Here is a 112,568-nt window from a genome sequence, read left to right as displayed (position 1 = left end):
GAGGAGGGAACGAGTATTGCGTAAGTAGCTTACGCTATGGGAAAACTCCGTTTCTCGAGAAATATTGAAGTCTTTATGTAAAACGCATTGCAGCAGCACAGCAGACAGCAATGAGCGAGGCAGCTCGGTCATTGGCTGTGCTGCGGCAACTTGCTCGAACCAATGACGAGGCGACTCTGAGCAGCGCAACCAATGAGCGCCGGCTCAGCGCGCTCAGAGCCTGCCAAGATGGGCGTGGCTAAGGCTATATATTAGGCGCCCCGTCATGAGAGTTCTTTAGGTTCAATCGACTGAAGCGACTGACCAAGCACAAGCACGGCAGCTTACACAATACTCGTTCCCTCCTCTCAGGGAACCGAGGTTACGTTAGTAACCGAGTCGTTCCCTCTCAAGAGGTCTCTCCTATTGCGTAAGTAGCTTAAGCTATGGGAACACCATGCACAACGCCGTGCGTGCTGACTTCGCTCTATAAAGCCAGAGGCAGATGCCTGAGCCTTAAAGCAAAGTGATTATTCAACGAGCCGGCCAACGGCGAGCTATATAATGGGATAATACAGAGCGCCTTTGCCCCAAGGTGGCCCATGGTGGGGCGCTCATTGTAAAAACACAAGCATATATCTTATGTACTGATTTTTCTATTTACTGATATGCATAAAAAAACCCTCTAAGTCAGTCAGAGACGGACCTTATAAGGGAGGAGATAATGCTCAGCATATACGTACTCCAGTCCATACTACAGTCAGGCTGATAGAATGTTGGAATGCAATGAGGGGACCTGTAGGTTATAAAACCTGATAAATGTCGAAGGCGAGGCCCAGCCTGCCGCCGCACAAATATCCTCAATGTGTATCCCACTCGACCACACCCACGAGGAGGCCATGCTCCTCGTAGAGTGAGCTCTGACGCCTAAGGGGCATTGAAGGCCCTTGGCTTCATAAGCCAGCGCTATAGCATCTACTATCCAGCGCGATATTCTTTGCTTTGAAACTGTGAGACCTTTAGTGCGGCCGCCAAAGCATACGAATAATTGTTCCGTCTGTCTGAACGAGGCAGAACGTTCCAAGTATACTCTGAGCGCCCTGACTGGGCAGAGTAAATTAGCGTCGCTTTCGTCTGCTGGAGACGATAGCGCTGCCAGAGATATCACCTTTAGGAATATACCCGTGCTTTGGCCTAAGGACAACTCTGCAGTCGTTAGGTCCAAATTCCAAGCAAGCAGCGCTTGATGACAGCGCGTGCAGGTCGCCCACTCTCTTGACTGAGGCGAGTGCCAGCAAGAGCGCAGTTTTGAGCGAGAGCTGTTTAAGGTGCGCGGTTCGGAGAGGTTCAAACGGGGCACTCTTGAGTGCGTCCAGGACTGTGGCCTGGTCCCAGATCGGTACCGAGGTGGGGGCGAGGAGGGTTCATCCTCCTAGCGCCTCTTAGGAAACGAATGATTAGGTCGTTTTTCCCTAATGAGCGTTCTTTATCAGGATTGTGTGACGCTGCTATGGCAGCCACATAGACTTTGAGTGTGGAGGGTGTGCGGCCCGCCTCCAGCAGCTCTTGCAAAAAGGCGAGTACACTTGGTATCTCGCACGATTTGGGGTTCAAGCTCTTGGTATCACACCAGTCACTGAACACTTCCACTTTTGGGCATATAAGCGCCTCGTAGAGGCGCCGCGCCTCAGTGATGGTTCTCAACACTCGGCTGGGGAGGTTCTCTGGAACCCGTTGAGGGGCCATGCATGAAGGGCCCACAGATCGGGCGGGGATGAAGAATCATCCCGTTGGCCTGCCTGAGGAGGTCCAGCCTCAACGGAATCGGCCATGGGGCAGATTGCATCATCTGCATTAGTTCTGGAAACCACGTCTGGTTCTTCCAGAGTGGGGCTACCAGGAGCAGTGCACATTTCACCTCCCTGATCCGACTGATGACCTGAGGTAGCATCGCGATCGGGGGAAAAGCATACAAGGGGCGGCTCGGCCAGACTTGGGCGAAGCGTCCGTGCTCTTTGAGAAGAAAAGAGGGCAGTGCGCATTTTCCCTGGAGGCGAAGAGGTCGACCTCTGCCTCGCCAAAGGTTTGCCATAACCACTGAACCATCAGGGGGTGGAGAGACCATTCTCCTGGGAGAACTTTGTCTCTGGACAGCATGTCCGCTCCCTGGTTCAGGACGCCTGGCACATGCGCTGCTCTCAGCGAGCATAAGATGAGCTCCCTGGCCATAGAGTGCAGGGAGCTCGACCTGAGTCCACCCTGGCGATTTATATACGATACTACCGTCATGTTGTCTGTTCGGACCAGGACGTGTTCGTTTTTCAGGTACGGAAGCAGGGCTCTGAGAGCCAAGGCGACTGCTTTCATTTCCAGACAGTTTATATGTAGGCGCTTTTCCGGGTTTGACCAAAACCGGAGACAGGCCTGCCCTCGTAAAGGGCCCCCCATCCTATTTTGGAGGCATCTGTCGTGATAATTTTTCTCCGTGTGTTCACGCCCAGACTCACGCCGGTTTGATACCAGTCGACGGCCTTCCAGGGCATCAGGGCTTTTATACAGCCGTGATTCGCTCTGATTAAAAAGTGGCCCGAGCGCCACGCGTGAGTGGGGACACGGCTCTTGAGCCAGCGTTGGAGAGGACGCATGTGCAACAATCCTAGCTGGAGTACAGCTGATGCCGAGGCCATGAGACCGAGCATCCTTTGAAATCGTTTGACGGGGGCGAGCGCGCCCGCTCTGAATGATGTTGCAAGGCGCCGAATAGCGAGCGCGCGCTCTGATGAGAGGCGCACCGTCATCTGCACTGAGTCTAGCACTATTCCCAGAAAAGAGATATTCTGGCTGGGGATAGCACGCTCTTTGCAAAATTGATTCTCAGACCCAGGCATTCTAGATGGCTGATAATCCAAGATCTGTGTGTCGTTAACTGACTCTCTGATTGTGCTAGGATTAGCCAATCGTCGAGGTAATTCAGTATTCGCACTCCCGCTGTCTCAGGGGAAAGTGCTGCGTCCATACATTTCGTGAATGTACGGGGGGCCAATGATAGGCCGAATGGTAGTACTGTGTACTGGTATGACTGTCCCTCGAAAGCGAATCTCAGAAATGGCCTGTGATGAGGCGCTATCGGAATGTGAAAGTAAGCGTCTTTCAAATCTACTGATAGAAACCAATCCCCGGGGCGAACTTGCGCGAGTATATGTCGGTGGTCTGCGAGCGAATTGAAGCGAGTAACCGTGTTTTATTATGTTCAAAACCCAATTCGGCATGTCGGGGATTTTTTCCCAGGCTTTTGCTCGCACAGATATGTTCTGAATGCTGGCTGGGGGCGTGTCGCAGTGACGTATGGGCCCTGCCGGCGAATTGCCTTGTGCTAACACTGAGCTTACAGCTCTCAGAGGCGCGGGAGCGCGCTGAGCAGCTTTGTTGAGTGCCGAGTGCAGGGGTGCGTGTGAGATTACATGCACGCGCGCTATCTCCGTAATGCTCGCAGCATGAGCTGGAGAAATGTTTGAAACTTTATAGATAGTGTTTACGGGTGGGGGTGCATACATTGTAATAGGCACGCGCGCCACTTTCATAAAGCTTCCCGTTCTTAGCGGGGAGTTTCTTGGCTCGCGCGTCGCATCTGTGATGCTCGCGGCATTGAAACTGTATGGGCAGCGCTTATGGGTGGGGGTGCATATACCGTAGTTGGCACGTGCGCCATTTTCATGAAGCCTCTTGCTCGCGGCGGGGGGTATTTGGGCATGCATACAGTGTTTGTGTGTAGGGGTGCATGCATGACAGCAGGCACGCGCGCTACCTTTATAGTATTTCCCGCTTTTACTGGGGAAGTGTTTATAACTGTGGGAACAGTGCTTGTGTGTAGTGGTGCATACATGACAATAGGCACACGATCCACATTTATGGGGCGTCCAGCTTGAGCTGGGGAAGTATTCAGCACTGTTTGGACAGTATTGATATGTGGAAATGCGCACTTTAGTGTGGACACGTGACCCCTTAGTGACACAGGCAGAAAATGACTCTTTTTGTGATTTCTGTGTGTTGCCGTTAAAACGGCGTTTGATTGCAGGTGAGCGAGTTCTGTGACTGGCCCATTGACTGCTGTACAGACATTTCCAGCCGCCTGTAAGGGGACTGGGTAATGCCTTGCAGGAACCACTCGTCCAGCCGGCTGCAGGCGGGTTCTTCCGGAGAAGACCAGTCGAGCCCGAGGTGCGATCTCTGAGTCCATGCTGGTGCCCCTGCTCGTGTCCGCTAATGTCGACGGCGCGGGGTCGAAGGCCGAGCCCGGCCAGTCGTCGGATGCAGCGTCAATGGAAAGGCTGTCATCCTTTTCACCGTCGTCCCCTGAAGCGCCGAACGAGACGAGACCCACCGCTCCGGAGGGGTGCTGGTCTGCCTGCGTGAATTGAACTGGCGGCAGGGATTCCTCGGGTGGTGGTGAAGTACGCGGGGACTGGCCCGGCGTGACGTCACTGAAGTCCGCGTGCTCTGGCGGCCTCTGTGAGCGACGCTTTTTCTTGCGCAGCTCGAACAGAGGGGATGGCAGCACGGTGGTAGCTGGCTCGTTCGCGGCGAAGGCGGCAAAGCGAGCGCGCAGCTCGGTGAGGCCCAGGGAGTCACATTCGGGGCATCCGCCTCGAGTGAGAGCAGCTTCTGCGTGGTCAGGTCCCAGTCAGCGAGCGCAGAAAATGTGACGGTCCCCGTCAGGAAGAGGGCCTCTGCACGAGGCGCAGGTCGAAGGCATTTGAAACAACGCCTCGAATTTGCTCTTTTACTAAATGACAAAAAAGCGTCGCAGAGGCGAACACTTGCAAAGTAGCTTAGTAAAAGGATATCAAGGTGATGCGCGCCGGATGGCGTAGCAGAAGGCTTTGAAGGCGGCTGAAGGCGCCGGCGTCCTCGTAGCAGTCCTGCTGTAGGCTTGTCGACGGCGGGCGAAAAGACTCCAATAATCCGGAGGATCCAGCGAAGAGAAGGTTTTTGCTGAAGGAGATTAAATCTAAAGAACTCTCATGACGGGGCGCCTAATATATAACCTTAGCCACGCCCATCTTGGCAGGTTCTGAGCACGCGAGCGCAAAGCGCGCTCATTGGTTGCGCGTTCAGAGTCGCCCCGTCATTGGTTCGAGCAAGTTGCCGCAGCACAGCCAATGACCGAGCTGCCTCGCTCATTGCTGTCTGCTGTGCAGCTGCAATGCGTTTTACATAAAGACTTCAATATTTCTCGAGAAACGGAGTTTTCCCATAGCGTAAGCTTCTTACGCAATAGGAGAGACCTCTCGAGAGGGAACATTATTTAAAAAAAAATTGAAAAGCTGAGAGAGCAGATAGTTTAAGTCACTTTTTTTGATGGATATGAGTCTGGCATATGGAATTCCTCTGTTAAATTTCAGAATTCTTGTGTTTAATCTTCGGTTTCACGTGAATTGAAAGTTCACATTCAGTTCACGACACCTGGCCATTAAAGCACCTTCCAGCCACCTTCTGTACCCACACAGGCACAAGAGTTTTCCCATTTAAGCTTAAGAAATCTTACGAAAAATTATTTCATATTATATATTTATATATTATATCTAATATTTTTCCCATTTTTAAATAAAGCATTTTAATTTTTTTTTTACTGTGGATTCTAAATTATTATGGTTAAATTAATCTCGGTTAATAGTAAAACCGTATATCACGTCATCCCTAATTCAATGCATACTCTTAAATATTTATACACTGCATCATATCAAACATTCAAAAAAGCATTAGGGTTACTGCTTAAAACAAATTACCCTTTCAGGAAATTCAAATTCTTACCGGTTTATCTGAAAAGTCTTTAGGCTTTCCTCACCATGAAAAACAACTGATCATTTCTATGGCTGTCTTTACCATCTTCACTGACTCCACATATAACTAATGTGATATATTTCATGTTTTCTAAATTCATATGAAAGTTTTTTGTGGGTTACAGACCTACAAATCAAAATGGCATGTTGTCAGCCACTGACTGTCTTGTGAGATTCATCCTGTAGGGGGCGCTTGACGCTTGAAAACCGAATCCTCCATGCATCCACATTTAAATCTAAGAATGCTTTAAATTTCACTTTGGAGACATTTTAAACTGGATAGTTATTTTTAATAAAAACTGATAATTGCAAGGATTCATACCTGTGAATGAGAATCTGCCTCAGCATTTTCTATTAAAGCATTCTTAAAAATCCTCATCTTGTAATAATAAACGCATGTGAATTCATGCATCCTGGTCAGCGCTGAGAAAAGTAACCGGTGCCACATGGCACCGCCATCTAGTTGGGCAATACCAACTTGTACAACGGAGGGGGGACTTCAGTTTTTTGTCTCAATATTACAGACTCATAGTCACGCAATTGTAAGGTATCTCATAACAAATATTTTCAGCATTGAAAATTGGACAACTTGCATAATGTACTGCAGCAGTGCAGCAACATAACAATTATTGGGGGGCCTGATTACAGGGACATGGATTGTTTATACTGGTAAAGCTAAATGACAACAACGAGTTTAATGGGCAGCATCAGGGTGGACAATAACAGGGTGGATATTCAGTAGATAAATTAACCACTACATGGATACACTACATGATATCTAGCAAACATATTTGTAAGCCTGTATTGATGATTTTATGTATGTATAAATATATTTAAATTTTTAAATTACATTATTTCCCCATATATCTTCCCATGACTGGGTGGACATGTTATGCTTGACCACATATGACTAACACCACAAAATAAAGGAAAACATAAATAAAACAAAAGTATTACAAACTTCAAATAACTCAAAAGAATTTAGCAGAACGGCTGATGTACACCTCCAGTGTGTGTGATGTAATTTCATAACATATATCTTCAATGAAAGGTTATGGTATCATGATACAACAGGGTGCACAATAAATCAAGGGACACACACAAAACGACCACTATCAGTGTTAAAATGACAATTTTACCACAAATGAAAACATGTTTGTGAGAAAATGTAGTATTAAAAGAAAAAATCCAATGATTTGGTGCTTATTTTTGTCAAAGATTTTTGGGGGACATTAGGGAGTGACACATTGAAATAGAAAATTATTTTCAGTTATTTAACTTTTAAGCCCACAGAAGTGTGTAACATTATAAATAGTCTTTATTCTTTTTAACAAGCCTATCAAACTTGTAATTGGGTGAAATTAAACAGTATAAATACCACACACACACACACACACACACACACACACACACACACACACACGTTGTGTTTCCATGTTTTATGGGGACTTTCCATAGACATAATGGTTTTTATACTCTACAAACTTTATATTCTATCCCCTAAACCTAACCCTACCCCTAAACCTAACCCTCACAGAAAACTTTCTGCATTTTTACATTTTCAAAAAACATAATTTAGAATGATTTATAAGCTGTTTTCCTCATGGGGACCCGACAAAATGTCCCCACAAGGTCAAAAATTTCGGGTTTTACTATCCTTATGGGGACATTTGGTCCCCACAAAGTGATAAATACACGCTCACACACACACACACACACACACACACACACACACACACTTATAATGGGGAATTAAAAGCCACTGAATTGTAGGAATGACCCATCTGGGATGGCATGAGGGTGAGTAAATGAGATAATTTAGATTTTTGAGTGAACTATCCCTTTAATCTTAATATTCAGTGTTGGTACTATAGCACTTTAAAGCTAATCAACATTTAATTTAATTTAATTTAATTTAATTAACAATACTGTACTTTGACTTGCCGACTCTTATTTTGAATGGATAAAACGGCATTTATCTTATTGGTCGTGAGTCTCCTGCAGTAGCTCGTGTTCACCGTTAGTTGTCACTGTAACTGACAGTTTTCGCTTCTAGAAATTTAAGAGCGCAAGCGCAGTGGCTTAAACTGGCGCTGGGCAAGGACATTGGGGGAGAAGTGACATTTGTGTAACGTTGATAACAGTTTCTTCTTCTTTATAAATTATTCAGATATTTCCGTCAATCGGATTTAGGCCCACTCTTGCACCTCTGCACAGTGAACTGTCGCGTCGGTGATTTACACCTGATTCATTGAGGATAGGTATGCGTTTATGTTTACATGCAGGTCAGCTAACTGGCTGGCATTTATAGGTATGTAGACCAACACATTTACTTTTTCTTATCTGACCAACTTAATTAGACAGCAAACCGATGACCATTTGAAGAGGAAGTATCCACTTTTTAATGGTTCAGCCTGGTTTGCTCTTTTCATGAGGTTTTGTGTTTGTCAGACTGTCAGATCTGGGGTGAATGTTGATTTGTGAAGTGTGACTAAAGCGTGATGTGCATGTGTCAGTCTGCATCATACTGGACACTGAACTTGTAACAGCTGTAAATGTATATATTTTAATATATGGTCCTGAATACAACTTAATGCTGACTCATGAATAAATATCCATTTATATCCAAAAATATATTGGAATTAATTTTTCCTTGCAATCTATTTGTTCGTATGTATGTTTTAATATTGAATATAAGGTAAATGTAACGTTATTCTTGGCCATTTTATGTTTACATAGCACACATGGCATGCCATAGCACAGGAGCCTAAATATTAAAATAGACTAAGTTCAAAGTAATACCAGGTAATTGATGAGTCTTGAAGCAGCACCACATGACTATTTTTGTGGCACTTCTCTTGTTACTGTCACCCTAGGACGAGTTGGTTTTGTTGTAGTATTCCTCATTTGTAAGTCACTTTGGGTAAAAGTGTAGGTTGAATGCATTACAGGTGAAACTCGAAAAATTAGAATATCGTGCAAAAGTTCATTAATTTCAGTAATTCAACTTAAAAGGTGAAACTAATATATTATATAGACTCATTACAAGCAAAGTAAGATATTTCAAGCCTTTATTTGATATAATTTTGATGATTATGGCTTACAGCTTATGAAAACCCCAAATTCAGAATCTCAGAAAATTAGAATATTGTGAAAAGGTTCAGTATTGTAGGCTCAAAGTGTCACACTCTAATCAGCTAAACACCTACAAAGGGTTCCTGAGCCTTTAAATGGTCTCTCAGTCTGGTTCAGTTGAATTCACAATCATGGGGAAGACTGCTGACCTGACAGTTGTGCAGAAAACCATCATTGACACCCTCCACAAGGAGGGAAAGCCTCAAAAGGTAATTGCAAAAGAAGTTGGATGTTCTCAAAGTGCTGTATCAAAGCACATTAATAGAAAGTTAAATGGAAGGGAAAAGTGTGGAAGAAAAAGGTGCACAAGCAGAAGGGATGACCGTAGCCTGGAGAGGATTGTCAGGAAAAGGCCATTCAAATGTGTGGGGAAGCTTCACAAGGAGTGGACTGAGGCTGGAGTTACTGCATCAAGAGCCACCACACACAGACGGGTCCTGGACATGGGCTTCAAATGTCAAATGTCTTACCTGGGCTAAAGAAAAAAAGAACTGGTCTGTTGCTCAGTGGTCCAAAGTCCTCTTTTCTGATGAGAGCAAATTTTGCATCTCATTTGGAAACCAAGGTCCCAGAGTCTGGAGGAAGAATGGAGAGGCACACAATCCAAGATGCTTGAAGTCCAGTGTGAAGTTTCCACAGTCTGTGTTGGTTTGGGGAGCCATGTCATCGGCTGGTGTTGGTCCACTGTGCTTTATTAAGTCCAGAGTCAACGCAGCCGTCTACCGGGACATTTTAGAGCACTTCATGCTTCCTTCAGCAGACAAGCTTTATGGAGATGCTGACTTCATTTTCCAGCAGGACTTGGCACCTGCCCACACTGCCAAAAGTACCAAAACCTGGTTCAATGACCATGGTATTACTGTGCTTGATTGGCCAGCAAACGCGCCTGACCTGAACCCCATAGAGAATCTATGGGGCATTGCCAAGAGAAAGATGAGAGACATGAGACCAAACAATGCAGAAGAGCTGAAGGCCGCTATTGAAGCATCTTGGTCTTCCATAACACCTCAGCAGTGCCACAGGCTGATAGCATCCATGCCACGCCGCATTGAGGCAGTAATTAATGCAAAAGGGGCCCAAACCAAGTACTGAGTACATATGCATGATTATACTTTTCAGAGGGCCGACATTTCTGTATTTAAAATCTTTTTTTTTTTATTGATTTCATGTAATATTCTAATTTTCTGAGATACTGAATTTGGGGTTTTCATAAGCTGTAAGCCATAATCATCAAAATTATATCAAATAAAGGCTTGAAATATCTTACTTTGCTTGTAATGAGTCTATATAATATATTAGTTTCACCTTTTAAGTTGAATTACTGAAATTAATGAACTTTTGCACGATATTCTAATTTTTCGAGTTTCACCTGTATATATTTTTTGTCTTCCCATGTTAGAGTTAAAGGATTGAAGTTGAACTGTGAAGGAGCGTGTCACTAGAGGAAGCAGTGGATGAGAGTCACTTTCCTCCTCTTTGAGTTGCATGATAATGTCATCTTACTGAGTGTCCATTGAGGTTGCCCCAACACCCTGACTTGAATGGCTGTGTGCAGAGGGGGTGTCTCTCTTTGGGTGGGATGTGTCAGGAACCATAGCGGCAGACAACCAATGATGAAACAGTGCTGGAATCTATGTCAGGTAAACATCATTTTCATACTAGTAGTGTCTTGACTAAGTAGTGTTTTAGGTTTTAAAATTATGTAAATCCGCTTCGTGCAGTGGCTGCATTTTCAAATCGGGGTGTGCATTACTTTTTCAATCCGTTGTCAATTACTCCTTATCCAATGCAATGAGTGTGTTTACATGTACTTTAAAATTTAGATTTCAGTCAGATTAATGCAATAATTTGTCTTTGTAAAATGTCATGTAAATGCATTAGTCTGACTGAAATCGTACCAGTCCGATTTTTGAAAAATCTAACAAAAGACCTAGATAATGCAATTGTGGATCAGTTCTGTCAGGCAACTCACTGAACACTTTATTAGGAACACCTGTACACCTACTTATTAATGCAATTATCTAAACAGCTAATCATATGGCAGGAGTGCAATGCATAAAATCAAGCAAATACAGGTCAGGAGCTTCGGTTAATATTCATATCGACCATCAGAATGTGGAAAAATGTGATCTCAGGGATTTGTTTGGATTTATGGGTTGTTTGTTTTTTGCATGGAATGTGAATTTTATTTTTACATGTAACAGATAGCTTCAAAATACATTTACTGTATAAATACAAATGTGCATATCCTTTTTCTGTGATATATAGTATTGTACAGTATTGACTTTTCCCAGTAAACTTTTACCTACTGTTGAAATCCTTATCTAAAAAGCTCACTGTGATACACAATAGCATTCAGATACAACTGGCATTCTTGTGTAGTACAATAAGCAATGTCATCAAAAACGTTTGTATATATTAAACATTTCCAGGGTTGACTGCCATGGTGAAAAAAACATCTAAACATTTTGACCAGTATGGCTCACATGATTACAAAAAACTTTTCATTTGGTGGCATTGGTCTATTTACTGACACAATAACTAGGATTTGAAGCATGATTTCAATGTTTTGGGTGAGTTACTACATTTTGTAGACATGCAATAGAGTTGTGATGTCCCATAAAACAGTTGTGACAATTGCACTTACAATTTAGAGAATGTTAAGACAGTTTCAAAAAATGAGCCAAAGTGATTGAGAAAACTGTGAGCGGCATTTTGGCGGATGGAAACACCTTGATGATGAGAGGGATTAACAGAGAATGGCCAGACTGGTTTGAGCTGACAGAAAGGCTACTGTAACTCCGATAACCACTCTGTAATTGTAGTGAGCAGAATAGCATCTCAGAATGCACAACACATAGAATCTTGAGGCGGATGGGCTACAACAGCAGAATACCACACTTTTTTTAGGACCATAGTGTTACTAATAAAGTGCTTATACTCGTCATTCAGACTGCAATTGGCCTCATCGTTATGCGCATGCTCTGAGAAACAGAGGTGCCACACTATCTTCACAAATTCCATCATAAAATACAATAAAAGAGGGAAACGGAAGCATGCTATGGCCAAGGCTAGCACACTAGTGTTAGCATTAGTGCCAAGAGTGCATAATGTAAACATAAATTATACATTATCTACTCATCGAATGGATAAAACAGATTCTTTTATTTATCTCATGTGGATTCTATTCATAGAATGAGGCACATAGATCCAAACCCAGCGATTGCTAGGAAAAATATAGACAAAATTTTCTTTCTTTTTATTCTAGACATCTCTCTTATTCTTATTTTCTGCAGTGTGTTTAAGCAAAATATGTTAGTGTCCATGTACAGTTGAAGTCAGAAGTTTACATACACTTTAGCCAAATACATTTAAACTCAGTTTTTCACAATTCCTGACATTTAATCGTAGAAAACTTTGCCTGTCTTAGGTCAGTTAGGATCACTACTTTTATTTTAAGAATGTGAAATGTCTGGATAATAGTAGCAGAATAACAGCTTTTATTTCTTTCATCACATTCCCAGTGGATCAGAAGTTTACATACACGCTGTTTGTATTTGGTGGCATTGCCTTTAAATCGTTTAACTTGGTCAGATGTTTTGGGTATCCTTCTACAAGCTTCTCACAATTAGTTGCTGGGATTTCGGCCCATTCCTCCAGACAGAACTGGTGTAATTGAGTCAGGTTGGTAGGCCTCCTTTCTTGCACACGCTTTATCAGTTCTGCCCACAAATTGTCTATCAGACTGAGGTCAGGGCTTTGTGATGGCCACTTCAATACCTTGCCTTTGTTGTCCATAAGCCATTTTGCCACAACTTTGGGTGTATGCTTGGGGCCATTGTCCATTTAGAAGATCCATTTGCGACCAAGCTTTAACTTCATGGCTGATGTCTTGATATGTTGCTTCAATATATCCACATAATTTTCCTTCCTCGTGATGCCATCTATTTTGTGAAGTGCACCAGTCCCTCCTGCAGCAAAGCACCCCCACAACATGATGCTGCCACCCACATGCTTCACGATTGGGATGATGTTCTTCGGCTTGCAAGTCTCACCATTTTTTTTCCAAACATAATGATGGTCATTATGGCCAAAAAGTTACATTTTTGTTTCATTAGACCAGATTAAATTTCTCCAAAAAGTAAGATCTTTGTCCCCATGTGCATTTGAATCTGTAGTCTGGCTTTTTTATGGTGGTTTTGGAGCATTGGCTTCTTTCTTGCTGGGCAGCCTTTCAGGTTATGTCGATATAGGACTCGTTTTACTGTGGATATAGATACTTGTCTACCTGTTTCCTCCAGCATCTTCACAAGGTCATTTGCTGTTGTTCTGAGATTGATTTGCACTTTTCGCACCAAACTACGTTCATCTCTAGGAGACAGAATGCCTCCTTCCTGAGTGGTATGATGACTGCATAGTCCCATGGTGTTTATAATTGCGACTATTGTTTGTACAGAGGAACGTGGTACATTCATGTGTTTGGAAATTGCTCCCAAGGATGAGCCAGATTGTGGAGGTCCACAATTTTTTTCTGAGGTCTTGGATGATTTCTTTTGATTTTCCCATGATGTCAAGCAAAGAGGCACTGAGTTTGAAGGTAGGCCTTAAAATACATCCACAGGTACACCTCCAATTCAGTACACCTCCTATCAGGAGTTAATTGTCTAAAGGCTTGACATCATTTTCTGGAATTTTCCAAGCTGCTCAAAGGCACAGTTAACTGGAATTGTGATATAGTCAATTAAAAGTGAAACAATCTGTCTATAAACAATTGTTGGAAAAATGACTTGTGTCATGCACAAAGTAGATGTCCTAAACAACTTGCCAAACTATAGTTTGCTAATATGACGTCTGTGGAGTGGTTAAAAAACAAGTTTTAATGACTTCAACCTAAATGTACTGTATGTCAACTTCTGACTTCAACTGTGTATGCTCACTGTGTCATCGCTACTGTTGTTAAAATAACCACACATGGAACTCTACTTACAGTAAATCGGGCTTAATGCAGTGTGTGATATCTATAGCAGGAGAGAGAGGCAACACACATAGAATGAGGCGCGTTCAGTGCTAAAGAAAAATGTTAGAGGATAAGGCGCTGAAAGATCAGCACTATCTACGCCAATGAGCATTTAAGCTTTTTAAGTTTTCAGCTCCGTTGTTTTGATGCGCTACTCACTTAAACTGTAGAAATAGTCAGATGGGGCAATCTTTGCCATTATGTCCCGTGGTTTGCTAATTAGTTACCGCTGCTCTACTATGATGCAAAGGGTCTATATCACTTTTTCTCAGCCAACGTCCTTTCTTCATCTATTCAATTGCACATAGTGTCATGTACACTTGGACTGATAAATTAAGACAGTAGATCGATAATGCAACAACCTGTGGTAGTTCAATTATAACTGCCCATGTAAACATACTCAATGACATTCATACATTTTAAAACATGTATCTAGATTCTCTTACTTAATTTTGTTTCATTTGCAGACAACTGAATTTCACCTAAATGACAACTCTAGGACTCTGAGCAGTGCATCATGGGCCTTGGCCCCTCCGAACAGTCTACGCTACCAGTCCCTTAAACGTCCAGCCCTCTCCCATCCCTTCCACCATGCCTGCCAGCCCAACAGCGCTCCCAGCCTGGAGGAGGGTGAGTGGGAGGAGGTCATCAGTCTTTGTGTCCTGCTCAAACCTGGGGAGGCCGATGAGCAGCACACCATGGTGGAGGTACCACTGCTCGGGCAGACCAAGTTAAGCGAGCTTCTGGCTTTGGGGTCCAATAGACCCTTTGACTTGCTTTTTCCTTTAACCACTGTTGATGGTAGCAGAGATGATGATATAAGCATTACCAGAAAGATAGGGACTGAGATAAAGCCCCAGCAGGAGCTGAGGGAGAGAGGCTCTTTCAGGAGTCTTTTTGAGACGGAGGGATGTCCCACCCCGTTTATGTTGGGATCTTGCTTCTATTGCTTTCATTGCTCCGGGACAGAGTCTCACTCAGAGACAGTGGACAAAATAAGACTGGGACAGGAAGAGCAGAGCTTCTATCCAGCCCTCCATGTCACATATTGCAGCCATGCTGAGATGGTGAGTGTGGACAAGAGTTCGAGTCAGAAGGACATGGAGAATGAGGAGAAACTTGCCCTGATGTACGAAAAGTTGAGAGTGGAGGTAAGACACTAGTCTCGAAATGTTCATGTGTGGGTTTGGGTCCTTATTTACTGACTTATCCACACTGTGTTGCAGCTGCCCAGTTTCTTTGTGAAAAATCATGACTACAGCTTATACTCTGAAAATGTTGAGTTCATCAATGGTCTTCTGAACACCAAGACAAGGTATGCAGCTTCTAGATACATGTCCTTCTACATCTTTCACCTCAGATTCAGTTATACAAGCGGTCACTGAACCCTAGAATCATTTTGTACTCAAGAGGTTGAAATCTTTGTAGCTCAGCTTGCCAAATCCAATATCTATGATGGTGGAAAAGGCAAATATCCGATTAATCATCTGATAGTTTTTAAAAATCTGTTTGTATTGAATGTTTAATTTTTTTTGGGCTTTTCTTGCCAAGATGGGCACAGGTATAGAGGCTACATGAGTACAAAATGAATATAATTCCAGATTCAGTTTATTGTGCAACCAAAATCCCAATAATATTAACTAGAGATGTCATAAAATATTGATAAATCGATTATTGATCGGCATGTTGTTTTATCAATCCAATTTTTAGGCATCAATATATTACCATCAGCCAATATTGAAATTAGAAGCCTAATTTGTGTGCTTTAAATTCACAGTCAGTTGCATTCCATTTAATGTAGTGTGACGTAATAGACAAGGGTGCGACATAACATTTACTAAAGCTGGTCGCGGCATGAACAGGCACAGGCAGTCCAAAGTTACAAAGGTTTTTGTACTTCAAGAATGAACAAAGTGACACTGATAAATTTGCAGGTTAGTGTATGATACTGGTGTAACTGTGCAAACTGAACAATTAGAAATGGCGACTGTAGCACGGAGTAGGGCGGGGCCAGGCCGGAATGACTCTTTTTTTTTTTTTTTTTTTAGATGAATGAGATTTTGACAATCTTCTACAATGTATTACAATAGGAACACCATAAATTAAACATTGTCATATAGACTAATAAATAATTTATGAGCAGTATTTCATCAACAGTAGATCGTCAGCAATTGCTTGTCATAAATGTCAGGTATATACAAACAATCAATAAAGAATGTATAAATAAATAAAATAGGCAAAAATATTGTTTGCATGCCTTTAGTTATTTAATCAAAAACCGAAATATGCATTAATGTAAGGATGATAATGTGAATAAATATTGTCAATGATAACAGATTTAGAAAATTCACACAAGGTATCAGCAGCTATCGACGTTGACTTTGCAGATAACGGATAGTTCCAACAAGCAATTATCGGCACAGATTAATCGGCAAGGTCATGGGTTTGATTCCCAGGGAACACACATAGGCTACTAATATAATTTATTGCTTGAATACAGAGATGTAAATTGAACTGTAAGAAGCAAAATCAGGAAGTTTCAGTATCTGACCTGACACCAAAGCTAAAGGCATTTCACCATTTCTCATACTAAGAAAGCAAACAAACAAAAACACAGCAGAAACTGATATGCTAATGAACGCACCTTTATTTCAAATATAGTACATTTTTTTTATATATAAAATGTACTATTTTAATTAAAACAATGCTATAGAAAATACGAAGAAAACCAACACAATAATATTAATAATAAAATAATACTGCAGAAATGTCGTCATTTTCTATACCAAGAAAAAAAAAAACATAGTAAAAGCTGATAATCTAATGAACACATTTATAACATGAACACTTTTATTTATAAAAGTTACATTTGAATAGAAATATGCACAAGCGTAATTAAAACCATGGCATGAAGCCTTCAAATGTTTCTCAATTAAGTACAAATGATAAATGATTTATCAGTAATAAAATAAAGAACACAGAAACTAATTACAAACAAGAAAGCAAATTTAAACAATGGAACAAAGATACAAAGTAAACAGTACTCGAAGCAGTATACAATATTCAAATAAACATTTACTGATACATATGGCACAACAGCTCTGGTGAAAATCCTAATTATGTAATTTATCAGTGACTGACAAGGTACAAAATCTGTTGGTTACATACAGCTATAAATAATAATAAAACTTGTGTTTACAGCTTTTAGACTAGCCTACAAGACTCGATAGCCAACAATAAAATTGAATAACCAAATCAGAAAGTGCCATCTTTTTCACCATTATTTTCTTCACGATTGGTTTGACCGCACTCGGGTACAGAATGAAGTCAGCACTTCCAATACCTTAGAAAAATTGGTATTATTACTTTAAATTGTACTATTGGCTTGTTATTGAAGTACTGACATCCCAACAAGCCATTGCTGATTGTTTTGTCTGCTTTGTATCTCTGAAGGGGCCGTGTAGCATACCAATTGTCTCTGACACTTTGGCGATTGATGTGTCTGTGTTACTATGCGGAGGCTCAGCTTGAAGTGCTGAAGTTGACCAAGCATCAAGAAGACGGCTCCATCAAAGCTCGCTGGAGAGTCAAAGGCCTTCCCTTCCACTCCCTTCTGGTGTTCTTCTACAAAAAAGACAAGAGCCAACTTTACAAGTAAGACATGCTATGACAGCATATCATTTTTTTGCCTTTAATCAGACCAATAGCTTGTTATTAAACCACTCTATTTTTTCCAGAACATATGATGCATTCTCCACCTTCTATCTTGGCTCTGATGGACGAATACACTGTCATAAAGTTGAAAAGGTGAGCTTGCTTTCTGCTAAGTGTGATTAAGCCAGCAGAAGTCCCTTTCAGGACCAAACCGTTCTATAAGTTGCGTTCTAGTTTTTAGTCTGAACCTAACCCTTTTTTCCGTGGTTAACCGTAAATGTTTGTCTGTGCTCTGGTGGGCAGGTTATGCAGGCTCGCCCTCCCTTGCTGCCAAAAGTGACCTCAGTGCTGGCCGGAGCTGTGGTGGCTCTGGGCATTCAGGAACACCGACCAGCCCTCAACCTGCTCCCACTCCTGCTGTCTTCAATCCGACAGGCCCGAGCCTGAGCTGCAAAGATGAATACAGCACTTTCTGTAGATTTGTATGATCAGGAGGACATGTTTGGTGACACCATTAAAAAGACTGAAAAAGATGCAGAGCGTAAGATTCAGAGAGAGCTATACTGAGTGTCCTGAGTGAATTTCAGGAAAAAGAACAAACATGTTACAACTAATGTCACTTGAAATCATCTCCTGTGTCCACTCTTGAATTTCCACTAATTGAATGATAGCAGATCAGTTCTAAGCACAACTTCATCCTGCACTCATGCAAATGTAACCGCTTTCAAAGCTTACCTTATACATATTACACTATAAGACAGGATAACACAATATTCCTTGTCATTTGATCCATCGTTCATTAAACAGAAGATTAATGCTTTTTATCGCTCAACTCTTTAACACAATTGTGGTAAATAATGTAAATGTAAAAATGCAAGCTTTGTTAAAACGCAGTCCAAATAATTACATGTCCAGATCACATTGACAATTATAAACCAGCAGAGGTGGGGGGGTCTAATAGAAATCGGTCATGGGATGGTAAATAAGTTTGGATCGGCTTCCATTGTAATATGTGCTTGATTATATATTTTTGTATTTATATATTCATTGCCAATTTCATCAGTTGTGTTGATTGAATAAAGAGAGAATGCTCCAAGGATTTATCACTCTTTGCTAATTTATTTATTAAAGGGATAGTTCACCCATTTACTCACCCTCATGCTATCCCAGACTTTATTTTTTTGAACAAAGATTTTTAGAAATACATTTCAGATCTGTATGTCCATACAATGCCAATGAATGGTGGCCAGAACTTTGAAGGTCCAAAAAGCATATAAAGGCAGCATAAAAGTAATCAATATGACTCCAGTTGTTTAATTAATGTCTTCTGAAGTGATATGATAGGTGTGGGTGAGAAACAGATCAATATTTAAGCCATATTTTACTATAAATTCTCCTCTCTGCCCAGTAGGTGGTGATATGAATGAAGAATGTGAAAGCAGAAAAAAAAGTAAATACTGAGAGAATTTTCATTTTTGGTTGAACTATCCCTTTAAGGAGCATAAATAAGTCTTCAGGGTTGCTGCCTTTTAAGGGAAAATGATGCCAGGGATTGCCTTAGACAGTTTAAAATTGTAGTTTCCATTCAGGACTTGTGCTTGTTTGCCTGTTTTTCAATGTGTGTCATTTGCTAACAGTTTGCAACCGATATAACTGACATTGCCAAATCTAGTACTGCACTGGTCTTAATTAAAATGCCATGCTGTCCATGTAAATTAAAACACTATGTAAGACAACATGCTTCCTAAATGATTTTTTTTCCAATCCTTAACATTGCATGGATTATTTTTAATGAGGTTAATTGTTCTGTTCAGAAGATTTATTTATCTCCACCAGTTCAACAATGGGCTTTGTGTCTGCTCATTTGGTGTTGTTCACAAAAAAAGGTACACATGCAATTCCAGTTTCATCAAGAACATTTCCAATTACATAAGCCTCTAGTGGTAAAACATTTTAGTGGACTTACTGCATCACAAAGTAAAGGAAAAACTCCTTTCAGAACACACCTGTCTCTGATGCTTGTAAATGGACAATAAAGCATGAAACATCTGGTGATGTACGAATGCTTCTGCTCAAGTTAACCAAAAAACCTGGTGTGAAATTAGTGGGTGAAAATAAAATGCATATTGACATCAGTATCTTTGGTCTCTATTCTTCTATATTGCCAAATTACAGCAAACTATTTAAAACCTAGCCTATATCATCGCAACTGATTGGATACAAACCATGTTGATTGAGATTAAATGGATCCTTCAGAAGAGGCTGCGTGTGAAACCAGTGCAGCCAAATTAAACAACCTGATTTAACCGACTGGTGCCCAATTGAGCTATTGAGGGTATTCTCTGGATTTTGGTATTATGATAATTATTTTATTTACTAAATAATTAGTTGTACAGTATGGCACTTTTAATTAAAGTGATATTCCAGCTTCAATACAAGTACTGCTCAATCAACAGTATTTTTGGCATAATGGTTATTACTACAAACATTTATTTCGACTCGTTCGTCTTTAAAAAACAAAAAAAAAAAGCATAAATCGAGGTAACAGTGAGGCACTTACAATGGAACTGAATGGGGCAATTTTTAGAGGGTTTAAAGGCAGATATGTAAAGTTTATAATTTTATAAAAGCACACATTAATTCTTCTGATAAAACACAAGTGTAATTTTAGCTGTACCGTTGTTTCAATCGTTGTTTTTACATTCGTTTTAGGGTTTGTTGACATTACAACGTCATGGTAATGAAGTTGTAAACTTTGCTATAACTTTACCCAGAAAAGGTTAGTAAGTGATTTTATCACACTAAAATCATGCTTATTAAGTCTTGTGGCTATACTTTTGAAACAGTATTTTAAAGTTTACGGATTGGTCCCATTCACTTGTAAGTGCCTCACAGTAACTTTTCTTTCTTTAAATAGGAGGAACGAGCCAAGGTTCATTTTATTTGTAATCAACATTATGCCATAAATGCTTCGAGCTTAATCTGTTCTGAACCCGGAATATTCCTTAAAAAGAGTATAAAATAGGGCTTTAAAGTCTATGTCTTTGTTCTTTTTCAACAGCAGGCCAGTGAAAATACATGTTTACTTAACCTTCAGAAAAAGTTGTTTGTCCACCTCAGGAGGGCATAATATACATTGAGCCCTTTTATTTTGTGGTTTGTAACCATGTTTGATGTGATTCTTACAATAGCATTGAATGGTTGAACTGAACTGAAAAAAATACAGCACTACAATTGACATAAAATGTAAAGAAAAAAACTCGACTTCCTGCTATGCTACGGAAAAGGTTCTGATGATTTTACTTACTTTAAGAAAGTAATGGGACACCAATTTGTGGTAACATGTGAAAGATGTTTTTGTTAAACTAAACCATAGCAAATAGAATTGAGGGGCCAGATTCACCAAAACCTTTTTAGGATAAAATATATGTATGTAGGCCTATGAATGTTGTGCAATTAAATTTTTTGGGGGAATTTGTTTCTTGAGTTATAAAATACCAAGAAAATAGTAGTAAAGAAGAATTGTTTTATTAAAGATTTTTCGTGAATTCGTCCCATTTCCGTCTGGCTGAAACATGGAGGCAAGACAGCTGTTTTTTTTAAACTACAAGTAATTGTAGACATGGACCATTTTTATTTCAGAACAGCCACATTTTTCAGCAACATGAATTTGGGAGCCAACAATTTGTTTTTGGCATGCAAGAAATAATTACAAATAACAGCAAATGTATCATTATGACTAAATACAAGTCCTAAGTGATGAATTGTGCAGTGCTGTACATCCATTTCCTCACGTTCAATAATATGTTTGTGCCTTGTAAACATCAAACTTGGTTTTCTCGTGGCATTATCTACACATTTAGATGGTCAAGCTGAAATGAATTATTGTGTATTTGTCCCTGAATTACAACAGTTATCATTGCTATTATTAAAACAACTTATTACAACAATATACAACTAATTTACAATGGACAGGGACACGTGTGAATTCTACCAGTGTAAATCTGGCTTTGAGGTGACACGGTGACATTGATAACGTCTTAGATGAGGTTACTGAAAACAGTGCCTATTGCATACAATGTAAAAGGAATTAAGTCTAGTTTCTTCACAGCATTCCGGCTCCTCTATAACAGTCTAGCTCACCGGCTCTGTCTATATTTAGTCACTATCCACACATTTGACCCTGCAAACATCTGAGTTGCGTGTGTCAGTCCGATATCAAAATGACTGGTTCCCTTAAAGCATGAGGCGCTATTGGCTGTTCCCTGCGAGACATCATGATCATGGCCGTGCGTTTGACAAAGAGAAGACAGATGTGTAAACTGAGCTGTTTTTTTTAGGAGTCCTCAGAGAAAGCTCTGTGTGTGTTGGGGAATCGCTGCTGGTTATAGTCCGGATCATCACTCAGTCTTTTCTTTACATCACTTTTCACCTGTAAGACAAATTAAGAATGACATTTAAATTTTCTAGTACATAGATTGCATATATATATATATATATATATATATATATATATATATATGTACAAATTATTTTAAAGTATTGCAATAGTTTATCTCATGGTATTATATTGATATCAGTTTTTCAGATGAATGATTTTAGTCCCACTTCATATTAGCAGTATTTAAAAAAATTTGGGTGAAAAAGACATACACAACAACTCAAAACAAGTGTAACAAGGCAAAATAAGTAACTGCACAATCGATTATGTCAATTGGACCAAAATGGAAATGCAGAAATTCCAATGCATTTAAGCCTATGATAGATCGGCTGTTTCATTTTTAAGGATCTCCACCCCTACATTGTGGTAGACAGCAAGGATATTCGTGTAAAGATATGCGGTTGCGTAATTTTTTTTCATGGATACTGATTGTGTCTACGCTCTGTGATGAAGTTAAGCAGGAAAATAACCGATATAATACAGTTTCGCCAGGTCCACATAATCTCCCCGCTAGTAATAATCTAAAACCCTTTCTTACCTGTTGCGTGTATGCTTCCTGTAGCTCTGGTGCCTCTAGATCCCCCTGTAGGCTGTCTGGGGTAGTAAAGGGCCGAACCCCTGCTGCTCTAGCAGCTCGACTCACGGCCTCAGAGAGAGAGAGGTGAGGGCCCTCACCCTGTGCAGTCTATGAAACAGAACGCATAGAAGTATGAACGTAATGGGAAAATCGAATGCAAGCCAGACAATATCTGCTGCAATATATGTAAAGGAAGGATTTCAGTTCAGAGCAATGCAGAGATTTCCTGAATTTTTCATTTTGTATTAGGGTGCCTACATACAGTATGTCAGAGAATGCCATTTCAATTAGGGAGGTGCAACAGAGTAACAATTCTATGACCGACGGTTGAGAAAATTGCAAGTTTTGCTGCAACGTACTCTGACAAAGCATCCACTAAAAGTGAGAATTTCAGAAAGGCAGGTTCATTTGGGCTTTTGGAAACTCTTTTGCTTTCTGATTTCAAAACAACCTGGCTCTCTTCACACTCTCAAAACTCATCTTACGACTCAACTAAACACAAAAACCCATCTTCAGTCTGACCCATTAGATACTTTAATGTTAATAACATTAAGTAATTTAAAGCTGTTACCAGCTTAATTATTGCACAGCAGTAATGATTACATAATTTTGTGGAGAAACCACCATGATGTTGGCGTACAAAGGCACACAGAGTGCACTGCAATTTACAGCAATAGTATTAATATTAGACGAAGAAAAACACTTAAGATCCGTAAAGTTGTTTATTTAATAAAGAGATAAAGTCAAAGATGCCGTAATATGTATTATATTTGAGATATAAGAGATCTCGCATAAGATTAAATGCAAATGCAAAAATGCTATATATTATGTAAACAATACACACAAGATCAGAGAGATTTTGAAAAGGGATGCAAGGCAGTGATGCAGCAATTTACGCTGATTGTTAAGAGAACCCATATGAATTTCTTTTTTTTCTTCCATTTTTAAGGCATTTGATGCTAATGAAATGCACAATCTGCAGCTGTCTCCTAACAAATGACTCAAAGCTAATATTTTATTGGTCAGGGCATCTCCGGGCAAATAAATTAATAATTAAATCGCCCTCACTGTAAAAAACAAAACATGCTTTGTCAGCATGCAAATGTCCGCTTGAGTTGTGACTGTCTTCATAGGAATCAATTGTTTCAATTCAAAATGTTAATCGTGATGAGAAATCACTTCAAAAATGACCGTTATTTCATTGACAAGCAAAGAAACAAAAAAACGACACACTGTAATAAAAAGAAGAAAAAAAACATGCTTTGTTTCTGAGCAAATGTTCAGCTTGAGGTGTGAATGGCTTCATAGGAATGAATTGTTTTTTGTTGTTGTTTACTCTCATCCTGTAAAGCGATCAGGAGTTTGAAGAAAGGCGCAATATAAAATAAATGTATTATTATTATTATTATTATTATTATATTAAAAATGTTAAATCGCAATGAGAAATAGAGTAAGAAATGACACATTTCATCGACAGGCAAAGAAACAAAAAAAAATTGCACACTGTAATAAAAAGAAAAAAAAACCTTGCTTTGTCGGGGCACAAATGTTAGCTTGAAGAATGAATGGCTTCATAAGAATTCATTGTTAAATCGCAGTGTCAAATCATGTCAAATTATCCGTTATTTAACTGATGGACAAAGAAACAAAAAACCGACACTCGATGTAATAAAAAGAAGAATTGTTTTTTTTTTGCATGAGGTATGAATGGCTTCATTGGAATCTATTGTTTCTATTAAAAATGTTAAAATCGCAATGAGAAATCACGGAAAATATTTGGTGTGCATGCATTTCTTAGTGCAGGGTTATTCAATTATAGTGCCAAGAGGTCCGGTCTCTACATTTCCTTCTCAGCAAAGGCCCAGATAATAATACGTAGCCTTACACTGTCATATGGCTAAGAAATTATATAATACATTTTTAATTTCTCCCCTTTTCTCCACAATTTGGAATGCCCAATTCCCACTACTCAGTGGGTCCTCATGGTGGTGCGGTTACTTTCCTCAATCTGGGAGGCGGAGGACAAGTCTCAATTGCCTCCGCTTCGGAGACAGTCAATCATCGCGCATCTTATCATAAGGAGGCATATGCTACTCTCTGCGATCCATGCACAACTTACCACACACCCCATTGACAGCGAGAACCACTAATCGTGACCATGAGAAGGTTACCCCATGCGACTCTACCCTCCCTAGCAACTGGGCCAATTTGGTTGTTTAAGAGACATGGCTGGAGTCACTCAGCATGCCCTGGATTCGAACTCATGACTCCAGGGGTGGTAATCAGCGTCAATACTCGCTGAGCTACCTAGGCTCCCCATAATACATATTTTTAAATAGTTTTTATAACTTCCATGTTGCCAGCAACAGTACTTTAAAACAGAAAAACTGCCAAAATAGTCTCTTCAAAACTGGGTAGGGATGAGGACATTTGGGGCCCAGAGACAGCTAAAGTAATGGGGAATGAGGGATCACTACCAGAAGATTAAACAATGTCATCAAGACTTCATCAGTCAAGGGCACTTGGATATGAATATTAAAAGACAAGATCAACAGTTCATTTGGAAGCTGAATGACAGCAGTCCAGTTTTTGTGTTGAAATATTTGTACATTCAGAATATATGGGACATAGGATGCCTTTTGACAGATAAAAACACTGTATGGGGGTTCAAGTGTGCCCCTTGAATTTTTATTTTAGAAAAATGTAAAAGTCTGAATGGACACTTTTTATATTTCCTTAAAACTGAGAATCTACTAAAACAATTTACATAACAGTGAAGCATTAAAATACTGTTTGCTTAATTTAAGTATAAATAGGCTTTCCTTGCCACTCACGCCATGATGAAATCAAAAATTAATCCAAAAATCTGTTTATTTATTATGAAAGGCTTGTAACATGCTGATTAATAAAGCTAAATTTAGACAGAAAAAAATTTTATTGTCTAAAAGTGCCAAGTTAACTTGTCCTGACACAAACCTGACTTAGCTGAACTGGCTGAATCACACATCAGACAGATAAAGAGTTTCACTTTGCTTCATTTTTGTTTTCTGCAGTATTTAAGCAAAAGATGCCAGTATCTGTAGCGTTGTCTTTTAATGTTGTTAAAATAACCATGCCTGCAACTAAGCACAGTAAATTAAGCATTATGCAACACCTCTATAGCGGGGAGAGCGTTCAGCGCTAAGGAATATTTGTGATATATTTCTCTCTAGCGTTGAGCGTGCTTTATTCCCACTCCATATGACATACAAATGTATGCTTAGACAATCACGTGGTCAGGAGTCAGATATCTAGCACAAAGATTTAGATCTCAGATTGAATTGTCCTTCGGTCTGGATCTGGACCAGAGTTCACCTATTGAGTACCCCTGCTTTAGTGTTTAGGTGCCATTAGTGATCTACAGAAATTTTGGTGTATGTATGCAAGTGTTGGCATGAAATGAGCACTGACCTTCCTCCTCTTGGCTGGCATTCCATGCAAATAAGCATCAGACAGAGGTGGCTGCGCTTTTATCTTCCTCTGTGTCAGCATGTCATGTCTAATGATGGGTACCCACTCCTTAAAAAATAATTACACATACATGTCAAAACAGTTTCTTTATTATTTTCTTCAAAAAGTAAAATGGTTAATAAAGACTCTCACAGGTGGAACTGCTGCTGCCCATGGCTCCACCTCTCCATTTGACTCCAACCTCTCTGTTATTGCCATGGCACCTCGTGTTTCATCTAACAATGGCCTGTGTCGTAGTTCTTCACCATCAGCAGCATCTCCTGTGGATGCCATGACTCCCTCTGCAGTGCTGGCAGGGGCAGGAGACAGACTCTCCTCCATCTGGAACATCAGTTTAATCACATTCTGTATTACTGTAATAACAATCAGCTTTTAGTGCAGATACAGAACCAGATCTGCATAGGCATTAAAGGACCGTCATTTTGGAAAGGCCAACAGTCACTTATGCATCTCAAACTGAACAAGGAGTACAGTTAATCACTGTTCTTGAAACTATTGCTGGAAAATGAAGCCAGTTCCAGATGGCATACTGTATACATGATTCCATGGTCTTCTAATTCAAAAATAAAAGCGAAAACATGCCACCATATTGCTGGAGAGTTGTAGGTGGTTACCAAGGCACTACTATGATGTTACTTTTGAGTCATTATGAGGTGGTTGCTTACTGGCGCAAGCCAAAAAGAGCCTGTCTTAAAGTATTTAAGTATTTATTTTCCCCATTTTATCATCCACCGGATGGAAAACATTTGTACAATTGCTTAGAATAGTAATAGCACAACTCAACTAAACAAGCTGCACGATTTGAGGTATCATTCAAGTGCGTAGTACAAACACTTGAGAAAGGTATGCCAAAGAATGCTCTTAGGGTTAGGAGTTTGTTCAATTGCCTAAACCCATATATGAATGATTGCAATGATGCGATGCCTGCCTTAGCAGGGTATGGAGTGGGTTAAATGCACAAGAGGATCAGCAGTTTAGGAACAATATAATTCTTAGAAAACCTGAGCAAACTTCAAAGAAAATATAACAATTTCAGACTGGTCCCGGTTAACAGCATATGGCTCTTAACCTCGTGGACATTTGCTATACGCAACGCATAATTTTTATTAATTTAAACCAACTGAATACTGTTTAAAACACTCTAAACTGTAATTTAAGGGTTAAAATTCTTATGCACCAATTCACATGACACAACAACATGATGTTGATGTCCATGAAACGCTTCTTTGGGCGCAGAGACAAAAAAAGAGACTCTGGTAAGAAATTTCAAGAAATTTCATGTTTTTTTTAATTTGAAACCTGATTAGGTGTAAAGAGTAGCGTCTCTAGTTTTGTTTGATATGCCGCTATAAAAAAAATCCATTGGATTTTGTGTCATTATTCAAGTTGAAAAAACATGTTAGTTATTTTTAATGACTTTCAACATTAAAGGTGGATTAAGCGATTCCTGAGAAAGACTGTTGATCTTTGAACTCAACAGCCAAACAAACACACCCCTCTTTTCAGTACTCCTTCAGAAGCTCCGCTCCCCAATTTCATGCACGTGCAATATTGTTGTGTGGATCGGTCTGATCCACTGTTTATTTTCCCATTTACAGAGCCAGGACTGTGTTCAAACACCAGATATTTTTCCCAGGGCACACGCAGAACAGACAGCTAGCAGAATGTGAAGAGATATTCACGGAATTTTACAAAGTGTATTGGATTAAAATGACTAACTCCAGGGGCCTGGGTAGCTCAGTGAGTAAAGACGTAGACTACCACTCCTGCAGTTCGCAAATTCGAATCACAGGGCGTGCTGAGTGACTCCAGTCAGGTCTCCTAAGCAACCAAATTGGCCCGGTTGCTAGGGAGGGTAGAGTCACATGGGGTAACCTCATCGTGGTTACTATAATGTGGTTCTCGCTCTCAGTGGGGCACTTGGTGAGTTTAAGCCTCCACATGCGACATGTCTCCGCGTTATGGTATGGTATATGGGAACACGCTCAACAAGCCATGTGATAAGATGTGAGGGTTGACGGTCTCAGACGTGGAGGCAGCTGAGATTCATCCTCTGCCACCCGGATTGAGGTGAGTCACTACACCATCATGAGGACTTGGGAATTGGGCAATCCAAATTGGGGAGAAAAAAAAAAAAAAACGAAAAGAAAAGAAAAAGAACTCCACCTTTAATACATCTGTGGGTCATTTCACTTTATTTAAAAAAATATTTTATTTTATCGTCACTGTACAATACGGTTCTATTCATTAACATCAGTAAATACATTCCTATAATCATTGCATTTTCACATTGAGAATTAATGAGATAATCCAAAAGCTGAAAAATGTAACTTTCAGAGGCTTTATATGGAGTTAGGATGAAAATAAGGTGCATTTTGAACTTTTCTGAGACCAATGCAGACAGTGGTCAAGTCATTCACTAAACAGGGAGCAAGGGAGCATCCTATTTACTCTCTATGCAACACTGCATTCAATCCAAACTTCCTACCAAAAGTTCAGTTTCAGGCTGCAAAAGAAGTTTGGACCACTCAAAATGTTAGGCAGACATGGGACAATGGTAATCAGTACTGAGATTCAGAATTTATAATGTATCATTTTATTTTAACATGGTTGGAAGTGATTGGATTATGCTGGCCATTACAATGAATCAGAATTATTTATGCTAATTTCTGATGTAATGTCAAAAACATCTCAAAAACATGAATAACCAACATAAACTATTTGATTAAAAAAAAAAATCTGTCTTTCAATAGCTTTGTATTATTTCAAATTTGACAACTTCGTCCCACAGCCCACATTTCTGTATGTTGCCATACATTTATAGGAAAACTATTTGCTCTAGAATTATTATTATTTTTTCATGTTTATTAGGTGGTACTAGTTACACATCAAAAAGGGAAATGTAAAATGCACACAGAAATCACGCTCGAGTCTCAGGGGGTTAAATCCTGCAGATAACAAAACCATTGTTCCATTACTTGGAAGTGAATTCCAAGATTAAATTAAAACCTAGAGCTCATTCATTTCCAGACTATTCAAATGTTCAAATAAATCAAAGTTCAGCTTAATAGAGCAAGATGGAATAAAGAAGGTGGGATGTAAACAAGATCGGTTTTCTGTTCAAACTCACCTCTACATTCATATTCTCGGACTGTTGGTCTGCTTGTGAGTCTGACTCTGTTCTCCGAGAAGACTCGCCCTGTAAATGAAAGAGATAATAGAAACGGATTCACTTCATATTTACCCAGTTTGTGAGTGTATCCTGTACGTGTTGCACCAGCTACTGGACAAGTCGATAAAAGGGATGGTTCACCCAAAAATGAATATTGCAGTTGTTAAATCCATGTCTTCTGAAGCAATAGAATAGGTGTGGGTGAGAAACATATCAATATTTAAGTCCTTTTCTACTATAAATCTCAACTTTCACATTCACATTCTTCTTTTGTTTTTGGCCATTTGCAGGGGGGAGAAATGATGGTAAAGGTTAATAGTAGGCCACTATTCACTTGCATTGTATGGACCTAAAGATCTGAAATCTTCTAAAAATCTTTGTTTGTGTTCAACAGAAGATGTGTTGATGTGTTGGGTCTCTTTCGACTAGTTGTGGATCAAGTTACTTAAGTTGCATTTGTTCTATATGGTGGCAGCAGAGGGAAAATTCTGTTTATTTGAGGTCAAATATATTTATATATATTTTTGGTGAAAATGACATTTACAGTTACATTTCATTACAGCTGAAAAATGTCTAGCTATTATTGCAAATTAATTAAAACAATTTAAAGGTTTATTATGGTATTTTTATTTTTGTTTTGATCTTTGAATAATAATATGTCGCTAAAAATACAATTGTATAATTGTTTTTGGTGGTAGAGCCAGCAGAAATGTTGGCAGGGCAAAGCTGAACTACTGGCCAGCAGAAAAAAAATCCTATTGTTGGGCCCTGTCTAGTATCCTAATGAAAGGGTAGGGGGAAAAAGTAATTTTTACAGAAAATAACCATACAATGCTTTGGTAATACTATGCCTGTAAAGCTGAATTGAACTGAATGCGAGTGAAGGACCTGTGTGTAGATGACATAATGCTGGATATGATCTTCTGTAACTGGATTGTGCTCCAGAATCACATGCAGCCTCATGGACATCATACTGGTCAACCAGTTTACCAGACTGGGGTTCACTTCTGCAGACATCCTCCTCTGTGTGAGGAACAACAAATGAGGAAAACGTCAAAATATACACATTCAATAGAAAGCCAAATTAAACTTCTGACAGAAGTCATCAGTGGATCTTACAATTCTGTGGTTGATGAGGGCGATTAGAGCCCTTTGCTCTCCTCTCAAGCAGTAAAGATTGAGGGCCAGACACTCAAATAGACCCTGAGTGCACAGATACAGCAGATGCTGTCCAAATGTGTTATCTGGAAAGATCAGAAAGATCTTATCATCAGAAAGTCAAAGTCAAATTCTGTAGGGTCTATAGTGGTGTTTGTGCTCGAGTGGATAGTGTAATGGTAACCTGTGCAGCGGAGAATGTGTGTGGCCACACGTGTAAACTGCTGTCTCAGGAAGGACATGTTGGTTTGGATGATGTCCACTGCCTCTCGAACAGTCACTGTGGACTGGGATGCACACAGCACAAAGATCAGTTAGACAAGTGTCTAATGAACAAGCATTACAGGGTAAATGTGTATGAAGGACAAATAAAGTACAGACTTACAAAACTCTCGGCAATATACTCTTCCAGTCCATTGATCAGATCCTCAGAAGCACTCTAGAGGAGACAACTGATACAGTCAGCCTTTTCAAAATACAGTGTAGTATATATAAAGAATATAAACAATATAACACATAAACAATATACAAGAATATAAACATGTCCTTCTTAAGATTTCATAAACAATTTTGTTCAAAAGGTACAAGAATATTGGGACTTTCCTAATTTTTCACCTAGTAAAATATATATTGTTCATCAAAAATGGCAAGAACCTTAGTGGCAGTTGACAATTACACATTATGTAAACTTTGAACATTTGATAGCATGTAATATCATAATCCCTTTACATCAGGGAATCTGATGTAGTAGACAAGGTCACATGTGACTGCAGTGACAGCTCGGACTCACAGCTATGTTGGCGTTGGTGGGTTCTCGGCCCTGCAGATAGTGCTCCGTGAAGAAGGCTGTGAGCTGGGGCTGGATGCGGCTCAGAGGCTGAGGATTACCATGCAGCAGCAGCACCATGTCCACCATAGAGAAACTCTGACACACCAGAGACAGAAGATCTCCAAAGAAACCTACCAAACAATCAGACACAGTGTGTCAAACCACTAAGCAAACAAACCTTAAAGGGAGAGTTCACCCAAAAATTAAAGTTCTCTCATAATTTCCTCTCCCAGATGCCATCCCAGATGTGTATGACTTTTTCTTCTGCTGAACACAAAGATTTTTAGAAGAATATCTAATCTATGTTGGTCCTTACAATGCAAACGAATGGGTACCAACATTTTGAAGCTCCAAAAGGACATAAAAGGCAGCATAAAAGTAATCCATACATCCAGTGGTTAAATCCATATCTTCAGAAGCTATACGATAGGCGTGATCCAATACGATACACTCCCTTGAAGTATTGCGAGAGACCAACGGAGTTGGTCTACAACAGGGGTCTTAAAATTAATTTATTGCTTGTACCAGATTATCCAGATGAAAACTTAGCAGGGCCAATTTGTTTTTCCTTATTCATCTTAGCTAGCACTTTAATCGCAAGTAACATGTTACTTAAAACACTCTTAATACTGTGCGTTTATTTATATTAAAATAATCACAGGGTTTACTGTATCGAGGGTTTACAAACATTTTTTGATCAACTTCACTTTGAAAAATTAAATAAAACAATCATTTTAACATTTTAGGGCAACTTTTTACAAAATATGAAAGCTTTAGCCTTCTCACATAACCCCAGTTCTGTGAAAACAGGAGTGAGGTATTTTACTATGGGAATTTGCCTCAAGCATATCTGACACTGGAAGCAATGACATCACGTCTGTCAGCTGACAGATCGATCACAGCAGTGATAAGGGAGCCCCACCTCCCTATAAGAGACACGCCACAGGTCTCTTTTTCATTCACCGCATCTCTCTTCTCTGTGCAACTGCAAGGAGTGAAGTGTGGTGAGATACCTCACTCCTGTTATCAGAGAACCGGGGTTACGTGAGTAACCTAAAGTTCTCTTTCTAACATTTGTTGGTATCTCACTATGGGATATAGCCAACTCATGTACTGCAGATATACTTGTGCTTCACTGTGTTATTGTTGATTTGTGTGTATATATTTTTGCACATTGGCAGATTGACTACACACACCAAGGACTGAATGAGCCCAATGACGGCTCTGTAACATCCAATCTGTAAAATTGGACAAAAGTGTGAGGTGAAGCCAATTTGCAGCTGCAGAAATGTCCTGGACTGAAATGCCCTTAAACAGTGTGTTGTGGTCAAGGTGTTGACCTATTGTACTCAAGTAAATTCCCACATGACAGGCCAATATGGCAGCAAGATAAACCTTGTTGGTAGAAAACCCTGCCTTTATCCAAACGTTCCTGAAGAAAACACAAAGCGTCTGTCAGCAAACATAAAAATGGAATAATGTGTCTGTGCACACCACTGATCAAACACACTCAATTTCCAATCATACGCGAGCACGTTGAGGCAGCCCTCACACTCTGAATCGTTTTATTCACCCTTGAGGGTATACCCGTGACACTCAAATTTAGCCTCTCACGGGCCAAGCCCAAAGAGCTACTCGGCCCAGGTCGGGGTGAAATATTTCCCCCACGTGCTTGTGACAGCAAGTCCCTGCACAGCAAGAGAGGCCAAGGCTGGCCGTACAAGTGTTGTATTATTTCTGCCAGCCAGTTTCCCCGGAAATGTCATGTTCATTCTCTATCGCACACATGCTGGGTCTCTCTCTCACAGTTTCACTTTTGACACTGATTCAGATGACAGTGAGTGAGCATTTTCTGGTGATGCAGAGAGATACGGCAGCTTTCCCATATCTTTCCCACACCTGGCTCACCACTTGCGGGTGAAGTCTCCATTCTCCATACAACAAATCAACTCCCTTGTTTATTATGTCCAGGACATGCATAGAGTGCATTGAATAAGTGTGTACTGCTCCACACAATCAGTTTCTATGCTAGGATGTGCAGTCGAGTTTAGCATGTACCTCCAGGAAATGTATATATGCCCATTTTAGGGAAAAACATTAGTGAAGTATCAGGAAGTTAATATATATATATATATATTTTTTTAAATGGTTCAACAGTTACCTATATATCGCAGAAATTAACACGTTAAATTTCCCAGCCCTAATTAAAATATATAGATTTATATTTATAACCTATGACCTAAATTCAATATTTTTTTTTTTATATACAGTTGTTTTGATTTATATACCATTCACAATGCTTCATGGGATTAGTAGTACATTCCTGTAACAAAGAATTTAAGTATTCAGTCTTGTACCTTTTAAATTATTGTTTTGCTTTAAAAGTTTATAATGATGCAATCCACTTTGGAGCTGGTTGTTTGGTTCAAGGCTTATTACTCTTTAATGAAGACTTTTTTGAAATCCCTAAGGAGAACAGTGTTCAAGGCCACTGAAAAAGTGGGTGGTCACTGTTATTTCCGTTAAAAAGCCTAAAAAAAAAGTGTGCTACTCTTAAAATTGGAACAGTACTGTGATAGTTCTTTTAAGGAACCAACTTTTAAAGAAGAAGAGCAAGTTATCAGTGGCCACGTTTACATGCAACCAGATAATCCATTTAGAATCTGACTGATAGATCAATCGGATTGAAAAGCCTTAATGTAAACACAAAAATAATCCAATTGAGCTGGATCTGAATGAAATTTCCATCCGATTGAAAGGGGTGGTGTAGACCCTAAATTAATCAGATTAAAATAAAAATATTAGCCTTGTAAACATTTGAATCTGACTACTTTCTCATTCGTATTCAAAATACCTTGAGCTCATGCACAGAGATGTGGTGTGTATGTATGTTTATACATAATACTCTTTGCGTGAACCTACAAAGCAATGAATGTAGTAGGTTCAAATGTATGCAGGCTCGCACTGAATATTCGGAATGGCACATGTTCTTTCATGACATCACATAAAACAAAAAGGAATGCTGTGTCATTCTTAATAGGGACTTTAAGCAGCTGGTGCGGTTATAGCGTTCTGTCTTTCATTGCATATACACGAAGTCACTCACTTCCTGACGTCGAAACCATCATTTCTAAAGCATTTCTTCTTTGCCGTAGTGACAGTCAATTGTACATGACAGATTAGGAAAGTAAATGTTTGATTATGTTTTACAAGATATGATGCAAAGTGAACACAGTAAATAGCCTAAACATCCTCCTCAAAGCATGTTAAATTACATGGCTAGAGGCTTTGAATAAAAAAAATAAAAAAAATTAATAAATATTGGTAGATTATTAATAATAATATTTAGGATTTAGATGTAGGCTATTTCTATCGTACAAGAGTAAAACTCTTCTTCTGATAGTTATTTAACATTGCAAGCATCCCTTCTGTTTTAAATAGCAAACCATATTTTCCCTTGAATGATTAAATGCTCCGTTCCGCTGTCATTACTGCTTAGTGATTTTTGCATAGCCCATTCGCAGATGTTGCTTAAAGTCCCTATTATTTTGTTTCCATTCAACATCTGTAAACTCCTTTAAGGACAACTCTCACCCACTATCTTTACTTTATACTCACATCCAGAGATGACTGCGAGTGCAGGATGAATGGACATAAGGCAAATACATGGTAAATTCAGACAGGGTATTAGACGCTGCTTCTAAATCTTAATTTGCAGAGTAGGCTGAGTAACATAAGAAGAAAGTATTTACTGGCATATTTTTTAGATGTCTCAACAAAGCAAAAACACCAATTACAGACTTTGGTGACATTCTCACTTTCTCAGCCTTTCTCCGCTTCTTCAGAACGCAACGACTGATGCTCTTCACATGCGCAGAAGTTTGGTTCGGAATACATGTAATGCACATGTAAACGATTATTTGTATCAGATTGCAAATTTTAGGGGACATATAAACAGTACATTCGGAAATCTGCAGTCGGATTGAATTTAATCGGATTGACAAAAATTAGTGCATGTAAACATAGCCTCTGCAGAATTTCCCCAATCTTTCCACAGTGATACCAGATCTCTCACCCACTGCATCTCCAGCTCCAGGTGTGAAGAGGTTGCTGGTCTGGGAGAGTCTCTGGATAAACTGGGCGATGCTCTCTGTGTTACCCTGACCAGCCCCCAGAGAGCCCATCATGGTGGACAGGACCCCCTGCACGATGCCTGTGAAGAGCTCAGGGCTCAGGGTCTCTCCACCTCCACTGGGAGGCTGGGGGGTAGTTTGGACAGCTCCTGATGGGGCAGAGGGTGTGGCTTGTGGATTTGCAGACTGTTGATTTGGTGGAGGAAAAACAGGCTGACCAGACTGGAGAGAAAACAAGAAGCTCAACTGAACAAATTTGTTATGATCAGATTACAAAAACGCATTCAATGATCAGCTCCCTTTTAAATCCATAATGCCAGGGCATTGCTGTGTGGTTCTGATTTATTTAAAGCATTGCTATGCAATTGATGGGATGTTGTGGGTGGTTGGAAGTGTGTTACTAGGTGGTTGCTTACTGGCCCAGGTCAAAAGAGCCCATCCCCAACTTTATGCTACATGGCCCCAATATGGCTTGTGACTTTCCCTCAATTTAGGTCTAAGGGATATTTGTTGCCCATTTTGTTTTAAGTCTGATCACTGTTAAAAATAAATAGCAAATCTCTCCTCAACAAGTTACATGATTTGAGGTATAATTTAAGGACAAAAGACAAACAGTGCAGGACATTCATTATGCAATGCTAACAATTTGGTTCAGAAATTTGTTTAAATGCCTAACCCCAAGTGTGAGCATCAGTAATACTGACACTTGCATAGCATGTACCACTTATAAAAGCAGTCACCTGAATGAACTCAGTTAAGCCTTGGATGAAGGCAGGGACACCTGGCACAGTCACTGTAACGGTAGGAGCACCTCCAGACACTCCTCCAACCCCTGCCAAAAGAGAGCCCAGCAACTGAGCAAAGTTATCCCCTGAGCTGCCCACCTGGGACTGACCCACAGATGCCGTGCTGGTGGTGTGGGTGGATGTCTGACCAGACGTGTTGGCCGAGGAAGGTGAAGCAGTGGAGGAGGATGAGAAGGAATGGGACGATGATGTTGTGGATGTCTGCACCCCTGAGGATGAAAAACACATGTTCATAAAGTAATAATTGTCTAGAAGATCTTAAACAGGAACTGAATAAGACCAAGGGTCTCTTACCTGTGTGCAATGGCAGTAAAAGCTGGCCAACCAAACCACTGACCATCTGTGTGAGAGGAGAGGACGCCATTGGATTGTCCTTGAGGGTGTTAAAAAAAAAAATGAATAACAGAGTAATGAAAAAAGATATGTTCTTCAGAAATTGTGAGTGGTACTTGCCCAAGCAAAACTCGCTACCACGATTCTATGGAGTTCTGAGTGGTTGCTTACTGGCTCAATTCAAAAGAGCCCACCACAAACCTCTATGAAATTATTTTGCCTGTTGTATCATCTGCCAGGGAAAAATACTAAGTCTGATTGCTTAGAAAAGTAAATCTCTCCCTATCAAGCTACATATCGTCCCCTTGGAATTATAAGGTTCTATCTGACATTTTTGTCAAAATTGAGTTATTCACATATTCTTATTCTGTGACAACTTATTTACATTATGTGATGTTTTTTTTAAGTTGTGTACATTCTGGGACTTCTTATTGAAAAAACAAAAAGGTTCTATCTACAAAGTCGAACTCTAACTTGGCTCTATAAGGTTCTATCTGCGTTAGCCAATCAGCACTTCGAATGAACAGAAGAGGACCAATCAGGATCAACTTTATATGTCGTGTCGCCGGCTTTTTCCTTGAATACAGAAAAGATCGCAGAAACAAAATATCTGAGAGGATAATGGCACGCAACGCAAAATGTTTAACAAACCTCAAGATCGACAATGAAATACTCTACTCCAGGCCACTCCGCAGTGCAGGAGGTAGACAATATGCACAGCCATATTGAAAAGGCAATGGCAGTGTCTGAATTCTATTCACCACTGTCTTTCTTGTGCATTTTACTGAAGGTGAACAGGAACAACCCATATGAAATCATACAGATGAAGAGAATAGATTTCTATGACTTTCAGGCATGTTCCAAGCTGTTTCAGTACAAACAGGTTCCATTTTTTTAAGTGTCACAGCTTGTGTTTGATCAGTGTCCATATACTCTTCATTACACAAAATCACATGCAGAGCCAAGAGTTAAAGTAGACATAAGAGGACCAAGCAAACACACGAGAAGCCTGGCACCTACATCCATTTTACCCAAACCAAGGGTACTCCCCAAACAGAGCATCATCTCAGAGGCGAAGATGAGTGACATTAAGTCCATGTTTAAATTCATGGCACTAGCAGATAGAGAGTATTATAAGTCTGTGTTTTAAAAAATGAGTCACAGGGAGTATTATAGTTCTGTGTTTAAAAAAATTAGTTTGTGATTTTTTGATATAGTGAGTGTATAATTTTTCAATGATTATTAAACTTAATGAATTAATTTGCTGAATCATGTCTGTTTTCTTGCAGTCTTAAAATGTCTTAATTTTTACAATATTAAGCCTTAAAAGGTCAAATAGTCAACAATTGAATTCATGGGGTCTTAATTACAACAATAAACGTTACCATGTTATTTCAGCCATACTGATGTCTAGAGAGAAAGCCATTTTACCTGGCCCACTTTAGGTGGAATAAAGTCCTGCTCAGATGTATTACAGTAGCTGCTTTCTGTCTAAACAAAAGAAAAATTAAAATAACAATTTCTGCAATAATGTGCTTAATTACCCACCAAATTGTTACCAAAAATGAACTGCTCTGGACAAAATATTTAGACCTACCTTGCTTAATTTGAAATGTCCTAAATGCATGAAAGTGCTAAAAATATTATAAAGGATAACATTTTACTTTCTAACACATATTGAGACATTGTTACAACATTAATTTTATATTTAATGTTCAAATAATGTTTTGGCAGATAGAACCTTATAATTCTAAGCGAAAAGTGTTTTTTTAGAATTAGAAGGTTCTATCTGCATTTGACCCATTCCAAAAATCCCCATTTACAAATTTGAGAGGATTGATATTGTATATTTAGAATACATATAGGGTCACTGTTATTTTCATGTTTGAAAGAAACTTGTTCCCCATATAAATTTTCCTATATGTAATGCAAAAACTTTAAAGCTCAATATCTCAAAACTGCTCAGAACGCAGATAGAACCTTATAATTCCAAGGGGACGATATGTCATTTATGTCCGTAGCACAAACTGTGCGGGATGAGTTCTGTGCTTAAGTTTAACACTTAAGGTTATGGGTTTGTTCAAATCAATCAACATAGAAAATGTTCATACTTGGCTAGTCTGTTGTCCAGCTGAGGGGGGCACTGCTGTCCGCAGGTTGACGGTGGGCTGGGGGATTCGTGGGGATAAGGAAGGCCGTGTGATTACCACCCTGGCCTGAGGTGGCGGAGGGGCCGGACTCTCTCCACTCTGTGCACCAGTGCCCTGTTGCTGTCCTGAAGAGGCTGCGGTTGCCATGGTAACAACCTGCTGGGAGATCTGATGCATGATGGCCTGCATGAACTCTGGAGGCAGACCTGGAACGTGAAAAGGTGCTGTGGACCCTTAAGAGGACAGATAAATCAAATACCATGAAGAGACTACTGACACACAAAACATCATTGCATTACCTAAAGCACATTACTGTAATTCTAAACAAAAGATAACAGACAGCAGCCAATCAACAGCTGCTTCACATACTAGTCAACAAATAATGCTTTGTTAACGTAATAGGCCACTCAAAACTTTACTCAACTTCATGTCATTCCAAAACCATGCTACTTTCTTCCATGAAACACAAATGTATTCCATGAAGAAAAAAAAAAAAAACCAAACAAAAAAAAAAGATATTTGAAGGAGGTCCAAAGTTCTCTTTTTCATAAAGGGGACAGGACTGTTACACTCCATAATCAACAATTGACCAAAACATGAGTCTCTACCAATCGTGCCCTTTATTCCAAGTTCTCTGAAGCCACACAACAACATTGTGTGAGTAAAAGACTTACATTTCAGTGGTAATTCACTGAAAACTTGAATTGTGTAAATGTGAATAGCTCTCAAATCTCATTCAGTTCAAATATGACATATTAAAATGTGGTTTCAGAACACTTCAGCAAATAATTTACAGTGTCTATAGAAAATCATCATACCCCTTTTGAATAGTCCATTTTTTGTCTTATAGCCTGAAATCAAAACCCATTAATAAAAAAAATCCAGATTTATTTATAAATTTTGCATTACAACATTAAAATAACAGGGAAAAAAGGGTTTTCATATAAAAGATGAAAAACTATAATAACAGGGTTTGAACAGTGAACATACCCCTTGATTTAATACTCAGACTGCAAATAAAATTGTCACAAATTCAACCAAAGTAAATTGAATGCGACAATAATTTAAAATCTAGACGCCATTGGGTCGGGTTGTGTGTGTTCTTATGCAGTTTCATCAGATATCTTGTGAGTTATTGAATGCATCTTTATAGCACCAGTGTGTCTTACGCCTCTTTTCACCCGTTCTATTTCTGACGATCTTGCTGCAGCCACACAACATCAAAATTAGTGCAAGAGAGTGGTTAAAAAAATGACTCTTTTGAACCGGATCTTTTTCATGAATCACCTGAAAAGAACTGAGGGTTTGAACTCAGGAGCTCAGGTTAGCAGTTTGAATCAGAGTCACTTTCTCAGTGAATCAGCCGTAAGTGTGTTCAAAACTGGGAGTGCAGACATTTCAAAATAAGAGTCCCATGTGTATTTGGGGCTTCTTTCTAATTAAAAGTGCCATATTGTGTAGCACTTTTTTTTTCTTCTGGTAATTATTGATTGGGATTGGAGTAGCACAATAAATGGCATCTGGGATTTCATTCAATTTGCACTCTTGTCATCTTTGTGTCTGAGGCCATATAGTAACAGTAAAGATATATATACAAATATTAGGACAATTGAGGGACAATTATTACACAAGGCGCAAACATTCATTGATGCTCAAGAAGACAACACACTACTATATGTATACTATATTTTATGTAAACATCTGTAATGTAGATTGTGATGAGCAGTACTAAATAAAAAAAATAAAAAATGTATCTCTTATATTTGTATAAATTATAAAACGGGTGTGAACATTTATGAGACAAAAGGGAATGCAAATGTATCTTCTCAACTATATACATCAGTTGTCTTGGAGTGGTGGTGGTGTAGTGGTCTAAAGCACATATCTGGTAAACTGGTAATCAGAAGGTCGCTGGTTCGATCCCCACAGCCACCACCATTGTGTCATTGAGCAAGACACTTAACTCCAGGTTGCGTTAAGTGTACCCATGGATGGAGAGTGCATGCATATCCCATGTTAGTCTGCTAATAAAGTCATGTAGGCCTACCACCTTTGTAACAGCTGGAAAAAGCCATTTGATAGTGAACATTAACACAAAGTTAGGTCTAAAAGATAAATTAGATGGAAAATAGTACTATTGGGGGGGCATTGCTACGAAACTTATGAATATTAATTATGTTATGCATTGTAAAAGATTCATTTAAATAACCTGTTTTAATAAACAGTCATTCTTAATGACCGATTTAAGCACACAAATAAATATTTCATATAATAATCAACATCTGCAACTATCAGTCTTGGGATTTTGTTAATCAGTAGATGAATACATAGATCAGCACTAAGATTAAGAATATGACTGATTAATCTAGAGGTAACTTTTAGAGGTATCGTGTTCCAATTCGCCCAAATATAACTTTTTATTTTAATAAAACCAAGATTGCATCTGTGCATCAGTGGATGGGTGTTTAAAAATAAAATGCAAAAAAAAGATGGAGGGAGATGAGAGTAACAGAAACACACACATTTATTGATAGTTCTGTATATGAAAAAACAGCGAACTCCGAGGTTCAGTCAGCAACAACCACAACCTCTCTGCACCAGCAGTGGTAAGCTGGGAAAAAGTAAATGTGCACCTGTGCACCAGTGAACGAGATGGCACAGCTCACGAACACCCACTGCCATCACACAACCCAGCCATGAAACAAATTATATAGGGAGGAAACACACTACGCCCCATCAACAATTAGCACCTGGTTACCCCACACCTGAGAGTGATTAAGATAGAGGGAGAGAAAGAGTAAAAGGCAGCAGACACTCCACATACATACAAACAATACTGTAGACATTTCAACGGGATTATACACATACCTGACGAAAGCTATTTCAAAAACTAAGTAGTGAGGACACCCATCTCAACCCATAACTGACAGCGATGTATCTAAAATCATTCAGTGAATACTTGGAAATAACTAAGAAATTCATATATAACCTCTTTTTCCCCCCCCATGCATTTGTCCACACGGTCATTGTTGTTGTGGTTGATTAGGAAATAAGTTCAAAAACCCGCGAAAGCCCAAACACTTAACATGCGCTGCAAAAGCAAGTACACTATTGGCCGCTGCTGTAATTTAAGTCTGGTATGGGCATGACAAGTCAGCATGACAATTACCCTAAACGGACAACCAAAAAAACAACAATGCAGTGGCTTAAGGATAGGAAGGTCAAAGTCCTTGAGTAGCCAAGTCAGAGCCCTGAGCTAAATCAAATAGAAAACCTGTGGATGGACTTGAAGATAGCAGTCCATCGCCACTCATCCCACAATTTGACTGAATTAGAACAATTCTGCAAGGAAGGATGGACAAATATTCCCAAATCTAGGTGTGCAAAGCTAGTAGAGACATATCCAAACAGACTGATGGCTGTCATTAAAGAAAAGGTAGGTCTATGAAGTATTAAATCCATGGGAATTATTATGTTTAACCCTGTTATTCTAGTTTTTCATCTTATATACATTTTTGGAACTGTTGCCTTTTTTTCATTACTTGAATGTTGTAAGGCAAATGTTTTTTGGTTTTAAATCAGACTGTAAAACAAAAAACAAAAGTGATTGCAAGGGGGTATGATGATGTTAAATAGGCAATGTATATAGACTAGTGTTGTCACGGTACCAAACATTCAGTAGTCGGTACCAATACCAGTGAAATTTCTCGGTACTCTATACCATTTTCGGTACCAAAGTAAAACACAAAAACAGGTTACTGAACAACACTCTTTTATTAACAAATTAACAGCTGAACTAATAACAAAAATATACCATTGAGAAACACTTCAAGTTAAATATATTATTTTTGAATTATAACAAAACTGAACAATGTATGCTTGAAGTATTTTTGAACACTTATATAAGATTTGCTTCAACTTTTACTTTAAGTTTTTACCAAGTACTAAAAAACAACAACTAAATAATCAAGCATACAATAGAATGAATAAAAAACAATTTCCAATCTAATGTGCAAAGTGCTCTCGCATTAATAAAGCTGCATATTGCCAATTTTCTTCATGATAAGAAATGCACAGTGACATATATTATGATTAAATAAGTTGCAAGCCATCGCGTTCTAATCTAGCTGCATTAAGCGTCCGCGATCGAGGGATGAGCGTCCCCGAGGCAGAGTCTCTCTCAGCCGGGTGCAGTTTCAATCTCTCCCCTTAGATCGGGACATTCTCGCAACTCATAGAAGAGGCACCGACCACACAGAGAAATGCCAGTTTCTGAGTTTATAGTTATTAACATGAACTGCTTCTGTATTATTTTAACTTTAATAAAGCTATAACACATTAAAATAACTGCATTTAAGATGTAACGCATGTTTCCTTTAAAGAGCTCCGGCTCCACTTATTCCACAATGAGTGCGCTTCTGAATATATTATAATTTTTTTTTTTTATATAATTCCCTAATACTTTGGGATCTACATGAAGCTGTGAAAGTTTAGAGTGCATCTGGACTGTGATCTGTGTAATTCTTCTCCTCCGTCAGGCATGAACTGCAATGCTGCTCTCACGCTTCATCATTACAGTTTAATGTGATTTCATTTTATGTTAAATGAGATCAAACGACTATTAGACAACGAAAATAAAAAATTGTCGAGAATAATTTTCGACATTGTCGATAATGTCGACTAAACGTTTCCGCCCTAATGCAAATGATAATATGCTTTTAAACTCACCTGCTTTATTTGCTTGAATAAATCCAGGTGTCTGTCTTTCAGGTGCTTTATTAAATTTGATGTGTTTCCTCCTTTCGTCAGAAAATTGTGAAAGCAGCCTTTACAAATAGGTTTTTGCTGATTTATGAGGTTTTCCCTTTTCATCAGCCTCAAATCCAAAGAATTTCCAAACCTGGCTTTTTCCACTTTTCTTTTCGACAAGATTAAGTTGAGACTCCGCAGCAGCAGCTACTTTGCTTGTCATCATCTTTTGCTTGTTGTGAGCGTTCGAAAGTTTCCGACTCTGATTGGGAACCGGGTAGACCCGATACTCCGATACCATTCTGGTCTCGTAACATTTTTTTATTTGAGTACCGACTTGGTACCGGTATTTTTGACAACACTAATATAGACTACTTTAATTTATACTTTTTATGGTCCTTTTTGTCCTTTAAGGAGCTGTCCCAATTCACTTTCCATTACATGCTAAATTCTCCTTTTTTGTTACACAGAAGATAGAAAAGCATAGAAAAGGTATGGAATGTCATGAGGGTGAGTAAATGATGGCTGAATTTTTATTTTTTGAAGAAGTATTCCGTTAAGACATGTATCGTACACATTCATTCCGGCATGTGTGTTGGCTGGTTATGGACTATAGAGAGAGGTGGAAACTAACCAGTCTCTCCAGCACCGCTGGGGTTCTGCTGGCTTTGGCCCTGCAATCCACTATCTGAATCTGCTGCACAGAAATGCACAGATCAGTGTCTGGCAGTTACACTACAGCCATCCAGTCCAGGTCTGAGATGGCCCCTTTTCTGAAGGCTTTTTATACCATGAACTGAATCAATAGTAAATATCAGACAAAAAAAAAAAGTGTGTTTGGGGTCATAAGTGTGGCAGACCAGGAATGGACAGCATGGCTGAAACACTATGCTAAAAACACTGAGGTCTAATGGGTGCAAGCACAGAGGAAAGGATACATACCATCAAGGTTCATCTGCATCATGACCACTGGCTCCATGGTCTGGTGAGTGATTCTGATCACTCTGGGATTACCCTGACTCTGGCCAGTCTGTTGATTCGCTCCAGTAGGTAGAGGAGGTTGGGCCTGGCCCTGACTCTGTTGCTCTGATTGGCCGCTGGGCTGAGAGGAGTGGGCCTGACCATCACTTGCCTGTCTGCCATTAGATGTCATAGTGACTGTTGTGCCAAGGTTAATCTGAAAGAATTGTTCTGTCAACCTGATTGCTTAAAGCACTTTTTCATTTCAAAAGTAACTTCCTCTAAACGTTAGCTTACCGGAATGGGAATATGGGGCAGTCCACTCTGTAGTACGACAGGGGAACTGTAGTGAGAGATTGACCGCATCACGTGTAAATGGCGGGGAGGTTGAGCAGATAAATTGCAGCGAAGGTCACTCAGAGCTACCAAGGTGTTGCCAAGAAGATGTAGTGATTCTCCAATCAAATTTAGAGTGCGCTGATCTTCCTCACGTTCTTGTGTCTGTCAAGGAAAGAATAACAAACATTTCAGCTAATGAAAGGCAGCCATATTTACAACGCACATGAAAATATATATGATTTTATGGAATATTAGGAAATCTTGTTTATACATTGTTATTGTAATCAGCAGAACTGGCAGCTCCAAGGATGGAGTGTGTCCTCTCCATGAAAGGACGGAGTCTCTCCTCAACCCGTCGCACCTCTGAAAGAACTTCCACTAGTTCCAATGGGCTCGGGTGACTGTTGATAAAGACAGAAACACATAAATGAAGACACGTGTTCAAAGACAATTGACTTAGACTTAAATGAACAGGAAGAAAGTATGTTCCTCTCTTACTTTGGTCCAGATTGAGTTGGTCCCTCTGTCTGTGTAGTGGAGGTTGAGGATGAGGATGAGGAGGGTGGAGGTGGGGAGGTGTCCATTGGTTGTGTTGAGAATGTTGAAGATGACTGAGGAGGTGGTGCATTCTCCTGTTGAGACCCTTCAGTTGACTGACCCTGAAACAGTGTCAAAATTGTAAGAATGATTTTAATACTGGTAACTGAAAATAAGCCTGGATTGCATTTCCTCTATTGGTATACATCATATCAGCACACTAAAAAGATCAAAACTACAAACATTTCTTATTGCATTTGTTTCTTTTGGATATCAAAAGGTCAGAAAGACTAACCTCAAGTCTGTGGATTAAAGCCTGGGTCTCTCGCAGCAAGTTTTCAGCCAACTGGAGCCTCATCCTGGGCTCGCTTTGCACTGATTGGTCCACATTGATATGGACATCCACTGCGCCACTGCTCTGAGAGGGCGGAAATTAATGATTCTAGATGAATTCAGAGATAACCTTTAATTTCAAACAATAGGCTATGGCTAAATAGAGCAACAGTGCTTCTAATAGAAAAATATTTTGAGTGCTTTCTAACTAAATCTCTAGTTATATTTATTCATTTAGTTTTAACGCCATGTCAGCAACCAGGCTATTCAATGGCAAACAAAGGTTCATCAATAAATATTCACAATATTAAACAAGACACTTAAAATGTATACAAGATAAGAGACGGTAAAATCTGTTCAGATGGCACTTTTTTATATATATATATATTCAACAAGTCTCTGTTTAAAAGCGTTGTCAGATACTTCCAAAAGTTTTACAGTTTAGTAAAATGTGCTTGATGGTCATAGGGGTTTGGCAAGGTATACATATGGGAGGATCTTCACCAGTCAGTAAAAACACGTGTTAGTCTTGAATGGCCCAGTCGGCCTCTGGTAAACACTATTTGGTCATGCCTAGATTTAAAATTTTGAGAGTAATTTCTTTGGATCCTGGGGTTTATTTCATATAATTTATTGCCGTTGCACTCATTCCATTCTAATTGCCACTTATTGGTGATATACAAGTTTATTAATGGCCTGAGGGCAGTGGGTGGCATCAGACATTCTGAGATCTCCATGTTTAATGCCTCTTTTGCAGCCATATCTGCCTTTTCATTTCCTGCCAGACCAATATGTCCCGGCACCGAACAGAGGATAATGTTGAAATCCTTCTTCTGCAATCTATGTATTTTAGTAAAAATGGTTATGATTATAGAATGATCAGTCTCCATGGATTCAAGTGCTTGAAGGCAAAACTTTGAGTCTGAATCGATTCATTTTTCTGATCAATGTTTTCCAGTGCCAGTAGCAGCGCTCTAGCCTCAGCTGTGAAGATAGAGCTCTGTTCTGGAATATGTATGCCATATTGTTTATCTCCAATCACTACTGCTGCTGATACACCGTTATCCGTTTTGGATCCATCTGTGAATACTATACTATGAAGTGGGAAACTACATTTTAGTTCCAAGTATTTCTGTTGATACACATTGGTAAGTGTTTTAGCCATTTGTAGTTGTGCCAATGCCATAATAATAGTTGTTTTTTTTTCAAGGTCCAGGGTGGAACAGGCCAAAAATGATACGGTCTTATGTTGTCCAGTTTGATGTTCAAATTCTCAAAGTATGGTTTAATCCATATTCCAAAATGTTTGATTGCTTTAGGGCTCGCTTCATACACATCAGAACATTCTGGTTGGAATATTGGTGTAGAGGCCAGATTACTTCGATTTGCTTTGAGTTTGACTGCATATTGTATGGCCAGTTTCAGATGCCTATTCTGGAGGGAAGGTTCACCGGCTTCTGTATAAAGGCTTTGAACGAGACTTGTTCTGAAGGCTCCAAGAGCTAGACATGTTCCCTGATGGTGTATTGTGTCAAGTGTTCAAATGTATGACTTCCTTGCCTGACCATACACAATACTTCCGTAATCCAGTCGGGATCTAATGAATGTTCTGTAGAGATGTAAAAGAACGGTAGTGTCCGCACCCCATTTTATATTGGCCAGGACTTTTAAAATATTCATTGTTTTAAAAATGTTTTCCTTAACATCTTCATATGTGGGATGAAGGTGAATTTATTATCACAGACAATTGAAGTCCTTCACTACTTTGATGGGTTCTCCCTCCATACCCAACTCTGTTGGGGTGTAAGGATCGGAGAAGGCATAAATGCATAGATACTGACTTTGTTTTGGAAAATCGGAATCCCTTCTTTATTTTATTTATGCATAGTTGTTGCTGTCGTACAATTATATTGTTTTTCCCTCTATAGCATATGCATAGGTCGTCAACATATAAACTTGTGGGGGTCAATAACTTTGATTATACTATTGATTTTGATGTTGAATAAAGTCACTGAAAGAATGCTCCCTTGTGGAACTCCTAGCTGTGGGTTTGATAGTGTAGTTCCTACTTTAACACGAAAATGTCTGTTAGTCAAGAAGTTGGAGAAAAAGCTGGGTAGGTTGCCTCTGAGCCCAAGTTCGTACAGGTCTTTGAGTATTTCATATCTCCATGTGGGTTCATAGGCCTTCTCAAATTCAAAGAAGACAGCTACTGCATGTTCTTTTTTTAATGAAGCTGTCCCGGGCAAACGATTCAAGTCTGATAAGGTGGCCACACTGGTAATCAATAATCTTATGCTCTGATTCCAGAGTCCATATCAGACGGTCGCTGATCATTCTCTCAATGGTTTTGCAGAGACAGCTAGTCAGAGCTATTGGATGGTAGTTGTTTACGTCAGAATGATCCTTACCTGGTTTTGGAATAATTATTGCTTCTTGCCACTAAGGTGGTATATTCCATGTTTTCCAAATATTATTAAAAATCTCCACGAGGAGCAGTAATATTGTATGTGCTTCAGAAATTCGTAATGGAATCTGTCTGGTCCAACTGTGGTATTTTGGGAATGTTTGATAGCCCTTGTAAGTTACTTGTAAGTATAGTGAAGGGTTGATTATAAGGCTCAGTGTTATTTGAGTGGAAATTCAGAGGTTTCTGTTCATGTTGTATACATATCTTATTGAATTCTGGTCGGCAGTTCTCTAATGAAGAGTTCTAGTATATTGGTTATTTCTTGAATAGTAGTTACGAGAATGCCTTGATGGTCGATGTGAAAAATTTTAGATTCTTCATCTTCGTTTTTCACATTTCGAATCAGGTTCCAGATTTTTTGTGATGGTGTATTTATTGTTAAGATATATATTTTAACTAAATCTCTAGTAGTAGGATTGATATAACATAGGGATGAAATTCATAAGGAATTTATTGATTCCAGTTACGATTCCATAAATTATTTTTTTAGTACTTTTGTGGAAGCAATTTTTAGAAATAAGAAATGCAATTCTTTTTGTATTTATTGCCACCATAGGTTTTGATTCACTAAAAGAACCGGCTCATAAGAGTCATTTATGGGAATCAGTCTACACTGGTCATGCTAGATGTTTTTGATTTGCTAAAAGAACCAGTTCAGAAGAGACATACATTCAGGAATCAGACTACACTGGTCACACTGCATGTTTTTGATTCTCTAAAAAGAGCTGGCTCATAAGAGTAATTCGGTCTGGAATCACACTGGTCACACTGCATGTTTCTGATTCACAAAAATGAACAGGCATATAATAGCCTATAAATTCAATTCAGGACTCTAGCACTTCAGTAAACACTGTCAGCATTTAAGAGCAGTAATCCATCCATATTGGCAGATCAAACACGTTTGGAAGCCGTTAACAAATCTGAAAGTGATGAAAATCATTCAATTCTGGATTTAAAAAAAAAGGGAACATGTTTCCCACACTAATTATATTAAATGGATGTGTGTTTAAATGTTTTTATAAGGATGTGTGGTTTGTAGGATGTTGATGACTCACTCCTGAACTGGTGCTCACTCTAACATTACGCCCCATTTCTCCAACACCAGCCAGCATCTGCTGCACTGACATCTAAAAGGTGGGATATACAGATTGCTTTTAATAACAAACTCATGAGCATATAAAGTTTTCACATATCACATGCACACAAACTGTAAAAAAAGGCAACTGTAACCTGTATTTGCTGTGGATCCATAATGTTCACCGGTAAGTTAAACGTCCCCATCATGACATAGTTGTTGGCATTACGGTCGTGGGAAGCTCCTGGAAAGGTGGAGGATTGAGAGGTGGATCCGCCATCCATTGCACCTGAGGAGCTGGAAACACCACCTCCTCCACCCCCAGACTGATGGCTCTGAGGAGGTGCTCGCTCCACAAGATGAATGACTTTTCCATCAACATCTGAAGAAAAAAAAAAAAGAAAAACACTAATATATGAACATGCTCCATAGAGAAACTTGGGAAATTACCACTCATAATTTCAACAAAAAACATTTTGACTATTTTTATGTTTGATCTAAATGCATTTATCTATATTTATTATTAAGTGTTTTTGACTTTCTTACAAACTGGACATAATGCATTAAGGTTACAGTACAGTTAGGAACACAAATTGAGTATGACAACACAAGTGGCTATAAAGATACATTACAACAGAAAATTGTACTGGTAATATTTTAAAGTGGATTGTCTGATCCTTTCAGGTTCTCTATTTTTGTCTTTTGGTAGGTACAAATTCACAAGATACAAACTGAAAATGACAAAAAAATAAATAAAATTAAAACAACACTCACGGTATTCTGTGAGTGTCTTTTCGTCCTGCAGCACTTTACCCTGGTAGATCAACCTCTGCTTATCCACTGGGATTTCAACAGAGGCAGCAATGTGCTCTTTAAACTGCTTCACTGTCCACTGAGAGAAAGAAGGACTGGTCTTAATTTGAAGTTAAGATATATTGTTAATATAGTTGTATTATCTACATAAAACTGTATTTACCAGCGTTTCACTACAGCCTATGAGCAAAAACTCACTAATTAATCGCGTAATTGTTACATACATGACTAATAACACTCATTTAACACACAGAGACACACCTCTCCCCCGACAGTGAACGTCCTGCTCTGGGAATCCAGAGTTTTCACTGTCACCTCTATGGTTCCTGGTTCCTCCATGATCTCCTTGTGGCACAAAATATCTTATAAAAGACGAGAAGATCAAGAATGTATCTACTAGTGATTACAGGGTTAGACCCTGTTACTAAACAACGGCAATGTAACATCCCATCTGCACAGCTAGTGACAATATTATAACGCCCCCACTATAATAAACGAAGCTGTGAACTAATTAGAAACGTCGTTATCTTGCACTGCTCGATTATCATAACAGCGTCCTAATTTTGCCATAGTAACGTCGTGCGCTTCCAGGCGAGGGCTAAATTGCCGTCATCGTATCCTCTATATAATAAAGACAAGAATAATTGCAACGTACAACATTTGAATACAGCGTATGGCCCATATTAATGCATATTTGTCATTAGTTATACGTTAATGCTGCTGATAAATCAATAACGCTGTTGTTCCTAGTTAATCATAATTAAATGCTAAATATGAATAACTGCAGAAATGATTTGTTTTCGAAACGCTCGGGATTAACATCTTACTTGTACCTTATTTCTGTGGTAGACCGATGATTCGGAGTTCTTAATTGTAATGATTGTATCTTGTAAAATAGCAGAAGGGACGTGGCTAGCTAATCCCAAACAATTCTCACAGGAAGTGACGTCACGCTCACTTCACAAAAGGCAAAATAATTTTTAAATTGCGTCAAAAATCCGAATATATATATATATATATATATATATATATATATATATATATATATATATATATATATATATATATATATATATATATTAATATTATTATTATTTATTACAAACAAATAACGCATCGCATTTTATTTAACTAATGAAAATGTAATTAAATGACACAATGTGGGTTGTAGTTTCTCATTTAATTTATAATAACTATATTTCTGAGGGGCACATATGCGGCTTTGGAATGCGGAGGTTAATAATATATATATATATTTTTTTAAACATTCGCGCTTTCTCATCATTTTAATCATGTGGTTATTTTTTGCCGCATATCTTTATCACAGTTGTTACAACTGCACAGACAGTGGTTCATATGTGAAATCAGAGCGGGACTTATTTTCACATTCACACATCTTGGGGATCCTTTTAAGTCACTAGATGAGATGTTGGTTAGTGGGGGAAGAAAAACACTAGAGGAAACCAGACTCACTGTGGGGTCCAGTTCCCCTCTGGCTAACATCATGAATATAATGCCAATATGAGTTATTTATGTGTAGTATAAGTCAAGATTTAAAATGAGTAAACTAAGTAAGTGTTGGTGGCCAATGTTTAAACAAAATATTTTGTATTGACTGTACAAAAGTTTTAGAATTTACATTCTTAATTAACTGCGGAAGTGCAAACAGATGCATTGTCTTTTGTTATTTGGCTGATGAAGGGTGCAATTAATTTATTATCTATTTATTCCATTTTAAGTGTGTAGTCCATCCTTTGACCAAGGTGATGCAGGTCGAGGTCAGTAAAGTGCACTGCAGTTCGACTGTAAGCTCATGGCAGATTCATTTCCGGTGGAGTCCATCTTAAGTTTCAGGCAGTGTCCAGTGAAGTATCCCATGTCTGAAGTTTGGGATAATATAGGGTAATGTAACATAAAGCATAATGTTATAAATTTACACTAAATAATTTATAAAAATAAAACAGTTTGCTAGATTTACGCTGCTAAATAAGGCAGAAATGCATCACCACAGTCTGTGAAAAGGGTCCATTTCAAAATAATTTTAATTTGAATACAAGTTTTAATTGTATTAATTTCTTTAGAATTTCTCAGTGTTGTTTCAGGATGTGTTGTTCGGTTTTTATAGCATCAGCAAAAAAAAAACAAACAAAAAAATTATAATAATTCACATTCACAGAAGTAAATTCATGAATCAAAATCCCCAATTTATTGTTTTTGAAAAATAAATCATGCAATGCATCTAAACCATTTCACCTTCAAAAAACACCAGAGCTCTTTAGACTGTAAACCTTTGCTCCCTCTTTACATGATTTTGTTAAGTTTAATTAACAAATTATGTAATTAATATATAATATTTTATGCTTTTATACATGGTGCCTTTCTTTTCCTTTTCTATTGTACATTAATTAATCTAAGTCTGCACACAAGCACTATTTTGTGTTTATATATTTACATTAGAGTGATGGTGGTGTAGTGGGCTAAAGCACATAACTGTTAATCAGAAGGTCACTGGTTCGAGCCCCACAGCCACCACCATTGTATCCTTGAGCAAGGCACTTAACTCCAGGTTGCTCCAGGGGATTGTCCCTGTAATAAGTGCACTCTAAGTCGCTTTGGATAAAAGCATCTGCCAAATGCATAAATGGAAATACATAGGCCTACACCCTGCAATTATTATTATTTATTTTTTAATAGTTTGAAAATACCATCAAAAGTCTAAATTCAAAAAATATATTTATGTATTTACTACTTATTGATTAAACACATATAATGTGCTGCTTTTATTAAATTAATTTAATCTAAATGAAAAATTTCACACATGGGCTTGTGGTTTCTTATTTAATTTATGATAACTTTATATTTCCTTACAGCTTAAACACAAAAAATGAATTTTATGCAACACAACAAGCCCACAAAAAATAATAATAATAATAACAATAATGCCTCACCATTTAGACTAAACTGTGCTGTAATTAACCCAGCATGACGTAAATTATATGCAATGTGTCTATATATAGGCCAGTGGAATATAATTTGCTTTTTTTTATTTTAATAAAAAGAAAATGATCAGCTATGAGAAACAATCACCAGGCCGGAGTGTGTAGAGTAAAAAGACAACTGCTAAAACAAATGACCAAAACATGGTTTGTGATAAGTGAGATGTGGCAGACAGCATAAGTCAAATGGTACAGAGCTATTTTAAGGTTTGCATGTATCAATTTGTTGTGAAATTGCATGTGAATGTGTGTGTCGCTGAAGGGAGGTCTTTATACAATTCCCTAATCATCACACCACCTCATGTGTTAGCTCAGCCCTGTTACCATGACAACAACATTTATCATGACATAAACTCCCCAGAGTGACTCATGCTATGCAGGTCTGCATAGAAAGTGAAATATTTGTGTGTGTGTGTGTGAGAGAGAGAGACAGAGAGAGAGAGAGAGAGAGAGAGAGAGAGAGAGATTGATTGATGAGAATTTGTCTGAAAAAAATCCCTAAACATAAGAATGAAAAACAACACACAGTCTTTGACGATTCAGTGGACATCCACATATTTAATTCTCTATGTAACAAAAATAATTACACGTCTTTGTTCAAGGAGCTTTACGATATTGAAAGAGTGAAAAGAAACCAGACAGATAGAAATGCACTGCACACACACACACACACACACACACACACACACACACACACACACATAGTGTTGCATTTCATGACAGGACACAATTACTCTTTTTTCAGTATTGTGTTGAGGGACATAATCAGAAATTTCAAAAATGTTACGCACATGATCATAATGAGGTTGGTTTTTGTGTTCTAAATGTAAATCTGATCAAAATACCTTTTTTTGTTATCTGGGTACAAATTCAGGTCATTGTTACATCTGAATATTCCAATTTTATGTCAGTAAAGTGTTTGGCACTAATATTAGACCTTAGCAGTGGCATGTCTTATTTAATGGGGAATCACAACAGATTGCACAAGGCTCTTGTTGTACTTCCCATTATCATTACCCATATCCATTACTGAGTTTATGTAATCTAATCTGTGAACATTAGATAGTTAAAGGATCATTCTGAAAAATAACAGGACACGCACTGAATAACGGTGGAACAGCTATAAATTGTGGCAATAGAACTCCAGTATTACTATTTATATTTAGGGACTTCAAAGGATCCCCAAGATGTGTGAATGTGAAAATAAATCCCGCTCTGATTTCACAAGATTATGAACCACTGTGGTATTGTGACAACTGTGATAAAGATATGTAGCAAAAAATAACCACAGGATTAAAATGATGAGAAAGGCTATACCATTCACTATTTAAAATAGCTATGTCTACATAAAGCTAAATGATGTATAACTAAAGCTTATCATTGTTGTTGTATACATAGCTCAAATTTTTATTAAAGGGATAGTTCAACCAAAAATTATAATTCTCTCATCATTTACTCACCCTCATGCCATCCCAGATGTGTATGACTTTCTTTCTTCTGAAGAACACAAATGTTTCTTAGTACAATATTTCACATCTGTAGGTCCATACAATGCAAGTGAATGGTGGCCAAAACTTTGAAGCACCAAAAAGTGCTAAATATTGACCTGTTTCTCACCCACACAGTCATATCACTTCTGAAGACATTGATTAAACCACTGTAATCATATGGATTACTTTTACGCTACCTTTATGTACTTTTTGGAGCTTCAAAGTTCTGATCACCATTCACTTGCATTTTTGGACCAACAGAGCTGAGATATTATACTAAAATCTTTGTGTAGACTGAAAGAAAATGAAGAAGAAAGAAAGTCATACTCATCTGAGATTGCACGAGTGTGAGTAAATAAAGAGATCGTTTTCATATTTGGTTGAACTCTCCCTTTAAAATCCTTCTCATTGCATTCTTGTGGTATATTGTGAAACTGAGTGAAAGTGAAAATTCTATTAAGTTAACCTGGTAAGAGTAGCTGGGTGTTTAATTTAAAATCCTTCACCACAGGGAGGCAGTCTAAAACTAAAGCTGTACTGCCTCTACTTAGTGCAACAGTATTTTCATGTTATTAAGTATTACGGCATAGTAACATTGACAAGTAGTACACATTCTGCGTCCGGTTTACATTTGTGTCCACTTATATTCCAAGAGAAAGGAAAGGTACATGTACAATCAACACTGACAATATACAGCTTGTAAAACAGAAGTGGTCAGAAAAGAGATGATATAATCAAGACTGACCTAAACTAAAGCTTCAGTTTAACTGCCATACCAGCTAACAACAAACACAACGGCTTAATACTCCTAGCACTGGCGTGAAGGTCATAAGAAAGTATTAATACAAAGGTGGAGGCATTTGTGTTTTACATGAACTCACTCACTCACACACTAAAGCTTTCACACCATATTACAGTGAAGAAAATGTATACATTAGTTTCCCTCCTCCACACCTAGACAGAAAACCCCACAAACAATACGTACAGTATAAGTTTAGTTTTAGCACACAAGTCATTGATTGCAGCAGTGTCAGATTATGAAAGCAGTTCTAAGGTCGAGAAACATTTACATGTACATATCAAGCATGTGTATAGGCATATGTACAAAATGTCATCATGTACACATATTGTTCATTCTCTTTCTAATAAACCATACTACGGTATTCACTTCCTGGTATAACGCGATACGATAAACCGCTCTGTCTAATCACCCATGGCATTTCGGTTTTAAAATAACACAATCGGAAAACCGGCATGCTTTGTGACGATATTGTCAAGCTTTAACTTTCCGTGTCTCTAACAGATTATGGCAATTCATTTAAACTCAATTGATGGGACAATTCCAATTGCTGGACTGTCTTATCTTAGCAGTCATGATGTGTTTATACATGACAGTTGGGGAATAGTGTTGTATTGTATATGAATGCATGAATACAACTTTTATTTCTCTCTGTATCTACCTCTATATTGCAATTCCTTAGCCAAACCATTCCTGAGCCAATATTATCAAACCACACTGGCATACATTAAGACAAAGGTCAACTATATTATGAAGGCAGGTTTTTATCAAAAGGTTTAAAAGTTTTCTTAGGACAAAGGTATTTTTAATGAAAGTCAAGTTGGGGCATGTATATCGGGGCAGATTGTAACACAACCTGTGTTTTAAATCAGTGGTTCTCAACCTTTTTCTTGCCAAGGCCCCCCATTGTCAGAGAAAATATATGAAGGTCGCCCATGTAGACTATTAGATATTTATATTATAAGATATATCTATTATAAGATATTTCCTTAAAACTTGTGATTCCATAAATGTCTAGAACGGTATATTCTTCATAAAATCAAGCTGTTAAAGGGAGTTATTCTATTTTTTGCATTTTCAGTAAGTTGAATTATAATAATGATATAAGAATTACAATATCCTATCATATTTTAAATAATATTAAGAGAGCTTGAGGCCCCTCTGGAAGTGTGCTGAGGCCCCTAAGTGGGACCCGACCCCCTGGTTGAGAACCACTCATGTATGCAGTTTATTTTATAGAATATTTGTTGGCCAAAACAACGTTTAGATATTTTGTATTTTTACTTTTACATTTTTCGTTGTTTCATGAACCATTTTGTGCCCCATAAATGTTTAGGTTTTTTTAAATGGAGCTGAAAAGCTTATAATAGACTGCTTAATGCAGGCATAGATTTAAAGTTCGATTAACTGTATATTTGTATTTGTCCCTGGCAATAATGGTAGAAATGTTCAACAGCCTTTGTGTAGCCAAGACTTTAAAGGAATATTCCAGGTTCAATCAACAGCATTTGTGGCACAATGTTGATTACCTCAAAAAAATATTTTGAGTTGTCCATCCTTTTCATAAAAGAAAATGCAAAAATCAAAGTTACAGTGAGGCACTTACAATGGATTTGTGAACACAATTTGTGGTAAGCAACATTGTGCTCCAAATGCTGTCAATTGAGCTTAACTTGTTTTGAACCTGGAATATATTTTCTTAAGGTATGTGGCTATAAATTGACTTTATAAATAAACCCACCCTGAGACATATTCTTGAGAAAAAACTTGCCCTGGCCTCTTCTACATGTTAATTACTATGAAGAATTCCATTTACTTATATAGTTAAAATAAGTAATTAAAAATAATGCATAAAATCCTTTGCCTTTTGTGTGACCAAATTAGAGCCCAGAATGGGATGCTGGTGTTCCCAACAAGCTTCTTAAGCAGCTTAACCAGCAAAACATCCTTGGTCAACCAGTTTCACTAAAATGTTCATACTGATTGACCACCATTTTTGACCAACACCAAACAAGCTCTAATAAGATAGTCTGAACCAACATGGAAATTCTGGTCTTTCAGTAGGGAAGAGCTAAAATTCAGAATGTTGGATTAATTTAGTGTTTCTGTAAACAACCTTGAATTAAAAACTTCACTGTTCTGAATAATTGAGAAATGATGGTGGAAATCGAATAGATGCCTGCCTGTTGGTGATATTGCAAAATATTTCAAAGCTGGACTGAGAGGACGACGCACTTTTTTTTTAATGTAAAGTGTGCTGTAGGATTCCCTCTTTCAAACTTTCTGACTTTTTAACTTGAAGCTCTCTAGGACTGGACTGCATCCAAAATGGTATAACAAGTGGAACTGTTTGCCAATTGACACAGGACAAAAATCTTTTGCAGTTAATGTCTTGCTCGACTTACTTCCACAAATTATTCCAAATTAATTTAGTTATTTTGCCATCTCTAACCTACCCTTCATGCCCATGTTCCCCAAATTCATGGATTCTATCTTATATTAAATTTTATGTACATTTCTCTCATCAACTATTACTTCCTTCCTTACTTCTGCATATCACACTGCAGTAAAAGCACAATTGAGGGGTCACTCTTGGCTGCCTCTTTGAACTCCTCCAGAGTGATCTCATCGTTGTGGTCCTTGTCCATCTTGCTGAAGATTTTGTCCACACGCTGCTGTGGGGTCAGCCCGTCCTCATTCATGCGCATCATGATCACTGTGCCAACCATTTTGTAGATTGCCTGGAGTTCCCAAAAGGATGGGTTGGACATAGAGCAAGAGAAATAGCAATAAAATAACGCAATATTCAGTAAAACATCTCCTTTTGTATTGCACATAAGAAAAAAAGTAATATGGGTTTGGAACATTATGAGTGTGAGGTAATTTCCAAAATCCCAAAAGTATTTATTTGGGGGGAGGGGATGAATCCCTCACCTCAATGATCTCTAGCATCTCCATACGTGTGATCTTGCCATCTCCATCCAAGTCGTACATGTTGAAGGCCCAGTTGAGTTTCTGCTCAAAACTTCCCCTAGAAGTGATGGACAGGGCACAGATGAACTCCCTGAAGTCAATTGTACCATCGCCATTCTTGTCAAATGTTCGGAAGGCATGTTGGGCGAATTTGGAAGCGTCGCCATAAGGAAAAAACTAAAAGACACAAAATAGTCTCAGTAAACTGCAGCTTTTTGAATGGCTGGTTTATTGGTGACCCTACTGCAAATGAAGTCTTATGGGTCTTTCAAACAGATCATGTTCTTGCATCAAAAGCTTGGTGCATTGCAACAAAAGGAACAGAATTCAGGTATCTTGTTTTTAAAAACTGAAATTCTTTTAACTTTACAGGGCATCTTACAACAGAAAACTATTATTTTTCACTTTCTTTCATGGGGTCCAGTTACTCTAGGGTTTCTGATATCTATCAGAAAATTAAGTACTTGTAATGTGTATAGACAGCCCTCACCTTTACATAGAGTTGCTGGAATTCTTCCAGATTGAGGATGCCAGTTGGGCAGTCCTTCAGGAATCCCTTGTACCACTGCTTCAGCTCAGCCTCATTGAACTCTGTGCTCTTGGTCAGGTCATCCAGGACCTCAGGAGCAAGCTTGCTGTTATGTTTTCCCATCTTTCTACACCTCTCTGTCGACAAAGTGGGCAGTCAAAAACCCATAAATAAATCCATGCAGGCTTTATACATTTGCAGCAGCAATCAAAAACAGTAAAAGTTTTAGGGACACGAGAATTTCGATTATCTGTAAAGCTGCTTTGAAACGATGTGTGGTGTGAAAGACGCTATACAAATAAAAATGACTTGAAATGTTTCACAAAAACATTTGTCTTAAGATGGTTATTTATATCTTCAGATTTAGTGTGTCAACATGAACTATACATTTTAGATCCCCAAACATTACTTTTGCAAATAGAATAGAATAGAAGAACAGGGAGCCCTGCAACAGATGACATGGCCCCCACAGAGCCCCCCCCACTAAACATCGAGTCAGTCTGGGATTACACGAAGAGACAAAAGTAACTGTGACAGTCTTAATAGATAGAAGAACTGTGGCAAATTCCCCAAGATGCTTGGAACATCCTATCTGCCAACAACCAAGAAAAACTGTGTCCAGGTGTACATAGCAGAATTGGTGCTGTTTAAGTCAAAGGTGGTCACACCAAATATTTATTTAGCTTTTTTATGTTTACTGGCCTTAATATGATGTTAAGTGATAAATGAAAACAATTTATGGCATTATTTTTTAAGAAATCCTCACTATGCCACATTGTGCACAGTACTGTACATGTTATGTAGATATCAGGTTTCTTGACAAGACTAATTTAAAGAAGTAATGTAATATGATGGGACTGTACAGCATCGCTCCATCACTGTGATTCAGGCACCTGCATCAGCTCTTTAAAATGCGAAGAGTACATTTGACTACGCCTCTACATGTCTGGACATAATCCAGATTATAACACTCTCTCCATTATTTGCAGATTGATTACACTGAGAATATGGGGTCAGGAGGTCGAAATTTCTGCTGCTGAAATTGGTCTGTGCTGGAAGACCTGTCCTAGAGGCCGAAGCTGGAAGTGATGTTGACTAGTTTCGGCAAGGTATAGCTGCAGGGCGAAGACCGCCAAATGGGGGCAGAATCTCAGGCAGAAAGAGGGTGTGGTTACTCCAAATGGGGTGTTTGGTTAAGGTTAGGGAAATGGGTAGGTAAGGGGCAAACTATATCTTGATTAACCCTAAACTAAACTCCAACCCTAAACCTAATTGTCAGAGGAGTAAAAATGTAATTTTTAAACAAAAATGCAACCTCTAATTTCTGCTGCTCACCATTGTTTATGTGAACAGGATTACTGCCTGGTTCCATCGGGCCAAAACTCGTAAACACATTTGAATTGATGCAAAAATGTCTGATGGGGATGGCACTTGTCAGTAATTCGTCGGAATGGGGTCGATTTCAGGGTACATGAACGTTTGAAAACAGCATGTCGATTTCCTTTGTTGTGATTTTATTATCAATTGATAATTTACTTCTACCACGATTGTAAGAAAATGTACACAAACAAATATTTTTAGATTAAAAAGTGGGCTGCTTTCCATGGGCAATAATAGTGCAATGACAATGACAGGAAGCAAAAAACCCTACGTTTGCAAATAAAACGAAAGACTTTCTAGCAAGTCAGTCCACTGGCGGCGATCTTTGGAACACTCTCAAAAGGCTATTTCCAGTCATTAAAGTGCAGCTCCTATCTATTTGAATGAGGAAACACGACATCTCCTAAATGGTTGGTCAAGATTATGATCAAAGAACAAATTTCAAATCAGCAGTAAAATCTGACCACACTGGAATAATAAATTGTGCTTCTTTACCGCAATATACACAGATTGTATAGCTAATGCGCATGTGCTTTGTTGAGTTGACTGACAGGCAATGTGTGTATCTAAAAGGTGATTGGCTCTATTACATGTAAAGTGGGACTTCCTTTCTACATCCGTTGACCGTTGCCTGCCGTCGTAATTTCTCCCATTCATTTTAATTGAAGTGGCCCATCTCTGCGAAATAATCTCTGATAAAACATAATCTATAATGAGCCTAATTGATTGCCTAATTGTGCTAAAATAAGATAAACACATTTAGTCATTCAGCGCAGTTAGTGCCTGGTTAAGTAGGATTGCAGTTGGCTAGTGAAAAAGACACGTTTTAGCAATGAAGTAGCTTACTGCATGCAAAAGTGGCTCAACTGTTTAGTGAACACACCTCTGTCTTCTGTTAGAAGCTGCTGGTGGCTTTTCTTTTGGTGTTTTGCACATTTTCATGACATTATGGCTTATAACTTATCAGCCTGTAGCAGAACCAAATCCAAATTGCCCTGGGCTTTGAAAATGGATATTTTTGGGTACGCAAATGACAAATGAGGCGCTCTATTAATTACCAGAGTCATTATCTCCACTCTCAGAATATTAAAGTTAATAAAATATGTAACAGGTCTAAATAGTTGACATGGGGCTCGTGATGATGGAATACAGCAGCAGCTCTGCAGAAGAACTGAGATGCTCTGAGACCCAGTCGGCCACTGCGCTATTTTCTCTCCATGACGGAAGGTCGTTTAGTGGGATCATGATGACTAATAAGAAGTGAGCATTAATCCATCTCTTTCTTTCTCTCTTTCTCTCTCTCTCTCTCTCTTTCTCTCTCTATCTCTCACTCACTCACTCCATTTCTGTCTCTGATATTTTTTGGATTTCTGTGGTCTGGCAGAGTTCTGCTAATCTGGGCATCTTTCTGATTAGTTAACCATTAGATAGCAAGGTTTAATTAAAAATCTAAGTGGTCAGTGGACTGAAAGGGCTGGCAACAGTCTCCGAAAAGTTCTGGAAGGCTGAATTATATTGTTTTCAATCAGAAATATGTCCATCAGAGTGCAGTGTCCAAGGGTATTTCACCCAAAATAAAAATGATGTCATCATTTTCTCACTCTTACATTGTTCCAAACATATATTAATTTTATTTAATGGAATACAAAAAGCAGATATTATGCAAAATTCACCTTTTTCAATTCCATGAAAGTGAATGGTGACTGAAGTAAACATTCTCATTCTCATAACACTCAGTCACAGTTATTGTTCCACAGCAGAAACAAAGTCATGCGGGTTTGGAAAGACATGAGGGCGAGTAAATGAAGAGAGAGTGCTAACCCTTTAACATGAGGTCACAACAGACTCCTAGCTTAAAGGAATAGTTCACCCAAAAATGAAAATTCTCTCATCAAATGCCATCCCAAATGTGTATGACTTTCTTCTATTGAACACAAACAAAGATTTTTTGGAAAAATATCCCAGCTCTGTTGGTCCATTCAAAAGTGATTGGTAACCAGAACTTTGAAGCTCAAACAAGCATATAAAGGGAGCATAAAAATAATCCATAAAACTCCAGAGGTTAAATCTGTGTCTTCAGAAGTGATACGATAGGTGTGGGTGTGAAACAGATCAATATTTAAGCCCTTTTTTTACTATAAATCTCTACTTTGACCAGCACTCAAGTTCTTCTTATTCTGTTTTTGCTGATTAATATTTATTTTTGCACAAAAGTCCAGTAGGTGGTGATATACATGAAGAATATGAATCGCCAAAAAATAAAAAAGACCTCTCATAAATGAGAGCTGGTCAAAGTGGAGAATTAGAGTAAAAAAGGACTTAAATATTAACTTTTCTCACCCACACCTATCATATTGTTTCTGAAGATATGGATTTATCCACTGGAGTCATATGGATTACTTTTATGCTACCTTTATGTGATTTTTACCACTGAGCTGAAATATTCTTCTAAAAATCTTTGTTTGTGTTCTGCAGAAGAGAGAAAGTCACACACATCTGGGATTGCATGAGGGTGAGTAAATGATGAGAGAATTTTCATTTTAGGGTGAACTATACTTTTAATTCATATACACATGAATGTGGGAGCATGAAAACAGAAACAAATGCTCAGAAGTTTTGTCTTTCTCTGCATACTAAAGTTCAGGTTCGATGAATTCTAGAAATAAATAAAGAATATGAACATCAAAGCTGCATGGTTTGCAGTGTTGCAAGAAAGTGGAGTAGGTATATTTTAGATACATTTAACATTTCGATTTTTTACATTTTATTATTTGTGATATTATTATTTATCAAAAACAGAAGCCTTGGAGTGTGACATCATATCCTGTTGCATTGTCCGAGGTAATTTTGCATGCTTACAGTCTAGAGTGACCGCACCTTAATGACCAGGTTGATCTTTGTTAAATCATTAACTGTTCAAAGAGCCAGTGTACAAGAGGAAACAAAATCTGTCAATCATTTCTTCAGAAATATTTTTGAGCCTGCAGAAGTGATGAAAAAGGATTACATTTGGAAAGCAACATTGTCGGACAGATTTATGAAGGTTAATATACAGTACACACCAATATTACTTTGGAACTTGTATAGAGAAATGTAATAGCAAAAAGTTGAACATGCTGTGCAGATATTGTCCCACAAATATCATAAATCTTACTAGCACGGACATCTATATAACATTTGTTAAAACTTTCAGACAAACGGGCACTATATACTGTAGAAAGAAAGAAGAGAGGAACTCTTTCCCACTGGCACTTGGTTTCCTGCTTTAGTGCCCCTCTGTTTATTTATACCATTTACAAGCCTATTTCTACATTTTCTACTGTAAATGTGAATGGTTCTTGCTACAGAGTGTTATGGCTGGTTGCCAGGGCACTGTCATGCAATTGCTAAAGTTTCTAAGTGGTTGTTTGTGCATTGGTCTGTGGTTGCTACATTGGTCTGGATTGTTGCTAGGGTGTTCTGGTTGGTTGCTAGGTGGTTCATCAGTCTGATTGCCAAAAGCAATAACACACCTCTCCTCAACAAGCCACACAACTGAAGTATCATTCATGTCTATAGCACAAATGGTGCAGGACGATGTGCAAAAATGTCAAACCCCTCGCTCTAAGTATAAGCAATAGTAATAGCAATGGATGCCTTAGTGATCACCACAAATTAAGGCCAACAGATTGAATCTTACGGAATATGACACCATTTTATGTTCTGAAAGCAAGTTTTCTTCAAGTATGAGAATTCCTTTCATTCAACGTCTTCTTTCATATCTCACAATGAGGCCATCAAGCTACATTGAAGCTCAAAGTATACTTAATTTTTGACACAAACGCTTTAGACTTTAGACTCACAGACTTTCAAAGTATACTTCATTTGACTGTAAGTGCATACACAGTTGGTGCATGTGCGCTACAACTGCTTTGAGATACTGGACTACTCTTGAAGAGTTTAGACCAACAGAGATGTCTTTTTATTCCTTCAGACTCGAGTTATACAATGCAGGTATCTCCTGACCTCCTCACAGATGCACACATCCACTATTGTTGTTTCCACATTTAACGCACAAATGCATCTTCTTCCAGCACTTCTTCATGACAGCAATGGCTCAACTGTGCGTGTATACACCTAGTGGACCCACTAATTAGGGCAATTATTCCAGGCTCATTCGCATACTGCACATTCAAAGTATGCATGGTTAGAGGTCCTGTTCGCAGATGCCTATCATTCGTGTATAACCAAGGTATTCTTTGGGCTTAAGTGAAATGTAGAGAGTGGAGGTAAAGACCTCCTAGAGATGAAGATCAATAAGTAGATGTATGTGGAGACTATAAAGTCTGGATGGAGGTGAGGAAAGTGTTAAAGTGAGAGATCAAGGATGGAGGGGGCATTTATAGGGGAAAGAGGCAGAGGCCAGCTGTATTTGGTGTCTAAGTTGAAGGCAGGTGGCCACACACCGATAGAGCAGCCCCACACTGAGCCTCAGACAGAGCCAAATTGAATGGCTGTCAAGAAAGCAAGTGTTGCAGCTTCCAAAAGCACCTCAGATAAGGAAATATGGGTCAGTCTTAAAATTAATGAACAAATACAAAACTATATCCAAAGAAAATTTCATCTTCTGATTGGCTTGGGTTCAAAAATAATGGATTTAATTGGGTCTGCAGACTGTTTTCCCAGTTGTTTGATTTGGAAAATAATCTCTCCTGAGTTTTTGGTCAATGAGTCAGTTCCCGCTTCATTTGCCACCAGAGAGGACGCTACTGCTTATCAACAAATGCTGCTTTTTTGTGGCTCCTGTGGGATAATGACAGCAGCTAGGGGATTAGCCTAGCGGTACCGAGGAAAGAAATGCAGGTACATTGTAAAGGTGTTGCTGTCACCATGCAATTTCCCTTTTTGAGTTTGAGTTTTAAGTCGCTTGAACCCAGGGGTGAAACTTTCATCAAAATGTTGGGGGGGACAATAAACATAACAATTCTCAAAAGCAATTTTTGAAGGGGACATTAAGGTTTTTTTTGTTGTTGCCCCGTTTGCATTTGTATCATTTTATTTCTTAAACAATTATTTTAAGAATATATCATTATATTATGATGATATATTCATCATTATATATATATATATATTCATCATTATAGTGTGGACAACCCTCAGATGGGGTCCTGACGATTTCACCTATGCTTGAACCACATGCAACTGCCACAGAGAACGAAAAAAAGTCACTTTTAAAGGGCAGTCAGGCAGGAATTAACATTAGATTCCCAAACAGATATTTGATTGCTCTGATAGCTGTTTAATAGTTTCTTTTTATCTTCTTCAAAAAGTTCATAGTTCATCTTAAGTATGTCAAATCAAATGCCCATATACGTATGTAAATACTGTAGACTTAAAGTCAACATGAAGATTAAGAATAAAAAGTAGGATCTGGAATTGATTGGAAAGTGAAAAGTGTCCTACCTATACAAGAATGGAGCCATCAATGGAACCAGAGTGCAAGTTTGTGAAAAGGATTGTGACGATTGTGAAAAGGATAAAAATGTTGTCCCAGGAATCATACCATATTTATCAGATTCTCTACCAAGGAATCAAGATGTTGATTAGGATGTGAACTCTGAAGTTCAAGTTCACCCTCAAAAGCATCTCAACATATCCCAACGTAATGCTTCTCTTTCAATTATATTGTTATTTGCTATTATTTCCCTAACCTTAATTATTATTAAATTACTGCATTAAATATTGGTAAGATATTAGACAGGCTGCTTACCTACAAACAATGTCTATATAGCTATTTTTTAAATATGAATCAACAGCCTGCATGGCCTAGGAGATGTCAGCGGAAAAGAAAAGTAATGTCAAAAGCAGAGCAAGTTATTAAACTCTGAAGAAACGTAAGTAGACAAATATTGTTTTCTTTGGAACAACATGCATTGATGAATCATGGTACAACAAGCCCAGGAATTAAGTTTTCCTGTATTAAAGAAGTAAATAGGGTAAGTTCTGATTTCATTTTGACTTTATAAGACTAAAAACAGACAAAGGAATCCTTGTTACACATAATTCCCATTATAATATTTCTTTTTTTTTTTGTATACAGCAAGTCTAACTGCTGAGATATTGTGTTTTGCTGGCTGGTGTACTGGTTAACCAACATGGGATGCTGGTGTGCTGGTTGACCAGCATATTACATTTTTTGCATGCTGGTGTACTGTTTAACCAAGATGGGATGCTGAGGTGCTGGTTGACTAGCATATTTTGTGTTTTGCATGCTGGTGTACTGGTTATCCAGTATGGGTTGCTGCTATGCTGGCTGACCACCAGATGTTGTGTTTTCCATGCTGGTGTACTGGTTAAACATCACAACATGCTGGTGTGCTAGTTGACCAAAATAAATTGTGTTTTGCATGCTTTTGTACTGGTTGACCATCACAGGATGCTGGTGTGCTGGTTGACCAGCATATATTGTGTTTTATATGCTGGTGTACTGGTTAACAAACATGTAATGCTGGCATGCTGGTTGACCAGTTTTTGTTGCATTTTGTATGCTGGTGTTCTGACTGACCTTCACAGGCATATTGGTGTGCTGATTGACCAGCATATATTGTGTTTTGCCTGTTTGTGTACTAGTTAATCAACATGGGATGATGGTGTGCAGCTTCAACAGCATACAGTATGTTGTATTTTGCATGCTGGTGGCCATCACAAAATGCTGATGTCCCCACCAGTTTAACCAGCAAGACCTCCTTGGTCAACAAAAATATTATGCTGGTTGACCAGCTTCGGCAGCTAACTACCTCCTATAAACGGTATGGCTACACTGGTCCTCCAGCTAGACCAACACCAAACCAATGTAAATTCATGCTGTTCTAAACTGGTCTTGTTAATAGGGGAATTCCACTTAAGACTGACCTTCCTTTCTGTCAACCACTGTGGCATCACTATGAGTTCCTAGCCTGAGCATGTTTCTCTGCAGCAGCTTTGACACCCATCCCAGACACCATTATTTTCCATCATTGCTTTTACCTCTCTCTCTTAACTCACTTTGACAGCTCAATGAGGGGACCATGCACCTCACAGATACAGAAACTGTGTTTAATCTTGTGAAGCGGACCAAGGAAGGGACGGAAACAGACGTCAGCTTAAGGGGTAAGCTTTATTTTTACACTTAATTTTCCTTTTGTCACACACAACTATTCTCTGCCTTGTGTCAGGCTCTCCCCCATGCTCTGTGGCTGCCGGCTTTTTATCCGCTCTCCTCACGCTACTGCAATTAGAGACAGGTGTTAGACATAATTTAGCTCAGGTGTGAGCGCCCTTACCGCTTTTCTCTCCCGGACGGGCGCTTGACCACGCTCCCGCTGCCACATACCCCCACCGCCCGACTCAGGCCGGGGCGTCATCCGGCCTGCCTACCAATCCCCCCCCATTCCTGGAGAGGAAGTCAGCGGCAGCCATCTGCACCCCCGGTCTGTGGACCACCTTGAACTTAAAAGGCTGGAGGGCCAGATACCAACGGGTGATCCGGGCGTTAGTATCTTTCATGCGGTGGAGCCACTGCAGTGGGGCATGATCCGAGCAGAGGGTGAAGGCCCGCCCCAGCAGGTAGTATCGGAGGGTGAGGACCGCCCACTTGATGGCCAGACACTCCTTCTCTACGGTGCTGTACTTAGTCTCCCTCAAGGAGAGCTTCCGGCTAATGTACAGCACCGGGCTCCTCTCCCTCCACCACCTGCAGAGTACGGCCCCCAGCCCTCTGTCTGAAGCGTCCGTCTGTAAAACAAAAGGGAGAGAGAAGTCAGGTGTATGCAAAAGCGGCCCCCCACAAAGTGCAGCTTTAATCTGTGTAAACGCCTGTTGGCACTGCTCTGACCATTGGACCGGATCTGGAGCCCCTTTTTAGTGAGGTCAGTCAGCGGGCTGGTGACATCCGAATAATTAGGCACAAATCTTCTGTAATAGCCAGCCAGCCCCAGGAACTGCCTCACCCCCTTTTTGGTCTTGGGTCTAGGGCAAGTCGCAATCGCCGAGGTCTTGTCTATTTGGGGACGCACCTGGCCATGACCCAAGTGGAACCCCAGATACCGTACCTCCACACGCTCAACCGCAGCACTTTTTCGGGTTGGCCGTGAGCCCGCCCGCCGCAGCGATCTCAGGACGGCCCTCAGATGTTGCATGTGCCGCTGCCAATCATTGCTATAAATGATGATATCGTCTAGATAGGCAGCGGCGTACGCAGTATGCGGTCTGAGGATCCTATCCATGAGACGCTGAAACGTGGCCGGTGCCCGAACAAACCGAAAGGAAGCGTCACGAATTGGTGTAATCCGAACGGCGTGGTGAAGGCCGTTTTTTCACGGGATATTGGTGTCAAGGGGATCTGCCAATAACCCTTCGTTAGATCCAAGGTCGAATAAAATCGAGCCGTACCTAACCGATCGAGCAGTTCATCAACACGGGGCATTGGGTACGCATCAAATTTAGACACCGCGTTGACTTTCCTATAATCCACACAGAATCGTACAGACCCAGTCACTCTTGGGAACAAGGACGACCGGGCTGGACCAATCGCTGTGGGACTCTTCTATTACTCCCATCTCAAGCATCGCGTCCAATTCTTCTCGAACTACTTTCTTTTTATGTTCGGGCGATAGGGGCAGCAACGTACCACCACGCCCGGCTCGGTCTCGATATGGTGATGTATGATGTCTGTGCGGCCCGGTAGCGGAGAAAACACGTCTGCAAACTCCTTTTGTAATTTGGAAACCTCTGCGAGTTGGTGCGGTGAGAGGTGGTCTCCACAAGGAACCGGGGTGTTGAGATTGCGGGCTTTGTTTACCTCCGGTCCGAGCTCCGCCCTCTCCGGAACTACCGTTGCCAACGTCACAGATGCCGCCTCTTCTCTCCACAATTTCAGGAGGTTGAGGTGAAATATTTGACGCCGCCCCTCTATCGGTACGTTTAACCTCATAATCGAGATCCCCTACTCGTCGTGTGACCTCAAAGGGTCCTTGCCACTTGGCGAGTAATTTAGAGCTTCGATGTTGGGAGTAATACAAGAACTTTATCTCCGGTGCGAATTCCGTAGCTGAGCACCCCTGTCATACAGCCGGCGTTGGCGTTCTTGAGCCTGGAGCAAATTCTCCTGTGTTAATTTCCCCAGTGTGTGGAGTTTTGCTCTAAGATCAAGAACGTATTGAATTTCATTTTTACTATTAGAAGGTCCCTCCTCCCAAGCTTCGCGGATGACGTCGAGGACCCAGCGTGGCGTCACCCGTACAGCAGCTCAAATGGGGAGAACCCGTGGAGGCTTGCGGGACCTCTCGTACTCGCGAATAACAGAGGGTCCAGCCACTTATCCCAATTTCTAGCGTCTTCGTGTATGCAATTTACTGAATCATATTTTTGAGCGTCTTATTAAATCGTTCCACCAGTCCATCTGTCTGAGGATGGTAGGCGCTAGTCTTGAATCGACTTAATGCCCAAGAGTTACGTAAAGTTCGCGAAGTGTTCGTGACATAAAAGTAGTGCCTTGGTCGGTGAGGATTTCTTTCGGAATCCCCACCCGGGAGATTATTTTGAAGAGAGCCCCTGCAACACTACGTGCTGAGATGTTGCTCAAAGGCACTGCTTCCGGATATCACGTTGCGTAATCCATCAGGACTAACACAAAGCGATGTCCGCGTGCTGTCCGTTCTAATGGCCCGACGAGGTCCATTCCAATTCTTTCGAAGGGAACCTTGATCAATGGAAGGGGGTGCAAAGGCACTTTTGGGGTGGCCGGTGGGTTTACGAGCTGACATTCGCGGCACGCCGCACACCACCTGCGGACATCGCCGCCAATGCCCGACCAATAGAAACGGGCTATTAGACGGAGAAGTGTCTTTCTTTCCCCTAGGTGACCGGCCATAGGATTATAGTGAGCCGCCTGGAAAACCATTTCCCGGCGGCTTTGTGGAATCAATAATTGTGTCACTTCCTCCTTTGTTTGAGCGTCCTGCGTCACTCTATACAACCGATCTTTAATAAGCAAAAAATATGGGTATGCAATGGCGATGCCCGGTTGGAGCTGTTGACCATCAATTACTCTCACTTGGTCAAGAGCATGCTTAAGGGTTTCGTCCCGCGACTGCTCTAGAGGGAAGTCCCCCTCAGGGAATTCCCTGAGAGGAGGGGCGGCCACCTCGCCCCTTCCCTCGTCATTCCAAGCAGCCGAGGACGGCCTGCGCCTCCCCTGCCAAAGCATCGCACACCGCACACCTCTTTATGCAGGACCCATCCGCACAAATACCCTCTAAAATATCTTTGAAATTCGGCCAATCAGTACCCAAGATTAGCAGATGGGTGAGGCGGGAACTAACCGCTGCCTCCACACTATGATTTTTTCCCCTGAATTTAATCGCCAAAGTCACCATGGGATACTGTGAACATCCCCATGCACACACCTCACCCTCACCAGTTTAGCTAAACCCAAAGCCCCGGGTTGAACCAAGCGTTGGTGGATGGTGGTCTGGTTACAGCCGGTATCCAACAATGCTTGGTATGTACCCCCCTGGATTCTTACCAGAATACGGTACGCTCCAGCCCGATCGGGGGCAGCCTGTGGGAAGTCGGAGACCCATGCTGAGACCCAAACAGGAACTAGTTTAGTTGCAAAATACACTAATTTTTCTTTCAACATGCCCACCACGAGTCCTCCAAAACTACTGATGAATGCAGCGGCAGTATGACTGGGACACCGACAGGTAAGGTTAACGTTTAGCAAACCAACAAACAAAATCGGCTAACTTGTAATGGTACATGCTTGTGTACATGTTAAATTAACGTTTCTGTGCACAGTGACATAGTCCTATAAACTGGGACCTACATAATGTTAGGTATTGTTTAGATGTATGTCTATAGATAGCTAGCTAAATCAATGCTAAAAATGCTTTATGGTTGATAGTAACTGATCAAGTTTAACTCACATTAAACTAGTTATCTTTTTAAACCGTACTTATCCTGAATTAAATTTAGCTTTCTTGTTTTTATTTTTCCTCTTCACATTAATGTTATAGCCTCTGCCGACCCTGGCATGAGGAGACCAGAAGGCTCAGGAGATGAGTCTTTGAGCCTATAAAAAAAGTCAACAAACTGAAACTTACCTTTTTTTGAGGTAATGTTTCTAATCTTGTTAAAACGGATTTCATAAAACTGGTACTGAAAAAAGTATCATTTAGGAACCGGTATCGAAGTCAAGGTATTGGTATGGAATTTTTTTTTATGATACCCAGCCCTACTCGTAATTGCCCCGTAGGTGTGAGTGAGAGTCCCCCAGCCACTGGGGGTTGAGTCAGGAAGGACATTTGGCGTAAAACTTGTGCTAAGTCAAATATGCGGATCATGGGTGGCCCGATGTAGCGACCCCTAACCGCAGCAGCCGAAAGAAGAAAAACAATATGTATATATAATCTTTTATTAATGAATGATTTATGCATTTGTAATTATTTAATCATAATCATTTATTTAATCATTTATTAATGTATTCAGCTAACAGTTGCTGTAAAAGCAATATTTTTAATACATTTTTATTTAAATTGAAAATAAAAGTACTTAATTGACACATGCCTTAATTTTATTTAGTGTTTGTTTGTGCTTATATTTAATATAAAACCATAATTGAGGCTATAATATTTTATAAGAGCAGAAATACAGAGGATCAAATATAGCACTTTCAAAGGAAGGAACCTTTATAGAACCTTTAAAAAAGTTATATTTAGCACTATTAAAAGTTCTGCTATTATTACAAGCCGAAGAACCCTTATTTGGTACTATTTAGAACCATTTTTATTAAGAGTGTATGCATATGTAATTTACTGTTATGTTAAATTGTATGAAATATCAGCATTATATCAGCCTACTGGTCACCCAGCTCTGTGGATATTGACATCGGTCATTAAAGAACTATTTTCGGTCGCCCTTTACCATTTATGAATATTCTTAGTAATGACAGAATATTTAACAACTAATATGGGTAAAAAGCATTAAACCAAAATTTCTGTAACCTGAGAAGAACTGTTTTAAGTGTTTTAAAATGTAAATGTGAAATAGGATTCACACACACATACAGACCAACATAAAACACGTCCGATTGAGCGTCACTGAACTGAAATGAGAGGGTGCTATAAGTGCCCTGTAAGGACGCTAGCCTTTTCACAACAATGTTCCGGCCCTTTCATGGTGGACAAAAGTGGCATGTTACAAGTGTGCTTTATCAAAACCCTGGAATGATACCACAGGTGAATAATTGGTTGTCCTGGTAACGGACAAGTAATCTTTCAGAACCCCTGTGGCATAAAATTCAGCAAATAACAACTCTTTAGAATATGACATTGATTTCCTTTTCTGCTATTGTTCTATAATGTGAAGCCAATTCACCTAAGGCTGATCAGCACTGATTTGATTTAGTGGTTTACATTCAGAGTTTGGTTAAATGCAGTGGTCCTCAACTGGTAGGTCATGATAGTGTTTGTTGAATCACACTTCTGCTGTTGTCCTATGAGTATGACTTTATGTTATGTTAATCATTTTACATATTTTTTGGCCTATGTGGTTTATGGTCAATTTAATAGATTTGAATGTTTGGTTTAAAGGACATTTTGTTTACTTTTATGATAAACCAAATTGAAAACCAGTTGAGAACCACACATTTTTCAGTGGATGAGTTCGTTATTAAAATGAATTTACTTCCAATTAATTACAGAGATATACATGTAAAGGTATATATTTACCCACTACCAAACTGAAATCCCAACATAATTCATTGGATCTACCATAATCAAGAAAAAAAAAAGCAGCGTACAGGTAAATCGTGAATCCTTCACACATCCTATATGAGTGTACAAATGTTTTATGGATGTGTACGTCACTCCTGAAGCTTTTTATACCACTTTCTCTTAGCTGCAGTACAATTGCAGGTGAATTATAAAATTCTCCACTAACTCATGTGGCATAACAACCAATAGTGGGCATAAATAATGCAGCTGTTTGGAGACATGCGAGCTAAAGGTCAACCATGCTTATCTGGAGTCGCAGGGGCACATCCAAAACTGACAGGAATCATCATCATCAGCCAAAAGAGCTCTTGTGAGCAAAAGAGACGACATAAAGGAGATTCTTTAATTATACATGAACGGATCAGGGGATAAAAGTGCAGCCTCTTTACTGTCCCCTGTCTCTATCAGTTCTGTAGGGAAAAAGCATGCTGGTTTGCTGGTCTTAATAAGTTTATGCTAGTTCCCTCTCGAGAGGTCTCTCCTATCGCGTAAGTAGCTTACACTATGGGAAAACTCGTTTCTCAAGAAATATTGAAGTCTTTATGTAAAACGCATTGCAGCTGCACAGCAGACAGCAATGAGTGAGGCAGCTCGGTCATTGGCTGTGCTGCGGCAACTTGCTCGAACCAATGACGGGGCGACTCTGAACGCACGACCAATGAGCGTGCGCTTCACGCCCGCGCACTCAGAGCCAGCCAAGATTAGCATGGCTAAGGCTATATATTAGGCGCCCCGTCATGAGAGTTCTTTAGATTTAATCTCCTTCAGCAAAGACCTTCTCTTCGCTGGATCCTACGGATTGTTGGAGTCTTTCGCCCGCCGTCGAAAAGCCTACAGCAGGACCGCTAAGCCTTCTGCTACGCCATCCGGCGCGCATCGCTATATCCTTTTACTGCAAGCGCTCGCCTCTGCGACGCTTTTTGATTGAGTAAAAGAGTAAATTTTCAAGGCGTTGTTGCAAATGCCTTCAGCCTGCGCCTCGTGCAGAGGCCCTCTTCCTGACGGGGATCGTCACATCATTTGCACTCGCTGCCTGGGACCTGACCACGCAGAAGCTGCTCTCACTCGAGGCGGATGCCCCGAATGTGACTCCCTGGGCCTCACCGAGCCTGCTATCACCGTGCTGCCGTCCCCTCTGTTCGAGCCGCGCAAGAAAAAGCGCCGCTCACGGAGGCCGCCAGAGCCACTACCCGAGAACTCCCCGCCATCAACGCAGGCGGACCAGCACCCCTTCTACAGAGCGGTGGGTCTCGTCTCGTTCGGCGCGTCAGGGGACGACGGTGAAAAGGATGACAGCCTTTCCATTGACGCTGCATCCGACGACTGGCCGGGCTCGGCCTTCGACCCGCGCCGTCGACATTAGCGGACACGAGCACGGGCACCAGCATGGACTCAGAGATCGTCCGCATCCTGTCTAAAACGGTAAGAGAGTTCACTGAACGCTTCACTGAAGCTCGGAAGGATTCGCAGGCTATGCGTCACTTCCTGCCCAAGCGCTCAAGCTCATCACAGAGCCGCCAGAGACCGCCTCAGCAGCAGCAGCGAGCCAGGGCGGCGCCTCCGTCTCCAAAGCGTGTAAAACATTACTCAGTCCCCTTACAGGCGGCTGGAAATGTCTGTACAGCAGTCAATGGGCCAGTCACAGAACTCGCTCACCTGCAATCAAACGCCGTTTTAACGGCAACACACAGAAATCACATTTTCTGCCTGTGTCACTAAGGAGTCACGTGTCCACACTAAAGTGCGCATTCCCACATATCAATACTGTCCAAACAGTGCCAAATACTTCCCCAGCTCGAGCTGGACGCCCCATAAATGTAGATTGTGTGCCTATTGTCATGTATGCACCACTACACACAAGCACTGTTCCCACAGTTATACACACTTCCCCAGTAAAAGCGGAAATACTATAAAGGTAGCGGCGTGCCTGCTATGATGCATGCACCCCTACACACAAACACTGTATGCATGGCCAAAAACCCGCCACGAGCGGGAGGCTTTATGAAAGTGGCGGCGTGCCTACAACAGTATATGCACCCCCACCCATAAGCACTGCCCATACAGTTCCAGACAGTTCTCTAGCTCATGCCACGAGCATCACAGATGTGACGCTGAGCCAAGATACTCCCGCTGAGAGCGGGAAGCTTTATGAAAGTGGCGCGTGCCTATTACAATGTATGCACCCCCACCCGTAAACACTGTCTATATAGTTTTCAAACATTTCTCCAGCTCATGCTGCGAGCATTACGGAGATAGCGCGCGTGCCTGTGATTTCACACGCACCCCTGCACTCGGCACTCAACACAGCTGCTCAGCATGCGCCCGCGCCTCTGAGAGCTGTAAGCTCAGTGTTAGCACATTTTCTGCCTGTGTCACTAAGGGGTCACGTGTCCACACTAAAGTGCGCATTCCCACATATCAATACTGTCCAAACAGTGCCAAATACTTCCCCAGCTCAGCTGGACGCTCCATAAATGTAGATCGTGTGCCTATTGTCATGTATGCACCACTACACACAAGCACTGTTCCCACAGTTATAAACACTTCCCCAGTAAAAGCGGGAAATACTATAAAAGTAGCGCGCATGCCTGCTGCCATGCATGCACCCTTACACACAAACACTGTATGCATAGCCAAAAAAACCCCACCGCGAGCGGAAGACTTTATGAAAGTGGCGCGCGGCTCAAGCATTTCTCCGACTCATGCTGCAAGCATTTCGGAGATAGCGCGCGTGCCTGTAATCTCACACGCACCCCTGCACTCGGCACTCAACACGGCTGCTCAGCGCGCACCTGCTCAGCTGTACACCTGTAAACTCAGTGTTAGCACAAGGCAATTTGCTGGTGGGGCCCATACGTCACTGCGACACGCCCCCAGCCAGCATTCAGCCCATATCTGTGTGAGCAAAAGCCTGGGAAAAAATCCCCGACATGCCGAAATGGGTTTTGAACATAATAAAACACGGTTACTCACTTAAATTCGCTCGCAGACCACCGCGCTTTTCAGCGGTGGTCGAGACGAAAGTGAGGAAAGATGTGTCACATGTTCTACGCACCGAGGTGCTCAAACTGATAGAGAAGGGCGCTATAGAAACTGTTCCTCCCTCTATGAGCGAGGCGGGTTTTTACAGCCGCTATTTTCTCGTCCCGAAAAAGGACGGTGGCCTCCGCCCCATCCTAGATCTCAGACATCTGAACAAAGCTCAGATGTCTCAGCTGTACACCTGTAAACTCAGTGTTAGCACAAGGCAATCTGCTGGTGGGGCCCATACGTCACTGCGACATGCCCCCAGCCAGCATTCAGCCCATATCTGTGCGAGCAAAAGCCTGGGAAAAAATCCCCGACATGCCGAAATGGGTTTTGAACATAATAAAACACGGTTACTCACTTCAATTCGCTCGCAGACCACCGCGCTTTTCAGCGGTGGTCGAGACGAAAGTGAGGAAAGATGTGTCACATGTTCTACGCACCGAGGTGCTCAAACTGATAGAGAAGAGCGCTATAGAAACTGTTCCTCCCTCTATGAGCGAGGCGGGTTTTTACAGCCGCTATTTTCTCGTCCCGAAAAAGGACGGTGGCCTCCGCCCCATCCTAGATCTCAGACATCTGAACAAAGCTTTAATGATTCGCTCGTTCAGAATGTTAACAACCAAACATATCCTCGTGCAAGTTCAGCCCTGGGGATTGGTTTCTATCAGTGGATTTGAAAGACGCTTACTTTCACATTCGATAGCGCCTAATCACAGGCCTTTTCTGAGATTCAGCTTTGAGGGACAGTCATACCAGTACACAGTACTACCATTCAGCCTATCATTGGCCCCCGTACATTCACGAAATGTATGGACGCGGCACTTTCCCCCCTGAGACAGCGTGGAGTGCGAATACTGAATTACCTCGACGATTGGCTAATCATAGCACAATCAGAGGGTCAGTTAACGACGCACAGATCTTGGATTATCAGCCATCTAGAATGCCTGGGTCTGAGAATCAATTTTGCAAAGAGCGTGCTATCCCCCAGCCAGAATATCTCTTTTCTGGGAATAGTGCTAGCCTCAGTAGACTCAGCCTTGCAACATCATTCAGAACGGGCGCGCGCGCCCCCGTCAAACGATTTCAAAGAATGCTCGGTCTCATGGCCTCGGCATCAGCTGTACTCCAGCTAGGATTGTTGCACATGCGTCCTCTCCAGCGCTGGCTCAAGAGCCGTGTCCCCACTCACGCGTGGCGCTCGGGCCACTCTTTGATCAGAGCGAATCACGGCTGTATAAAAGCCCTGACGCCCTGGAAAGCCGTCAACTGGTATCAAACCGGCGTGAGTCTGGGCGTGAATACGCGGAGAAAAATGATCACGACAGATGCCTCAAAAATATGATGGGGGGCCCTTTACTAGGGCAGGCCTGTCTCCGGCTTTTGGTCAAACCCGGAAAAGCGCCTACATATAAACTGTCTGGAAATGAAAGCGGTCGCCTTGGCTCTCAGAGCCCTGCTTCCGTACCTGAAAAACGAACACGTCCTGGTCCGAACGGACAACATGACGGTAGTTTCAGTATATAAATCGCCAGGGTGGACTCAGGTCGAGCTCCCTGCACTCTATGGCCAGGAGCTCATCTTATGGTCACAGCACCACCTGTGCTTCGCTGAGAGCAGCGCATGTGCCAGGCCCTGAACCAGGGAGCGGACATGCTGTCCAGAGACAAGGTTCTCCCAGGAGAATGGTCTCTCCACCCCTGACGGTTCAGTGGTTATGGCAAACCTTTGGCGAGGCAGAGGTTCGAACCTCTTCAGCCTCCAGGGAAAATGCGCACTGCCCCTTTTCTTCTCAAAGAGCACAGACGCTTCGCCCAACTCTGGCCGAGCCGCCCCTTGTATGCTTTTCCCCTGATCGCGATGCTACCTCAGGTCATCAGTCGGATCAGGAAAGTGAAATGTGCAGTGCTCCTGGTAGCCCCACTCTGGAAAAACCAGACGTGGTTTCCAGAACTGATGCAGATGATGCAATCTGCCCCATGGCCGATTCCGTTGAGGCTAGACCTCCTCAGGCAGGCCAACGGGATGATTCTTCATCCCCGCCCCGATCTGTGGGCCCTCCATGCATGGCCCCTCAACGGGTTCCCGAGAACCTCCCCAGTGGAGTTTTGAGGACCACTGAGGCGCGAGCGCCCTCTACAAGGCGCTTATATGCCCAAAAGTGGAAAGTGTTCAGTGACTGGTGTGATACCAAGAGCTTGAACCCCAAATCGTGCGAGATACCAAGTGTACTCGCCTTTTTTGCAAGAGCTTCTGGAGGCGGGCCGCACACCCTCCATGCTCAAAGTCTATGTGGCTGCCATAGCGGCGTCACACAATCCTGATAAAGGACATTCATTAGGGAAAAACGACCTAATCATTCGTTTCCTAAGAGGCTCTAGGAGGATGAACCCCCTCGCCCCCCTCGGTGCCGATCTGGGACCTGGCCACGGTCCTGGATGCACTCAAGAGTGCCCCGTTCGAACCTCTCCGAACCGTGCACCTTAAACAGCTCTCGCTCAAAACTGCGCTCTTGCTGGCGCTCGCCTCATTCAAGAGAGTGGGCGACCTGCACGCGCTGTCATCAAGTGCTGCTTGCCTGGAATTTGGACCTAACGACTGCAGAGTTGTCCTTAGGCCAAAGCACGGGTAGATTCCTAAAGTGCTCTCCACACACTTCAGAGTACAGGTGATATCTCTGGCAGCGCTATCGTCCCCAGCGGACGAAAACGACGCTGATTTACTCTGCCCGGTCAGGACGCTCAGAGTATATTTGGAACGTTCTGCCCCGTTCAGACAGATGGAACAATTATTCGTATGCTTTGGCGGCCGCACTAAAGGTCTCGCAGTTTCAAAGCAAAGAATATCGCGCTGGATAGTGGATGCTATAGCGCTGGCTTATGAAGCCAAGGGCCTTCAATGCCCCTTAGGCGTCAGAGCTCACTCTACGAGGAGCATGGCCTCCTCGTGGGCGTGGTCGAGTGGGATACCCATTGAAGATATTTGTGCGGCGGCAGGCTGGGCCTCGCCTTCAACATTTATCAGGTTTTATAACCTACAGGTCCCCTCATTGCATTCCAACATTCTGTCAGCCTGACTGTAGAATGGACTGGAGTATGTATATGCGAGCATTATCTCCTCCCTTATAGGTCCGTCTCTGACTGACTTAGAGGATTTTTATGCATATCAATACATAGAAAAATCAGTACATAAGTTATGTGCTTGTGTTTTTACAATGAGCTCCCACCATGGACCTCCTTGGGGCAAAGGCTCTGTATTTTCCCATTATATAGCTCGCCGTTGGCGGCTTGTTGGATAATCACTTTAAGGCTCAGGCATCCGCCTCTGGCTTTATACAGCTGAAGTCAGCACGCACGGCGTTTTGCATGGTGTTCCCATAGCGTAAGCTACTTACGCTAATAGGAGAGACCTCTCGAGAGGGAACGACTCGGTTACTAACGTAACCTCGGTTCCCTGAGAGGAGGGAACGAGTATTGCGTAAGCTGCCGTGCTTGTGCTTGGTCAGTTCGCTTCAGTCGATTGAACCTAAAGAACTCTCATGACGGGGCGCCTAATATATAGCCTTAGCCATGCTAATCTTGGCTGGCTCTGAGCGCACTCATTGGTCGCGCGTTCAGAGTCGCCCCGTCATTGGTTCGAGCAAGTTGCCGCAGCACAGCCAATGACCGAGCTGCCTCGCTCATTGCTGTCTGCTGTGCAGCTGCAATGCGTTTTACATAAAGACTTCAATATTTCTCGAGAATCGGAGTTTTCCCATAGCGTAAGCTACTTACGCAATAGGAGAGACCTCCTCTCAGGGAACCGAGGTTACGTTAGTAACCGAGCCGTTTCCCAGCCTGGCCCAGTTGGTCTTTAGCTGGTCTCCCAGCCTGGCTGTTGGTCTACATCTGAGAAGTGCCTAAAACCAGCAAGCACACCAGCTTGAACAAGCTAGGAGAGTAGCTAAGACCTGTAGAACACCTTAGGCTGGTTTAGGCTTTTTTTTCAGCAGGGAGTGACCTCTTTCTAGCCCTGACTGTAATTTTCTCCCACCCACTGTGAGTGCATAACACACACACACATAGGGCACAGAAGCAGATGGTTGAGGGTAGTAATTTAAGCTAGTTGTAGTAGGCAAGGGGCTGCTAGGTCTCATGTGGGGTTTTGGGCAAAGATAAACAAATCACTTAGCAACTGCAGGACTGTAGCTGCTCTTGAGCTGGGATGTCAGGGGCATAGCATAACATATTGGGCCACGGGCACAGAACTACGTTAGGACCCCCTGACCCTGTCAGTGAGGATAATATAATATAAAGTATAAACGTTTTAGATGGATATTTAAGAGTGCTAATTCTGACTCCAGCCAGGTCTCCTAAGCAACCAAATTGGCCCAGTTGCTAGGGAGGGTAGAGTCACATACGTAACCTCCTCGTGGTCACCATAATGTGGTTCTCGCTCTCAGTGGGGCACGTGGTGAGTTGTGCATGGATGCCGCAGAGAATAGCGTGAAGCCTCCACACACACTATGTCTCCATGATAACTCGCACAACAAGTCACGTTATAAGATGCAACTGAGATTCGTCCTCCACCACCCGGATTGAGGCGAACCACTACGCCACCACAAGGTCTTAGAGCGCATTAGGAATTGGGAATTCCAAATTGGGGAGAAAAGTATTCATTACTTTTGATTTTCAAACACAAATTTGAATAAAGCTATACTTCATATATAACAAAGAAAACTAAAAAAATAGGGCCTATTAACAAAATAAATTAATATGTATTATATAAATGTTTGTTTGTTGAATATACAGTAGCCTCCATACAATTATGAGTTTTCTTGTTGGCAAAGTCACCATAACATTTCTGAAATGAGAAGGCTTGAAATTAGGGCTTGGTATTGTTACAGATTTCCAGAATCGCTCTGGTCCTGATTCACAATCTCTCGATTCGCTTTTATTCTATGTGGATTCATATACAGTAGCTATACTTTTGTTATAATGTCCATTTAACGTAAATATACAATCAATTATTTCTCAGCTCATGCTGTTAATATTCAAACCTTCTAGATAACCCCTTCTAGGTACAGTTTGAAAATATAAATTTTACAAATTATATTTTGTCAGTTTTTCATCAGATTGGTTGCATATCAGAGCATATGAGAGGAGTGGAGTGAGTTGCTCAAATATTCGCTCATGTGAGATCGCTCATCACCAACACTCAATTTCAAAAGTCATCACGAGCGAGAGCGATGTTGGAGCAGAGCAGCATGAAATGAGAAATAAATTAGACATAATTTCTTTGCCAACATTCTTGTTTATTTATTTTTTTGCATCAGGTACAAAAACATCCCTCGTCATTGGCATACGACCTTATATTTCATAATGCAAATGACAACTGCACAAACAATGCCTTGTTCTAAGCTACTTATAAATAGCCTTGTTCTCTCTACCCTGTTTGGACATGGTTATTTTATATGGGGACGTGTGGTAATGTAACAGCCTAATTACCAGAGCTTCTCATTGATATTAATCCTGTGTAAAACATGCATGTCAGTAATTTTTCCGGACTTTTTGCGTGCGTGGTGGTGGCGTAGTGGGCTAAAGCATATAACTGTTAATCAGAAGGTCGCTGGTTCGATCCCCACAGCCACCACCATTGTGTAAGAGCAAGGCACTTAACTCCAGGTTGCTCCGGGAGATTGTCCCTGTAATAAGTGCATTGTAAGTCACATTGGATAAAAGTGTCTGCCAAATGCGTAAATGTACCTATCAAACACTCTGTAATAAATAACCCGTTATTCTTATCCCGTGCAAATTGAGGCTGGTGGATCTGCACTCTCCAGCCTGTGAACCCTTTGATGCTACTCATCGTGAACTCAAAGTTCACCAAGTGGATGTTGGTTATTGAGAAGTCACCAGAAAATGTAAGACGTTTTTCAAAACGTCATCTAATGCTGGCTGTTGCGTGTGGACTGATGCATGAGAAACAAACGAGCCTGATTTATTTTGATTAGGAAAATTAGAAAAGGACACAAGTAGTAATTTTGTGATTTGAGCAGAGTGAATGTGAAAAATTGTGTTGAGCCCTGTGTTTCAGATAAAACACAGGCACAGATAAAATGACATAATGTGAAAAGATTGTCTATATTTTTAATTCAAGAGTGTACTGTAGGATTACTGGCTTGCTAATGTAACCAGTTCAGTGGTATTTGGCCAGATATTCAGTTACGTGTGACAGCAGTGTGTAAATGCAGTCGGCACTCTTATCTCTGTGATTTATACAGACATTGCCTATCCCGTGCGAATCGACAGTAAATCTTACAGACTTCCGAGTTAGCCTAATAAAAATGATTTTACTATACAGACGTATGTTTGGGAAAATAATCTGTTTTGAACTGCCTCTGCGATCTCACCTCACTGTAGTCTGTTATTGGAATCGGCACCTGTCACCATCAGCTCACAAATCACACCGAGTTTAAACTCAGCCTCATCTCCGATAATCCACTCTGTTTAAAATCTTGGTCCTAATACAGCCGCACCACCTAATATTTGTCAGTGTAGAAGCACACAGATATGAGCGCAGTCTTGTGAAACACGCTTCTCGCTCCGCTCACATGCTCTGTTGCATATATATTTGTTAAATGTATTTGTTGTTTACTTGCATAAATTGTTCCATTTATAATTATTTACACTGATACTCAGAACACATGCTAAATCGGTACTGTCTCTTTAAATACACAACAGCATCTGAGCGCAACGACAGGTGATTTTGTTCCTGCACTGAAGTTAAATATGTTTATACAGCAGATGCGTGAGTAGCGGCAGATGTTGACAGTTTGATTTGAATTGTGCTCGTCACTTTGTTAAGCAAGAACCTCAGAACTAGTTTAATGAAGAGCATGTAATGATGCAGTTGATAATAATGTTATCTATCACCTGGTGAATATTTCTCATTTATTTTCTCGCCAAAAGCATTTTTTTTCTTGCAAGTTACAAGTGTTAATTTTGGACCATGTCTACATGAAGTAGCTACGTTTACAGGTATGGCTTGCTTTTCTTCTGTAAAAGGCTCATAAATTGTCTGCTACCACCCGCTCTATCTCTGCTCCTTTTTCTTTTGAATGTCCGATTTTGGATTCAGTTCTGTAGATACATTAACAGACTAAACAAATGACATCATGACGTGTACTCAGTTTGGACTGCGTGCTGGTTGATGGACCAGAACACTTTTGCTAACATGGGAGGAGACAAGGTACTCCCCATTTTGACAGGTGGAAAACAGTTTAATTTTATTCCAACCAATAGCATGTTATTACCATATATATATATATATATATATATATATATATATATATATATATATAACAAATGATAATATAATGAAATATTAATGAAGCCTTTCTGTGGCCCCCTCCAGTGAGGGACCCTGTTACTTAAGACCATCATTACCCGCAGTTTGACGCCCCTGTGGGATGTTAACCTCCTAATCTTCTCAACAGATGCAAAATCATGATCATTCTTCATAACAACAGTGAAAAACAAAATTTTTAGTAAATGCACCTTAAATGAGCACAAACATATCCACAGGATACAGAAAGACAGAAATGCATTTTAATGTAGAGCAAATGTGGACTTTTGCATAAGCCTCCTGCAGATTTTTCTCCTGAGAAATAGACTAACATTGTGTACCGAGTGTAACTATCACTAGCCACACAACATGGCAATTTGCACAGCAATAGAGTTGTGAAACTAGACAAAATAACTACAAAAAAGTGGATGTTGGAGAAGTGACCTGAAGGATAGCGCACAAGCATTGGTGTTTGGCCTGGGTGACCCGAATATGTATCTTGTAGGGATGCACCGATATGAAACTTTTTGTCTGATACCAACTTTAACAAAATCCTATAGGCTGATACCGATATTTTGCAACTTTCCTTATGTTGTTATCAGATCAAATGTTTACTCCAGGTATGGTAGTCAGCATCAACTCGCTGAGCTACCCAGGCTCCCTGAAATTTCAATCTTAATTCAATCAATCATGCAGCATTAATGAACATCATACCGATGTCTCACAAGTCAAAGTCTGCTGGTTTCAAAGCATGTTGGATGGTTTCCCTGATCATGTAGTCAATGGGAATGTCCCGCTTTAACAACAACGAAAGTATAATAATGATATAAAACATGTTCTTAGGAGTATCATCCCTTCTACATTCTGTGGCTATTATTATTTCTTGATGGTGTATTTGAATTCACAATTCAGAGTTTTTACATTGTGTGTTACTAATTAATTATAAATAAACCATTGTTTTTTCATATTGGTGTTTTAATGTTTATTACATATATGCCGAAGGTTTTCATTTGGTCAATAATTGTCCAATAAATATCAGCAGCCAATACATCAGCGCATCACTAGTATCTTGCTTACTATGACATTGATTCCACTCTCATTTAATTACAGGCAGAAAGAAGAATACAAATACAAACACTATATGTTGCTATTATACTATTATACTAGTTAACTGTATGTTACTTGACAAAATGCACCTCTAATATTCTAATAGTAATAATATCCCACTCACGATCTGTTCCAAAATGTACGCATCTTAGATATGCTGCCTAAGATATCTAATTTTGGCCAAATTCTAAGCATCGTATGTATTCCTCGTAGGCGATCCCAGAATGCACCTTGATGAGCACTGTGGAAAAACAAATCCAACATGGCGTACAAAGCAAGATACATTTTTTATAATAAATAAACTTAGAATTAAAGTTAAGAAATAGTTTATTATGATAAAAAATTGACTATTTTATCCAAAATGTGTGTTTGAGTTATGCATATTTATGCTCATTAGAGTAGATTATCGCGTTTGTCCTCTCGCGTCACCTGTACTGAAATCAGTTGGGAGTCGAGTCTCCCATGTGCTGCACATGAGGAGTGCTATTTGAATGGAGTGCATGGAGTTGCCGCTTTTGTAGAGTGTTCCAAATTAGTCTCTTATGAGACTGCATTTCAGTTGCCATAGAAGACAGCTGCCTACAAGCAGGAGACAGCTAGGCAGCTCACTAAGTTTGGAAAAGTCCCTATATATTATTTGAGTAATTATATATCCCTAATATAGCTCACTATATCTTTCTTTATAAGGAAAATTAGGAAAAACATCTAAACAAAGTTGATAGATGCTTGAATGAAACATAATTGAGAACTCCCATCTCCTGAGTTATTAAAGATCAATCCCTGAGCAAATTTCTTTTAGAGTTTAAATAACTAGTCTTGTTTACCTGCTCTAAACAAATCCCACTGCATCATGTTAAATTTGCCCCATGTTGTTTCTATAGTGATGTTTCCCCAGTACTGAGGAAACATATTTTCCATTCTCAGGAGAAGAGGGCAAAAGACTGAAGGACACCGCACCTGCTTTCTACATCTCAAAATATTGTAGGCACTAAGTACTGTAATTTGCTCCTGCTAATGCAACACACTGCTGCCATGGAAAGCTAGAAATACAAAGAAGAATAATGGTACTGTATATTTTGAGGAACCCATCAGCCCTAACGTGTTCCACTCCACAGAATGTTATGAAACTTCCTTTTTCTTCCTCAGAAACCAGCTGTATTATGTTCTGTATTAAACATAATAAGGCTACTTGTGATGGAGAAAAAACAAGTTGGTAAATGGGAGAATATCAAGGAAAAAGGTCGCATTTCACCCCAATATCAAAGAAATATAGAAAATTATATTTTCACATTATTTCCATGACAATTAGACACATTTACACCCCCTAATTACTCTTTACCATGAAACTTTAATTCACTGAAGTGCCATTCAACTGATCACAAACTATAGTCATCATTACTGATGTAAAACAGCACCAAGTAATTTTTTATCAAATCTAGAAATACCCCTTTTCCAGCAGCCATCACTCCAACATCTTATCCTTGAGTAATGCTAAATTGCTAATTTGGTACTAGAAAATCACTTGCCATTATATCAAACACAGTTGAAAGCTATTTGGTTCGTTAAATGAAGATTAACATTGTCTTTGTGTTTTTGAGTTGCCACCGACAGTTTGCAATAGACTGGCATGTCTTAAGGTCAATATTAGGTAAAAAAAAATCTTTCTCTAGAAACTCATCAGTCAATCATTGTTTTGAGGAACAAAGGCTACACAGTACAATGCCTGAAATTGCCAAAAAAACTGAAGATTTCAAACAAAGTTGTACACTACAGTCTTCAAAGACAAAGGTCAACTGTTTCTAACAAGGACAGAAAGAGATGTGGAAGACCAGATGTACAACTAAACAAGAGGATAAGTACATCAGAGTCTCTAGTTTGAGAAATAGATGTCTCACATGTCCTCCGCTGACAGCTTCATTGAATTCTACCTGCTCAACACCAGTTTCATGTACAACAGTAAAGAATAGACTAAGGGGTGCAGCCTTATGGGAAGAATTGCAAAGAAAAAGCCACTTTTGAAACAGAAAAAGAAAAGATTAGAGTGGACAAAGAAACACAGACAATGGACAACAGATACTGTAATTGGAAAAGAGTGTTATGGATCTTAACCCCATTGAGCTTTTGTTGGATCAGCTAGACAGTAAGGTGCGTGAGAGGTGCACAACAAGACACATCTATGGCAAGTGCTACAGGAAGCGTGGGGTGAAATGTCATGTATGTTGAGTATCTGGACAAACTAACCTAGAAAGCCAAGGATGTGCAAAGCTGTCATTACAGCACATGGAGGATTTTTTGATGAGAACTCTTTGAAGTAGTTTAAGTTTTTTTCAAATTGTAATAGTTATTTTTCACATTATTAATGTCCTGACTATACATTGTGATCAGTCGAATGCCACTTTGGTGAATAAAAGTACCAATTTCTTTCCATAAGAGCAGAATCTGTACATTACACCAAACTTTTGGCCTCCGGTATATATATATATATATATATATATATATATATATATATATATGTGCACAAAGAAAATGAGGCCTATATTTCGAACATTAAGTTACAATTTTTTGCATTACATTATTTTCAACACACCCACAATTCTCATTACTGTGACACATCCAGAGGTTTTACTTTTACTGTTCTCATTGTTTTTAATGATGATTCTCAATACCGTAACACAGTAAAAAAGATATTATTGTACAATTAATTTTTTTAAATAAAATCAGCAGTACCTGGGTTTAGTAATCAGCTAGTAAGATGGGTTTAAAATGTAAATAATATATAATGTTTCTTTTTTAGTAATAAGAATATCATAATGACCACCTTATTTTGCATTGTGTTAATGAGAAAATTGAGGCTATGGGGAATAGTCTTGCATTTGAATTATTTCATCATGTTTCCTTGGTCAAAGGGAACATATGGTGGGATTTAAATGGTTGTTATTAAGAATTCATAGAGGGTTTTAGCTCTTTTTTTATTATTTATGTTGTTTTGTTGGAAATAATACTCACTTTTTAAATGCTTTGTCAGGAAAGGAGTTCAACTTGTGCAAATTGACAAATCTCGAATGATCATTGCGCTTGAAGTACTAGACTGATTTTGGAGGCTCCTTATATACTATGACACAATTGCCTCAACATCTCCTGTTTCACATTGCCTTAATATTTGTGACCATTTTGATACTTGCCAAATCTAACCAGCCACAACCTGACCTCTTGGTTTATACGGTATCCAAAGTCCTCTGACTGGCATTTGTTATTTTTGTAGAATCTGTATGATTATAAAAAAAGAATATCATCAAAATTGTATTAGTCTTAAATTTCCCCATCTCAACTTTTTTGGAGTGTGTTGCAATGAACTGATTTGAAATGACTGTACATTAAAAAAAACAATGAAATTCCCAAAGTAAAGCATCATATAATGTTTAGTTGTAATGATTTTAATATAGCAAAGGGTGAATATAATTGATAAATCACTCCATTTTGTTTTTATTAGCAATTTTCATACTGTCCCAACTTTTTTTGGAATTGGGGTTGTTTAAAATCAACACCAAGTTTTCAAGGTCCTGCCACTCTTACACTACAAATCCAAAAAAACATAAATAATTTATTTAAGTGTAGCCTACTACATCATCCATCTCTATTGAGCAGAACCAAACAATAGTATGATTAAAATCCTGTTCCAGATGCTGGAATAATTTAACTTGTGCAAAATCAGTATTTAGAATTCAGAACGGCATTTCACACCGATGCTCAGTCTTTCTGTGCTCATTTTAGTGCACAGCATTTGATTTAAGTGGCTTGGCAGGCTGTTTTTGACCTGTGCCCTTTCAAGGATGGTACTTGGAGGAAAATAAATAGGATTATGAAATGCGGTGACCAGTCTGGGCAGATAATGTAGCGCACTGCAATGCTTTTGCAAGTGCACACTTGTGAATAATATTTGTTTGCATCAAATGCAGTGTGAAACCTCAAACATGGATGCAACTCCACAAAATGCAAATCGATTGTAAACAAAAAGGTCAAAATATCATCTCTTAAAATTGCCACATCAATGTCAAATCAATTTGTGTTAAAATCAATAGGCTGGAAATAGACATGCAGTCAGATCTCAAAGGATGTGCTGTAGCATACTATCTATAAGTTAATGCACAGTAGGCGTCATTTTATGCTAACACTAAGTTTGGCTTTGAACAGTCGGTCTTCTCAAAATCAGCCTTAGAGTGGTTTAAATCTCATGGCGTGACTTATCTATATACTGTAAATAATATGTTGGGTTGAGCACATAAAACAATTTGTTTCTAACACCCCGGGGCGGCATCCAATAACTCCAGCTGCTAAATGTATCTGACAGCATCCACCCATTATGACAGTGTACTTGCCACTCATCCGCATTCAGAACAGGAAGCAGAGCAAAGAACAACCACAGCAACAAGAGTAAAAAACAAAACAAGCCAGAGCTTTCTGATTAACATGAGGAACATTAACAATATGAACAGAATCATAGAGTCCTCACTAGTTCCTAATTGCAGACATTCCTTTGTTTTTCCATGTCAAGCTGCCTGGAGGCCATTAGATGGGTCCCGCCCAAAGAGCTGACAACTGTCTGTGGCTTTTGCAGCTCAGCCATTTTAAATTTGCCATCCATCTCCATGAAAACCAGAGCATGTGATGTGGGTATTCAGTCAGCCAGCCATGCGTGTGAGTGTAGGAGTGCCCGATACTGCCGCACTCTTGTCTTGGGCAAAATCATGGCGAATTGGTGGGCATGTATATGCCAGACTAACCCAATGAACTTTCCCACTGCAGGAAAATTAATATCTGCAGGAACAGTAATACCAGCTCAAAAGGTGATAACAATGTTTTAACTGGATGTGGCAGAGTGCTAAGTTTATGTCCTAATTTCTAGGGCTCCTTTGCTGAGTTGCAACAAACGCCAAATGTATAATTAGAAATAAGCAAAGACCTCCACAGAAAGTTATGCAGATTTCCACACACACACAGACTGATCACACAGTGAATTCAGCATTAGGATGCTGAAAGTTCTGCTGAAATTATCTGTACCGGAATTTGAAACACTGCTAGAAGTGTTGCTGTGGTGAAATGTCCATGCACAGGGTTGCACAAAGGTTAGTTGTATTTTGAGTAATAAATGATACATTCAACAGGAATACATATGTTATGAACCCTACTCCTTATCCCAAACCTCAAATGAAGATTTTTAGAAGAATATATCAGCTCTGTAGGTCCTCACAATGCAAGTGAATGGTGACCAAAATATTGAAGCTCAAAAAGCACATTAAGGCAGCATAAAAGTAAGCCATACAACTCTAGTGGTTTAATCCATGTCTTCAGAAGCAATAAAGATCAATATTTAAGTCCTTTTGTATAAATCTCCACTTTCACATTGTTCTACTTTTGTTTTTGGCGATTCATATTTTTCATTCATATCACCACCTACTGGGCAGTGAGAATAATTTATAGTAAAAAAGGATTTAAATATTGATCTGTTTCTCACCTACACTTATTATACCACTTATAAAGATATGAATTTAACCACTGGAGGATTATGGGTTACTTTTATGCTGCTTTTATGTGCTTTTTTGAGCTTCAATATTGTGGTCACCATTCACTTGCATTGTATGGACCTTCAAATAAAAGATATCCTTCTAAAAATCTTCATTTGAAAGAAAGTCCTACACATACGGGACTGCATGAGGGTGAGTAAATGATGAGAGAATTTTCATTTTTGGGTGAACCATATGTACTGTATAATTTGAGTCTTTACTCTGGGTCACACTTATACAAACTTTAAAGCATTTTTTTTTTTTAATAGCTGCTTGTCTCAAATAAATTTAAATCTAAAGATGAAAATACTTCAACAACACGGTGAATCTTGCATGTTTTCCTTATGAGTCGTTACCAAGCTCGGTGAACAGCTGTCGGTAGTAGTACTCACCTTTATTACACAATCATACCATGATTCAGACCCAAATGTACAATGTCAAAAATGATGAGGGTAGAGGAAAGGGGGTGAAATCGATCTAGAGGGTTCAGACCAAGCAATTGAACCAAGTGTGAAAGGAAACAGCTGCTTCCATCTAATACTTCACCACAACAAGTCAAGTTTTGAGACCTTTCAAACTAAGAGTATCCATCAATTAGAGATAATAACAGATTGTATCCAATCTGCCCACACCTCAGTAGTTTAAGTGTTTCACAGCCATCCAATGTAATGAGGCCCTGGACCTCCTCTCATCATCAAAATCATCCCACATCTCTCAAGCCCTCTGTTGTTTCATCAGAAACTGATGTGCACATAATCACCGCATCCATTCATTATTTGAGCCTAATGAGCAGTGGCCATGAGACATAATGAGCTGATTGAGGCATCATGGCCACTCACAGTCCTCCACAATAGGATACAAATAGACATTGACATGATGCCAACACACCGATGTCCTCACAAATCATTGCTGATCATTTTAGTGATAGTTCAGTGGTGAAAACTTGGATGATCACAAAGGGCAGTCATTTATTTATTCAACTATTTATTAAATGTCGGTATGCATGTTGTAATACAAATGTGTGATCAAGGGTAATGAGGAAACAGAAGCGCACATTCACAGAGAAAATATTGTACAACAAACTGACTGTGTTTCATAATCTGTTAGCTGCATACCTAGACAGCATCAGAGACAATTTAGCCAGAGACAGACCACTTGTATTAAAATGAATGGGAGAAATTGGAACACCCAATATGGCAGATGTAGAAAAGGAAGTCCTTTCTTTCAGGTAAAAAAGCCAATCACCTTTTAGATGCAGACATCACCTGTCAGTCAACTTGAGAATGTGCATTCACCTTAGCTGGACAAGCCTGAAAAATAGTGCTTTTTAGCATGATATGAGCTAAAGAAGCACAATTTATGATACCATTGTTTTCAGATTTTATTGCTGATTTGAAATGTTCTGTGATCGTAATCTTGACCAACCTTTTTAGAGATTTCAGTCTTTTCCCATTCAAGTGATAGGAGCTGTACTTTTATGCCTCTTGTGACCATAGAAATTAGCTGATGGTTGCAGAGTGGACCGACTGCCTTGAAAGAAACTTTGACAGCATATTTGTTGCAAAAATTTTGCAGAAGCTTATGATCCCAGACAATGCTGGATGCACCAACAGAATGGTGCCCAAACAAATTAGCCATGCACTTACTGTATGATGCCCCAAAATGCTGCATGCTTCCATGCTGCCCTTAAATGGTGCATGTGTCCATGCTGACTAAATATGCTGCAAAGACTGAAACACACATGGTCATATACTGTCAAAGTGAGCTGCACACCTAGACAGCAATTTTTTGGGCATCATAGGCACAATGTCCATATGTGATGCCCATAAATGCTGACTAGGTAGGCAGCTGACTAGGTTTTGATACACCGCCATGTTGTCCCGCACATACATGCGTGGCGCAGCGAGCGCAGACACAACAGTGATTCACAAGCACGTACGCACGCAGGCTGTTGAACTTTTCTGGCACCGCGCGCTCGATAAACAGACCTTAACGCCTCGTCATAATGTCAATACCGTGAGTTAATAAATGCAACAGACCAAGACAAATGTATACAAACCACAGGCGAAGTTAGCACACTCATTTGAATATAAGAGCAAACCAACAATCACAAGACAAGACCTACGTAGTGGCTTAAACACAAAATTGTAAATGGCAAATTAACATTCCGTTCAATCCATCTCAGCGTCTAGTTGGCATCTATATGACTGCACGACATATTACTGCAAACGTAAGAATAAACAACATGACAAATGAATTAAGGCTTTTTTACTTTCAATAATTGTATTATTAAAAGTTGTTAGGAGCAAATTCCTGATAAACACACGCGTCATTATAGACAAGTCAATTTTTATTTTGTTTGTAGGTCCATTTATAAAGTGCCACCAACCAAAATACAAAATTAAATTTTATATTATATTAAGCTAACCTTGAAGAAGGATTACACACATTTGCTGGTCATATGAAATGGTAGTGAAGTAGAAAATTATTTCAGTACAGAAAAATATATTACTTACACAAATATCGTGAGAAAAGTATCCGGTCTTGTATTAAACGCTCAAAGTGCCTCGTACTCTTGCGGTAGGAGGAGTAAACTGTACTTCAACAGAGAAACGCCACCTATTTGTTTCTGCTCTGTGATGAGCAGGATGAATGGAGCGGTTCTGTTTCCCTTGCCAACACATTTGCATAAGGACCGCCTTTTGCGCTCTCTCATTGGCCAACACTGGAGATTAGCGCAGCTGTCAAAATTATTCGTTTTTCATTCGATAGTCTAAAATGTTAGTTATTATTTTTTTTTTTTTTAAACAGCTAGTTGCCGCATACCTTACAGAATCGCGCTTGTTGCACCTTACTGCAAGTATGATGAATACAAGAGGAAATGTTAATGTATATATTTACTCGAGCAATGAATTTGCATTAGGTTGGCAACGGACTAGCGATCATATCCTAATATGACTTATTAATGAACTTTAAACGTGTGGAAGCAATAGGTTAGTTCTAGTTAGGTTAGTTAATCTATCCATCCATCCATCTATCTAGATCTCTTATTAAAGGTGCACTCAGAATTTCCTCATTAAAGTTAAACTCCTCGACATGAATTGTAATTTTGCAATACGTATGTAGGAAATCATGACCACTCACATTAAAATGAAGACTCCAATCATATCAGTAACCTTAAAAGCAGTTTTATTCTACATGGGGAAGGTCCACACATGGGGGCTGCCATGTTAGAAACACATGACCAGCCTTTTACAACTTACTTAAGGTATGGCCAAAATCGTTCACTCATTCACAGGGCTGAACTGGTAATCTGGCATACCGGCCATTTTTCCGGTGGGCCGACATACTTTGGGGCCGATCAGGGGCAGACTGGCCTTTGGGATAACTGAGCAGGCCGGTGGGTCCCCCAACTGAAACGGAAAACTATGGATTTTAAATGATGCTGCGTCCACGCCGCTAGGTGTCAGTGTAAGTCCAAGATAATAATAATAATAATAATAAATTGAATTTGTATAGCGCTTTTCTCGAACTCAAAGTCGCTTTACAGAGCATGTGAGAAACAAAAAAAAAAAAAAAAAAAAAAAAAGATATTATTCAGGGACATATAGAGTTGAGAGGGGCAGGGGGCTATGGATAGGCAGAGGTGAATAGATGGGTCTTGAGGCGGGACTGGAAGATAGCTAGAGACTCAGAGGTGCGGATCTCATGGGGAAGAGAGTTCCATAGCCTGGGAGCTGCCCTGGAAAAGGCTCTGTCCCCAAAACTGCGGAGCTTGGACTTGTGAATGCAGAGGAGACCGGCTGAGGTGGACCTGAGGGACCGTGAGGGTTGGTAGGGGGAGAGGAGGTCAGTGAGGTATGAGGGGGCCAGGTGATGGATGGCTTTGTAGGTAAGCACCAGGATTTTGTATGTGATCCGGTGAGAAATGGGAAGCCAGTGTAATTGTTTAGGACTGGAGTAATGTGGTGCCAGGATTTGGAGCGGGTGATGAGTCGGGCAGCTGCGTTCTGGACCAGTTGGAGTCTTTTTATGTAATTTGAGCTGATACCAATGAGTAGTGAATTGCAGTAGTCCAGTCGTGAGGAGATGAAGGCGTGAATGAGTCTTTCAGCAGCAGAGGGTGTGAGTAAGGGTCTGATTTTGGCGACGTTACGGAGGTGAAAGAAAGAGGTTTTAATGACATGACGGATGTGAGGCTCCAGGGAGAGGGTTGAATCAAAAATCACGCCGAGGTTGCGGGCCTGGGGAGATGGGGAGACAATGGTGTCGTCAATGGTGATAGTGGTGTTATTGGTTTTGCTGAGAGTGGATTTGGAGCCTATGAGGAGGAATTCTGTCTTATTGCTGTTGAGTTTGAGGAAGTTGTGTTGCATCCAAGTTTTAATAGCAGACAGACAGGAGTTGATGTGGGAGAGGGGAGGATTCTGAGGGGATTTGGTGCTGAGGTTGATCTAGGTGTCATCGGCATAACAGTGGAAATTCAGTTTGAAGTGGCGAAGTATCTGCCCAAGGGGAGAATGTAAATGATGAAGAGCAGGGGGCGAGTCACGGAACCTTGTGGAACGCCTTGGGTGACTGTGACTGTTGCAGAAGTGAGGTTATGAAGAGAGATGAAGTGGGATCTGTCGGAAAGGTAGGAATGGAGCCAGCTGAGTGCAGTACCTTCGATGCCAAGGTCTTTGAGTCTGGTGAGCAGGATGTTATGGCTCACAGTATCGAAGGCTGCACTCAGATCGAGAAGAATAAGGATGTTAAGGGAACCGGTGTCAGCGGAGGTGAGGAGGTCATTGAGAACTTTAAGGAGAGCGGTTTCTGTGCTGTGTAGGGGGCTAAAACCAGATTGGAGAGGTTCAAATTGGTTATTGGCATGAAGATAGGTTTGTAATTGTGAGGCAACTATACGTTCCAGGGTTTTAGACAGAAAGGGAGGGTGGATATTGGGCGGTAGTTGTTAAGGGAAGAGGGATCCAGACCAGGTTTTTTGAGGATTGGGGTGACAGCGGCAGTTTTAAAAGCAGAGGGGACAATTCCAAGGGACAGTGAGGAATTGAAGAGGTTAGTGAGGTAGGGGCAAAGGACAGGGAGGCAGGACTTCACGAGTGGAGTAGGGAGGGAGTCAAGTGAGCAGGTAGTCGGTTTGGAAGAGCTGATGAGTTTAGAGATTTCCAGAGTGGTGACCGAGTGAAACTGGGAGAGGAGGCAATGTGGAGAAAGGGGAGGGAGGTCAGGAGGGATAAGGGAGAAAGGGGCCATGTTAGGGGCTAGATTAGATACTGGGAAGTCGGATGCAGGGGATAGAGATTGATAAATTATATTGATTTTATCAGCGAAAAAGTGAAGGAATGAGTTACAGAGATCCGGAGTAGAAGTAGGGAGGGTATTGGTCCGAGGCTTGATGAGGTTGTTCAATGTGGAGAAGAGGGTTCTGGAGTTTTGACAGGGGTTAGTGAGGATAGTGGAGAGGTAGGCAGATTTGGCAGCAATGAGGGCATCTTTGTAGGCAATGAGGTGGAGTTTATAGGCTTCATGGTGGACTATGAGCGATGATTTTTTTGTCAGGCGTTCTAGTTGGCGGCCGGTTTGTTTCATTTTCCGGAGTGCAGGTGTGTACCAGGGTGACGAATTGTTAAAGGTGACAGTTTTTGTTTTGAGGGGGGCCAGAGTGTTAAGGGAGGTACACAAAGCAGAGTTGAGGTGGTTTGTGAGATCATCAGGTGAGGTAAGGGTTGAGTCCAGGTGGAGAGTGGTGGAGAGCAGGTCAGAGAGATGATGGGGATCAATAGATTTAATGTTGCGGAATGTGATTTCTCTGAGGAGGCGGGGGCGTGGGGTTGGAGAAGGAATGGTGAACCGTATCAGTTTGTGATCAGAGAGGGGAAAGAGGCATGGATGGAGGTTGAGCACTGGTTGGTTAGTGGAGTAGACCAGGTCAAGAATGTGTCCTTTTTCATGGGTGGGGAATGTAACATGTTGGATGAGAGTAAAGTTATCCAATAAAATGTTGAATTCTGATGACAACTTGCAGGTGGGGGAGTCTATGTGGATGTTTAAGTCACCGAGTAGCAGCAGACGTGGAGAGAGAGATGAGGCTACTGTGAGAAGTTCAGTGAAATCGGAGAGGAAGAAGGGATTTGGTTTAGGTGGCCGGTAAATGAGGATAACTGTCATGGAAGAAAGAGCTTTGAAGACGACATATTGAAATGATGATACTGAAGGGAGGGTGAGTTCAGAGATCATGAAGGGCAGGGGCTTTATTGTTAAGCGATCGGGTGTTAAGGAGGGCAAAGTTGGCCTGGTGAGAGGGTGGTGAGGTGGGGGCAGGCTGGAAAAATCTGAGATTATCACAGTTAGCAGTGCGTGTGGGGGGTAATGCAGTTGAGGAGGGACAGTGAGTGGATTTGCAAGTGATTGGAGAATAGATATATTTGATGTGCGAATAGCACTGTAGTCCAGTCCGGGTTTTCTATGCAGCCAAACGGTGCGCTCAGCGCTAAGTGATCCAGCGGGGGAAGCACTCCGATGACGTGGGAGAGGTGCGACAAAGCGTGCAGGTGACCAGATGAATGGAATGGAATGTCCGTGGTGGAAGTAAACAAACTTGCGGCGAAAGCTTCTGTGGATATAACGGGGTCGACGTAGAAGTCCGAGCTGTTTGATGACTGGGATGCAGGATGGAATGGAGAAGTTGATTAGTTCGACCAGTTGCAGAGTTGAATATATGAACATGATGCCGAGCGGAGGGACTGAGAGCTCCGTAATAGCAGTTAGTGATGGACTAGGGACACAGAGATGGAAAACTAATGTAAATGCTAAAATTATCCACGGCATGACAGGAGGAGATGAAAGTCTCGGTCACGGCTCACATCTGGTGGAGGTTGCCTGTGAGAAAGAGGTAGGCAATCGGTTTTGCCGCTATTGCAACTAGAATTAGCCGGCACGCGTTGATGAACGCGGGCAGCCAGCCTGCTAGCGGCTAACCGACGAGGCGACAGTCCGGCCGTGGTGCCCAAGCGGCTTCGGGAACTAGCTGAGAGACTGTCCAGAGGTAGAGGTACAATAAACACAAATAAAACAGGAACAAAGAAGGAATAGCAGACGGAATAGCAGACGGAGAAATAGCAGATGACACAAAGAAAGAATTTACTGAGTGCACCTTTAAGGCAGAAGCAAGCACAGCCATGTTATTGAGAATAGCTTAAATTAAGATTAACATGACATGGTTATAGAGTTTGTGTAGTCTGTGTCGAAAAGTGAAAAATTTTATTGTACTCGCAAGTGTGTAAATGTTTTGTCGATGACTGAATAAATCACACATCACATAACAAACAATCTGATCAAGAGATGAAATGAAGCCATGACTGCTGTGTGCATTTGCCATTTCCCTTTTTGATTTGTAACTAGAATCCCCCTAGTAGAAACTAATAAAGAATACTGATAATAATAATAATATATTTATTTTTAGACCAAATAGATTTTCTAAAAATGTATGTGCACATTTGTGGATAGCAGGACAAAGTTGTGCAATTGTAAATAATATCAAGCTATAGAAAGCCAGTTTTTATTAATTAAATTGTTTATTATGTTTCAGTAGTGTTGGTTATTCATGTTTTTGAGACATTACAGACATTACATCAGAAATTAGCATAATTAATTCAAAGTAATGGCCAGCATCATCCAATCGCTGCCAACCATGTTCAAATAAATTTGGTTTGAAAAATTCTTAATCTCAGTACTGATTGCCATTGTCCCATGTCTGCAAAACATGTTAAGTGGTCCAAAAATCGTTTCACAATAAACTAACTACAGACTAATCTTTTGACTCAAACAGGTTTTAATGTAAAAACGTAATTAGGTTTCTTATCAAATGTAGTTTTGTTGCCTGTTCTCCCAAAGACAAACTCAGCTCAGTCATTTAAATAAAAGCCTATAGCGAAGACAAAACCTAATGTCTACTCATGTGGGCGCGGTGTCTCACGAAGTTAAATTTACATGGAAGGGTGCCCCCATATGGAGGACCAGGAGTGCCACTTAAAAATAAAATGAAGATTCAATATATCAGTTTAATAATTCAAACATAAAAATGTATATAAATAAATCACTTTTAAATGGACAAATTAATAGACATTTTTAAAGTTGTTTATTTTATTCGTGTTTTTAAATGTATTGCAATAAAACCATAAAACAACAAATAAATAAAAACATTTTAATGTATAAATAAATAGACACATTTAACATTGTTTATTTAATTCATGTTTTAAAACGTAGATTAATAAAACAATAAAAAGTACTTTAATAAATCATTTTAAAGGCACATGTTAAATCGCTTTTTGTAAAGCATTTGGCAAACCATTTCTCTATCTATTTGCCAAATGCTTTTCTTTGACGGTTTGCCAAATGCTTTTCTTTATCCATTTGTCAATCGAGTTAAAAAAATGCCATTGGACAGTAAACACGTGGGAGCAACCAATCACCTTTCACCTGTCTCCCGCTTGTAAATGTAACACGCACTGTCATTGGACAGTTAGAGAGACCATACATAACGTAATTAGCGGGTGTTTGAAGACGGGTTCGACTTCGAGGCGAGTGACGCAAAAAATGGCAGGTGAATCTGAATGTGTTTTCAGAGGGATTGCGGATGATTTGTTGTCTTTAGCTGATTTCTGCGGAAGAAATTCTCCTCTCGATTATCATTTTATATATAGAAGAGTTTCACAGTTGAGGGAAGACGTTGCAAATGCAGCGGATAATTGTGGTTGTACAATAAATGGAATGATTTGGGCTATGTTTGATGAGGCTCAGAGTGTCATTCAACGACTGAGTCCCTCGGACTGTAGCAGCCGTCACGCTATTGTACTTCCAAGCATTCTTGAACAACACCTGTCGTTGGACGTACCAGCAGAAGAGACGGCAAGATGTATCGGTGTGTCGCTAAGGACAGTCCGACGAAAACTTGCACATCATGGTTTGAGGTATGTAAAAGAAAATGTTGAATATATTTTCCCCCCCTGAAAGAATAGCCTCAAATCGTCCCGTGCCTTGAACGGCCTGCTCGCTAGTTTTAACTACAGTGGACAATCGTATAATCCTTATGAGTTTCAGCATGTCTAAACTAAACATCAGGTTGGATATTTAAAGGAGAACTCCGGTCAATTTTAACATTGAGCTATTTTTTTTTTTTTTGTACATTTGGAGTGCTGTCAGTACAGACAAAAACGACAAAAATCGGTGTTGCCTACACCGTGTTATCATCTTTTTAAAATTCGCACCCTGTTGACTTCAATGGGGCACGTTTTAAACCTGCTTTTAGCCTCTTAACATCCTTGATTTGTCATTACAAGTGCACAGCCATGTGAGTGGTGTTATTAAGAGTGACCACGGTCAATCTGACTGCAGTAGATGTGAAAGATATTAATAAAAATGATGTTAATTCCGCCAGCTCACATCCCTGTATGTACTTCCTGTTTTCGGTCGAAGTCCACAGTAGTCAATTGTCGAGTTTGCGCCAGTGTTGCCAACTATTTTCAATGGAAAGTAGCTAAAGCCTGCTCGAAAAGTAGCTAAATGTCGCCAGATGACGTCATGCGTCATTAGCATATTAATGACGTCATCACGTCGTATTTGCATTCTGCCTAATTTGTCGGTACTGTAGCCTACTTCAGTTTATAATAACGGTTATCTCCCCTAAACTGTGCTCATACTGTTTTTATATAAGTATATAGCCGAAAAACGGTCAAATTAAATGTTTTGAATTAAAACAAAGGAGAAGGCAGCTGATATGTGATCACTGATTGGTTCCTGCTAACACAGCGTGCACATGCGCAGCTCATTCATGTCTATGTCCGCTGGCGTGCAGTCAACGGAATGTGCTGCTCCTCTCAGCCGCTCACTGAACAGAGCAGACGCAGCGGGGAAGTAAGACCTCACGCTTGCAGTACTGGCGATATTTGGAATTTGGAAAGTTGCTAAGGTTTGTCCAAAAAGTCGCTAGATTTGTCGCTAGTCGCTTTTTTGAAAAAATGTCACTAAAGGGGTCTGAAAAGTCGCTAAAAATAGCGACAAAGTTGCTAAGTTGGCAACAATGGTTCGCGCGCGGTCATTGGTAACGACTCGGTTACTAACGTAACCTCGGTTCCCTAAGAGGAGGGAACGAGTATTGCGTAAGTAGCTTTCATAAAGCTTCCCGCTCTTAGCGGGGAGTTTCTTGGCTCGCGCGTCACATCTGTGATGCTCGCGACATGAGCCAGAGAATTGTTTGAAACTGTATGGGCAGCACTTATGGGTGGGGGGTGCATATACTGTAGTAGGCACGCGCGCCACTTACATAAAGCCTCCCGCTAGCGGCAGGGTTTTTGGCCATGCATACAGTGTTTGTAACTGTGGGAGTGCGCACTTTAGTGTGGACACGTGACCCCTTAGTGACACAGGCAGAAAATGTGCTAACACTGAGCTTACAGCTCTCAGAGGCGTGGGCGCGCGCTGAGCAGCTTTGTTGAGTGCAGGGGTGCATGTGAGATTACAGGCACGTGCGCTATCTCCGTAATGCTCGCAGCAAGAGCCGGAGAAATGTTTGAAACGACAGTGTTTACGGGTGGGGGTGCATACATTGTAATAGGCATGCGCGCCACTTCCATAAAGCTTCCCGCCTTAGCGGGAGTTTCTTGGCTCGCTGGTCGCATCTGTGATGCTCACGGCGTGAGCCAGAGATCTGTTTGGAACTGTATGGGCAGCGCTTACGGGTGGGGGTGCATACATTGTAATAGGCACGCGCGCCACTTTCATAAAGCCTCCGCTAGCGGCAGGGTTTTTGGCCATGCATACAGTGTTTGTGTGTAGGGGTGCGTGCAGGACAGCAGGCACGCGGCTACATTTATAGTATTTCCCGCTTTTACTGGGGAAGTGTTTATAACTGTGGGAACAGTGCTTGTGTGTAGTGGTGCATACATGACAATAGGCACACGGTCTACATTTATGGGGCGTCCAGCTCGAGCTGGGAAAGTATTCGGCACTGTTTGGACAGTATTGATATGTGGGAGTGCGACTTTAGTGTGGACACGTGACCCTTAGTGACACAGGCAGAAAATGACTCTTGTGATTTCTGTGTGTTGCCGTTAAAACGGCATTTGATTGCAGGTGAGTGAGTTCTGTGACTGGCCCATTGACTGCTGCACAGACATTTCCAGCCGCCTGTAAGGGGACTGGGTAATGTTTTACACGTTTTGCTCGCTGCAGTGAAGCGTTGAGCGAACTCTCTTACCGTGCTGGTGCCCGTGCTCGTGTCCGCTAATGTCAACGGCGCTGGGTCGAAGGTCGAGCCCGCCAGTCGCCGGATGCAGCGCCAATTGGAAAGGCTGTCATCTTTTTCACCGCCGTCCCTGGCGCCGAACGAGATGAGACCCACCGCTCTGTTGGAGGGGTGCTGGTCCGTCTGCGTGAATTGGACTGGCGGCGGGGAGTTCTCAGGTGGTGGTGAAGCACTCGGGGACTGGCCCGGCGTGACGTCACTGAAGTCCGGGTGTTCTGGCGGCCTCCGTGAGCGGCGCTTTTTTCTTGCGCGGCTCGAACAGAGGGGACGGCAGCACGGTGGTCAGGAAGAAGGCCTCTGCACGAGGCGCAGGTCGAAGGCATTTGGAACAACGCCTCGAATTTGCTCTTTTACTAAATACAAAAAGTGTCGCAAAGGCGAACACTTGCAAAGTAGCTTAGTAAAAAGGATATAGTGATGCGCGCCGGATGGCGTAGCAGAAGGCTTCAAGGCGGCTGAAGGCGCCGGCGTCCTCTTAGCAGTCCTGCTGTAGGCTTGTCAACGGCAGGCGAAAGACTCCAACAATCCGGAGGATCCAGCGAAGAGGAGGTCTTCGCTGAAGGAGATTAAATCTAAAGGAACTCGTATGACGGGTTGCCCATTATATAGCCTGGCTATGCTAATTTCGGGCGGGCTCTGAGTCGCTGAATGCGAGCGCGCTACCATTGGTCGCTGCGTTCAGAGTCGCCCGTCATTGGTTCGAGCAGTTGCCGCAGCACAGCCAATGACCGAGCTGCCTCGCTCATTACTGTCTGCTGTGCAGCTGCAATGCGTTTTACATAAAGACTTCAATATTTCTCGAGAAACGGAGTTTTCCCATAGCGTAAGCTACTTACGCAATAGGAGAGCTCTCTCGATGGGGAACTAAGCAACAGTGGAGACTCAGACTGTCAGCTGTCAGCCGATGACGGTGCTGTGTGGTGTTCTGAGAATATCAGCTCAAATGGATAGTTCATCCGAATCAGATGTTGAACACACGGAAGAGGTTTTTGAGTTCATTTTTACCAATGATCGCGTGCGCGAACTCGACAATCGACTACTGTGGACTTCGACCGAAAACAGGAAGTAAATACAGGGATGTGAGCTGGCGGAATTAACATAATTTGTATTAATATCTTTCACATCTACTGCAGTCAGATTGACCGTGGTCACTCTTAATAACACCACTCACATGGCTGTGCACTTGTAATGACAAATCAAGGATGTTAAGAGGCTAAAAGCAGGTTTAAAACGTGCCCCATTGAAGTCAACAGGGTGCGAATTTTAAAAAGAGGATAACACGGTGTAGGCAACACCGATTTTTTCGTTTTTGTCTGTACTGACAGCACTCCAAATGTACAAAAAAAAAAAAAAAATAGCTCAATGTTAAAACTGACCGGAGTTCTCCTTTAAATATCCAACCTGATGTTTAGTTTAGACATGCTGAAACTCATAAGGATTATACGATTGTCCACTGTAGTTAAAACTAGCGAGCAGGCCGTTCAAGGCACGGGACGATTTGAGGCTATTCTTTCAGGGGGGAAAAATATATTCAACATTTTCTTTTACATACCTCAAACCATGATGTGCAAGTTTTCGTCGGACTGTCCTTAGCGACACACCGATACATCTTGCCGTCTCTTCTGCTGGTACATCCAACGACTGGTGTTGTTCAAGAATGCTTGGAAGTACAATAGCGTGACGGCTGCTACAGTCCGAGGGACTCAGTCGTTGAATGACACTCTGAGCCTCATCAAACATAGCCCAAATCATTCCATTTATTGTACAACCACAATTATCCGCTGCATTTGCAACGTCTTCCCTCAACTGTGAAACTCTTCTATATATAAAATGATAATCGAGAGGAGATTTTCTTCTGCAGAAATCAGCTAAAGACAACAAATCATCTGCAATCCCTCTGAAAACACATTCAGATTCACCTGCCATTTTTTGCGTCACTCGCCTCGAAGTCGAACCCGTCTTCAAACACCCGCTAATTACGTTATGTAAGGTCTCTCTAACTGTCCGATGACAGTGCGTGTTACATTTACAAGCGGGAGACAGGCGAAAGGTGATTGGTTGCTCCCACGTGTTTACTGTCCAATGGCATTTTTTTTTTAACTCGATTGACAAATGGATAAAGAAAAGCATTTGGCAAATAGATAGAGAAATGGTTTGCCAAATGCTTTAAAAAAAGCGATTTAACATGTGCCTTTAAAATGATTTATTAAAGTACTTTTTATTGTTTTATTAATCTACGTTTTAAAACATGAATTAAATAAACAATGTTAAATGTGTCTATTTATTTATACATTTAATATGTTTTTATTTATTTGTTGTTTCATGGTTTTATTGCAATACATTTAAAAACACGAATTAAATAAACAACTGTAAAAATGTCTATTAATTTGTCCATTTAAAAGTGATTTATTTATAAACATTTTTATGTTTGAATTATTAAACTGATATATTGAATCTTCATTCTGTTTTTAAGTGGCACTCCTGGTCCTCCATACCCCCATGGGGGCAGCCATGTAAGGATTACATGATCAGCCGAATACTACTTAATCTCCGTAATTACCCTATTATTGGAAATTTTTACTCATAAAATCATGAAGTAATACTCATAAAGCTGCATCCATGCCACTAGGCATCAGTTGAAGACCAAGACAACATGCATAAAAAAACAGTGAGTGCACCTTTAATATTAATGGGAACCGGAATGCACAATATGGCAGAAGTTGAATTCCCGCTTACAGGTAAAAGAGCCAATTACTAACAGTTAACATGAGAAAGTGCATTAGCTGGACTAGCCAGAAAAAAGCCTGTGTTTTTTAGTGTGATCTGAGCTAAAGACTCACAATTTTAAATACAATTGTCATCAGATTTTACTGCTGATTTGAAATATTTTATTTCCTCATAATCTTGACCAACCATTTTGGAGATTTCAGCCTTTCATCATTCAAATATATGGGAACTGTATGCGGCTTGTGTCCATAGAAAATACCTACCCGGGAGCATTTTCCAAGATGACAGCTGAGTGGACTGACTTAAAGTGTTTTTGAATACATATCACATTTACAAAATCACAATATCTCATTCTATACATCTACACAACAGTGGTGACCTACCCATATATTAAACATCTGGTTGTGTTCATTTATTTATTTTACATCCAATATTTCCAGTGCTTAGCTCTAATTACAGATATTGGCCCCTGAACAATTGTTTGATTGACAATAGCATTCCAGTATTTTGTCCTTAACCTAGTCTGTTGTGTTTCATACAGTCTTGTCTTGTCCTGTCCTGTCCTTCCTCTGCGTCACAGCTCCTTTGGATCTCCTTGGCCATTTGGCAACAAGGAAGAGTGTAATTGTCTCACTTTCACGCATATTGTGGATCAGATTGAAAGATCATCAGCAGACATGTCATGCATGTCCCCTATCGATGTCCTCTCACTCCAGACTCTCCCTCAGAGGTGAGGAAACAGAGCAACCAGCACTTTACTGGCAGGTGTTGAAATGACGTCCTGAGAGCAAACCAGCAGGTATCTGGTTTACAGACTGTTGCAATTTCCCAAGGATGGGTGGCATTTGGTAAACAGTTGGTTCTCAGTGTGGGCCACTGTCACAGTCAATTGAAAATATGTTGTATTGCCAATCACCCCACTGTTTCGCTCATGTTGTTCCAGAGGTGATCAGAATTTACAGACCACATAATGGTACAATGATCCCTGACTGTGAGTCCTTTTTGGCATGCTTACAAATGGATTGTGCCGAAAAACTACATTTGTACATGGTTGGATTGAGTGGAACATGGTTGGATTAAATGCCTTTACAGTCAAAGTAATAGTTCACCCCAGAATTTAAATTCTTTCATCATTTAATCACCCTCATGCCATCTCATGAGGGTGATTAAATTATCTTTTTTTTTTTTTTGCAGAACACAAACAATAACATTTTAAGGATATTATAATGTGTTTTTGACAATACAATGTAAGTTAATGGGATCCAACCCTTTCAAGCTATAAAAAGGCAACAAAAACGTAATCCATACAGCGATAAAGCTTGACATCCACAATCTGCTTGGAGCGTTCATGAGAGAAGCTCATTCACACACTTGACAACACTGTGCCTGTACGTATTTTGAAAATGCAGTCGTGAATAAAAATGATAGAATCACAGGCTGAGTTTACTGGGATACTTTCACAATGTACTGCAATCATCAAAAAGTTGACCATAAGCACAAGAAAATTTAAATGTAACATCTAATTTATTTACAATGATACTGGAATTAAGTACCTGGCAACCGCAAAGCATCACCATCTCGAAGCCTGCACTGTTCCAGTTGGGCCAGATTTACAGATTTACAGTAAATAAGGACTTGAACTTGACTTTGAACTGTTTCTCACCCAAAGTGATTGTATCGCTTCATAAGACAAAGATTAGGCCTACTTTTGTGCTACCTTTATGTTTCTTTATGTTTATGCTGCCTTTTATAGAGCTTAAAAGTTTAGGAATCCATTGACTTGCATTGTATGGACAAAAACACCTCAGTCATCCTTCAAAAATGTTTTGTTTGTGTTCCGCAGAAGAAAAAAAGTCATTCAAAGAAAGAGTTTAAAACAGCCTCAGGTTGAGTAAATGATAAGAGAATTACACTGCCTGGCAAAAAAAAAAGTTGCTTACTCTAATATTTTGTTGGACCACCTTTAGCTTTGATTACGGCATGCATTCATCATAGCATTGTTTCGACAATCTTATGAAACGTCACAACATTTATTTCCATACAGAGTTGCATTCATTTCTGGCTGAGATCTTCTTTTAATGACGGGAGAGTCGAACCACTCCATAAAGTCTTCTCCAGCATATCCCAAAGACTTTCAATAGGGTTAAGATCAGGACTCTGCGGTGGCCAATTCATGTGTGAAAATGATTCCTCATGATCAGTGACCCACTCTTTCACAATTTGAGGCCGATGAATCTTGGCATTTTCATCCTGGAATATGCCCGTGAAGAAAAAAATCATTGATAGGATAACCTGGTCATTCAGTACATTAAGGTAGTCAGCTGAATTCATTTTAATGTCACATAATGTTGCTGAGTCTAGACCTGACCAACTGAAACAAACCCAGATCATTACACTGCCTCCAGATGCTTGTACAGGTGACACTATGTATGACAGGTGCATCGCTTCATACTCTTCCCTTCTTACCCAGATGCGCCCATCGCTTTGGAATGGGGTCAGTCTGGACTCATCAGACTACATGACCTTTTTCCATTGCTCCACAGTCCAATCTTTATAATCCCTCGATAAATTAAAGTTGTTTCTTTCTGATTAGTCTCACTAACAACTTCTCGTCACATTGTGTGTGTGGAAATTCTCTTACTTTCACTATCAACCCTCTGGGGTCTGAGGGTGTTTTGGGCCCTGGAGAAGTTTTGACATGCCTTGACATTTGTGTTTTTTTCAGTTGCTTAAAAACATATTAATGGCTAAAGTCTAATAACACTGTATTCAGCACAAACTGGGCAACAATAATATGTCAGCAACATGTGTGTACATGTTTGTATTTTTGAGAAAATAATGTTTATGCATGGTTTTTTTAAATAACTACATTTTAAGTCATTGAAATAAGGCCATAGAACACATACTAAACATTTGTCCACAATACTTTTGAGAACTGAATCTTGTAGCCTAGAGTTTTTGCTACAAAATGATGTGAAAAACATCCTGATCACTCATTCATCCAAAACAATATAGTAATTGAACTTTTGTAAGACACTTTTAGTGTTAGAAAGGTCATATGCAAGGAGGCGTGAACTATCATGAATATGGATTGTAATTCACAAGAAAAGAACAGTTTTTTATTTGAATATATTGTAAAAATGCAATCATCCAACAATCATTCATGATTTTTTTCCAAACACATTTCTTCTGTGAAACTGATGGTTCACCACTATTCTTCCAGGTTTAAATAATGAGTTGGACAGTTTTAACCCAATTCCACAGATTTCAGCAATCTCCTTAGTTGTTTTCATTGTTTGATGCAGGCCAATAATTTGCCCCTTCTGAAACACAGTGACATCTTTTCCAGGACCACGGGATACGTCTTTCGACATGGTTGTTTAAGAAATGAGAAGCTACACACTGCATCAGTTACAGTTAAAAGAATTGTTGCCAGCTAAAAATATTATTAATGATCCAATCATAGACACTTAAGTATCTGCTTATTTAGTCAATCCAAATGTTTTTTTGGGCCAGACATTTTATCATTTTGGGGTGAACTTTTCCTTTTACATGAAACAAAAATTTACTTTTTTTATATATTTATATTTTGTTCCTGTGCAAAATAAAAAAAAATCCTTTCACAAAAATTTTACAACTTCCTCCACCTCTGAAATTACTTTCCTTTTCAGCTGACGTCACTTAGGTCTTTCGGGTGATTGGTGGATGTTAAACAATAGCCACATGACTAATAAAGTCCATGTTTTAAGGCACGGTCACATTTACCTTTGTGCAGCGAAATTCCGTGTGTGAAAATCAAATTGCAAAGCAGTCTCTAATAAATGATGCACTTTATATTCTGTTAGAGTGAAGTTAATAAAATGATATCCTTGTCCATTGTGAATATTCAGTGTAGCTGTGTACGAAGCACCATCCACACAGAGGTCACTGCCAAACCAAAAAACTTCCTATTGGTCAACGCAGCGAATTGACCTGTCAAAGTTCACCAAACTTGAACTTCATCGCAATTTCTTCACCACCAAAAGTAGACAGTGCAAATTCCAATAGAAATTATTGCAATTTCTTGTAATTATTTGTAATTTGAAATTAAATGTATTCCTGTTTAATGTTAACTTAATGAAATTTTACTCTAATAATGACAACGGTACAGAACGGAAATAAAAAGGCCTCTAATAATGCATCTAGATGATCTCAAAGGTGCACTTGAGCTCCAGCCTTAATGCCCCGATCAAAAAGCCTAAAAAGTGGCTCCACAATCCTACAGCAAACTTGCATCCAGGTCTGACTCCATTTTGGTATGAAGCATCCACTTTTCACTTTTCAAGCAATTTCCAGATTAATATCCTTCAGTATTTCACTCAGAAACATCTCACAATTCAAAAGTCAAATTGGTTGGTGATTCATGTTGACTTTAACATGACATATCCACAGTTTTGATGAGCCTGTCTGTGACATCTAGTAATGCCTCATGCCCAAACCTGTAACATATTGTCACCATAGGAAAACTCTTTTTTTTTGTTTTTCACACAAAGCCCCACTTATTCTCCATTATTTGGCATGATGGAGAAAAAACACTTAACAATTTAACGGACCTTTCCGCCTGTCTCAAAGGGAACCCTCCCCACCCTCACTCTCTCCCTATGCATGTTGCTGCCAACAGCCTGCCATTGTAGGGAAAACAATTTAATTAGAGTCTGGAGAGCTGAAATCTTTGCAGCCAGCTAATCAACAATGGTAATAATTAAGCAAGGATGTGACAGCACATTTGGAGAGGGATGACATGGCTAGATCAATGGGAAACATATCAAGGAGACACAGATCAATCAGGCCAGTGTGGGACTGTTTTAGTATTACTAAACCTTACCCTTACCCACAAATCCTGACCTTTAATGCAGAGAGACTTTTTATTTCCTTTTTATATCAGAAGCCCTTTAATCAAATTAAGGCAAATGTCTGCCTCTGACCCTCATCATTTGCGATTTTGTTTATCCCATGACAGAAAGGTTAGCTCAGAAGATGAGACCGCTTGATGGTGGTTAAGGAGGCTCACTCAGGATCCCTTAATGAAATTCTTGGGATTATATATATATATTAGGGCTGTTGATTTAATGCGTTAATTCAGTGTGATTAATTTGACTAAAAATAATGTGTTAAAAAAATTACGCCATTAATCGCAATGCCCCTGTACCGTAATATGGAAGATTCCTGAGAAATGCAAGCTTGTAGTACCACCTGTTTACTCCAGAGGGCAGTAAGTAAAACTTCAGCTGTGTGGCAATGCACAGTTTATATAGTGAAGAAAAACACGCTTGAGCAGCAGAACAACACAAACACGCGTTACGGTCTTGCGTTCAAAACACTTGATGGAGCGCAATCTGAACTAAGAGATCTCAAGATGTGTTCTAAGCATTAAACTATATTTAACTTGACACAGTGTCCTAAAACATTTTGTTTATGACGCAATGCATCCAAGACGCTACACAAGCATGTCTGATGCAGCTGTTCATTGACGGGTCCTTAAACAAGCCCTCAAAATAAATCTCCAACTGATTGACAAATTCACTTGCAAAATGGATTGCTGTGAACTGCATGCCAATGATTGACTTATGATCAATAATATGGTAGTAAACAATACATTTTACTCTAAAGCCACTTTTTTATTGTCTTATTAATGATGAGTGGAGTGGTGGTGGTGTAGTGGTCTAAAGTACACAACTGGTAATCTGGTAATCAGAAGGATGCTGGTTTGAGCCCCACAGCCACCACCATTGTGTCCTTGAGCAAGGCACTTAACTCCAGGTTGCTCTGGGGGGGATTGTCCCTGTAATAAGTGTACTGTAAGTTGCTTTGGATAAAAGTGTCTGCCAAATGCGTAAATGTAAATTTAAATGAACTCTTCTGCCACACACACACACACACACACATAGATTACATATATATATATAGATATACATATATATATATATATATATATATATATATATATATATATATATATATATATTAGCTAGATTTCTAAAACATTGCTATGTATTTGCTAAGGTGTTCGGAGTGGATATTATTACATTGATATTCTGGGTGGTTACTTAATGGCCCAAGTCAAAAGTGCCCATCCAAATTCTATGTTTTTTTCTGATCCCTAGATATGGCTCAGATTCCTCCTCTAATGCAAATATAAGACCTGTTTCACTCTGCATTTCAAAGCAATAATCCTTTAAAAAATGGAAACCTTTACCTTTCTTAATAATCTAACTGTATGGGAAATGAGATGCCTTAGTATAAACCAATAGAAAATAAATTGATGTAAACCCTTTTTAATCCATTTTGTATCCCAAAAAATTTTTGTATTTAGAAATAATCTAATGGACAGAATCACCAAATTAAGCCTTGAGGTTCGGACCAGAACATCACATTTCATGTTTAATTTCCTGATGCTCCATGCAAACACATCCTCATCTGCTGTGGCTGGAGAGATTTATTAGGTTCGCGGTGTGAGGCTACAACCTGTGAGCTGTCTGCTGAAATGCTAGTTTGTCAAGCTACAAGCTACTCATAATTTAAACTAGTTAAACTACAGTCAAGCTACTCTTTTTAAAGTAAATAAATAAATAGTTGCATTACAAGTTACTAACATACTATAAAGTACACAGGGGGTCAACAGTAAAACCATGTTTAATTTTACCTGGATCAAATCTTTCACTCCCTAATCTTCACTGTGACCAAATCACTGCGAGGAAATCAACCTTCATGTAAAATTTTTTCTCAATTGCTTTGAGACAATTCTTGAATAAGTATTATAATTTTTTTTCAAAACATTAAGTTCAAATCATAGAACAATTAGTTTCTTGTTCACACCAGATTTGAATTTCTTATTTAAGCAAATTGCACATGTTTTGCCATTGTCTACAATTTGCACAACGTTACGACGAGGAGGGCGAAGCCAGGCCGTGACGTGACTGAATCAGCTGATCAGTGGGAGAGCAAGATAAAGGGGAGCCGGAGACGCCGGATCGGGAGAGAGACGCACGTGGCCGCATTGCATATGTGTCTGTGTTTGTTTGACAGTTTTTCTCAATTGCTTTGGTACAATCGTTGAATGACTATTAAACTTCTTAAAACTGTATGACTAACTATATGAACATTAGGTCATTTGTTCACATGACTATAGTCATTTATTATTGCTTTAGCACAAAATGCATTGAGTAAGGCTTGCAGCTCAAAATAGTTTGCATTCAATTGCTACTGATTGAAATTATTCTCAATTGCATCTACTCACATATTCATTGTGTAAATCGCTACATGCTAAATAGAACAACCAACAATCACAATAACCTTTCACACATATACTAGATACATAATAGTTATGTGGTATTGTTGTAATAGTTGTCAGATGGATAGACTTAAGCTAGATGGGGAACAATTCAATTTACTCACAATTTAGAGCAATGTATGAACAGGTAAGAATTCATCATTGTACACTACACAGTGCTGTAATCTCCTTGTCTTTCAGTGTTGACAAGCGCAACCTGTATACAGTATACAGATTATGTTACACAGTGTGGGATATGTGTAACTGTATGATTTACAATATCTACTGTAAATTATTTCCAAATGTTTTTATAGAGAGTGATGGAGCTGGAGGCTGTTGAATCCCCACACATTTTGTGTATGTTAATGAGGTAGGATTCAACTTAACCAAAGTCAGGAGACGTGGACGTAATATTATTGGTCAACGAGCCACTGTTGATGTGCCAGGCCAGCGTGGAGGGAACATTACAATGTGTGCTGCCATATGTTGGAATGGTGTACTCAGCCACATCCCCATCATTGGGACCTATAACACACAACATCTCCTCCATTTCCTGGAAACTCTTTAAAGGGATATCATTCCTGAGAATGAGAGGAGGTTGGTAAGAAATTACTTGCCAATGTATGTTATAGTTTGGGACAACGGAAGTTTCCATCGTTCAAATACACTCAGGGAATGGTTGTTGCCCACCCACATTTTTTGATGGAGTTTCTCCCACCATACTCCCCATTCCTAAATCCCATTGAGGAGTTATTTTCTGCATGGAGATGGAAGGTCTATGATCACTGTCCTCATGACTTGTTGTCCTTTCTGGGTGCAATGGATGCATGTTGTGAGGATATCAAAACAGATTGTTGTAGGGGGTGGCTGCTTCATGCCAAAATATTTTTCCCTCATTGCATTGCAAGGGAGGATATCAGGTGAGATGTAGATGAAATGTTGTTTATTTTTTACATCGATCTCATTTTGTGGCAATTTTCTGTTCACTATATATGACTTTACATGTAAGAAATGTGTAAAAATGGACATGCAAATGTGAATTTTCTTTTTACATGTAACAGATTGATACACAAATGCATTTACTGTATACATAAAAATGTGCATATCCTTTCTTTGTGTACTACATTATTGTACAGTATTGATTTTTCACAGTAAACTTGTTGAAATCGGTTTCTAAAAAGATCACTGTGATACACAATAGCATTCAGATTGACAAAACTGACATTCTGGTATAC

General features: G+C 40.1%; 3 protein-coding genes across 7 annotated transcripts; 1 reads left to right on the top strand and 2 right to left on the bottom strand.

Moving 5' to 3' along the window:
- Positions 1 to 7,906: 7,906 nt before the first annotated feature.
- On the top strand, positions 7,907 to 19,740 carry c26h6orf136 (chromosome 26 C6orf136 homolog). 2 transcript variants are annotated; one of them, XM_052093051.1, is made up of 7 exons: positions 7,907 to 8,080; positions 10,354 to 10,594; positions 14,439 to 15,122; positions 15,198 to 15,286; positions 17,425 to 17,625; positions 17,709 to 17,778; positions 17,929 to 19,740. In XM_052093051.1, exons 2-7 carry the CDS (start codon positions 10,496 to 10,498, stop codon positions 18,070 to 18,072), a joined length of 1,287 nt encoding a protein of 428 aa, XP_051949011.1. In that variant the 5' UTR covers positions 7,907 to 8,080; positions 10,354 to 10,495; the 3' UTR covers positions 18,073 to 19,740. The 2 variants fall into 2 exon arrangements, with proteins under 2 accessions (XP_051949011.1, XP_051949010.1); XM_052093050.1 differs by having other exon boundaries at positions 7,907 to 8,130.
- A 1,428-nt stretch (positions 19,741 to 21,168) lies between these two features.
- bag6l (BCL2 associated athanogene 6, like) lies at positions 21,169 to 50,938 on the bottom strand. Of its 4 annotated transcripts, none has more exons than XM_052093379.1 (25): positions 50,844 to 50,938; positions 50,272 to 50,372; positions 49,972 to 50,089; positions 49,353 to 49,579; positions 49,178 to 49,249; positions 45,615 to 45,737; positions 45,281 to 45,441; positions 45,054 to 45,183; positions 44,741 to 44,944; positions 44,426 to 44,660; positions 44,118 to 44,180; positions 38,696 to 38,967; positions 36,546 to 36,624; positions 36,186 to 36,460; positions 35,388 to 35,667; positions 31,274 to 31,443; positions 30,869 to 30,922; positions 30,668 to 30,770; positions 30,445 to 30,569; positions 30,214 to 30,348; positions 29,284 to 29,352; positions 26,286 to 26,474; positions 26,094 to 26,201; positions 22,605 to 22,751; positions 21,169 to 22,057 (listed from the first exon to the last, which is right to left on the bottom strand). In XM_052093379.1, exons 2-25 carry the CDS (start codon positions 50,347 to 50,349, stop codon positions 21,962 to 21,964), a joined length of 3,513 nt encoding a protein of 1,170 aa, XP_051949339.1. In that variant the 5' UTR covers positions 50,350 to 50,372; positions 50,844 to 50,938; the 3' UTR covers positions 21,169 to 21,961. The 4 variants fall into 4 exon arrangements, with proteins under 4 accessions (XP_051949339.1, XP_051949340.1, XP_051949341.1 ...); XM_052093380.1 differs by having other exon boundaries at positions 38,696 to 38,940; XM_052093381.1 differs by having other exon boundaries at positions 38,696 to 38,940; positions 44,118 to 44,177.
- Positions 50,939 to 53,543: 2,605 nt separating this feature from the next.
- On the bottom strand, positions 53,544 to 92,624 carry LOC127620365 (visinin-like protein 1). The gene is made up of 4 exons (XM_052093576.1): positions 92,509 to 92,624; positions 58,759 to 58,934; positions 58,230 to 58,445; positions 53,544 to 58,036 (listed from the first exon to the last, which is right to left on the bottom strand). Exons 2-4 carry the CDS (start codon positions 58,918 to 58,920, stop codon positions 57,839 to 57,841), a joined length of 576 nt encoding a protein of 191 aa, XP_051949536.1. The 5' UTR covers positions 58,921 to 58,934; positions 92,509 to 92,624; the 3' UTR covers positions 53,544 to 57,838.
- Positions 92,625 to 112,568: the final 19,944 nt, after the last annotated feature.

This window comes from Xyrauchen texanus, chromosome 26 (genome assembly GCF_025860055.1).
Source record: "Xyrauchen texanus isolate HMW12.3.18 chromosome 26, RBS_HiC_50CHRs, whole genome shotgun sequence".
NCBI classification, from domain to species: Eukaryota; Metazoa; Chordata; class Actinopteri; order Cypriniformes; family Catostomidae; genus Xyrauchen; species Xyrauchen texanus.
The sequence above is the reverse complement of the archived record's forward strand: the minus strand, read 5'-3'. Positions and strand labels throughout refer to the sequence as shown.

Bases quoted from the DNA above. Each gene is read 5' to 3' on its own strand.
- LOC127620365 (XM_052093576.1), bottom strand. From the start codon at position 58,920: ATGGGAAAACATAACAGCAAGCTTGCTCCTGAGGTCCTGGATGACCTG. The intron at 58,446-58,758 runs GTGAGGGCTGTC...TGTGTCTTTTAG, and splicing joins TCCAGCAACTCTATGTAAAG to TTTTTTCCTTATGGCGACGC. The intron at 58,037-58,229 runs GTGAGGGATTCA...TGGGAACTCCAG, and splicing joins AGATGCTAGAGATCATTGAG to GCAATCTACAAAATGGTTGG.
- c26h6orf136 (XM_052093051.1), top strand. From the start codon at position 10,496: ATGGCTGTGTGCAGAGGGGGTGTCTCTCTTTGGGTGGGATGTGTCAGG. The intron at 10,595-14,438 runs GTAAACATCATT...TTTCATTTGCAG, and splicing joins AGTGCTGGAATCTATGTCAG to ACAACTGAATTTCACCTAAA. The intron at 15,287-17,424 runs GTATGCAGCTTC...GTATCTCTGAAG, and splicing joins CTTCTGAACACCAAGACAAG to GGGCCGTGTAGCATACCAAT.
- bag6l (XM_052093379.1), bottom strand. From the start codon at position 50,349: ATGGAGGAACCAGGAACCATAGAGGTGACAGTGAAAACTCTGGATTCC. The intron at 45,184-45,280 runs GTAAGAGAGGAA...CTTTATCAACAG, and splicing joins CCAACTCAATCTGGACCAAA to TCACCCGAGCCCATTGGAAC. The intron at 30,771-30,868 runs GTAAGTCTGTAC...TGTGCATCCCAG, and splicing joins AGTATATTGCCGAGAGTTTT to TCCACAGTGACTGTTCGAGA.